This window comes from Cornus florida, unplaced genomic scaffold, assembly GCF_030987335.1.
Source record: "Cornus florida cultivar Cherokee Brave unplaced genomic scaffold, ASM3098733v1 CherokeeBrave_3.0.0_Hap2_Chr05, whole genome shotgun sequence".
Classification (NCBI taxonomy): domain Eukaryota; kingdom Viridiplantae; phylum Streptophyta; class Magnoliopsida; order Cornales; family Cornaceae; genus Cornus; species Cornus florida.
The window spans coordinates 77,096,811-77,240,989 of NW_026775575.1; the positions used below are offsets into that span (position 1 = coordinate 77,096,811).

Consider the following 144,179-nt stretch of genomic DNA (forward strand, 5'->3'; position numbering starts at 1 on the left):
ACTCTTCTTATTTAAAGGAATGAAGATAAACAATTGTTATTCCTTCCGTTTCATATTAAAAGTCTATCTGGAGAATTGTGACGATAGACTTTTAATATGGAACGAAAATGGTATTATTCAAGTCTTTTCATAAATTTTATCTAATTATAGTTCTCTAAATAGACTTTTAATATGGAACAGAGATAGTATTATTTAAGTCTTTTTGTAAATTTTATCTAATTAATTAGGTTATATAAATTAGAGTTATTAACGGAATTGTTTTGATATGATCACTAGTGGGGTTCACATCATTTACTCATATTAAAACAACCGTTCAATTCTAAATAATTTTCATATAATTACTACGATTTTTCTAAAAATGATGATGGCAAACTAACAAAAGGGCAGGGATTTATGGAAATCATAATGACGGCTCTATCCTGTAAAACCCATCCTAACCCTAGTTACCAAACAATTACCTTTTTTAATGCATACATACATACACACACAATATATATATATATATTTATGAGTGTGTGTGTGTGTATATATATATATATATAACCTGTATAGTGTCTTCTCTGTTTTTGTCTATATTATATGGTAAGGTCCGCCGAACAAATTTTCCACGTGCATTATACCATATGATTAACATTAACCTAACCATTTTGGTACACAAAGGCTATTTTGGTAATTTCATAATTACCTTCCCATTAAATCATCCCTAACTATCTTTCCAACCAAAACGATGCAACGAACCTTCATTTCATTTTGCCACGTCATTTCATAAACCCTTCCACCAATCGACACGTCCCCACCTTAATTGCTACACTCTCCTTGTATATAAAACCCTCGAGAAACCAAACCCTCGCTTTCATCTCCGCCTTTCCATTTTCTCTCTCTACATATACATATTATATACACTTTCTCTCTCTATAAAGGCACCGAAACTTTGGCCGACACGTAAAGAGCAGAGTTTTCGTACCTGAGAGTTGAATATGCCGCCGGCAGCAGGTGCTGTGTCACCTTCTGATCGTGTTCCGATGATGGCGCCGACGAATGTTCAACCGCCACCGGCGGTGATGCCGGAGGCCTTTCCGAAGGACGCCATTATCGCGTGGTTCCGAGGCGAGTTCGCGGCGGCGAACGCCATCATCGACGCGCTCTGCAGCCACCTGAGTCAGCTGGAGGGCGGTGGCGGATCCGAGTATGAATCGGTGTTCTCAGCCATACACAGGCGGCGGTTGAATTGGATCCCGATTCTTCAGATGCAGAAGTACTATTCCATTGCCGACGTAGCGCTCGAGCTCCGACAAGTCGCTGCAAAGAAGACGCAAGACAGGGAAGAAGGTGAAGATGCGAAAAACAAAGAAGAAGCTAAGATGTTTGCTAAGGCGGAAGAGAAGATTCGAGAAGTTTCTGAGGAGGAATCGATGGGAAGCAATGAGAATTGCGGTGATGGTGAGGTGGTGTATGAAGATTCAGCCAGAGACGATTCACCACCTGATAGTGAGATTACTGATAGAGGTAAGTATAATTTTCATCGGTTTTAGATTTCTGATATTTTTTTTTTATTTTTAATTTTGGCAAAAAAAATTTCTATTCTTCTCTTTATTCTTATTTTTCCTTCATTAATTTTTTTTTTGTCTGATTATGAAGTGTTAGAAACTAAGGTTTGAATATGCCGATGTGATTGTTGTTGAAAGTTGTGCAAGTAAGATCTACAGATTCAAAGCAGAGCAGCTCTGAACTTAAAACAGATCTCTCTTTTTGATATAGTTATATATATACGTATATATATAATTTTATATTTTCATTGAGTTCATATAGTTTATAATTTTATATGTATATGAGTTTTCCTTCTCTATCTGACGTTCAAAGTCGATCTGGAGAAAAAGAAAAAGCAAAATCGAGATTTTCGTTGATTTTTCAACTGAATCAGTATTCAAACACGACGTAAGACCATTGACATTCGTTCGAAATCTGCATTTTCAGTGAATCTGAATTCGATCGCATTATCAAACCTGTTCGAAGAAATTCACGACTCTGTTTTTCCATTTTTTTCTTTTCTTATTTTATATTTTATTTTTATAATAAATAACCAGAATATTACTGTAATTTTTAAAATGATATATTCCCAAGGTTTGTGGGTGGTTTTTAGTTTATCGAGGTCTAAAAAGGGATTTTTTGACTTAAATTTGTTGCATAGCAGGTTAGTTTGTTTCGGGAGTAGCGAATACCATTTTTAATATTAATTTAATGAGCTGAGATTGGGTGTCTCGAGGTGCGTGTGAGATCGGTCATTCAATTGAAGTGAGGCGGCGTGTGGTCCTAACCGTCTGATCTTAACGGACGTCATGCCTTCGTCTTGATGGTTTTGTTTTGGGAAACTGGGCCCGCGCGGTCGAGCTTTGACATTTTCTCATTTTTAATAGTAATACTAAAAAATTCCGGACTCGGTGTGCGACTCGTTTGACTAATTCGGGTGAGTCCGGTGTTGGACTCGGGATTTGTTGTTGCGTTAATGGCTCCGTGGTGTGCGATCCAATTAAAGTGGAAAGCTGGGAGCAAAATGGTGTTTGGACAGCTGGAAAAGCCAGACACTATTATGGCATCTTCCTGCACGTCGGACTCGTGCGCCAGTGGTGGTTTTTAGTACTATGCTTTGTCCTTTACTTCACTTGGTTCTATAGGGCTTTAAATCTGCAAAGTTTTTTTTTTTTTTTTTTTTCCTTCTTCTATCAATTAATGAACCTTTCCGTTTTATGCTAAGTTTAGTTTTGATAATAAGTGAAAACTTAAATGATGAAATGTTATGGCATAAAATGACGTAAGGTGGTGTTTCCTAGGCTGTTAAATTCGCACCAGAAATTCCCCGCCAAGAGAGGATTTAAGTAAAATAACATCATTTTGATAAGTGTGTGATATGACATTTTCGTTAAATTTGTACAGGGAATATCCTGCCAATAGATGATTTAAGTCTGTTCAAATGAGTACTTAACCTCGAGTTCCAATTTCTTTCACATCTTTTTTTAACTGGTTTCTTTTCTTTTCACTAGATCTTCTATTTTCTGGCCAAGTTTTTCCAATAAATTCCAGCCAAGATCTAGCTTTCATTGCTGCCAAGTTTCTTTCTGGTGTTAGAGATCCTTACCCATCCAAATCTCAGTGATACAAGAATTCCTATTAGTAAAAATCTTTTACATTAGGCTATTAGTAAAAATCTTTTACATTAGGCTTCGTTGTTTCGACGTAAAATATTCTTTTTGAAAAATATATATATATTTTTTAGGTAAACTATTCTTTTATTTTTACTCTGTCCATGTTTGGCAAAGGTCTACGTTGAGATTGAGGTCAAGTCCATCGGTACATGTAAAATAACTTACAAAAAATTGATGGATAAGTTATTTTTGTTAAATTTTAATATTTTTTTTCTTTGTAAATATTTTACTTCAATTAAACACCAAAAAATAAAAAAATATTTTACGTCCAAACAAATGGGAGCCTGTTGTGTTATTCGAATGAGGTATTATATCGCATTGGAATTGAATGTGTTTGGTACTAATAGAGACATTCAATTCTGGAACACTCCGAATTTAACGTGGGTAGAAAGGCTTGTTATGAGTAGGGATGATAACAAAATTAGTATTAAGTTGGTTCCTAAGGGTATGTACTTGCTTTTTGTGCACTATCCCAAATAAGAGTTGATACTTGATAATTATGCCTATTTGTTTTTAAGGAATGCCGTATAATTGGTAGTTAATGCAATATCAAGTCCTACAATGATTCCTTTAATGAAAAAAGAAAAAAAGGAAAGTCCTACAATGATTCAAATAAAAGATGATATTTATGCCTTCAAACTGGTATATATTATGCTCTGAATGGTCCTAAATCATCTCTGGCATTTATCAATGTTCCTTTAATTCGTGAATGTAATGAAGTTGTCTTTAGGACTGGAACCAAAGTTAATGACTTGACCTGTTTGAGTTATCAGGTTGAAATTACCATGCTACAGGGGATTCTTTTGTTGGGAAAATTTTGTAATATTTTGTGCAAGATGTCTCATTTCTGTGATGGCAGATCAAAATATGCTTGTTTCTTGGATCAAAAATACAAAAATTATGATGTTCCGAGCATAGTAAGTGACCAGTTATAATTGGAATTAGCTATGATTAGAACTTATGGCATTGACCCAAAATGAGCCCATCCCAAATCTCAAACTCAACTCACTTAACTATGTCTGAGCATAACTAAACTCCATGACGTGAAAACTTACCCACAAGCAGAGTTCGGATTTATGGAAATGGTAGATAGGATGAAGTGATTGGCATGTACTTTCCTGATTTTTGTACCATAAACAGTAATTTTATTTTATTTATTATTATTTTTAAGTTGTTTTCAAACATACCTTCATAGTATAGAAATTATAGAATGTTCTGTAGATGCCAAGTTCCTTCACCTGAAATAGCAAAGAGCTTTTGAAATCACCACTTCTTCTCTTTTATTTTTTCACTTCTGTTCCTTATTCCATTCCTTTTCTCCTCTTTGGAATGCAGGATCTCAGGAAGTGCATCCAATATTAGAAAACATTGAGATATGTTCTAACCATGAAGACTGCGAGGCACGCAGAGCGCAGATCAAAATGACCAAAGGGTTCGTAGCCAAGGAGCCAGTGAAAGGGCATATGGCGAGTTCTTTCTTTTACAATTTAAAGTAAAAAAATTCTAAGATAAATAAAGTCAGATGATAGATACCAGTACAATATGTTATGAGGAGTTAAAAAGAAAAAGACTGCTAATATGTTGCTGATAGTTGATTATGACTGGCAGGTGAATGTTGTGAGAGGTCTAAAGTTGTATGAGGACATATTCACTGAATCTGAGCTCTCCAAGTTGGCTGACTTTGTGAATGAACTCCGGGCTGCTGGTCAGCATGGAGAACTCTCAGGTGGATCCCCCGTGCTTCGTGATGCTTTTATAATTATACTTGTTTCCTTTGGAACGGGGTTTGAGATAGTAAAGGAAATCCTCTGTAGTTTTGGTTGAACAGGTTTGGCTATTCATTTTTCCTTTCTGATTAATTATAGTTGCATTCAGTGTCTTAAAAGGCATATGTCCCTACTGCCATAAGATTCATCTAATAATGAGGATTAAAGTACAAAACCTGAAAAGGCAGTCAAGCAGATTGAGGTGCAAACCTCATTCTTTGAGGGGATTTTAGCAGAAAATTTTATATACTGATCTGATTACAGTTTTTATTTATAAATTTTAAAGTAACTGGTTGAAATTTTTGTCAACTCAAATTAACTTTTCATAAATATTTTTGTTTTCTCATTCTTACTATAAAGCTCATAAAAACTTTTTTAAGGTGCTACTTTTTGTTTAAACATAGGGATTCGAGGCACTTGCACATGTGTATTTCTTAATTACCACTTCTCAATTTCTTGTTACAATTATAATCTACAATAATAATTATCTGTGTTTTCTAGCCTTTTTTATTTTTTATTTTTTTTCATTGTGTCATTCATTTTTTGGTAATGCGATTTGTCTTGCAAAAGGATAATGATTGCTGCAACTCTTTTGTGTAACTTTGTTCCTTGGATCTAAGTGACTCATCTGAACTGAGTACAGGCGAGACTTTTATTTTGTACAACCAGCAGATGAAGGGAAACAAGAGAGAGCTAATTCAACTTGGAGCTCCAATTTTTGGACAGATAAAAGATGAAGCAACAAGTAAAAGTAAGACAGAATTTATGTTGGAATATATTTCTTTTTCTTCATAGAACTGTGTAACATCCACTTTGTTGTTCTTCCATAGACATTTCTAATTAGGATTTATATACTTACAGATCATATTGAGCCAATTCCAGCTCTTCTCGAAGGTGTCATTGACCACCTGGTCCAGTGGCATCTAATCTCACAAAATAGGAGACCAAACAGCTGCATCATTAACTTCTTTGATGAGGTAATTTGTTCTTTCCTTACACCATCAATCTTTATTTTTGACAAGAGAAAAGGTTTAGAGAGGGCACGCTATTCATTTATGAGCCTTGATTTTGTTCAGAAGAGAGGTTTTTCTGAAGTCATTTTCCTTCTTATGCAGGGGGAATATTCACAGCCTTTTCTCAAACCACCTCATTTGGACCAACCTATCTCTACTCTTCTCCTCTCGGAATCAATGATGGCTTTTGGTCGTACTCTCGTGAGTGATAATGATGGGAACTATAAAGGGCCGCTCATGCTTTCACTTAAGGAAGGGTATGTACTCAGATTCTCTGAATTGTACTTGAATGTTTGAAACCTATAGCATTACAATTTAGATACCCCACTCCATGTAGGACTCAAAGAATAACGTTTACCATAAGAGCAATGCAGTTAGATGGCAAACATACAGCATGTTGCTGTTTTCAAATTTTCTTGGTCATTATGTTCAAACTTCTCCCACTATAAGGCTTATGGTAGGAATAGAAACACTGGAGTTTCTCATTCAGAGATATTATGTCAATGAATGCTGAATTGTTCTATCAGTGATCATGTCATTGTGGTAAACACCATGTATCTTCTGAACAAGATTTGTAAGCCTGAAAGTTTCACAGTTCACCCTGCATTGTAGGGCCCATTTTTTCAGTTCCATCTTCATTGATTCTTTCTGCCACGCAAGTTCTGCTAAATTTATGGGCTCAGTGTTCTGAAACAGATGAACATCCAATGCATAAGATTTCCATATAGCTAACTCAAACAGAGATGGGATAGCTGACGGCAAAGTCTCTGGAAATAAAATGCTTCTTACACTATCAGCTCTTTCTGTTCCTAATAGAACAAATTATAACATATAGTCTGATACATGAAGCTTTCTCATACTTTACAGGTCTCTTTTAGTCATGAGGGGAAACAGTGCTGATACGGCGAGGCATGTCATGTGCCCATCTCAAAACAAAAGGGTCAGCATCACATTCTTCAGGGTGCGGCAAGACCCAAACCTAAACAACTCAACAGCAATGACTCCCCTAAATGGAACCATGACCATATGGCAACCAGGCGTCCCAGGTCCATACACGATGCCAAATGGAGCTCTCAATGGCTGCTATGAAGCAATGGATGTGATCCCTAAATGGGGAGTCCTTCGAGCCCCAGTGGTCATGTTAGCCCCAATGAGGCCAATGGTTTTGAGCCCCCAAGGGATCCCTCATGGTGGCACAGGGGTTTTCTTACCCTGGGCGGTTGGACCAAAGAAACCAGCAAAACAGCTTCCACCACGTGCCCAAAAAGGACGGTTTCTCGCACTACCTTCTCCAGTTGAAACACGCATACCAGAGGCCACTTCTGATCCAGGCATCAGCGTTTAGTGTGGAATCGTGCAACTAATTCTGGGGCTGCACTGCACAAGAACACATATAAATCATTGGAAGTACCGTTCGTGTTCTCTCCACGCTCTAAAGGAGCTTCTCTTTTGTACAAACAAGGGCAAGGTGTGCTGATAGATGAGTTAGCTGAATTGCATTTTTCTTCTCTCTTTTCTTCTCCTCTTCCCGGTCCCTACTGTTTTAGCAGTAATTAGGTTCTAGTGTTCACTGTTATACATTCTCTTGAATGTCAATCAAGGCAATGCTCTAGAGATAGGTGAGCTTTAAGTTAAAAAGGAGTATGAAATAGCCTTAACAGAGGGTGGAATTTTGTATTAACTTAAGCTTTTTATATTAATCTTTTCTTCTTTCTAAGGATATAGTTGGCATTGCTTGTGTTGCATCTATCTAATATTCACTAGCTCTCATGTCACTCATCTAGAGAAATTTCAACTGTTTTATAATTCAGAACATGCGTCGATCATGATCCCCCCTCTTGTCTGGCTTCTGCTTTCACCTTTTCTGTAACTAGCATAATATCATTCGATTGTTCTAGGGTTCAAAACATTATCGAGATAGAAAGGCCATATATAGAGGCATCAGAGAGCAGCGGATATGGAAAAGTGATCACTAGGTGGTGAGAAATATGACCACTTTAAAGCCCTCCTAGCTTTCCTGTCTGCCTGCAAAATTCCTATATGATTGTACATTTACCAATGTATACAAGCTTCAGATGGTCCTGGATAATGAAGGGAAATGTTAAGTCACATAAAACGGGAGCGGGAGCGACAACTAATTCGAGAGCGGGAGCGTAAAAGCGGCAGAATTAAGTGATAAACAATGAGGATTTGAGCTAGAACGCGCGCGGAGCGGGAGCGTGTTCGGAGCGTGAGAGCGACACCTGTTGAAAAGGATTGTGTGACTTAGGAGAAATATGCACAATACATGTAAGGAAGAATAGGTCCTACAAGTTTACTACCGAATTTAAGTGAAATCCAACAAATGTATCATAGAGCAGCAACCAAGTTGGGAAAAACTCAGTACTAAAAGGGGAAAATAATTAAAATATTAGAGGTGATCTAGGTTACTTATTTTCTGCCTCTCCGGCTAGTCCAATTGGGTCAGTTGGTTTTGGAATTTTCTTGAAATCAATTTGATGTCATTCTGCTGTCAACTTTGTCTTTTTTTTCAACATCTTTCCTCCAGCCTTTATTGAGGAATGGGTGTGAAATGGCTGGTGTTTTTCATATGATAATTTTACTGAGGGCCTTCAATTATAAAATAATGCAAGCTATCATTGAGTTTACAATCCTTTTATTGGTAGCATGCCTTCTATATATCTTTTTCTTTTGTGGCAATGTGGTTTGAACTTTGACATTTCCATAACAGCTTGGGAGTTATCACTAGATAAATACACTAGTTCTTTTCTTTGATTCCCACATTCACTTGCCATAAATCTGCTATTCAAAAGGTAGAGAATGATCCAAATCCTCTCCAGTATAACCGTAATTCGCTTTCATTCCGTTAGCCAAGCATGTTATAATAATGTGGAGCTTAAAATCACAATATTATTGAAACGTACTTCACTAACCGGATGGAATTGTGGTTCTCATATGTTTCTCACTTTCATCTGAGTGTCCTTATATTATAATATACATGAAGACAAGACACTTTGGATATTCTTTTTCTAGATCATGATACTCTGGATATTCTTAATGCTGTGCTGTGGATAATCTGAGACATAAAACTTACAGAACAACTCTTTTTCTCATGAATCATTGTCGTGATGCTCCTCAAACAAATAACTATATATATATTATAAGAAATAAAAAATAGACTCGGCATAATCCTCAGTGACTTGCACGAGTCTTAGTATCACAATTTTTTGCCAATACTCTCTCTCTCTCTCTCTCAAATACCAGTGTGCATTCTTGGCAATATCAGGAACTTGAAAAAAGGAAGAAGAAACACAAAAGAAATTGGAATGCAGAGGAAACTCCAGAGATGCTGTGTAACGCACACAATAAAATATGTACATACAACAACTATAACTGATATACTAATCTTAATAATGGCCATTGTTGTTTCAACTTTCAATGTTGCTTCCATCCTTTTCCTAACTAGCAAGCTGAACTTAAGAATCCAAAACATCATATCAATAAAACTGCAATCACCAAAAATCAGGGCTAAACATATACAAACCAATATACCCAGTGACCAACACAATAAATAGTTGCAATCAGAAGAAATGACAAAACAAATTTTATTATGCACACAATTGCTTCAACTTTCAATACTAAGATACAGTGACATGATATATTTTCTTCACAAACCAATTATAGAGGAAAGTTATCCCCAGGCCTATCCAACTAAACGCTAACAATGAACAAATATAACAGAAGAAAAATATAGAACAAATTGCAATATATGTGAAGCACATGTATTATTAACATTCACTTCACGTTAAGCTTTCACTGCAGGCTCATCATCATCTTCAATATCCCAACTCAAATCCTCATCTTCTTCTTCCGCGGCACTCAACCGCTTCCTCAGGACATCTTTATTTGGGCTCCCACCAAGATTCTCTTTCTTTTCATCAATGCTCCCAAGATCCTCAATCTCATCCCAGCCAATGTCTTCTTCGTCGTCGTCGTCCTCCTCGGGCAACGATGGCTGGCTTGATACAACAGAAACATCACTATCTTTACAGCTTTCAGCATGATCACCCTTCCCATCCAAAGCCACCTTTTCATCGGCTTTTGATGCCGACTCATCCTTGCTCACTTCAGATGTTTCTTCGGCCTTGACTTTCTCAGTAGACCTATCATCACTGCTCGGTTCTACGGCATTGTTCTCATCCACATTAACCACATTGGGCTTATTATCTGCATTCTCATCAACAACCCTTGAACTACCAACTCCAGATTCATCAACAGAACTTTCCTCCTTCACAATCTGGGACAAATCTTTATCACCCAATTCCTTATTTTTCAATGTGCTACCTTCCAATGCCGCATTCGGCTCCTCGCCTTCGTCATCAACGTCCCAACTCAATTCTTCATCAGACTCAGCAGCAATTGCTCTCTTAACAAGATTAGCTCTCACATCCTCTTGTTGCTTGAGCTTGTAAACCCTATAAAAGTACCGACACCAGAAAGTCTCATGATCAACTGAATTCGGCACAACCCTTTTATATATAGCCCCCATAGCCCCATTTTCTTCAATCAAGTTCTCAACTTCCTCACTCTTCTCTTCCAACACAAACCCTAATTTCCACTTACTGTAATCATCCAAATCCTCAGGCTCTTCACAGTACGTATTCACATCATTCTGAATTGTGCGCAATTGCGCATCGAACCGACTATACCGTCTTGAATTGAAGCTCTGATTACCATTATTATACGACTCAGAGGTATCGGAATCGGCATCGGAGGGTGCGAGGAGGGTGTCCTTACCTTGTGAGATGATCTCGGCCGTCGATTTCCACACTTCGTCGATCGCGTGACCGACAGATCCCTTAGCTGCCGACGCGCCAACCTCGATTGACGAGGGGAGTTCCTTCACGGCGCGACTAGCGACTTCACGAAAAACGGCGGTTTCATTCTTCAGCCCAGACCCGAATTCCTTGAGATCGCGACGGTAGGTCTCGAGTACTGACTCGGATTTGGTAGATAAGGTCTTGACCAGACCTGCAAAGCTCCACCGGCCGCCGCCGCCGCCATCGGATGGTGGATTTGGATTAGGGTTTGAATTGGGATCACGGGATGGGAAGCTCTGATCTGAGTCGTCATCGACTTCTCCTCCTTTGTCGTCTCGAGATGGATTTTCGTGCTCCGAACTTTGAGGCATTTCGAGCACTGGAGGCTCAGGATCGTCTAATATGATGGATTTGAAGAAATCCATGAATGAAAACAGAGAATTAGGGTCTCTGTGATATCGATTGGGTGGTGACTGGTGGGTCAATCGAAGAGATCGATATTATTATCAGAAACGACGAACGGAGAAGGTTTTGGATGCGCACGATGCGTAGTGTGCACTTCTCATTGGACCAAGGCTCAGTTTAGCGATATGATCACATAAGGAGTTTTCTAGGACCGTTAACATGCGGCCCACTAACCTAATTGGGCTCGTAAGACCCATTCCAATGGGGGAGAATTGCCCAATTGTTACAAGAAAGACTTGTCCATATCAAATATGAATGAGAAATATATGAATTAAGTATTAACGCAATCTAATAGTTTAATTTTTGAATTGGGTTGCGAAATACTTGGCCTGTTATAATTGATATCAAAGCCAAATCTAATCTTTGATCTGATATTGCCAAGGGCCCGACCCAGAGGTATACTGTTGCACACCTAGGGATGGCAATTTGACCCGCTCCTGCGGTTACCCGCTCCACCCCGCACCGTTTTTGATGGTTTTGGAGGACCGTTTTACTTATTTGAGCGAAGATGGCTTGATGTAATAAAAACTCGCACGGGTTTGGTGCGAGGGCGGGGGGAGGTCGCCCCGCACTTCCCCGCCCCATTTAGATAGGCAAATTACTTAAATACTCATATTTCATTAGTATATATATTTCCCACTATATATTTAGTACCCTATATAATAATATTAAAGTAAAAAATGAATTTGATTAAAAAGAAATTTGCAATGGTGAATAATTGAAGATGAGGGGAAAAAAAAAAGAGCAAATTTATTTCAACAATAAATAAATTATGATCTTAAACGGAGCGGGGCGGGTACCCGCGAAGGTAAAAATATTAAACGGTTACAGGGATGGGGTGGAAAGTACTCCCGTTTTGTGGTTTTGGGCGGGGACGGGGGCAAGATTTTTAAACGATTGTGGGGGCGAGGGAGGGTACACCCGCCCAAACCCGCCCCCCGTTGTCATCTCTATGCCCACCCAAGTAGGCAGAGTGGTGCAAGTTTGGATGGGGAAAAATGTTAAAAGGATAATTTATTCCAAATTAGATCAAGATGATAAAGTAATTACGTATATACGAGTTGTGTGTTAGCACCATCTAATAACTTAAATTTTTTAATGCCAAACACCTACTTAAATTTTTGGGACATATCTTGAAGCACCCGCATTTACATTACAATTATCCATTGCCCCCAAAAATTTAAGTTGGTGTTTTGCACCATCTTAGAAATATCCTATAACAACATGCCATCAGCAAATAATTGCTTTTCACTGAAAATACTTAATATAGAAATTTTAAATTCAATATAAAAAATGCTTAATATTTGAAATTGTTTTTGTTCCACAATTATTTTGTTCCACATAATTGTGGAACTTTGAAACAGATATACTTGCAAACCGCAGCGACAGTTAATTCTTGTGAAATGAGGTGATGATCTTGCAATTCTTTACGTGAAAAGGTGGACATCACGTGAAAGTTGGGATCATTCCATTGATTAAAATAAAAAAAAAACTATTCCGTGACCATTCCTCGGACCAAGCAATAACTTCTTTCTCACATCTTTGGTCACGGGAGACATGTCTTAAGAAACACAATTCTTTCTCTCATACTCCGCGCATACTTTCGCTCTCTTTCTAATCTGTATAATTTAAATTTTGTCTTTTTTGTGCTCCTACTTTTTGTGACTTAGGGCATGTCTATTCATTAGAGGCACGAATCCGTATCCCCTCTTGGAAGGGGATCCCATGCCTTGGTATAATGCAATACACTACGTTGTAATGCAAGAGATACATGAAGAAGTTATTGTGTAATGTAGTTGTTTCATAAGTAATGTAAAACACGGATGAAGTGACATAGGAAGGGATCTAGGTTCGACACATCTATCAAATATACTCTGATTGCATAGACCAGAAAGCCTAACTAATACTAGCCTTTGTTTTTTTTTTTTTTGTATGTTCGGTAGAATCAGAACTATTCAGGAATATATGAAGTTTGAAGCAAAGGTAGAATTCCAGTTGTAATTGCAATGCATGGTATCAAGCTACTTTTGCTTTTGACTAAAGCAGGTTTGAACAGCATAAGAACTCCCTTTGGGGGGGGGGGGGGTAAAAGAGAGGAATGCTTCCATCGAAGTCACATTCTTACTACTTTCCATGTTACCCCATCTTGTAAGTATAGAATCATACATGCATACCATCCATGTGTTCAAATAGACTCTTCACAAATCACAATTTGTATTCATCAAAAAAAAAAAAATCAGCAGTTTTCTCTCTAGCTATCTCTGATTTTCACACAAACAATGGAGAAAAGGGAGAATATTGGCATCTGCCAGAAGCTCTTCAACTTCTTCACGAATAGCCTCATTGCTCCAGGCGTAAAGCGCATTACCACCAGCCATCCAGCGTCTCATGAATCCATCGAAGTGCTTGTTGAAGAAGGGTCGGGAAGGGAAGGGGTGCTTCACCCGGCCAAGGGAAAGCCAGAGGAGAATACAAGTTCTGAGGTCATGGTTGAGTTCAGGCACACCAATGGGTTGCTGCACAATGATGATAGCCCAATTGTGACTGGTGATCAGACTCAACTGCAGAACAATATCGAGCAAGGGAAGAAGGAAAAAGAAAATGATCTAGCTGCACAAAACGTTGTCAAGATTTACCACAGAAGGGAGATACCTCTATCCCAAGTCCAGGAGGAAACTGGTTCACGAGTTCAAGGTGAAGGCCTCCGAGAATTAGAGCGTTCGAGCATTGCCATTGAGAGCCGTGTGACAGGTCCAGAAAAGGTTACAAGCATCAAAGATAGTGTAAGGGAGAAAGAGAAGGGTAAAAACATTCCAACGGAAAAGTTGAATCAGCAAATTTACCTGAAAATGACAAGGCCTGAAGACAGAAAAATGTCGCCGCATATACCTAGAAGGCCCCTTCTGATGGGTGTGGAACCCAACATAAATGAAAAGTCCACTGAATTCATAGACATTAAAAAAAAGGAGTTTGAGAAAGGGTTACAACATTGAGCCTTCGCAATGGTGGTACTGTGTGCAGCAACTATGGCATCAATTGGTGGGTCAGTCCTAATTTCCTCAGTGTATAAGATCTATATTACTCTGTAATAATGTAAAGCATAACATTCAAGTTCTAATACTATAGGTTTCTACTGAATCTATGTTTCAGGTACCTTTTAGGAGATTGAAAAAAATAAAATAGATTTTCATTTCAGATGTGAAGTACGGAGATGATGTATGAGCTTCCACTTGAATTTCTGGTCTTGTCTTTGGTAAAACTGTCAAGATTCGAGTTGCATGACATTCTCATCTTGAAGCACAATTTTTTTGAATTTGGTAGCTTGAATCAATAATTTGATTTGGTAGTAAAATGTTACAAGTTTTGGATGTTTTTTTATTGTTTTTATTTTAAATTTTTTTATGGCACAAGAATCGAACTATCAATTGCATCCATCCATTTTTGGATGACATGACATCCCCAATTGAACTCCCCTCCCTCTTTCTAAAATTCTCTCTGATTGCTGGCATTTGACTCATCACCATTAAAGCTCTAACAAAGCATCCACCCTCAAAGTTCTCCGCCATTTGAAACTATGAATACCAATCCAAGTACTGGCAGTGCTCTCTCTCTCTCTCTCTCTCTCTCTCTCTCTCACACACACACACACACACATCAAAATGATGATAGTTCTTCTCTATATGTAACAAATATATTTTGACCATTTCTCCATGTGTGTTGGTGTGTGCGCTTCAATCCGTGGTTAGTAATCAATATCAGATTCTTAGCTAAGGGAAGTTATGAAAAATTCAGTCGCAATGCGATATAATCTAGATTAGGCTCCGCTTGCCTGGAGAGAAACATAAGGAGAAGAAAATTCTTAATCAACCAGGCCTGTAAGTCTCAATTTACTCAACAACCAGATAGAGAGAATCCATAAATTTTCCATGAAAAATCCAATACACCTCCAGTCCCATCTGCCAAAAGTGAGTCATAAATTGGGGGTTTGAGTATGATCCTGTTGCAATGGTGATATGATTATGGGCTATTGTGAGTAAGAAAAGGCAAAGATGATGGCCAAGTCTCAAGGCCGTGGAGATGATTGTTTGTCAATGAGGGATCCCATTTGACAGTGTTGTAGAGAGAGAGAGAGAGAGAGAGAGAGAGAGAGATTTTGTCGACCTTTTAAGTTCAGGGATAACAATGAATGGTTCATGGGTAGGGTATACCCATAAATTTTCCCAAAAGGAAAAGAACAAAAGAAGTTTGAAAGGAGTAATGATAAATAACTGCAAAACACGTGACGAGCATAAGAAAGGTAAACTTGATTATATACCATCAACGTGTATCAAATCAGTATACATGTAACACAGAAAGACATACAAGCCTCCCAATTTCAGATTCTCAAATTTGAACCCTTATCATCTCAACACCCAACAAAAAGTATTCTGTACTAAATTTTTTTTTTGGTAAATTTGGGGTATATCAGCATACCAGCAGGTCTGTTCAAAAAGTTAAAGCTCATCTTTTGGTGGTGTCTGAAAACACTGCTCATCCCAATAATAGGGGTACTTCAATTTGGCAGCAATATGAGGCATGAACCAATCCTCGTATACGAACCTGAAAATGCAGATGCCAGATTGCAAATGTTCGTTAAGTAACCAACGAATGATGGTTTTTCATGTGAACTATGATGCAACAATGATCACAAACACTGTGTGAAAAAGGAAAAATAAAAAATAAGGGAAAAAGAAGAGATTCTTGCTTAGTATGTATTTTCTGCAGAAAAGCTCAAGTAACTCGATCATTGTTCATTGTTGTCTCTACACCTGGGAATGTCTGAAAAAGCAAGCATTTGTAACTACCCTTTTGACATAAATAATACTCTCCCAAGAAGAGAAAGAGATGGAGGAAAGGAAGTTCAGCTTTACATCATGGACCAACTTCCATCTGTAACTTCATTTACTGAATCTGTGAGTGGATGGAGCTATTTGGATAACAAAAGTAAAGGTAAAAGGGCAAGACGACCCAGACTAGACTCACTCGAGATGCTTCTCTCCTCTGTCAATAGAAATACATATAGGTCCTTTCAAGAAAACTCTCGCAGGGTGGAACCACAAGAAGCAAGGATAAAAAGAAGAATCAAAGCATGTAGTTCCAGGCCACTGGATATTGCATCTTTTAGAGACCTAAAGAGCTCTTGCTAAAAGGTAATGATATATGAAGATTTCTATCTAATAGTTCTCAGGAATTATAATGACTTAATGTCCAACAGTCCATGCCGATTAAGTTTGAGCATCATATAAGCAGGCATAGACGTTATGATATTTGGGAACTCCAATGTTTCACACTCAGCATATGCTATCAGATGAGTCAAAATCTACTCAATCTCAATAAAAGTTTTTCATGCCTTAACATATAAGTATCTTATAGATATTATACACAATGCATCTTAAGTAATAAATTCATTGAGAATCTTTTATATGCAAAATAATAGAAAGAGATAATTACTTACACTTTGACTGGTGGACGAGATATAACAACCAGCACCTGTAAATCCTCTTGTTCATTTGTATTCCAGACCTGTGACAAGAATAGTAATAGCAAATCAATCAGTAATACATTTATCAGGATAAATCAACTATTAATAATTAATACAGGTGATTAAAAATCATTATTGCAATCAAACACTTAGGGAACATCCAATAAGTGCCCCACCAAAGGAAATGACACCTGGTTGATGTAAACATGTTAATTCGGGTAGCAATCTCAGGATGAAAAACAGCAGGTCACTAATTTGTGTGGCAATAACTCTAAAACCTATTAGGTGGTGTAGAATGATCACTTCAAATGTTCTCTCTCGCAGGCGCATGAGCTTGCACAATACAGACACACTCACAATTTAAATTCCGAATGTTGAATAGCACGGGCACGCACATATAAACACACTACAATTCTATGCAAAGCTATTTTGCCCTACTATTTTATCATTATTTATTATACAACTGACCTGTAGGCATCAAGGCAAGTGGCGGAGACCAACAAAGATACAAGGAGCTTTAGTCTTTTTCTCAGTATGTGCAGATACCTTTTCCTTTGTTGTTTTGACACGTATTTGGTAAGGGTGCATTTCTCTTGATTTCATGTTACTAAAATCTTTTTCCGTATTGTGATCCATTACTTATTTCTCTTATCATCTTGTTTGTCAGAAACTTTGTACTAAATGTATTCTCTCTTCTGCATTTATAGATTCTAAACCAGAGAACATGTTTTACACAAAGTGCTCCAATGGGCCCTTAATATATGAAACATTATAACCACATCGAAAACATCCAAACAGAACTCCAGAATCACTCCACCTAGACTTCAAACAGTATAGTAATTTTGACTGCAAACATAATACCAACACAAACATTCTGCCCACCAAGTTCTACTTTGATATAAAGCCCATTAAACAGTATCGATGCCTGTTAATAGAAGGTGCGGGAAATTCAGATTGGTAGTTTTGCATAAAGTAATCGTCAGAAGCCCATATCTCTAACCAGAGGTCAAGTCTCCATACACCAGTGAGCCACAAACTGTTGGAACAAGGGATTGTTATTTAGTTACTACAAGCAATACCCCCAAAAAAAAAATAATAATAATGATAACAAGCTTCCCGAATTATATAACCTTAATTAAAATCCACAATGTCAATTTCTCCAAAATGAACATTTCTTAAAAGACAGATTGTCCACATACAAATATATCTAATCTCCATTTTGCATCTAAACCGCCAACCAGAGAATGATTTACCTGGTGAACATCATTAACAGGAATATGAAATGTGCTATTTGGAAAGATAGGAAGTTCTTGTATCTTCCCAGGGTGTTTTGAATGCGAATCTGAGGCAATATAAAGAGTACCACTCCCTTTTAGGACAATAAAAACTTCTTCACAAGAATGCCTATGTATGGGTGTGCGCGATCCTGGAGCAAATGTTTGAAGCCATACCTCAACCTGTCACAAGAAATTGAAAAAACTGTAAGGAGATGAAACGAAAAAATTCAGTCTCCAGTTCTTTAAAAAACTGTTCCTCTTATTTATGTCATTCTCTATTTGTAACTGGTAGTTGACTCGTATGGTAGGTATTATGGAAAGATTGCAGCAAAAAGATTGTTATCACATATTAACACTCTTCTATAACCTCTTCAAGCACAATCTTCACTCAAGTGTCACTATTATACAGATTTTGATGGGCCCACGTAGCAATTTTGTGAAGAATCATAAAGTTTTTACAAATTAATCTCAAATGTGAAATCTGTTTCCAACATAAACCCCTCAAGGAAGTTTAGGGACATAGTGTGTTTTGCACCTCATTCATCCCGTGCAACAATGAACCTGCGACTGTAATGTGAGACAAACCAGGCCTTCCATAGTTGTCTTGCGGAAGCTCCCCGATATTCCTGACCAGTGGTAATCCTGCATTGCAATAAAGTTCATGTTCTTGACCATGAAAAAGTTTAAAGAAGTGAACACCAAGGGGTTGGCTCAAGTGGGTAAGTCACTCGACCCTAGTGCCTTATGAAGCATCAAGTCTAGGGTTTGGCGAGTATCAATTAGGGAATTTTTTTTTTTTAAAAGAAATGATAAATAATAGCAAAGACTACACTTGAGAACTGATGATCAGGGGAGAGACACTACTGACAGACCAAACAAGCATATTCGTCATTATCTCTGCCATTTAAGTATCTGTAACTCTAGTTAGGCATTAGTCATAACGTCAATACCATACTTGTCCTTTATTTCTTTGCTACTAGTAGTCTAGCCAGAAAATTAAATTTTAACATATTGAGCAAATTCTCAATAGCAATTCAATACATTTAAGTTCTGGTATTCACGATTTTTGAAGGTTCCATTACTTAGGATTTAGGAGTACTCCCAAGGCCTAACTAGTTCCTATATATAATGGGTAGAATAATGAAAGTAATGGCTAATATGTATAGGGTTTTTCTAATCAAATATATATATATATATATATATGTTTAGGGTTTTTTTATTTTTTTTTCTTTGATAATGGGCCAATTTTAACATGGATTGTGTAGCCGAAGTGGTTTTTATCCCTTTGATGGAGTGGATGAGATCAACACTATGCCCCTGCCCCATCCACTTCATTAAATGGATAAACAACCCTTCCGCTACACTCCTCGGCTTGAGAAATAGGTCTAAATAGCAATAGTAAAGTGGAGTACAGTACGACTAGAAATATTCATCAATTGATTTTGCTCCAGGTTCTCCTCAAGTAAATGGGAGGACAGTGGTAGGAGCATAAGCAATATTAAGATTCAATGACTAAGATCGCAGCCAGAGCTGGAGTATTCAAAAGGGTTCCCCAACATTTCCAAACTTTATCAACCCAACCAGTCCAGTCCTTGATTATCAATGTCTTGTATCGTATGAATTTTTAGGCTTTAAGATATGATAGAGTATGCTTGAGTGGGAATAATGCCAGTAATAATAAATTGAATTCCCCAAATGGACCATTTTAAAGTGCCTGTATTGATTGAGTTTCAGTACTTAAATGAGTTAATCGGTAACTTCTGCAAAATTGGGAGATAAGGAACCTAAAAAAATCCAAGGATCATGAAAATTACTCAAAACCCATTAACTATAAACCACTAATAAGCAACGAATCAACGTTACACACATATAATATATGTGTGTGTATTAGTGTGTGTTTGTGCAGAGATGAAGCGCGAAGCACATAATAGAAACGATGGTAAGAACTAACCAGTAATCGAACAGTGAGAAGCATTGGCCGTCGCAGATAATAGAAGCGTTAAAAAGAAGATGACCCAGAGGTCGCCCATCTTTCTCGCTCGCTCCGTCGCTGTGCTACTGCAACTCTCTCTCTCTCTCTCTCTAGTCTCTTCTGTCGTACGGTGGTTAGAATTTAGAAAAATGCTTTTGGGAGCATCCGATTCGTCTGGACTTCGGTTCTCGAAACGGGTCCGGATTATTTTGCTGACTAATTATTACGGGTCTTGCACAATGAGGAGCAGGGTTCTCTTTATTATGTTTTTCACCCTTTTTTGTTTTTTTTTTTTTTTTTTGGGTATATGCACCCCACTTTGAATATAAAATAATATTATTGTTCTCATTTTAATTCAAATAAAATAATATTATTGTTCTCAATTTAATTCAAATAAGGGGTATTTATGTCATTTAGTTTAAGAAAAAAAAAAACAAAAATGAGTACATTTATCTTTTTCCTTTTTTTCAACTCACATTAATTTTCAATAAACTCATTAGTCTTGCTTTCATACATGTGTTTTAGGTTTGTGTTCACATTTGTTTCTAAATGGCTAGAAGAAGAATAAGATTCAAACATAAAAGGCTAAGAAGGATGACTAGTGCAACAAGAGTTCATATTTCTTAGTTTAATATGAAACGTAACAGAATGTAATTATATTTTTTCAATTTAGACTTTGGTTGTTTCAATGTAAAATATTTTTTTTTAGATAATTTTTTTTTATTAAAATTTTTTGTAAAGGTCTAAATTGAGGTTAAGGTCGAGTCTATCGGACAGGGCATGTAACATAACTTGTAAAAAATTAATGAATAAGTTATTTTAATTAAGTTTAAAAAAAAAAATTTCTTTCGTAAATATTTTACGATAACCAAATATTAGAAAACACAGAAAATATTTTACGCTCAAACATACAGAGCCTTAATGAATATTTATTAAGTAATTTTACTCACTAAAGATATGATTATTTTTTGTTAGTAAAAGAAAAACTTTTGAATAATCTTCTTATCCTTTTACAAAGTAGACTCATTATTTAATAATCAAAATTAATAAATTGACAAAATAAATACAAAAACAAAGCTTGAATTAGATATCAAATTTTCACATAAAATAAGGTTCCTCACTGCGAGTACAAAGCATAACCAGACTTTGCAGTTTGCACTGGGCACACAGATAGACAAGCTTACCTGTTGAATACAAAAGTTGGAGAAAAATTCAAGCTTTGAGATTCATCATCATACTGCATTGTCTGTATGAACTATATATAAAGTGCTTATCCACATCAACATAACAGCACAATGTATCCCAAGCATACGCATAGCTACAATATATTTGACTGGCCAACCCACAAAAATTTTGGATAATAAATATTAATATACATCAACAAGAAAAAAAGTGTATGTATATGCCTAAGAAAGGCAAGGGGCAAAATACCCTGCCCATCTATTAAGTTCCTCATTCTGGCAGCAAGTTGCTTCATTTTGTGAGGGGTTAAAATTAATCAGATATGGCACGCAACATGAAGCATGAATTTGAGAATCAGTTAGGAACGAATGAGCCGACTGATCCAATCGAATGAAGGTGATTCCATTGAACTCTTAGTCCTTTTTTTGTAACCACCCAAGCTGTGAACCAGAAAAAGGAAAAAGAAAAGTTAAGATACAGATCACAGTATGGAATGGAGCATGAAAATCGGACACTACTGATGAAGTAAAGTACCTTCCATGCATACATCGCGAAGAATGCTACAGTATCTGCAGACCAAACGACTGCAAATGATTTCCAAAAGAATGGAATTGTCACATTTAGGAGTGGTACAAGGAGAAAGAGATAGTTCAGGGCTTCTTTCTCGTTCTTTGAGCAGTCTCGGGCCCTAAGGGAAGGAATAGCTGCAGAGTGGGTAATTAGAATATCTCATTCAAACAAAACAAATTTGAGATTCTTTTTCAATCCACACTCTACACTAACTAGATATAATCCTGTTAGTCAATATACAGGACTTGTAAACCATGTGAAATGTTCCACAAATTTCCATACAGAACAGGTACTGATATCAATAACATATAAAGTCATTTCTTACATAGAAAGTTATAGCTAATATATGATTCAAGGAGAAAAACAAAGACTCCTTCCAAGTGTTATGAGAAACATACTCATTTCATATGCAATCAACAAATGAAAAGATTAAATCAATTTGGGCGGTGTCCAAAAGTCATTTCTCCAAATTTGATGTTGTATTAAGTTTTGTACATGAGCCGAGATTACAAAGAAATAATAAGTTAAGATTCGATGGAGCATATTTGAGTACTTGAGAATATTCCAATAAACTGTTAACAACTATCTACTCCAAAAGCTTAAGCTTTTAGAGAGGGTGTAACTTAAATATATAAATCCTTCAACACGCACGGGTGGCCTTCTTTCGGTCCAACACGTGTTTTTCAAATTTTTAATTAGGGTGACGGTGAGGTTTAAACTCGAGACATTTGGCTCTGATTCCATGTTAACAACCATCTACTCCAAAAGCTTAAGCTGTTAGAGAGGGTCTAACTTAAATATATAAATCCTTCAACATAAACTATTCGATAATTGTGAAGAAATGAGAAAAAAAAAATACAAAGTACCGGAAAAGGAACCACAAATGTCTATTTCATAAGCAAATCTGGGATTCAATTTGGTGGAGCATAACTTACTGAACATCCAGATGGACCACATCCCCATTAATCTCCATATGTCTGGTTCATTTGATGGAAATATAAGATTGAAAGCGAGAGCCCCTCCCAACAACATTGAGGCATATCCTTGAACCTCAAAAACTGAATATAAAGCGGTTCCAGGTACAGCAGGGTTTTTGGTAGCAGTAGAAGCTCTTGGTGCAAAGGTTGCAGCAGTTTTCTGAACAACCTGTTGTGAAAATAAAACTTAATAGATTATAGGTTGAAATTTGTTATGATGAGAATTTTCCTCTTGTGGGTACTGGGCAGTTATAAAACAAAATTACTGTTAAAGGACAAGTTAAACAAGTTGAACTTTGCACATAAATTAAACGCAGTCCAGATGCAATTCATTTCAAGTACTAACTTGTCGCAAATAACATCACATTGGAAGGGATTTCTTTGATTTGGTTATGCTGAAAATTGGAAGACTGTAAAAGCAAATTTAATACATAATGTTTGATGAAATACAAAGGATTGGACATTTCAATCGTTTACTATAATTTAAAAAATTACATGCATTGTGCTATAAACTAGTCTTAACTTTCCATAATATGTTTAATGACATAGGAGACCATTATAATTAACAGGCCTTTTGTCATGGCAAAAACAGAAACTCCAAAGTCTCACTAATTTTACCTAGATTCGTATAAGTGGTTCAAATTTTTATATTAATTATGTTCTCATTTATTTTAGTTCCGTCATTATTTAGCTGTCACTCACACTTCTGAAGCCCATCTTGCATCAACTAATCCTCCTTACAATTATCAAAACTGGTCTTTAATTTAATTGTATAAAACTATCTTGAGAACTGTTTTACATTAACAGCCAAAAGGCTGCTAGTAAGACTACCAAGAGAGCAATGATGAATCCAATCCAACCCTGGATCCTATTATGCAATTTACTCCATTAAAAAAAATGGCAATTTTCGGTACAAATCGATCATACAACACCAACATTTTTGCCTTCTTTTACATATGGAACTTTGATTCTGTTATCAAGATTGACGTCATCTCAACGTCCTCATAAAAATGAAACTGGATCCTAGGGGTTTGTTTTATACATCAGACACACCACACAGCATCTAACATCATCAAATTTTGTTATTTACCAGGTATGTTTTAAAATTAGTAGAATTTAGGAGGAATCAATGCAATGACATACTAACATGAGTTTCTTTCTCCCTGTGACAAACTTTGTGGGCAGGTGCGAGACACTGAGCAAGGTACCACACTGGTATGCTACATAATTTTTAGGATTTCAAGAATGCCATACCAACCCTAATGGGGTATAAGAACGCATAATATGGTTACCATTCTGTCCGATCAGCACAAAAAGACGAGTGTCATAATCCCACGGCGCCTGGGAAGGTGAAGTTTAAGTTGAAGTGCTATATGTAGGAACAACACCATTCTATGACACAACGCATTTTAAAGCTGTGATGACCTTGAATCAATCGGAAATCGATAGGGTGTCTGGTCCGGGGGAGCTAAAAGTCGACAATATTGTGTTGGTAGGATGAGGGTTGTTACCCTCCTATAGCTTGATCAAACAATATTATATCACATTCACAATTAACCAAAAAAACTCTGAATTCTCTCAAATGCCCATTTGGTAGGATAGAGATTTGTTTTTCCATCATACTCAACCAAACAAAAAGAGCCAAAAAGTTTCCTTTTCCCAATAATTCATTTTTATTTCATCCACCCCACCTTTCAATTCCAAACTAAAACATCAATTAAGAAAATCCCAATTAGAACTCTAACAATAAATATTTCATGGGTAGGTTCAATTTTCTTCTCACACTACAACAAATAGCCACTTCAACACCTAAGACCACACCACAACTCAACCTACGCTTATTCCAACTATATTTGGGCTCATAAGATTACAAATTCAATTAAACCACACACTGCATAAATTTTCATTACAAATTAAAGAAACCCTGATTTCAAAACCAAATCAAAAGAGTGTGTAACACATAGAGACGTACCTTCTTGAGGTCTTTGTCGATTGCAGGACCAGTAGGTGTTACTGTTGTTGAAGCCTGGTTTAATCCTTCAGCTTCTTGTTCTATGTTGCTCATTCCATTGGGTTGTTCTAGTTCTTGCTTAAATTCCTCTACCGTCTGTGTATCTAATTCATTTGAACCCGCATGAATTTTGATACTTTTACTGCGAAACTGGGTATTGAACGAGCTGTTCCTGAGAAATGAAGAGGTTATGGGTACCTTCAAGATGTGCCGATTGCAGAGAGACGTTGAGATTAGGGTGTTCATGTTCTTTAACAACATTTAGAGAGAGAGAGAGGAGAGAGAGCGAGTGAGTACGAGGCAAACAAAAAACAGAGATAAGGTACGCAAGGCGAAACGCTTTTGGGTTTCACGTTTCAACGACTTGCGACAAACGACATCGTCTTCCATGCTGAAATGTAATTGCAGTTAATTAACACGCTTAGGGTCCGTTTGGGAAGTGCAATGTGATGTAGTGTACTGCTTTAACTTAGAACAGAACAAGTGTTTTGTAGTGTGATGTTCTGAAATGAGAAAAAAACATGTTTGGTGTTTCAAGTTTGCTCTACCGAATCATGGAACAAAAATATGGTAGAACATGTTTGGTAATGTATATTGTTCTAAGAAATATGAGAACAAAACATGTTTGGAAGACTGAAAGTGTAACCAAAATCAGTAGAAAAATAAAATAATTAAATATGTTGGATTAAAAATGTTTTTAAACAGTTGTCCCCTACATTATTTCAATATGGAACTGAAATAAAGTTTCAATATATTATACATTTCATGAATTTTAATATATTACATACATGAGTATCAAAAATATTACAGCATTCGTCAACAGTCACAATAAAAGTTCATAAAATAAAATTAAACTTTCAATATTACATCATTTCTCAACAGCCACAATAATAAATAACAACAACATGAGCAAAAATAACAAGAATATAGTTATAGTAAGACAACAATAAGATCCATAGATAATGTAGTTTTGCCGATTTTGTTGAGCTTGCATAACAGTAACTACATCCTCCAACTCTTCCTACACATGACCACCCAGTTGCAGACGTTGGTGCATGTCATCCAACCATGTAAATGCGCGATCATGTGACTAAATTAGAAAAAAGAGTTGTACATTATTAGAATGCACCTGTAACACTAAGATGTAGTTAAAATATTCTTATTAATGCAAAGAAAATTGTATACCTCCCAAGCTGGACATCTATAGAATGAACGTCCATAATTCTTAGAAGTTCCAGCCGTATAAAGATTCATTCGACCCCTTCCACATGCACAAGGTGGCCCGTCACCCTGTATCTTATACATAACTGCATATGCAAACTATAAGACTGATCCAAAGAAGTTAATAAAAAATATAAAGTTAATCAAAATAGTTATTACAGTTATCCAAATCCTAAGAAAGAAATAAAATAAAATAGTTGTTATAGTTATTCAAATACTAACAAATGGAACAAGTATAAAGTAATTATTACAGTTATCCAAACATGGTAAACATGTAAATCCTATTTCAAGGGTGATGACTTGCATACCATATAGTATTAGCAATATAATCGCGTACAATATCCATTGGTCGCGAGCGAGACTGTGACACATTAGGCTGAACATCAACTTCATCATCTCCAAAAATTTCATCTATCATTACCTCCACAGTCACATCATTAAATATTGGATCTACATGCGCCTCCTTACTTATAAAGTTATGAAGTGTGCAGCAAGTTAAAACAATAGCAACTTGAGCTTCAAACTTATATGGGGGCATTTGTTTCAAGATGGGGAATCTCATCTTAAGCATCCCAAAACAGCGTTCAATTATATTTTGTAATGACGAGTGCCTGTGATTATAAATTTCCTCTCTACCTTGGGGTTGCCGATGAGCTCTACGGTACTCTTGGAAGTGGTACCGTTGACCCCTGTAGGAAGCCAAGAAACCCAGTTGATTGGCATACCCAAAGTCCACCAAATAATATTTCCCTGCCATTTTACAAACTATAAGGCACATTTGGAAACTATGATATTTTAAATAAGTATTGCAAAATTATTAGATGAATGACATTTACCTTTTGGAGGCATTGGGAAATGCAAATCCTCATTATTAATTGTCTCGTTCAGCATCTTAGAATCATTAGCAAACCCCTCCCATCCTGCTACGACGTACGTGAACATCATATCAAAATCACAAACAGCCATTACATTTTGTGTGGTATCCCCCTTCCTACCACGAAATGGTATCTGCTGGTCCACAGGTACGTTCGCATGGACATGAGTTCCATCAATTACCCCAACGCAACCTTTAAAAAAAGGGTGATACTTTTTTAACTTCCTTATATGGTTAGGAACTTGGGTAAAATCTGGGGTGACAATAATCTGTTTCCCTAAATCACAAATTTTTTGTAAAACTGCATGGAAGTATTTTGAAATTGTATAGGTAGAGTGTTGAAATCTTTCTACGACTATACGATTCTTTTCATTATAAGCTAAAGTAAGCAAGAATATGCCAACTTGTTCATAAACACTTACACCTGTTGAGCCTTTCAACCCTAATGATATAAGCTCCCCACACAACTTCAAAAAAATAGGGGTGGACATCTTGAAAATTTCAAAACATCTACATTCATGTCCATGCAAGATCTCCATTATATATGCTTCCCCGATTAAAAGAGAATCTCTACAAGGTCGTTTCTCGTAATGTTTCTTATAATAGTCCAACATACATGCCATTATGATGACACACTCATTCTCCTCATCACCATCATCATACAAGTCAATTATTGTCCTAATATCTATCTGTATAATACAACATTTAACAAACATTAGTAATTACAATAATCTCAAGCAAGATACCAAATAAAAAATCAAAGCAAGACAACAACTAAAATCAAAACAAGCGAAATAGTTATATTGTCATTACAATGAAACCAAATAACATATCAACGAGTGTACTTAATATTACAATCACCCAAAGTCATAGCAAAAGATAATAAGAAATAAAAACAACGCACAAAAAGTCATAATACGTACTAGTACAGTCATCCAAAGTCATAATAAAACCAACATGCCAAGTCAAATTCCATTGATCCAACCAACCCTCTTTTCATCAAGAAGGTCATTAAGAAAGAAATCCATCCAAAGTTCATCATTACGTAACATCTGGGTGACCTTAGCATATTGTTTCATATCAACGCCCTCCAACTTATTCAAAATGTAACAACATAATTTTAAATCACCCTTTGTCTTATCCAGAGAATTGACTTCACCTGCCCAGCTTCATGAACTGTTTTCATATTAGATGATGAAGAAGCGACTATGGCCCTTTCAATTCGATCTGTTTTCTCTCTACAAGCCTCACTCATTTTCTCCATGACACCATCCATTGTGGAGGCAAAACTCTCTCTCCTTGGTTTCTTACCACGAGGGTCAGGAGAAGGAGTGAACTCATGACCGCCTAACTCAGCAAAATCATCATTAAGGTCAAATGAGGCATGTGTGCCTTCATGGTGTGCGGGGGCTTGGTTGAGAATGAGTGGACTGTAGAAAGTATGGACATGTGCACCTGTAGCGTGTGTGCCTCCAAATATGGTGGTGAGCTTATCAAAATGATTGCATGGCTTCTTTCGATACTTACCATATTGGGAATTCACCTACAAATTATTAAATTACTATTAATATTAAGTTAAGTATAATTTTTTGTAAAATCAACATACATTTATTTAAAAAACTAACCTTGATCAATTTAGTCCATCTTTCATTTTCAACTATAACCATGCCGTCTCAGCATTGTATCCTACGCCTGTTTCTCCTAACAAACTCATAAAGGCTCTGTAGTCTACCCTCATGTGGTTGAATTTGCTCTTAAGTTGTTTCGGTTCATAGTTCTTGTCTGTAGGACCGTCATGCCTTTCCGTATATTCTTCCAACTATTTGGAGTAAAAGTTATGTAATTCCGATTATCAGCTTGAACTTCTTCCTCCATACAGATGATGAAAGCTTCAAGATGAGAGTCATCCCATACTAGTTTTCCATCATCGGTATTGTCTGTAAGGTCCTCTATTTCGGAGTCCACCACATTGTCAGCATTGATATCCATCTAATTACATAGTTTTAATAAAAATGTGTTAAAAGGGTCATTAGCAACTTTAATATCCTCTTAAGAAAGTACAAATACATTTACTAAGTTGTCATAATAATATGACTCATCATGAGTTCTACAACTTCAGTATCAGTAGAAGTTTAATTTAACCATAATTGAATAAATATTGATTAGCACTCAATTTCATGGTCTTATTGGTGTACTCTATATTATAATACTATGAGGATGTTTTTTGCATTAACACTTATAAATTTTCAATTGAGGCCAACGAATACCCGTCTACTATAATTTTCAATTGAGGGCAATGAATACACTTATAAAAAATTCCACTATGTTCAATAACTGCTTCCATATTGAGTTTCTTACAACTGTAATCTCCTCTAAAGTCATTAAAACCTATTTCACTAGTGTTCCAAATTAAGAGTCACTTGAAAACCCTTATGCTTATGCGGCTTAATTTCAACACGAAAACCAGCAAATCAACAATGGCATCTTGCAGACAAAGTTTCTGTGTACAATAAGGGGGAAATGGTGGAGGAAAAAAAACAAAAAGGCATGAACTTTCAAACTATATATTCCGTGAGGATTTTACAATGTACACAACATTAGAGGATGGGTTAATTTATTTGGTACAACAATTAGTGTAATATATATTTGGAGTCCTTCAGTGAGAATGCTGAGAAACTAGACAGCAATAAAAATTATAGCTACCCCAATTAAGTACACTGTTAGGTCAAGGGAAGCACACAAACATGAAAATTCGACCAAAGCCAATAAACATATATCCATATACAAAAGAGAGTATCAACCAAAATCAAGCATCATTTTAAGTGTCTGTAATCCATGTATCCATATATATACATATGTGTGCCAGTGTGTGTGTATATACACACAAATATAAATATACGCTTACACACCTGTTTGACGAAATGCCAAGTGAGAGCTACTCTTCTAACTTCTAAAGATTTTTGAAGAAATCTAAAATAGCGAGATACTCACTTGGTATCGACGATGTGAATCCGAGAGTGCAGAGAGCAGCGGCGAGGTATGGGTTCGCCGGAAAGAGTAGAGCAGAGGTGAGACAGATAGTTTGGTCTTCAGATCTGCATATACAGTTCAGCGATTTGAAGCCCGATCTTCAAACAACTAGACTTTAATTTTATACACAGCACAACGAAATGTGATGAAGAAAAAGCAGAGGAACTCACCGGTGATAGTGCAGAGAGCAGAGGCGAGGTATGGGTTCACCGGAAAGAGCAGAGGTGAGACAGAGGGTTCCTCTCTTCAGATCTGCATACATAGCTCAGCGATTTGAAGCCTGATCTTCAAACAACTAGACTTTAATTTTATACACTGCACATAAAATTAATTCTCTGAACATCACACACTTCCAGGAAGGCAGTCCTTGCCACTACCTCCAAGCCGAAGGCTAATGGAACCATGAAGTCTATTGTTCCTTTCCAGCCAAATGTACCACAGACCTGCAGCAAAAAGACTTTGCAACTGTTTTGACTTGTTATATAAATTATCCATCCAATTGAAAAGGTCCCAAGCTGTTAACACATCTTGAAATTTAATGAGATCCCAACCAAGAATTCTACCCAACCATTTCCAGAAACCTTGAGAGAAAGGGCAGGTAATAAACACATGATCTGTAGTGTCCAAACTCTTCTGACAAAGAGTGCATCTAGAAACCAAACAGACTATTCTTCTCTGCAAATTACACATGATAGGAAGTCTATCCAATAACATTAACACAGCTATTGTAGACCATCTTGGCCGAGCCTTCCCCCAACACAATTTAAACCATGGTACCACAATATCAGTATGTCTAACACAATTTCAAGCATTCTTGAAATTGAAATTCCCACCATCCCAGAGCAATTTATCCTCTCCACCTTTAATTTCCACAGTCTGCAGAAATACCTGTACTGCTACCAAGTTATCACTTTGCAAATTGTGCAAACTCCAAGCTTCATTGAATATCAGTGAACTGATCGGAGCATCCCTTTGGAGATGCATACTTCTGACCACTCTATGGCCAAATAATGAGCTAAACATCTGCCCTTTACACCACGGATCCCTGAAGAGTTTTATGTGCTGGCCATCACCAATCTCAAAATGGACTTTCTGTTGCATCACTTCCCTAACAACAATCATTGATTTCCAGATAGAGGAGCTAGTCTGCGAGGCAGTAGCATTCCAAAAAGATGTATATTGAGCATGCCTGAACTTAAACCAAGAGATCCACAACGTATCTTTGTTGTTCAAGTAATCCCAAGCTAATACACAGCGAGCCGACACTTGAATATCAGACAACTTTCTAATTCCCAAACCACCTTCTGTTTTTGGTTTAGTAACACAATCCCAATTAAGAAGATGCTTCTTCTTCACATTATCTTTGTTTCCCCAAAGGAAATCCCTGCATTGTTTCTGAATTTGGTTGATAACCACCACTGGAATATCATAAATACTGCACCAATATTGAAAAATAGGAGTAATCACAGCTCGAATAAGCTCCAATTTACCTGACAGAGAGAGAAGTTTTGTGTTCCAGCAAAAAATCTTACTTGTAACCTTATCCAACAGATCCTTACATTATGATCTTTTTAAAACAGTTAGACACAAAGGATGCCCCAAGTATTTGATCGGAAAAACATCTTCAGCGCACTTCAAAACCTGCAACAGCAAATGCTTGCTTCTCACAACCTTAGAAAACAAAACTCTGCTATTTCCCTGATTGATTTGCAGACCAGTAACAGCTTCAAATCTTTTAAAAATACCCTCAAGAACAATAGCATTTTGAACTGAAGCCTCACGAGCTAGAATCAGATCATCTGCAAAAAATATATGGCTAATAGGCTTTTGAAACTTTAACATAGATTTCAACACCACCAGAGATTTGTTATGAACAGCATCAGCAACCAAAGTTGAGAATAATTCAGTAATCAAGGTAAAAAGTAAGGGTGAAAGAGGACAGCCTTGTCTCAACCCTCTCTCTGGGTGAAAAAATCCAGCTGGAGAACCATTAATCAAAATAGAGTATCTAGATGACTTAAAAATAGCTTCAATCCAACTGATCCAAGTATCCCCAAACCCATATTTCTTTAAAGCTGTCAACAAACCATCCCAAGAGACAGAATTATAAGCTTTCCTTATGTCTATCTTCAAAGCCATTGCTGCATTCTTGGGCTTGTTGAAATCTCTCACTAATTCATGGGCTAGTATTACTGCCTCTTGGATTTTCCTGCCCTGCACAAAAGCACTCTGCTCTTTTCCCACCAAACTTGGTAATGCCATAGCTAGCCTGTTTGCCATTAATTTCGTAACAATCTTATACACCAAGTTACAAAGGGCTATAGGCCTGAAATCCCCTAACTTTACAGCGTCTCCCACCTTTGGAATCAAAGTAATGAAAGAGCAATTAACCCCCAAAGGCATAATTTTAGACACAAAAAAGTGTTGAACAGCTGCAAACACATCTTTATCAATCATAGTCCAAAAAGTTTGATAGAACCTAGCAGGGAAACCATCAGGTCCTGGTGCCTTGTTTGGATTGAAACTCATCACCACCTCCTTTACTTCTTCATACGTAATAGGCCCTTCTAGCATAGCCTGATCAGTGCAATTCAGAGTATGTCGAGAAGTTATATCACACACCACATCAGAAGACTTATTTGAGAACAATTTTGTGTAATACTCCACAAACCAATCACTAATAACCTTTTGGTCAGTTGAGACCACCCCTTCCTCATTCCCAATTTTGAGTATAACATTGAAATTTCTATATTGTTTCAGCTTCTGGTGAAAATAGGAAGTACACCTATCATTATCCCTCAACCAAGTAAGTCTTGATTTCTGAGTTAGAAGGATTCTTGGTCTGCAAGAGTAGCATCATAATCTTCTTTGGCCTATTGTTCTTCATCAGATGGATTTTGCAGTAGCTTGTCCTGAACTGATTCTAGCTTCAAAGTAGACTTAAGGACTTTATCACCAACATCCCCAAAAATATTATTATTCCACCCTTTAATAGCTTTTTTCACATTCCTAAGTTTATTTAAGAGTCTATGCATTGGAGAGCCATCCACCTCAATATTCCAAGCTTGTTGAATCACTGGAAGCACTGCCTTCTTAACACACCACAATTTTAACATCTTAAAAGGTTTTGGTCCTGAGGCAAAAATGCTTGATACCAAAATTAACACACTATAATGGTCAGAGGATTTTGCCATTGTATAGGAGAATTTAGTGCCAGGAAATTTGTCCATCCAACCATCATTCAGGAAGACTCTATCCAGTTTCTATTTTCTTCAAAAATAAAATTATTATTTTATTATTTAAAATCATGATTTTGATTTTAAAGATGTGAAATAAAAACACAAAATAAAACAATTACCAAAAAACCTTGTGTAAAATTTTAGTGACAAATTTTAAAAATAAGGGAATGGAAAAAGAATAAGAAGCGACAAAAAAAATAATAAATTTTTTTTAAAAAATAAATTCAGTTACCCTATGTGTTTTCTTTATTTGTTGTTTTTCGATATGATCGGATCATATCAGAGTTCGTAGAGATCAACTACTCACCTATGAGTATCAGGTATTGTCTGTTAAACAAAAATACACACAAGCTCCCTTTCGAAAAGGAGGGTTTGTATTTGGTAGATGGAAAAAAATATTGTTAGGAGGAAAAAAACGTGAAAACTAATAAAATAAGAAGAAGATAAAAATTAATAAGAGAATATGAAAAAGTTTTATCTGTTGTTACAATTATTGATTAGATATATATTCAATAATTAATAAATAATATGATGATTGAGGAGATGAGAAGAAAAAAGGCAGATGAAGGATAGAAATTAGTAGTTTTAACGGAAGTGGAATGAAAAATTTAGAATGGCTTATTTTTTTTGAACTCAGGTATAATAATATAAGATAATAAAAATTTTAGGAAGTCTAATAATAAAAAAGAATTACGGAGTATAATTTTTAGAGCCGCTTGCAATTATTTATAAATTTTATTTTATTTTTGAAGAGAAATCGAATAAGAGGAAAGGGTAAGAAGCAAGAAAGAAAAAAAAAAAAAAATAGAAGGAATATTTTTGTAAATTATTACACATAAATTTTAAAAAATAAAGTTAATGGGCCAGAGTGGCCCATGTTTGAGCCGGTCCCTCCACTAACAACGGTTAAATTGGTACTTTATCAGCAAGCTTTTAATAGTTTTATTAGTGGGGCTTGGCGCTCCACTACTATGTAAGATGAGCTATCATTTTTTTATTTTTAAATAAATAAAATTACAAACGAGTCCTTAAATACAACATAATGTTTTATTCTTACAATTTTTGATACCATAATTGTCCTTCTCTATTAAGGTTAGAATTTTTTGTGCTAAAATGAAAATTCTTTCAACTTCTTTTTCACGTTTCCTCTGCCTCCTTTATATATCTGCCCAAATCTAATGGTGAATTTTATATTTTTGGTTAGAAAAATGATATAATTGACAACTATAAAAAAAACTCCGACTAAAATTTAACTCGAACACAATTTTTTCCATAATGTGACCATCTTAAAATCTTTCCAACTTGAGCACGATTCTTTTCATAACCACATTATCTTAAAATTTCATCTTATACATAATTTTTTCCATTTTTTTTAAGAAAAACAAACTCTTTCCATATATATATATATATATATTTTCATTTTCAAAAAATGGGTTTTCATATATCTGGAATCTATTGGAATGCTTCTTTGAGATTTCTATAAAAATTAATTTCTACAAAATATAAAACATAAATTTCATTTGAAGTTTTTAATATTAACAAAAATAATGATTGAAGAACCTAAATTCTTAGTTTATTGATTTGTTTGAGCTTTCTTTCATAGTTATTGTTTTGTCAAATCTTCTAATGTTACTTTCTTTTAGAGTTTTTTGTTTTTGTTTTTACTGTTTTAGTAAGTAAATAGTTATTTTTGTTAATTTATTTTTGGAGAGTTTTTGTTTTAGAATGCATCTTATTTATATTTTAGTTTTAAATTACCTACTTTTACTCTGCCACATTGAAGTATCATTTTTGTATTTATTGGGCTAAATAACACAACTCTTTTGATTATACTTTCTTCTTCGGAATGTATGAAAATATTATTTCTTTTTGCATAATCAATCTATCAAATATTTTTTTACCACTAGATTTTATCCATTGGGATGCTATGTCAAGGATAAAGAGGAGAAATAAATTGTTGTTAAATAGAAGTGAAAAAATTTAGGATTCAATATCATGACTTGAGAAAGTATCAATCATCACTTAGGATAGTCCTCACTTAGGATAATAAATTGTATGTGATGAGAATTGAAGGTATTTGAGTTGGAAACAAATCTATGGATAGTGTCACAACAAACACATAAATTTGAAAATGAAAGTTCAAGCTTAGCTTTAACGTCAAATTCTAAATTTTAGAAAAAAAGTTGATAAATTAAAATTATAAAAAAGGTAACAATAAGTTGTCAAATCCAAACTTAACTTTGATAAATTGAAATTATAAAAAAGGTAAAAATAAGTTGTCAAATTTTAATCAATTGGAAGAATCAATGAGGGTAATTACAATATTAAAAACATACCGAGTAAGAACGAAAAATGACGTAATGTAAAGACTATTTTGTAATTTCATTTTTGAAAAGAAAGAGGTAGATAGCCTTATTAGGCTATTAGTGGAGGGACGGACAATATTAATTCCCTTATTAATATTATATTGTTTATAATTTTTGAACTTTCAATGGCTTTGTGCATATGAAGTCCTGTAATTTACAGTTACAATTCTTCTATACGTAAATGTGTGTGTGTGTGTATATATATATATATATATATGCTGTTATCGTTTTGGCAAAAGACCATATTACTTATAAAGCCGAACTTTTTCTTTTTGGTCACTCAACAAATCAACAAGAATCCTAAATTATCGAAATAAACCCTACTATTATTACCTCCATTCTTTCCAAATCAGGATATGCACAGTTGTTTGACTATGTAGTTCGGACTGGTAGCTAAACAGATAATCATTGTTTTTCACCGTGAATTTAGAAAACCTCCATCGACAGATTTCTGAAGAAACAGGGGAAAAGAAAGGACTCATCGGTTTTTCTTTTGCTTTTCATATTTTTTGATCGAACCTATAGTCATTGGAGGGAAATTTGGATAATTTTTAATATGGGTTTTCGTCATGTTCTTGGAAATTGAAAACCCATCAACGGATCTCGGGATTCGAGACAGAAGTGTTGGAATTGAAGTGAATTTTGACGAGAAAGGCTGATATGGGAGATTTTCTTGGCGGGTTCGTGTTGCCTCTACTGCTTTTAACAGGTATGCAGAGAAATTATAAATCTGTTGAGATTTTCACCATCCTTATCTGAATTAGTGTAAATTAACTACTTATCAAAAAAAAAAAAAAAATAAAGGTGTAAATTAACTGCTGTTGTATGGAAATTTGATCTTTATCACATGTTTTAGCATTGCATTTGCAAAATGAGTGTGTCCTGTAATTGTATTTTTCCTTGGGATAAAGAAGAAATTGCTGCCTGCCCTTTTGATTCTGGAGCAATTTTTATGAGATTTAAAATAACAAACTATAAGTTGGATTAAGACTAATTTTGAAGTTGGGGAGAATGTTATTTACTGTTTGCGTATTCGAGCTCTTAACTTGAATATTGTAGAGTTCTTCCCTGAAGTACATTGAACATAGAATTGGTGTTCTCTGGGTGGTTAGTGTCTCAACATAGTCTGGTGTTCTCTGGTGGTTAGTGTCTGTGTTAGCAGTTAATTAGAGAGTATCTACTGGGACATACTCCTTTATGGCTTGTCTGAAAGAAATTTTGGCTAAAAGGTAGAACTTAGAAGTACTATCTGAAGGCCTAACTTCAGGCTGTAAAAACCTGGTTTAATAATTAGATTGACTTGGATTGAGAAGCTAACATGTTGGCCTTTTAGCTTTCTCCCCTAATACTTGTATTGTCAATTATTTTCCTGGAGGAAACCAAAGAGACAATAGTAATCCACCGAAGCGACAACAGTAATCCATGTAAGAAGCCATTCTAGAGGGATGATAGTGTTTGTAAAAGGTACATCTGTCTCTTTAATTGAGGTGGCTTTGGAAAGATGAGCACCTGACTAGCTTTGTTTGAAAAAAATAAGTTGTTAATTAATTTAAAAAAATGTACCACCAAGCCCTTGGCCTAGGTGGTATGACCTCCCCCTCGAAAGGGGAGGTCGAGGGTTCAAGTGCCAACTGGAAAAATGGGTGTATGTTTGCTTACTTACCAACCAAAAAGGAAAAAAGAAGAAAAAATGAGTTAGTTTTCCTACACTGTTGTTCAATTTGATGGGACTCTGTGACAAACTTGTTTAGGGATCTGATTGTTCATTTCATGTGTCATTTTTTTGGGTTATTATTAAACAAATTCCAAACTTTGTAGATTTAAAGAATCAAAGAAAAAATAACATTCTGTTAAATTCAATTTAGTTTCATGACTTATTTGATAAAGCTCATTTATGAATTTAATCCAAGCCCATCATCTGTGTATTTAAATTCAACACCACTGCTAATTTTTTATTGAAGAGATGCAAAATGGAGTAGTGTAGAATATATTCTGCTTGGGACAGATATAGAAATTTATGTGAGGGGGCAATAGTAGGGCTTTTTTGTAATTTAAGGAGAGGGGGAGCAACATTAAAATTTGATAGGTACGTAATTAAAAAAACATAAAAATATTTATGTATATAAAAAAAAAATTCAGTGGGGCAATTGCCCCCACTGACTGTTGAATAGATCCATCCCTGATCAAAATTCAATAAGGGCATTTTGTCTAAAATTGGCACTTTTTAGCTGTAATCCATGCATGTGGAACTATTTAGTTTTACTCGTATATATTTTTTTCTTAGTGGTTTGACTGATTCCAAAATTGGTTAACGGGTTTTTAGCAGGAAAACTTTTTCTGCAGAGTTTTGATATTCATTTACGTAGGAGTTAAAACTCAAAAAAAAAAAAAGATCTCGAGAATTCAGAAGATAGAAAACTGTTCTCAAACTCAAAGAAGTACAAAAGGTTGTTCTCTAAAAACAGTCATTTCTTCGACTGAGTTTTTAGAAAGTATCAACCAAACAAATTTTTGTACTGTTGTCTGATTTTCAATTATTTGAAAACAGAAAATTGGTCTTTAGAAAACTGAACCAAACAGGTCCATTATGTCATTCACTTTTACCTAAGGATGGCCAGTCAATATTTTTGTCTTAAATTCATAGGGACAAAAAATTACATTTTCAGTTCCCTTTTTTTTCAAGTACTAACATCAATGATTGTTAAAAAAAGTATGTAAATATGAAAGCTCATTTATACGCAGGGATCTGTCTCAATATTGTTATCCTTCTTGTTATTATACATTTCTCACATACAGCTGCAAAACAACTACCTTGTCAAAACCTCATTATGTTAGCTCTCTGGTATGAGCTATATCTATAAATTTATTTGTTACATCGAGTGGCCTATTTGCTTATTTCTTTTACAAATTCTATACAAAGGAAATGTGTTATGCACATATTTATAAATATATATTTATTTGTATAAGTATGTGAATGATCGTGCTTTGTAACGAAAAAGAAAAAAATGGTGTTGTGATTACTTGCTTCCCTTGTGATTCTTATGCATTTTTTATGAGATTTAAAGTGATGCATTGGATATATAAGACTGTTTTGGAAGTTGAGGAGAATGTTAGTTACCGTGTGCATATCTGAGCAATGAACTAGAATGTTGAGAGTTCTTCCCCAGAGTACTTTAACATAGTCTGGGTGTTCTCTAGGTGGATTTTAGTGTTTCTTTAAGCAGTTAATAGAGTATTCACCGGGAATATTCCTTTATGGCTTGTGTCAAGATCTTTTGGCTGAAAGGTAGAAGTACATTTGAAGACCTAGCTTCAAGCTGTAAAAACCTGGTTTAATAAATAGTTTAACTTGGATAATTAAATACTATGTAGGCCTTCTAGTTTTTTCCCCTCATACTAGTGTTGTCAATTCTGTTCCTTGAGGAAACCGAAGAGATAATAGTAATACATGTGAGAAGCCCTTCTAGTAACTTATGGCGTTCTAATGTTGGGGATGGTTAGTGTTTGTCAAAAGGTACATCAGTCTCTTTAATTAAGGCAGCTTTGGGAAGATGACAAAGAGGCAATTATGTTAATTAATTTAAAAAATGAATTAGTTTCCTGGGAGCATTGTACACGTTAATGGACTCTGACAAACTCTTTTAGGAATATGATTTACCAGTTGATGTGTTAATTTTAATTCCAAAACTTTGTAGATTTAAGGAACCAATTAATAACATTCTTTTAAATTCAATTAAATGTCATGCCTTATTTGATGAAGGTCATTTATGAATGAAGTCCAAAACCCATTGTCTGTCAGCTTTTATTCAACCCCGCTGCTAATTTCTGATTGAGTAGATGCAAAATTGACTATGGTATAGAATATATTTTGTCTAGGACAATGTGGATGTAACTTGTCTGGAGAACTATCCCTTCTATGACCACAACTCAATAAGGGCATTTTGTCTAAATAATGGTACTTCTGAGCAGTAATCCATGGATGTGAACTATTGAGACTAGGATAATTTTTTTTGGATAGTTTTGATTTTCATTTGTCCAGTATTATAGCAGTACCTTTTGGAACTTTTGATTGTCAGAAATCAATGTCAGCCACTTTTTCTGTGCATGTCAACATTGTTGTCTCAAATTCTTAGGGACACAAAACTACATAGACACTTCTCTCTCTCTCTCTCTCTCCAAGTAGTAATGTCAGTGATTGTTAAATGTAAATAGGAAGCTCATTTGTGCGCAGAGATTTGTCTCAAAACTGTTACTTTCTTGATATTATACAGCTCTCACATATAGCCGCAGAACAGCTACCTTGTCAAAACTTCATTATGTTTAGTTTCAGTATGAGCTATGTCTATAAATTTCTTTTTTACATCTAGCGCTCTCTTCACCAATGTCCTTTAGAGTTTAGACATTTGATACAAAATCAATGCAATATAGATATATATTTAAATATTTAGTTACATTTTTATCATTCTTTTTAACTGGAATAATAATTGTTTTTACCTCTTCCACCCTTCCTTCTTGCAGCTGCTTTACTGAACTGGAGTTTGATATCTCTTGTTGATTTGGTAGCTTTTCTTCTCATTAGATTCACAGCACCAAAAAGAGGTAAGCTTCTTATGCACACCCACCTTTTCTGGTTCGGTCTTTATCATTATTACATTTCCCCTACTTTTAAATATACTTGCATAAGTTCAGAAGAATATCTGCATCTTTTACTCTTATTGAACTTAGGGTTTCTAGAATAAGAAAACACAGCTATTGGAAATTTTGTGAGTAAGAGTGCTTCCCTTCTCCTCTCACGTATGTGTATATATATACAATTGCTATTACAATGAAATGACCATATTTCCCTTTAGTAAAATACCTAATATTCTAACACTCCCCCTTAAGCTGGTGAGTATATATTATATAGTCCCAGCTTGGAACAAATAAACCTCAACCTATTATGACTCAAAGCCTTAGTAAACATATCAGCGAGTTGATCTTCAGATTTCACAAATGGGGTTGAGATATTCCCACTCAATATCTTATCTCGAATAAAATGACAGTCAACTTCAATGTGCTTGGTTCTCTCAAGAAACACTGGATTGGATGCAATATGAAGATTTGCTTGGTTATCACAAAATAACGGAAGAGGAGTTTTGACTGTTAAGCCAAGTTCCTCAAGGAAATGTTGTAACCATGTTAACTCACTAGAAGTATGGGCCATTGCCCTATACTCAGCTTCAGCACTATATCGTGCTATGACTGTCTGCTTCTTACTTTTCCATGTAACTAGATTACCTCCTACGAAAGTACAATAACCTGTAGTGGATCTCCTAACTGAGGGAGAACCAGCCCAATCAACACCTGTAAAACCTTCCACTCTAAGGTGTCCATTTGATCTATACAACAACCCAAGACGCGGAGCTTGCTTGAGATATCGAATAATCCAAAGAACAACACTCCAATGTGATACCCTGGGAGCTGCCATGAATTGACTCACATCACTGACAACATATGAGATATCTGGCCAAGTAATAGTAGGATAGATTAACTTCCCAACCAGTCGACGGTATCTACCAAGATCATCAAATAGATCTCCATCATCAAATACAAGTTTATGATTCTGATTCATAGGAGCATCAACCAGACGACCACCTAATAAACCTGTTTCCTCCAACAAGTCTAGAACATATTTCCTCTGAGACACACTAATACCTTGCTTAGATCGAGGAACTTCAATTCCTAAGAAATATCTTAGTGTGCCTAAGTCTTTAGTATGGAACCATTGTTGCAAAAATTGTTTTAGTTTGGCAATACCCTCTGCGTCATTCCTAGTGATAACAATGTTATCCACGTATACAACAAGAAATATAAAACCTGCCTTAGTACGCTGATGAAATACTGAGTGACTTGTCTGGCATCGGTGAAGCCCAAACTTTAATGCCGCCTCAGAGAATTTGCCAAACCACGCTCTTGGTGATTGTTCCAAACCATACAAAGCCATCTTTAAACGACAAACACTATGACGATACTCCCCCTGAGCAACTAACCTAGGTGGTTGCTCCATATAGACCACTTCAACTAAGTCACCATGTAGCACAACATTTTTAACATCTAACTGAAATAGAGGCCAATTAAGATTAGCAACTAGCGAAATAAAAACACGAACAGATGAAATCTTAGCAACCGGAGCAAACGTCTCATCATAATCAACTCCATATGTTTGTGTATAACCTCTGGCAACCAGACACGCTTTTAAGCGCTCAACAAGACCATCCGAAAGATAATTCACTGTAAACATCCACCGACAACCAACAGGTTTAACATTAGGGGGCAAAGGAACAAGATCCCACGTTTCATTGTGCTGTAAGGTATCAATTTCCTCCTTCATAGCTTTCCTCCAGCCCGAATTAGACAGAGTAGCCTGCACAGTCTTAGGAACAAATATAGAAGACAATCGAGATGAAAAGCACGAGAAAGATGGCGATAAAGAATTATAGGAGACATAATTGGAAACGGGATGTTGAGTAACACAAGATCGAGTACCTTTAGGAAGTGCAATAGGCAAAGAGTCAGACATAGCAGGTATGGGATCCAAAGATTTTGAAGAAGATGGTTGAGGCATGGCGGCAGGTGTCTTCAATCTCTGTTTGTAAACCTTTAATGGAGTAGTAGACGAAGGAGGAATCGGAAGAGGAATATCAGGTACAAACAGCTCACAAGTGATATCAAGAGGATAAGTAGGATCGGAAAAATATGGAGTAGACTCGCAAAAGGTGACATCAGCACTAATAAAGTATCGTTGATAAGTAGGACTATAGCAACGATAACCTTTTCGGAAGCGAGAGTAACCAAGAAAGACACACTTTGTGGCACGTGGATTAAGTTTATCGAAACCAGGACCAAGATTTTGGGCGTAACAGACACATCCGAAAACTCTAGGAGGCACAGAAAATGAAGGAGAATTAGGAAATAAAACAGAATGGGGAGATTTACCATGCAACACGGAGGACGGCATACGATTAATGAGATGGCATGCAGTAAGAACATCATCACTCCAAAAAACGTTTAGGAACACGCATCTGAAACAGAAGAGCACGAGTCACTTCCAATACATAGCGATTTTTATGCTCTACGACACCATTTTGTTGAGGAGTGTAAGCTCATGATGTCTGATGGATTATACCTTTATTACTAAGATATGCATCAAAGGGACCTGATAGATATTCTTTAGCATTATCAGAGCTTAAAATCCGAATAGAGCTACCAAATTGAGTTTTGATTTCTTTTCGAAATGTTTGAAAAATTGAAAATAACGCAGAGCGATCTTTCATTAAGAACAACCAAGTCAAGCGAGAATAATCATCCACAAATGTCACAAAATAATGAAATTTATTGATTGAAAAATGCTTTATTGAACCCCATACATCTGAATGAACTGAATGAACTAAATGAAAGGACTAGAGACACGATTATCAACCCTAGACTTGAACGGCACACGATGGTGTTTACTAAGTTGACAAGCTTCACATGACGACGACTGCAAATAACCAAGACTAGGAACTTGATGCTGCAAAACTGAAAGTGATGGGTGTCCAAGACGACAATGCCACTGGAATGGAGACAGAGAAGACTGCTGTAACAGAAGACTCAAAATTGAAATAATATAGGCTACCAGCTTCATGCCCCATACCAATCTTCTTCTTCGTCTTGAGATCCTGAAAAATACAGCAATTAGGATAAAATGTAACTGAACACTGGAGTGATTTAGTAAGCTTGCTATTAGAGATCAAGCTAAAGGGAAATTGAGGGACATATAAAACACATGAAAGAGACAAGGAAAAACTTAGTGGAGTGGTCCCCAAACCTGAAACCATAGTAGATGAACCATTAGCAAGTCAGATAAAAGATGAGAACATCCAGTCATATGATCAGATGCTCCTGAATCAATGACCCAAGGATTATGACTGGAGGACAATAGACACGTAGGTGCAGTAGGTGCAATACCTGACTGGGCAAAATTAACCTTGGACGATGGAACAGAAGCCCTCTGTTGAGACAAAAGCTGAGCATACTCATCACGTGGAACACTAATCATATCTGGCGCGGTAACTGGGTGAGAACCAGAAGATGGAGCAGATGAAGCAGGAACATCCTCCTTAGAAGACCCTTGATTTGCATAGCTGGATGGTGGTCTACCATGGAGATCCCAACAATAATTCACAGTATGATTAGTCACGCCATAATGAGTACGCTGTTGTGATTCTCTACCACGTCCTCCCTGTGAATCACGGCCACCACGGGCAGAGTGCCCCCCACGACCACCAAGAGAAACATTGGGCCCACTCTGTGAGACTGTTAAAGCAGACCGTTCACCACGCTGATCACTACTCATCTTTGATATACCACTAGACAGTGTGGCTTGCTATAGCCGGGAAAAAACTTCAGCAAGAGAAGGAAGTGTTGGACTGCCCAAAATTTGGACATGAACAGGCTCATATGTGGATGACAAACCAGTAAGAAATTGAACAACATTTTGGTCCTGGCATTGTTGCTGCATTTTTTGAACATCAGCTGTGATAGGCTGGTACATATTCAACTCCTCACAAACACCCATGACTTTCGAATAATAAGCTTCTAAACTCTGGTTTCCCTGTTCAAGACTGAAGTACTCCTTACACAACTCATATACATGAGTAACATTACCTGCCCCAGTATATAATTGCTGCAACTGCTCCCATATTTCCTTGGCAGTATCTAAGTAAAGCAATCTGGAACTGATTTGGGGTTCAATACTAGATAACATCAACGAGATGATCTGAGCATTCTCTTTTTCCCATGCACTGAAGGAAGAATCAGATTCTTTCGGTTTATCTCCAACCAAATGGTTGCCAAGACCCTTGCCCTTAAGAAAGATGGCAACAGATTTGGCCCATAAAATATAGTTCTTACCATTAAGCTTAATGGAAGTCATGGGAGAATTGAAGGAAGCAGTAGAGAAGAAAATAAATCTACATTGGATGCCATACCGTATTAAGCCAAGGGAATGAGAGCTGAATAGCTTGGACTTGAACTGGTGCCAGGAAAGAAAAAGAAAACTTTCAAAGAGGGGCTGCTGCAACAGATCAAAACGTGTCTGAAAAAAAAAACACAGTTCTTCCACTTGGGTTGGCCCAATTACATCGCAACTTGAACGATGGTGACGACGGGCTGTGATGATGATGATGTTGGCAATAACGACGACTACCAGTGATGATTGTGACAACAATTCGATTCACGACACAAAGACTTTCAATCTTAGCCGCTAGCGGGATCAATCACATCTCTGCTTTGATACCATATTGAATTTAGGGTTTCCAGAATAAGAAAACACAGCTATTGGGAATTTTGTGAGCAAGAGTACTTCCCTTCTCCTCTCACGTATGTGTATATGTATACAGTTGCTATTACAATGAAATGACCATATTGACCTTTAGTAAAATACCTAATATTCTAACAACTCTCATCCTCTTGATTAATGCTGAATTTTGAAGAGAAGTTCTATCTGAGTTCTCCATGTCATACTTTCCCCAGGTATTTGGTGTGTTATCATGTATTTGGTGGATCCATGTTCATTATTGATTGTATGCCTATTCTTGTAGAAAGAAAAAGAAAAATATGCAGTTTATGGCTGGACATGGGGGATCTCTTTCTCTACAAATATTTCCCTATTAGACTATATTCAGTTGTTATCTTACTGGTTAATTTTTCCCAGTAATAGGATCTCTCTTTAATAAGGCATAGGAATTATACAGCACAAAATTATTCGTATGGTAATTGAGAATGAATAGTTGCCATATCACTGGGCGATATCATGACAAGGAGGTGATCTAATAATATATTGAATTTTTATTGGACGTGGATGTGGTGGTCATATCGTGGTACATGTACTTCGACTGGAGGCATGAACTCATTCCTTACATCGTCTGATCTTGTATTATGCTCCCATAGACTTTTGTTTTTGCTGATTCCAATGTTGTTGTTTTCTTTATTTATTCATTTATGGAAAGTAAAGGTTTTTATCTTAAGTTGATATGGTTTTAGATATTCCTTTCTAACTTTTTTGATATTAGTAATAAAGTGTTCCATTCTATCCTTCTACTTACTGGATAATTATCCACTTAAGCTATAAATGTTGTTAAATGTTATTCACTAATAATGCATCAACAATATACTCCTACTTAGTTCTCGGAGATTAGTGACTTCAGAAATTGCAAACTAATGCCTTATAGTAGAGAAGTAATTGTTTGAAAACTGAAGTCTATCATATATATTCATGAGCTTCTTCTTATTCTTGGATGAAGTTTAGCAAGTTTGCTTGAATTTCTTTTGCTACGCACTGTCAAGTTTTTTGTTTGAACTTTGAGAGCTCAGATTTATATAACTTATTATATTTGGTAGGCCAGAAAGAAAATTATAACAAAAATTGAAATATAGCACAAAGCACAAGAGGAAATATCCTCCTCATAGAAAAACAGCACATAGAAACAACTCAAAAAATACTAGTTCCCAAAGCAGGTTTTACGTATTCCCCAACTTAAATCCATTCTAGGCCTGTTAAAGGTTCTTTATCCTTTCATAGCACTCATCTCCAAATCTAGTTTTTCACTGCAGCATCCTATGGGCCTGTTTGGCAACCGCTTCTGCTTCGTGTGTTTTGCTTTGGACAGTTAGCGAAGCAAAAGAACGAAGCGTATTTGGTAACATTTGCTGCGATTTGAATAATACCGAAGTGCTTTCGAAAAAGAGGTCAAAACCTGAAGCACCAAATTGGTGTTTCTGGTTGCTTCTGCACTGCAGTGATGAACAGTACCAAAAAATAAATAATAATAAAAAAATACCTCTAAAAAAAACACACTAAAAAACTTTTTTAACTAGCCATTTTATTTTCAAATTTGCAACACTTTTTTACCAAACATGTTTTTGCTTCTAAAAATCTTGCCACAAATATACTTTATCAAACATGCTTCCGAATAGTATTGAACACAATCCAAAGCAGAAATATTGCTTCTGCTTCGGGTCAAAGCAAAAGTACAAAGCAACTGTGGTTCTCAAGCAGGCCTTATAGATTTGGCAAAAGTTCTGTAATGGCTATGTTTGTAATGATTTCCCTAATTTTTGAATAACTCCAATTAGCATTTTTTTTTTTTTTTTTTCTTCTTCTCTCTTAATTGTGTTATATATATTTGTTTCTGTAGGATTTCGGTTCCGAGGGAGATTTCATTTACTGTGGTCCATTGTTATATTTTCACTGCTTGTTGTTCTCTCGCAAGTGATATTTCTTATCATATGGGCAACCGAGGGTGGTAAATGGAGTGTAGCAGATGCTTGGTGGGCAAAGCTAATTGGATTCATGAAGTAAGAGTTGATTTTCAGTTTTATCTCATTCTTTTATTTATATATCATTTATGTTTACATTGTACTTTGTCTCTTGTAGATATCAATGTGGTATTCTTTTTGTAGGGTTGACTCCTGGAGATCTCCATTGGTAGTTTATTTATTGATCGTACAACTATTAGCAGCTTTTGTTGCTGTAGCTGTAATTTATGGTAACCAATTGGGTTTGGTTCCGTGGCGAGATTCATGTTGGGGACGCTTCTCATCAGTTGTTGCACACATAGGTTTGCGACTGGTTGATTGCGGCTTTAATTCTTATGAAATTGTTTATTTATCCTTATTTGCAGATTCATTATATAATTTTACAATAATTGACATCTTTTTGACAATCAATTAAACAATTGTGATGCACAATGTCTTAAATAAGAATTAAATAAACTTGAAGCAACCTGATTTGGTTTGCATCAAATCCTATGGAAGGGGGAGGCGGTGAGATTTCATGGACATTCCCGGGAGGGATAATATGCTTATGAAGTGCTTTAGTGTGAGACGTAGAGTGATAAATTGCTGTAGTCTCTGAAACAGAGCTATATGGTTGACTAGGATGATTTGAGAAGGAGAAATCAGGTAGTGGTCAATCGGTGCTACATGTGTCTTAGGGACGAGGAGACAGTGGACCATCTTCTTTTGCATTGCTCCATGGCCAAGGATTGTTGGGATTTGATGCTTGGCTTGTTTGGGGTCCAGTGGGTCATGCCTCATTCCGCCAGAGAGCTGGTTGAGGCTTGGAGAGGGTGTTTTGTGGGGGGCCAAGTTCGTGATGCTTGGAGGGCTACTCCTCTCTGTGTGTGGTGGTGTATTTGGTTTGAGAGGAATATGAGATATTTTGAGGGGAAGGAGAGGCCTATCTCTTTTCTTAAGTTCTCTATTGTTTCCACTCTTTTTTTGTTGGGTCTCAGGTAGAGATTATAGATCTTTAGATGATATTGTTGTTTTTTTGGCCTCTTTGAAAGTGTAATGGCTGTTTTGGCCTGTTTTTGTTCCCTTGGGATGCACTCCCCTTTTGAGCACTTTTTATAAAATTCTTACTTATCAAAAAAAAAAAAAAAAATGGTTGACTAGGATGAGGAGTTATTGATGTAGGGGGATTCCAAGGTTAAAGGGGTGTTAGTTGGGGAGAAACGGCTGTTGTTGCCTGTATCCGTCAATTAGGTATAGAGGATTTCTGGTCAACTTGGACTATATGGGGCTTTATGAAGTGGATTCCCCTTTTACGTGACATGAATTTGTTTTCCTTGAGCCATGTCAGGGGCCATTGTATGAACAATGCATTATTGGCTGGTAAGTAAATATCATAGTGATTGATAATGAGCTGCTTTGATTAAAGTATGAAGTAGCTTGAATTAGGCATGTATGTGTGCTACCTACTTCTAATATGGCCATCGTAGGATCACTTGAAGTAAGTAGATTATGACGATTATAAATGGTAGGGCATGTCTGGATCACTGGAAGGGAATAAAATACAACGATATTAATTGTTTTGTTTTCCCGACCAAGAGGAAAGTTGTGTTGTTTCCCAGTCAAGTGGTTTCGCCAGGATAAATAAATACCAGACTTATAGTTTTGTGGAATTGAGTGTGTGTATGCATGCAATTAAAATAAAAAATAAAAAATGTACAGCTATGAGCAAGGGGAGGCATAGCAAATTGGATAACTTTTATTTTTTTGATTAGTAAAATTGTATTAGAAAGCAATTGGATAACCTTCATGGCACATTCATGGAATGAAGGGAGTTTATTACTAAACCTGGTGTAGATCTTATAAATAGCATTATCAGTACAAAGATCATACCTAAACCTACATTTCTCAGGCACACGAAGGTTTTACCACTGCATCAGTACCAAGTAATGGCCCTTGCACTTAAATCAAAGTCAAAGGGATATATTGTTATAAGAAGTTTAAAGTATCCTTAACCAAGTTGTTTTGCTCACTGTCAGAAAGTTAAAAGTGAATCTTCAATGCCAAAAAAAAGGAAAGAAATATATAATAAATAATAATAATATTATTTCTGTCCCAAAATAAGTGTCCACCATGATATATTTAGTTGTCCCAAAATAATTGTCCCAATTCAAAAGTCAATGTACTATATTTTACAACATTCCCAACCCTTCTTGCTTTGAAATTATAAAAACAATTAAATAAAACATCATCACATCACTGTGGACCCACCATGGGTAGATTTGGTAATTCATTCACTACCAATGCAATACAAAATTATTAAAAGCCACATCTTAAAAAGTTAGATTCCCAAAGAGGGACACTTAAAATGGGATGGAGGGAGAAGATCCTTTGAAGGAGAGGAATCTTCCATTATTGTTCTAAAATCTTCTATTATTAGCTCTCTTTTTTTGGGGTTCGGGTAGACTTTGTTACTCTATTGAGGAGACTGTTGAGTTTTTGGCTTCCCTGGGCCTTAGGGTACCCAGGTTTTTTTGGTCTTGTAGGGACATGTTCCCCTTTTGAACGCTTTTAATGAAATGCTTATTTATCAAAAAAAAAAAAAAAAAGGGATGGAGGGAGTAATAAACAAAGAAAGAGTGAAAAGAAAAAGAAAACCGTTGGGTCGAAGGCTTGGCACAGTTAAAAATAGATCTTCTAAGACACCATGACATAAAGGGAGTCAAACATGCTGATTATAAAATAAAAAAGATTTCATGCAAAATGTAAAAAAATGTTGCTTTGACCAATTTGAGCCAAGGCATTTGGAACCTTTAAGTTCAAATTGAGGGAATCATGTGACAGTTCATGCGTTGTTTTATGTGTGGATTGATAATTTCAGTTATAGAACTTAACACAAATATTTAAGCTGTGGTCATAAGTTTTTAGGCCTAGATTTTGATTTAATGGGAATTCTTTTAACATCTGTAATGTTGTGGCCCGAATTTTGTTTCAGCTTGGGCACGTTTTGACCCAATGAATGAATTTTTGACCTGTTTTCCTCTTGAGGGTCGTGGACCCTGCTTAGTACTCTGTTGTAGCCCGGTATATAAGGCCATTTAGGGTTTGGAGTGGGATAACCAGAGAAGACTGAAAATTGCTAGAAAGAGAGTGGGAGCTGGGGTTTGTGGGCTGGTACTTGTAAACTCCCGATTTTCACTGGATCTTCATCATGGACGTAGGCTTTGCCGAACCACGTAAATTTTTGTGTGGCGTGTTTACTTTTCTTTCATGATTTTTGTTTTGTTTTTGGTTCGCTGTGTTTGTCATAACAATATCAAATACTGAAGCATCTAATTGTAGTAATTGTAAGGCTTCTTTTCTAGTTAGTAAGGTTTAAGAGATGTTAAAGTTGTTATTCCTTTTTCTTGAAGGGTTTCCATGGTCTTTAACTATAATTAAGAGCCAAGTACGGATCTGTGTCATTCTTCCTTTTTGGATAAGTTTTTGCCCTAAAAATTCTTAAAGCGTGGTGAGCTCTTGAAGTATGGTACGGTTAATCCCTACTAATCTATTTAAAGGAACAAAATTTAATGGAATGGTTATAATTCTAACTGTGCCTTGTGATATAAAATTTTAGGGAGTAAAGAAACAACAGCCCATAGATTGTATCTAGCGGACATGAGGGTGGTTGGATGGATGAGGGATAAGAGACAAATGGATAAGATTGGAAATATATCATTTTGAGGAGATGAAGAGACCAATAAAAACCTATAAATATGTATTATAGACCTACATATATTATACGAGAAAGGAGTTATGTGGTTCAAGTAGAGAATTTTGCAGTGTTTTTACAATCTTTAGTCCAAGCAGTTTGCCATCTGATATGTGTTACTCTATTTCTCCTGGAACAATGAGTTTGGGAACCCCAAAATATCTTCTTATTTCTTTCATTACTTTTTCTTAAGGCAGTAAAAATAATTAACTAAAACTTACCAGGATATAAAGTTCCAGGGTGAAACAAGATAGCGACCATAACACCTCTAGAACAAATACGTGTTTTTATGTAGTTGATCATATCAATCCTGTTGCCAAAAATGAATAGAAGCTTGTGCGTTTTAAAAAATTGAACATGTCATGTCTTAACTTTAAACTTTTATTGAATGAAAAGAAAACCAATTTAGCAATTTAAGCTACTATATGGCATTTTAGTCCGACTAAGTGTCTACATGTACCACGTTGATCCATGTTCTTGGTAACATCAGCCTGTTGCAAGCATGCAGGGTAGATCGACAAGGATGTCAGTTAAGGTTGTGAAAAATGCATCATAGCTGTAATTTAGTCTAGATATGGCATTAGATGGTGGGGATAACCTCATGGGGAAGTGAATAGGGCAAGACAATGGCTCAAGAAAGCAACGTGTGAGGTTCGACTCTTCTTGGACTCAATTGATGCATGTTGGTAATTACATGCATTTCTTGGGATCAGTCTCGATTCTAAATGGGTCGGTGGCATTTCGTCTGTAGCTGACATGTAATTGAAGGGAAAAGCAAGACGATGGAGATTTTAGGCTAGATAGCGTAGATAATCTTTCATGAGGGACAATATTTAGGGAACCTTTTTTCGTTATATTTTCATTAGCAAGAATCATTTGTATACACTCGTATTAATGTAATAAAAATGATGGGTGAGACTTTCTTCTGTAAAAAATGAATATAAAAACAAAATTAGCAGAAGATAGGAAAGACAGTGAATGACACCGTATAAACTTCATTTCTAACTTAGCTATAGCATGTCTGGAATATCCTTCCATTCCCCTTTACCCATTAGCTTTGGCAGACCATTGTGGGATTGAAGCTCCTAGGTTTAAGAGCATGCTAAATCTAACTGCTATTACCCCAGTTTGTCCTGTACTTTGTCTTGCCAGAATTTGTACCTAGTTGTAGGCAAGGTATTTTACAAATATTTGTATTGAAAGAACTCTTTTCCATTCAGGAAGAAGAGTAATAAAGAATGCTCTTTCTTGTCCTTGTTTAATATATTGGTGTGGAGGGCACAATTATTAAGAAGGGGTTTCATTTGGAGTTTGAAAAGAAAGAAGAGAACAAACTGGTAGTTAAATGGTCAAGTTCAAACTATGCTGATTGACAAATCATAGGTAATGATGGGCTTTGGGAAAATCTCAGCAATAAATATTGTAAGAACTCAACCATATGCTGGCAGTTACTCTTCTTGTATATTATTTCAGGCTTGGCATTATGATTCTGAGAATCGATTCATCTCTTATGTGGAGGGTGTTTAGGATGGCATGATGTAAATTTCTAGAGATCTTTTAGTTTGGACCAATTTAATGGTTTAAGATCCATTTAGGTATGTCTTGTATAAGGGATGCGTTCCCCTCTTGTACACCTTTTTATTCAACTATTACTTATCAAAAAACAAAAAAAAAAAAAGATCCATTTAGGTATGTCCAAGGATGTCACAGCTGGATACTGCTTTTGACTCAAATGAAGTGAGGTTGCCTGGAGCACTATCTTCTGTAGAAAGTTTAGGACTCCCTAAGTAGAGGGTGTCCATTGTTTCCTTGTAATGGTTCAGATGCCACATATTTGCTGTCAAATTGGATTGCTTATGCCAAAGTTCTTGTATGGTTCTCTGTTAAAGTGTGCTGATTTTGTAGAGAGATGCTGCATTTAGGATGCCACTTTCCCTATTTTCAATGATGTGGGAAAATAGTGCTATGTAAGACCATAGTAGCTGTTTTGTCAACTTCACATGAAAACACGGAAAAGAGTTGCTGAGAGGAGGCATGACATAATGAGAAGCACTTGGGCTTTCCGAATGATAGCATGAAGAGATCTTTAAAATCATAGACTGGCCTTTATTATATTTTCTCGATTGTGGTTCTCTCCCTCCTCCCCTTCCCTTTTTGGTGTATCAGTAGCCGACTCCTAAAATACTTTGTTGATTTGAGTTGTGAGTCCCTTGAGGAGGCTATAGATAGATATAAATGGGGTAGACTAATAATGAATCCAGAGAAGTCCGCAATTAATGTGTATATTTTCTTGTTTAGCTTTCATCTCTCTAGTTCAATGCCTTTCTCTCTTTGTTCAAAATCCTCTTTTCAATCCTTTACATTTATCATCTGCATAATAGAAGAATCAGTTGTTGCAAATACAGAATGATTCCAAATCCAGATACTCAAGGATACTATTTTTTTTAGGAAAGTAAAATTTGGAGTTCTCAAATGACTACAAGTGTAACACACACGCATGATATAACCTAGTTTTGTACCGTTGTCAATTATATGATTGCATCTGCAAGGAATTGGCAACCCATTGTGCAAAAGCTTCGGTCTAGTGCATCAATAGAAATATTAGGGTGTTAGAGAAGTTAGTTAGTAACAAAGTCCTTGGATATTGTATGATATTGAGGACTTGAGGATTATAACATTGGCATCACTGAAAATCTTAGTCACTAATGCTCAACTGAGTTGGCACATTGTAACTCCTTATATGCCTGTGCCTACTATGAGTCCTGAACACATTACTAGTTACTCAATTAAAAACTTTCATTTTTGAATATCATATCATAAGTTAACAGGGATAAATATTTGTCTTGTGGAAGGTTATCAAATCAGGGTTGCTTCCTGTTTGCTGTTGCCCGCTGTTCAACTTGTTGAGGGAATTAGCAACCCCTCTTGGGTTTCTCTACCATTTTTTATTTGTAGCTGTGTTGGCCTGGTAGATTGGTCTTTGACAAGCAATTTTCTTGGTCTTTTCAGGTATTTTTTTTTTTTTTTTAATTTTATTTTTTATCTTTGCTGCAATTAGTTTTCATCCCTTTTCAGTTTTTAAATTTCTGTTAATTTGCTGCTAGAGCCCCTTCATAAAGATTTTGTTTGTATATATGATTTTGAAGGTGGTGGAGGCCTCTTTGGCTCTATGCAGGCTTCAACATATCCCTTCTTTATGTGTATCAGCTCCCTATTGGGTTACCGGAGATGCCTCGAAGTATTGCTCAATTCATTGGTCTTTACAAAATATCTGCAAAATCTGTGTGGCCAGAAATTTGTTCTGGTCTTTCTCTTATTGTGTTCTACTTCATGGTATGTATATGTTTATTCAACTTCTATACCTTTGTTCTAGATAAGGTCAGAGTTATTTGGAGAAATGCAAACAATTGTTCCATTTCTTTAGTAATGAAGTTTTGCGCATCCACTGTGTCTGAGCTTACATTATTTGATAACAATCTTCTTTTTGGTTTTAGTTGCCCACTCAATCTATGAAGTTGCAATACCAAACAGAAAGGTCTTTATCTATTTTGTCCATTCATGAATGCCATTGTTACTTAGTAGTTGTAATAAAATGTCTCAAGAGTTTCCTTTCATAAACTAGGGTTTGGATGGGAATGGGGCAATGTTGTAACTTTCAGGAGCCATGAGAATTGTTGCGAGAAACACCGTGTACCAAGAATGAATCAAGAAACACAGCAGAAAAGTAATCACGCCAAAACACAAAGATTTACGTGGTTTGGCGCATGCCTACTCCACGGTGAAGATCCGACAAAAGATTTCATTATGTGAAAAATAAGATATTACAAGTTTTAGCTCCCAAACCCTAGATCTCTCTCTCACTCTCTTTCGTGCGATTTTTCAGTGTTCTCTTGTTATCCCACTCTAAACCCTAAATGCCCTTATATACTGGGCTAGAGAGTACTAAACAGGGTCCAAGGCCTACAACAAACTTTTTTCGGGGTTGAAACTTGGTGGGCTTGGACCCACACCAAGCCCATTTTCCAGGTTTTGCAACCCGCACCAAAACAAAATTCGGGCCACAACATCACAAATCTCCACCTTGGCTCGAATTCTGCTAAACTCATTAGTACCAGCTACTCTTCTCACCACCTTCACATGTTCCTAAGGGCCTCGGCAACTGCAAACACCAATTAAGTCCGAATAATGTTTGAACTTGATGGTAGGAATGACCTTAGTCATCATATCCATTGGATTCTCTGCTGTCCCAATCTTCTTCACTGCAATAGCACCTTGTGCAATCACATTTATGATGAAGTGCAACCTGAAATCAATGTGCTTGGTCCTCTCACGGAATTTCTGTTTTTTAGTCAAATTAATGGCACTCTAGCTGTTGCAAAACACATTCAAATCATATTACTGCAAGCCCAAATTACCAACCAAGCATATCAGTCATCTAGCTTTCTTCACTGCCTCTCTGGTTGCCATGTACCTTGCCTCAGTCATAGACGATGCTGCAAAGTTTCCTTCTAACTTATCACACTCCCAAAAAGAGTGGGGACATACCCTGTCAAGGACTTCCTCCTATCAAGATATCTAGTATAATCCAAATCAACATACCCAACAACACTCCCGCACGTGTTGCTGCCTCTGTCATAGACAACCAATTTCTGCAGTGCCTTGCAAGTACCGCAAAATCCATTTCACAACCTGCCAATGTACTGTCCCAGGTCTATCCATGTATCTGCTCACTCCTCTAACCGCATGTGAAATGTCTGGCCTAGTGCACATCATAGCATACATGATGTTACCAACTGCACTAGCATAAGGAACAAAAGAAGGAGAAATAACTATTTACAAATTGGCAAAGAATAGAGAGAGGTTGACAAGAGACATGGATCAAGTTAGTGTATTAAGGCTATAGATCTAACAATACTAATCAAAGATAAAGATATATTAGAAAGATGAAAAAATTACTTTCAACAATTACTAAATGAGGAATATGCTAGAGAAGAAGTTGTAAGTAACGAACCTTACATAGGCATGATAAATGAAATTCATAATACGGAAGTAGGGAGCACACTGAAGAAAATGGGAAATAATAAGGCTGTAGTACCAGATAACATACCTATACAGGCTTGGAAAATTTTAGGAAATATAGCATTGAATGGTCAACAAAGTTGTTTAGCAATTTTATTTTATTTATTTATTTTTTTGATAAGTAAAGTTATTTAGCAAAATTTTAAGAGAAGAAAGGATGCCAATTGAGCGGAGGAAAAGTACTAGTACCAATCTATAAGAATAAAGGTGATATACAAAATTGTGGAAATTATAGAGGAATTAAATTAATGAGTCACACAATGAAATTATGGGAAGGAATAATAGGCAAAGACTAAGGAAAGAAACATGAATATTCGATCCAATTCGGATTTATGCCGGGTAGATCCACTATAGAAACCATATACTTGATAAGACAAATAATAGGAGAGTATAGGAACAAACAAAAAGACTTGCACGTGGTTTTCATAGACTTAGAGAAGGCATATGATAGAATGCCAAAGGACATAATTTGGTGGGTTCTACAAAGAAAACAAGTACCTATAAAACTTATAAATCTTATTCAAGACGTGCGATATTGTGGCCAAAATTTGGTAACACGACCCGCTTATGACTCGACGACCCGTTGGATGAGCTTTGTTTGACCTGTTTTTTTGCTCTTGGGTTGTGGACCTTAATTTGTCTCTTGTAGCCCAATATATAAGGGCGCTTAGGGTTTGAAGTGGTGTAAGAGAGAAACTTTGAAATTCGTACAGAAACAAAGTGAGGGGTTGAAAACTTGTAATCTCCGATTTTACACATAGTGAAAACTTTCGCCAGATCCCAATCGTGGATGTAGGCTGTTGCCGAACCACGTATAAATCTTTATGTTCTTTTTGTGGCGTGTTTAATTTTCTGTCGTGATTCTTGGTTCAACTTGGATTTGTTGCGCTTGTCATAACAACATATATAGTGAGACATTAACTAGAGTTAATACCACATGCGGGGGAAACTAGTGACTTTTTTTTTTCCTAGTTGGTAGTTGGTACCCCCTTCCAAGGAATTGCTTGCACCCAAGAGGAATCCAACTTTAGACTTAATGCATCTTGAGGCACTAGGGCCAAGTGACTTGCTATAACGGGTGGACGCTTGCCCATTTACCCAAAAGCTTAAGTTGTTGGGTAGTGCTGCATACCCACCCATTTATACCCACTGGCCACCTTGCTTACACAGGTTGGCTCACCCGGATGCCTTCCAGGTGGGGCGCTTAGCGTGACACCGGATCAAGGACTGGATCTGACTTTGATACCAACTGTAACGGGTGGGCGCTTTCCCATTTACCTAAAAGTTTAAGCTGTTGGGTAGTGCTACATACCTATTCATTTATACCAAATCACTTTCCCATCCGGATCCGATGTGGGACAAATGACCCTTGTTGCACTTGTCCACTTGAACCAACCCCTTGGGGTTGAAACTAATGACTTCCCTATAAAGGTGGGACTACACCAAGGTTTGGTGTTGAGTCCATACCTATTTGCGATAATATTAGATAAAATAAGGAAAGATATTCAAGAAAACACTCCAAGGTGTATGTTATTTGCTGATGACATAGTACTAATAGATACCTTCTAAGGAAACCTTAGCAACAAAATTATAAACATGGAGAAAAACATTAGAGTCTAGGAACCTAAGAATTGGTAAAACTAAAACGGAATATATGGTATGTTAATTTGATAAATTAGAAAACGAGGACAATATAAATATCATACTTCAAGACCAAATAATCACTCAAAAGAACTATTTCCGTTACCTAGGAATAATACTACAAAAAGATGGGGAGATAGATGGTGATGTAGTAAGTCAGATTGGAGCCGGGTGGCCAAAATGGAGGCAAGCTAGTGGTATCCTTTTTGACAAACGAATATTTAAAAACTGAAAGGAAAATTTTATAGAACAATTATTAAGCCGGCAATGTTGTATGGGGCAGAGTATTGGGCGTTGAGAAAGGCACAAATACAACGCATCCATGTAGCGGAAATGAGGATGTTATGTTGGATAATAGGAATCACAAGAAGAGATAAGATAAATAACGAGCGTGTGAGGGGAACACTTGGTATAATGCCTATTGATCAAATTATGGAAAGTAGACTTAGGTAGTATTGTCATATTCAACGCGGACTCAATGATGCACCTATAAAACGATGAAGACTTGTTTGTGCAAAAGGTAAGCAACAAAGAGGCCAACCAAAACTCATGTGGGATGAAGTAATTACAATGACTTGAAAACTTTAAATTTAAGAGAGGATATGGTATATACAGGAAAGAGTGAAAAAAAAAAAAATAATTCTAGTGGCCAACCCATCTCTATGGGATAAAGGCAAGGATGATGATGATGATGATTGTATCACTTTAAAATGAGTGAAAAAAGTTAATTAGCTTTACAAGACCTTTTCACCCCCTCTCTAGGTCTAGATCAGTGGACCTTGCGTGATTCTCCATAATAACCTTAGGTTTCGGTGCTACGAACTTTCAGTTGTTATTAAATGGTGTAGGTCAACTTTTACCCGATTAACCTTGAAATTGATCAAGATAAGTGGTCTTATATGGAATGCATATGGAGACCGGCTCTTTGATACAGATAAGATTGGCATAATGCATTGAATTTGAAACCTGGCCATTTTACAGGGCCCGAACTACTTGGGCTGTTGGGCAGAAGGCTACAGGAAAGTAGTTGTTGATTGCACTCTCTTATAGCGTTTGATTTTCTTCAAAGAAGCCCTTCTACTTTGATCCAACATGTGCTAAAGTGCCTAGATAAATGGATCTTGGGACTGCTGCCCTGTCCACATACTTTAAAGCCAGTGCCTGGCTATCCATACCAACAACCTTTCCTATGGGATTGTTACCTCTAAGTCTCTCCTGTTTAATTAATTTGTTGTGGGATGATGCTATTGTGGTTTCTTAGCTGTGGCTTTATGGTGTGCATTTGGTTTTAGACCCCTATGAACTGAGAAAACTAGATTTTTATGAGGTCACTTTATTTTTTTTATTTTTATTTTTTTTCTGGTCCTTTGCTTTATATGATACTGCATAACAAATTTGCAGGAACCGAATTTCAAAAATTTGAATTCATATTTTTAATTTGCTTCAGCTAGGGTTACTAGGCTTTGAGATCCTCTCTCTCTCTCTCTCTCTATATGCATATATATATATCCCTGCCCCTTTATCTGGTAGTTATTTTGGCAACCAACTTCACCTTAAGTATTTTTCTTTGAGTTTACATGGATGATATTGTGAATTTATGGATTTGGGTATTCCCTATTTTCTTTTGATGCAAACTATAGATAATTTGTGACTAAACCCATTATCACATGTTCAAGTGCTAACTGATGATACTCTGTTCGTGTCCATTCTGTATTTTAAGTTTCCTTGTTTTTAAGGATGACTTCTTCTTCTTCAAATTTATTTATTTATTTTTTAGTGACCAAAAAAGAAATGTTATTTCTTTTCTATAATGGTTGTTTGCTTAGGTTTTACTAATGATTATGTACAGGTATCATGCGTCAAATGCGATTTAGAGGAAATGGATTTTATTATGTCCACAAGAGATGGCAGCTTGACCGAGCATCTTCTTCCCTTAAAACATTCTTTTTTTATTCGAGAATCGAGGTAATTAACACCTACATTTAGTGATTTGGTTTATATTATGCCATTTCTTTGAATTGTTTTTCCTTGAGAAACTGAACAATCTTTCAATTCCATCACTTCCAAATTTTAAATCCATATGAAATTTATTTTTGTATCTTTTGGTTGAGATGAAGATGAACTCTGGTCTCTTGTTTCCACTTCTATCTTAGGAATCATATTATTCTATTTTCCCAGTTTTTATTGTCTGTTGAGATGAAGACGAAGAATGGTTTCTGGTTTCCATTTTCTTGAACTTCTGGAATCAGGCCATTAAGAAGCTTGTGTTAAATTGATTGAAATTTATGCTTCTCTTTGATGTTATTTTGATGCAAGTTGGTTTACTAATAAAAAGGGAAAATAAAAAAAGCCCTTCCAAATCTCTTATTGATTATAATCTTGTGAACAAGATGCTATATGGGTAATGAAGAGGATTTTAAAAATTAAATGGGAAAAGGAAGTAACGAAAATCTTCCCACCTGTTTGGAATTGTACTCCGTATACTTAATATTCCTTTTCCTCGTTTTGAAGTCTCCTTTTATTTATTTTTATTTTTTTATGCTGAGCATATATGTTTCATGTAGTAAGCATTTGTGCCAAACTCTCCACCACCAAATGTGGTTTATTGAATGGAAGGAAAAAGTGAAATTACCTGATAACATACAAAGTCTAATTCCAAGTAGAACAAGGAGTAACAATTTTAAAATTATAAATAATAGAAAAACTAAAACATCAAAAAAAGTACGGTTGTTTAAGTTTAATCCAGTCTAGAGCCTGTTGAAAGTCCAAACTAGTTAAAACATGTCATCAACAGAAATCATATTTAGGGTACTTTTCAAAAAAAAAAAAAAAAAAACACGATACAGTTTGGATGTATAATTAGCTTTGTCCTTCACTAAGTAGCACATTCACGTACAAGGGGCACATAGACAACAATATATTATTTATGCGCACAAATATGCGCGCACATACATATTATAGAAGACATCTATGTATAAAATTTATTGTTGCATATTGTTGAGAGAGAGAGAGAGAGAGAGAGAATATATGAATACTTATATATTATTGAGTGAATAATACAATAATATAATGGTGTTTATATAGGAGAAGCTGCGGGAGTAGGTGAGTGGAGAACAAATAAACCCTATACATGGTAATTATATATATGGTAATGAGGGGTAGGTGAAGGCGGCTATAGAATACGAAACCCCTGTGGAATCTAACTGTACACGTGTGATAACTCATACAATACTGTACAACACTCCCCCTCAAGCTGGAGTGTAAATGTCAATAACTCCCAGCTTGCTACATATGGAATCAATAGAGTTCTTGAGAAGTGCCTTAGTGAAGATGTCTACTAGCTGTCTGCCAGAAGGAACAAAAGGTGTAACAATCTCATTCGAGTCAACTTTAGATCGAATGAAATGACAATCTACTTCAATGTGTTTAGTCCTCTCCTGGTAGACTGGATTGCTAGCAATATGAATAGCTGCCTGATTGTCACAATGGAGAGGAATTGGTTACTAGACTGAAATGCCAAGTTCCTGTAAAAGAGTTTTCAACCAAGTAGGTTCACAGGCAGACGATACTCTGCTTCAGCACTAGAACGAGCCAAAACTGACTGTTTCTTACTTCTCCAAGTTACTAGATTTCCTCCTATGAAGGTGCAGTAACCCGTGGTGGACCGTCGATCAGAAGGAGAACCGGCCCAATCTACATCTGTGTATCCCTCAATCCGAAGATGTCTAGAAGATCGATAAAACAGACTACATCCGGAGTACCCTTGAGATACTTCAAGATGCGTACAACTGCTTCCATATGAGGTACCCGAGGACTGGTCATGAATTGGCTCACAACATTGAATGCATAGGAGATGTCTGTGTGATATTGTGGCCCGAATTTGGTGCCGGGTTGCAATGACCTGACGACTCGTTGGATGAGCTTTGGTTGGGGGAAATTTTTGACCTGTTTTTTGCTCACGGGTCGTGGACCCTAATTATTCTCTTGTAGCCCGATATATAAAGGTGCTTAGGGTTTGGAGTGGAGGAAGAGAGAGGCTCTGAAATTCGTATAGAAACAGAATGAGGGGCTGAAAACTTGTAATCTCCGATTTTACACATAGTGTTGTAAAGCATAAAACAGAAGTGAAGAGAGAAATGAAACACGAAGAACACAATGATATTACGTGGTTCAGCCACTAGGGCCTACATCCACGACACAAAGAGCCCAAAGGGTTACATCACTTTATAATATATTCTCTCTTAATCTTTGTATACAATGATCACCTCTATTTATAGGTGAAAGAATAAAGATGATAAATATGGAAAATACATTAATGGAATATTCCTAAAATCAATACCATAAATCACTCCAATCAATATTCTATCATAGGTTAAAATCTCTCCTATGATATTCTCATATCAAATATTATGTCAAGGAGTAATTTAAGGGTTCCTATAATAATATTTTCCAAATATAACATCTTTTAACACTCCCCTTCAAGCTGAAGGGTGTATGGAAATAACGCTCAGCTTGCATATCAAATCATGAAACAGATTATTTTCCAACGATTTGGAAAAAGACAATAAAACTGCTAGAGACATGGTGAATGCGAAGAACGCTACCGAACACATCGGTAGCCCAAATAAGTCCACATAGCACCGAGCACATGGCAAAGGTTACGAACAATGCTACCGAACACACCGACAGCCCAAATAAGTCACAAATAGAACTGAGAAACCCTTAGCAACATTTTAGATACTAAGGGAATGCCCCAAAATAGGGGTCCGAACCTAGGAAGAGAAATTAGGTTCTGATACCATGTTGTAAAGCATAAAACAGAAGTGAAAAGAGAATTAAAACACGAAGAACACAAGGATATTACGTGGTTCAGCCACAAGGGCCTCCATCCACGACATAAAGAGCCACAAGGGCCTACATCCATGGCACAAAGAGCCCAAATGGCTACATCACTTTCTAATATATTTTCTCTTAATCTTTGTATACAATGATCACCTCTATTTATAGGTGATAAATATGGAAAATACATTAATGGAAGATTCCTAAAGTCAATGCCATAAATCACTCCAATCAATATTCTTTCATAGGCTACAATCTCTCCTATTATATTCTCATATCAAATATTCTGTCAAGAAGTAATTTAAGGGTTCCTATAATAATATTTTCCAAATATAACATCTTCTAACACATAGTGAAAACTTTCGCTGGATCTTAAATGTGGACGTAGGCTGTTGTTGAACCAGGTATAAATCTTTGTGTTCTTTGTGTGGCGTGTTTACTTTTCTGTCGTGATTTTTGATTCAACTTGGATTTGTTGCGTTTGTTATAACAGTCTAAATGAGTGATTGTGAGGTAAATAAGTTTACCTACAAGTCTCCGATACATCTTTGGATCATCGAGTGGTTCACCATCATCCACCTTAAGTTTTACATTAGTCTCAATGGGTGTAGCCACAGGTTTCAAACCAAGATATCTAGCATCTTGTAAGAGATCCAAAGTATACTTCCTGTAAGAAAGACTAATGTCTTGCTTCGACCGAGCCACCTCAATTCCTAAAAAATACCGAAGTTTGCCCAAATCCTTAGTAAGGAAGCTAGAACTCAATTGATGGATTAGAACCCGTATCCCATCACTGTCACTATCGGTGATAACGGTATTATTTACATACACCACAAGAATCACAATACCACATTTCGTTTTTTAAAAAAGAGAGAGGGATCAACATGGCTTCTGGTCATACCATGAGCTACCACTGCTTTACTGAACTTAGCAAATCATGCACGAGGGGACTCTTTGAGGCCATAGATAGACTTCTTGAGATGACACACACACTCCTCCCTTTTTTTTTGATACGTAAAACTGTATTAGAAAGCGTTCAAAAGGGGAACACGTCCCAAGAGCTATACAAATATCGAAACCAAAAAGGGAGTCCTATGGACCCAAAGAACCCAAAAAAATCCACAATATCATCTAAAGATAGACATTTTCTCCCCATCACCCAACTAAAAAGAGAACAAATAATAATAGAGGATTCCTCCTCATCAAAAGATCTTTTATTCCGCTCTTTCCAGAGATTCCACCAAACACAAAAGGGGGTAGCCCTCCAAGAGTCACAAGCATGAACCTCCATCCTGTAGCCCCTCCACATGTCAATCAAATCCCTTAAAATTAGGGGTATAACCCATTGGACGCCAAACAGACCAAAAATAAGACTACAACAGTCATGAACCACGGGACAATGCAAAAGAAGGTGATCCACAGACTCTTCATCGTTCTTACATAGACAACACCAGTTGATTATGATTTGTCTTCTCTTTCTCAAATTGTCTAGAGTCAAAATCTTGCCTCAACCTGCAATCTAAACAAAAAAGGCCACGCTAAGAGGAGCTTTCAAATGCCAAACCGTTTTCCACGGGAAATTGGAACCGTGAAACCTGGAGAGACAAAGAAAAAAGGAACGGATCTGAAAAGTCCCCTGCGGAGAAGGCACCTAACTCAAGGAATCCGAACCAGTACCATCCACCTCCTGTCTATACAAAAGGTCCAGCAAGCTAGTCATAACTCCCAATCTTGAAAGGGGAATTGCTCATCCCAAGATAGCTTACTGCTATCAAGTTGATAACAGTCAGCTACCAAAGCATGTCTATCAACAACAATCTTGAACAACCTTAGAAACAAACAAGAGAATAGGCGATCCTCGCACCAAGTATCCTCCCAAAACCGGACGTCCCTTCCCTCCCGACTGAATCTAATATGTTTAGAGAACTCATTCCATCCCTTCTGAATGGATTTCCACACCCCCATGCCGACAACAGATCTGACTAGCCCAGATGACCATCCCCCACTCTCCTCCCCAAAGCGACATGAAATAACCTTTCTCCATAACTTATGCCTTTCGTTACCGAATCTCCATAACCACTTGCTTAGGAGTGCCCTGTTGAAGGTGGCCAAACTCCTAATCCCAAGACTGCCTAATTGAAAAGGCATGCAAACCTGTTCCCATTGAACAAGATGAAATTTAAACTCTTCCCCCCGGCCACCCCAGAGGAAGTTCTATTGAAGCATCTCAAGTCTTCCAACAATAGAGGAGGGGATCTGGAAAAGCAGAAGAAAATAGGTTGGAAGATTGGACAATGTACTTTTCACCAAAGTAACCTTTCCCTCCCTTCGAAAGATATTTGCTTTTTCCACCCAACAAACCTTTTCTCGAAACGCTTTATCACCGGGTCCCAGCTTCCCACCCTCCTTGACGAATCACCCAACGGCAATCCTAAGTAAGAAATAGGGAAGGAGCTCGTCCCGCACCCTAAAACAGCTACAAGAGAAGCCATCTCCTGAACCTCCCTTATAGGAACAAGCACTCTCTTACCCACGTTTACTTTCAAACCTGAAACTACCTTAAAGCAAAGCAGGACACATCTCAAATATCTCAGTTGGGACACATCTGCCTCACAGAAAACCAGAGTGACATCCGCGAAAAGTAGGTGAGAGATCTCCATCTGTTGAACAGAATCTGAACCCATCCTGGAACCTTGATAAATCCCAAATCCACTGCCTTTCTCATCAACCTACTAAGAACCTCCATAACAATAATGAACAGGAAGGGGGAGAGTGGATCCCTTTGCCTCAAACCATGAGAACTGCCAAAAGGATGGAGACCCATTCACCAACACATAAAATCTGACAGAGGAAACGCACGCGTCAATCTATCTCTTTCATCTCTCTCTGAAACCCATCCTCTCTAACATATTAGACGAAAAATTCCAGCTAACATGATCATAGGCTTTCTCAATATCGAGCTTAAACAAAACTCTAGGAACACCGCTACTGAGCCTATAATACACGCATTCACTGGCAATAAGAACGGAATCCAGGATCTGTTTGCCCCTAATGAACGCATTTTGAGATTCAGAAATGACTCCGTCTAAAACCTCCCTCAATCTTAATGCAAGGACTTTAGCGTTAAGCTTATAGATACACCCAATTAGATTGATTGGTCTAAAATCCTTAACGTCAGAAGCACCACCCTTCTTAGGAATTAGGGCAATAAAAGATGCATTCAACGACTTTTCGAACCTCCCATTAGAATGGAACTCATTAAAAGTGCCTATAACCTCCTGTTTCACCACCTCCCAGCTTTCCAATAAAAACCTCATTGTGAAACCATACGGACCCGAAGCTTTATCACCATTACAACTCTTCAAAACCTCCTCCTCTATAAAATGACTCTCTAACCCATCCCTATCCATAGTTGATATAGAGTCAAAATGAAGTCCATTGAGCCGTGGCCTCCAACGTAGAGGCTCAGAGTAGAGCCTCTAGTAGAAAGAAACAATTCCCCTATGCAGCTCCTCTTACGTACTCCACACTGTTTTGTCCACACAAATCCGCCCAATATGATTACCCCTCCTATGGGCATTAGCAGTTCTATGAATTTTTTTTGTATTACGGTCTCCCTCTTTGAGCCATAAAGCCTAAGATTTCTGTCGCCACGAAATTTCCTCCATAATAGCAATCTCTACAATCTCTGCCTGACAAGCTGCTCCCTATCACATTGAGACTCAACAATACCACCCACCTTTTCCAATCTATCAATCTCAGCAATATCAGCAAGAGCCTTATTCTTCCTCCACTCTAGATTACCGAACACGTCCTTGTTCCATCTTTTGAGTTTATTCTTCAGGAGTCGAAGCTTTCCAGTTAAAATAAAACTCGACATTCCCACCACCGCGTCCTCCTCCCACCAAGACTGCACTTTCCCCAGGAAATCAATCGTTCTAAGCCACACATTCTCAAATCTGAATGGAGTACAAGGAGGTCTCAAACCTCCACAATCCAAAACCAGAGGAATGTGGTCCGACGTCACCTTAGCCAAAACAGCCTGAACTGCGTTCAGAAACTTCTCCTCCCATTCCCCAGAAATCAAGAATCTATCCAGGCGAGAGAGAGTGGGTACCTCCCTGCCACTGACCATGTAAAAGCAGTTCCCTCCAATGGAAGGTCAATAAGCTGATGTCCATCAATAAACTCCGAAAATTGCATCATAGCCGGAGTCCATCGACCACCTATAGATCTCTCCGACGGGGACCTAACCACATTGAAATCCTTGGCCACACACCATGGAGGAGACCACAACCCGTTCACCACACTAAGCTACTCTCACAATCATCCACCGGCCCATAAACACCAGAAAAAGCCCAAGAAAAACCATCCTCCTCCATCACAAAAGCACAAGATAGAGAGAATCGTCCTCTCCAAATATCCACCCTTGCCATCCATCTCGTATCCCACATGAGAAGAATGCCTTCAGAGGCCCTTGAAGGATCCAAAACCTACCACTCAACGAACCTACTCCCCCAAAGGCTCTTAACCACTCTATCGGTTATCGAATCAATCTTTGTTTCTTGAAGGCACACCAAATGAACCCCCCATTTTCTCACTGCTAACTTACACCACCTTCCTCTTGCCCGCGTCATTGAGACCGCGGACATTCCAAGATAAAATTCTTAGCTTCATGAGGAAACAAGAACACCTTGCCTCCCTTACCCCTCCTTCCCCCCTTAGCGCTGCCCCTTTCCTTTTCCCCCCTATAGTTCACGTCTGAACAAAGATTTCTCAACTCTCTCTCCCCTCTCCAAGAGGGGGGAATTTTTTTTCCTTCTACTCCTTTCTAGAGATCTTTTTCATCTCCCCTCCATTGTAGCATGAAGAATCGATAAGGCTTGGTCCCGATTGCCATTCCAAGAGACACCCAACAGTTGGCTAGTGACCCCGATATTTGCCATTGCAAGAGACACCCAACAGTTGGCTAGCGACCCCGATATTTGCTATGACCCATTCCTTGCCAATATTAACACAATCCTACCTTGCAATATCATTGTCCATACCCTCCGGTCTCACAACTGCCAGTGGATCAACTATCCCCAGATTTGGGTGACCTTCCTCCGCCCACAAGATCATGTCAAGAGCCTTGCCCTGCTCTCATCTTTATCACCTCCCTCGGACTCCTCCACCTCATCAATATAGGACATCGTCAACTAAACTGTCCACCCCTCCTTCCTGTACATCAAGGTAAGAATCCGGATCATTAATGAGCACTTCATCAGACAAAAACCTCCGCTTCTCCAATTCTTGGGCCAACAAAGTAGCTGATTCATCACTAAAGGTAATGCGGATGTCCTTGCCAACGCAAATTGTCATCTTTTCAGGCAAAGGAACTGTCTGAGGTGTCTCCAGAACATCACTTTTGGGTTTACAAAGACTTATTCCTTCCTCCCAGCCCAATTGAGGCTTGGCCAACCCACCCAAATCATCCCCAAACGTACTATACTGAATGGAAGAGGAGAAATCAGAGCAAAACACATCATACCCTAAGCAGTTCCGATCAATACCCCCATCAACAAGCAAACTGACCATCCCATCCCTTTCTGACAGCCCAAAAGCCCCATACCCAGTAAAATCTGTATTAATCACCTCATCCTCGGAGTCCACCTCCACCGCTGGTGATAACATCCGAGACATCATCGACGTCCCATCCAAATCCTCCCCCACCTCGCTCCTCAACACCCCACAAGGAGTAGAAGAAGAAGAAAAAGCAGAAAGAGAGCTTCGAGAAAAGGAAGCAGGGTACATCCCAGGATCAGAATGATTATTCTTGCGGGCGACCCATTTTTGCTTGTCTTTTCTAGTCCATCTTTTACCGAACTGATGCAATTTAATCGAAGATTAACAATCTTCCTAGGTGGATGAACAACTCCCATCCTCGACGTCACACAGAGAGCCCGACTGAAACGATCTAAATTTGTTACTAGAGAACAAGTTCTGACAGCACTCACCGTGCCAAAACTTCTTTGATATCGAACCAGCACCCTTCTTCTTGTTCACACTCGCCTTTGCCCAATGCTCCTTCTCCGATCGCGACCAATACCTCAAATCCGACTTCTGCTGTGCCGAATCATGGATAAGGCCTTGATAAACCGTACTGGGCACCTTAGCAGTAGTTGGGTTGGGCTGCATTCCATTGATAGAAACAGTTAAACACATGTTTGGCCCCAACTCACCACCCTATCTCTTATGTGTTTGTATTTGGACTTAGCTTGTGTAGGCCCAGAATGAGAGGTTGGCCCACATAACTTGGGCCTATCACAACTAACCCAACTTTCTAAAGCTCTGTCAAACCATGATCCATTCTGCACAGGCCCACACTGTCTAGGCCCAATCTCACCTGACCTATCAGATGTAGAACTTAAATATCCCCTACTCTCACGTGCCCCTTCACGTGTAGAAGCAGCTATCATACACTTGCAACGGGAGGCAGCTGACCGCCAACCACGTGTCCCACTAACATCTCTCCCAATCCCACTCGCCTTTGGCGCGTTCAACTTCACGCGTCCTTGTCCTTGAGCCCGACAGTCCTATAAATCCGTCTTCTGAAGCTCCGGTACACTCCCAGACCGAGTCTCAGGCGGCCAGGCCTGCGAGACGGTTGCTTCCTTTTTTCCGACACCATAGGTGTTCTCAGACCTTTACTTCCGGACTTGGAAAACGGCACAAGGGAAGGAATAGGGATGGCAATTTGACCCGCCCCCGCAGTTATCCGCCCCACCCCGCCCCGTTTTTGGCAGTTTTGGGGGACCGTTTTGCTTATTTGGGCGGGGATGGTTTGATGTAATAAAAACCCGCGTATATTTGGTGCGGGTGCGGGGGGAGGTCGCCCCGCCCCGTTTAGATAGCAGATTACTTAAGTATTCTTATTTCATTAATATATATATATTTCCCACTATATATTAAGTACCCTGTATAACAATATTAAAGTAACAAATGAATTTTATTAAAAGGAAAGTTGCAATGGCAAAGAATTGAAGATGAGAGGAAAAAAAAACGAGCAAATATATTTCAACAATAAATAAATTATGATCTTAAATGGGGCGGAGCGGGTACCCGCGGGGGTAAAAATGTTAAACGGTTACGGGGATGGGGTGGAAAGTTCCCCCGTTTTTGCGGTTTTGGGTGAGGACGGGGGCAGAATTTTTAAACGGTTGCGGGGGCGGGGGAGGGTACACCCGCCCAAACCCGCCCCCGTTGCCATCCCTGGGAAGGAGCGATTTCTTCTGCTAATGAAATTCTGAAGGCCCACCACCTGTTCTCCACGATGACGGATTTCGGGATCTTGCCGCCCTCAACCACATTAATAACAATCCTCACTGTGTCGCTCATTTCATAAGCCTCAACATCCCAAAATCCTCCACATAAATCCCCAGTTGCAACAAACAACTTCTGACACCATAAATGCAGTAGAAGACTGTACACGATGACTTGCCGGTGATTGGTATTCTTTCTCAACCCAGAGCACCCAACCCTGTAACGTCATAGGTCGATGAACAGCTGTGCGTCGCCCCATGATTTCTTTCCCCTATCTAGCACCTTCTGTGCCTCCTTAATTGATGGGAATCGGAACAACAGAAGACCATCAGCCAAAGAAGAAACCCTAACCCCACATGAGATCCTCCATGTCTTTGTAGCCCACTCTTCAATCTCCTCCCAAGAACCTACATCAGTGTCCAATCTCCCAATAAGGCAAGACTTGAGCATTAATTCGCGAGTGGAAGTGCTGTGATTGTCCACCCTAAAAATATGCCCTCTGAATGAAGATACACATTCCACATCTCCTTGTAGATCCAGACGAGGGAGGCTGGCTTGCGACCTCCAAAAACAACAGCTTCTGGCCATCGAGGACTCTCATGAAAGCAGCCAAATGAGAACAAGGAAACAAGAAACGAAAAAACCATTGGAATGCAAAACTCAAGAGAGGAAAGAGGAGCGCAAAGAAAAATAACAGAGGATTTCACTGGAGTTATAAACTCCAGTGACTGGTTGGAGTAGTGGACTCAGGCCGCATCTTTGTTACGACAAACTTTCCTCTCTGCTGCATCATAGTTGGGCTTTTATGTCTACTTTTAAGATTTGTTGTATTGAAATTGTATTGATAATTGTCTCACTCCCCCTTAGACCCTTTTAGACTCAAACTCAGGTGGTTGAGCCATATAGACTGTTTCAATAACATCACCGTGCATAAAGGCATTTTTGACATCAAGTTGATGAAGTGGCCAATCTAGATTAGTTGCAACAGAGATTATCACACGAACAAAATTCAGTTTGGCCACAGGAGAGAACATCTCAGTATAATCAAGGCCATAAGTCTGGATGTAGCCTTTAGCAACAAGTCGAGCTTTAAGACGGTCAACGGTACCTTCAGGCTTCCGTTTAATAGTATAAACCCAACGTCAACCAACAACCTGTGTATCAGCAGGCTTAGGAACAAGGTCCCAAGTATGATTCAATTTTAAAGCGTTTATTTCTTCTTCCATAGTTTTCCTCCACCTTGGATGAGAAAGTGCCTCCCTGCAGGACTTAAAAACAACAATAGAAGATAATGACAAAGAAAAAGCTTGAAAGGAGGAGGACAATTTATTATATGATTCAAAATTGGAGATAGGGTGATTGGTACAACACCGTTTACCTTTCCGAACAACAATAGGTTGATCTAAATCAGAGTCCGGAGAGATGGAAGAATCTCCAAGCGTTAAAGCGACTGGTGGAAGTGGCAAGGCTGGGTTTACTATTTTAGTAGTTGGAACATTATTAACTACTCTTTTCCGGCGATGAGCATAGACATGAAAAGTTGGTGGGATGTCAGAATCAAAAATTGGAATTGGAAGAATAGACTTTTGAAGAACAGACTCTTGAAGAACAGGGTCCTTTAAACGACTGTCTTCCTGGGTATAATAAGGAACATCCTCAAAGAAAGTTACATTTGCACACACAAATTGTTTACGAAGAGTTGGACTGTAACATTTATATTCCTTTTGAGTGTGAGAATAACCTAAGAAAATACATTTGTGAGCACGAGGATCAAGTTTGTCTCGCCCTGGGCTTAGCTTACGAACAAAACTGACACACCCAAACACCTTTGGAGAAATGGAAAAGGGGTGTTGTTCAGAAAATATCATGTGGTTTAAAAGATAAGCAGCAACCAGAATTGCATGATGCAGGCAAAATTTCAAATTTTTGCAAGTGGAATTTGTGTTTTTCTGAAACTTTCCATATTTTGAAAGTTTCCTTATTTTGAGTAGTTTTCTGATTTTTTTCAACTTTCCTTTTTGAGTAGTTTTATGATTTAAAGTAGTTTTCCTATTTTGATTTTATATTATATTTGGTAGTTAGCTAATATAAGGTTAGGATTGGGGAGGAAGAAACTCTATATAAAGCCTTGTAATTGCTAGGGTTTTCAGTTTTTAGTGGAAGATATTATTATTTTTACAATAAATAGAAATTGCTTTGCAATTTCTCCTTTTCTCTTGCATTGTTCTTTTATTTTGTTTTAAAATTGTTGTGAAGACGATTTAATCGTATCCTCTTGGTAAGGCGGCATCAGTTTGGTATTAGAGCATTGGTTTCGGCTTCTTGGCTCAATCATGCCTCCATGACAACTATCGAGAGAAGGAAATCGTAGAGTGCAGATTCTGGCTGAACCCTTACCCAATCAACACAAAGACTAGATAAAGTTTTTGCGCAGACAAGTTGAGTTGTTGACTGAACTATTGGGTCAACATGTTGTCAATGTGTTGGTTTCAGTGGATGATGATGTGTCAAACACCGAGACTATTACAAAAAAATTCGTATCGTTGTTGGCCGACATATGTTAATTTCCAAATTTCTGATTTTATGAGGACAATCTTGAAGAGGATATTTCAATCCTTTTTTGCAATAGCGCAACATCTAGACCAGCACCTATTCCACTTGATGAAAGGCGTTAGGTTGGTGGCTTTAGGGTGAAAATTCCTGAATTTACAGGATATCTTAGTGGGGAAGAAGAACAACCATAAGAAGAAGAGGAAGCTATTATAGAATCATTCGTTGACTGGAGTAAGCCTCTAATTTTTTATGAAGAACCGCACATAGAATCATAAGAGTCAAGAATATCTATGGATTGGGATGAAATAGTGGTCTTTGATAAGGAAGTTACAAAAGAAGAATTTCAAATTGAAGGATATGCGGTTGATGATGAAGCTTCTGGATCCATGGGGATGAAAAATAATGAATTTCACTTTTATGACATAATTTGGGATGAATTCTTGGAGCGTACCACAACTGCTAGGCAATTGTTGGAAGAAAGTTTAAAGTTGATTACACTTGTATTTTAAGATACATGTTCTACCGAGTTTTGCCAACCTACCCAATTTCAAAAGACCTCTTGAAAAATCAATATTTATTATGCGAGTGTATTCTTTGTTAGTGCAAGAAGATGGGTAAAGTGCAAAAAAACCCCTTGAACTATGTTTGAATTTGCAAATAACCCCCTTGAACGATATTTTGTGCATAAAATCCCCTAAACTATCTCATTTTGTTGCAACATACCCCAAAGACTATACTATATTTCATTAAATGACCATAATGCCCATTCTTATTGAATTACATTTAATATATTTTTCTTATTTAAATAAATTATGAAAAAATTCATACTAACTTGGTGAGATATTTTCCATTAAATTTGCATAAATTTACCTTTAATTTTTTTAATTAATTATTTAAATAAAAAAATTTAGTAGAAATATTTTTAAAAAATTACTTAATTTTTTAATTTTTAATGAATATATTACATGAAAAGAAGGTATTTTTTTCAAAAGTATTTTATTAATTTTTCATCAATATATTGTATGAAAAAGATGATATTTTTTTTACGATAAAAATGTTTTAATTGTTTATGATATGTTTTATTATAAATAATAAAATTTTAATAATAAGTTAATCAATTTAGAAAATGGTAGTTACAAATCTATTTATTATTATTATTATTATTTTTTTATGATAAATTGATACTAAAAATAAAATTAAGTTAAATAGTATAATTAATATTTACATAAGAGAAGATAAAAAAAATAATTTTATAAGAAGTGAAAATTTTAATGAGAAAGGGTAAAATAGTCTTTTGTGATGGATTTTTCCTTAATTGCAACAAATCAATAGTTTAGGGGGGCGGTTTTTAGTTCCCGGGGGGGGGGGGGGGGGGGGGGGGGTTATTTGCAAAAGGGCAATAGTTTAGGAAGGTTTTTGGCACTTAACCCTAAGAAGATTAACTTATTTGTGTTTTTCAGAAATTTGAGTAGACAGAATTTCAAATTTATGCAAGTGGAATTTGTGTTTTTCAGAAATTTTCCATATTTTGAAAGTTTCCTTATTTTGAGTAGTTTCCTGATTTTCAGCAGCTTTCCTATTTTTGATTTTATTTTATATTTGGTAGTTAGCTAATATAAGGCTAGGATTGGGGAGGAAGAAACTCTATATAAAGCGTTGTTAATTGCTAGTGTTTTCAATTTTTAGTGGAAGATATCATTATTTTTACAGCAAATAAAAATTGCTTTGCAATTTCTCCTTTTTCTCTTGCTTCGTTCTAATATTTCGTTTTAAAATTGCTGTGAAGATGATTTAATCATATCCTCTTGGTAAGGCGGCATTATTGCAGCTGCCCAAAAATGTTTTGGAACATGCATTTGAATTATTAAGGCATGAGCGATAGCTAGGAGTGGGCCATTTTTTCGTTCAGCAATTCCATTTTGTTGAGGGGTATCAACCATAGTTATTAAAAGCCCAAGGCGCACCGAGGCGCTAGAGGTCCCTTGGAGCCTAGGCGCGAGGCGCGAGCCTGAGTGATGTGAGGCGCACAAGTAAAATTTTAAAACAATACTTGTTAACAAAAATAATACAATTAAACAATGAACATCCAATAATAAAAACACTAAATTAGTCTAAATATATCACAATTAAACCAATGAAGCAACTAGAAAAATAGAACAATTAAACTAATAAAGCTATTTATTCATAAGAAAGATTCAAAAAAAGCAAAACATAAACGAATTAACCATATATTATAAATTTATACTTGATTTCTTAAGCAAAAGCTATTATTTGACTCCAAAACAGATCCATCAAAAGATACTTGGTAGCCTACCAAATCTATAAAGTATCATGGTCAATACTTAGTAGCCTACCAAATTTATAAACCAAGCAACAAAATATCAGTTTTAGTTTTGAGTTTTAGCAAGGACTCCTAAAACCAAAGTTACCAAACAATCTTAAGGGACCTAAATATCATCCTCTTCACCAAACAACATAGTCTCATCATCGTCCCCATTAAAAGATTTGTAACCCTCGGCATCTTCTTCCTCTTCTGCGTCCTCAGAGTTTGCCTCGTCATCATCTATGATTCGTAGTGAAGACGAGCATGAAGGTGTTGTCCTCTTTGTTGCCTTTGGAGCTGATCTTGATCTTAAATTATGGCTGGACTCTCCAGCCCCGGTAGCTCTAGCAACTGCACCCCATGTCAAAGAGTCATCTTCAAACACCAACTCATTTTCGACATCTACATCTTCATCCATTATTCCAACCAACCACTCATTGCTATCATCTATATCATTTAAAAGGATGGGATCGATCCTATCACGCATATCATATCATCGTTTTAGTGCTCTATTATACTTGATAAAAACCAAATCATTCAATCGACATTGAGTTAGCCGGTTCCTCTTCTTGCTATGAAGCTGCATTAATTCAAATAATTAATAAGTATAAGTGTATAACTATTTATAATATAATTTTTTATCATTGAATTAATAATACTACAAACTTACATGTTCAAATACACTCCAATTTCGTTCACACCCAGATGCACTACATGTGAGGCTAAGTACTTTAATAGCAAATTTTTGCAAATTAGGAGTTGTAGAACCATATGCGGACCACCAATCGGCTGTTATTTACATATTATTAGTAAAAAATTAACAAAATTAAAATTCAAATATACTAAAATATGATTAATTGAGTTGTTTACCTGGTGCCCTTGACTTTCTTTGTCTAATAGCAATTGATGAGCCAAATAGACCATCAGCTTTCATATATCTACTCAACTCCAAAGAAATTTTATGTTGCACTTCAGTGGTTGGAACCAATCTTTCTATGCATTGATAAAAACCACCCATCACCTCTTCATCTTGCTCAATATTTGGATTGCTATAAAAATATTCTGGGTTTAAGAAATGCCCAGCTGCATGCAAAGGGCGATGGAGTTGGATATTCCACCTTCTATCAATGATCTCAAAGATGTCCTTATACTTCTCCTCATTCCCACCAAAAGCTTTAGCTATCGCTTCTTTAGCCCTTTCCATAGCCTCATAAATATATCCCATTGAAGGCCTTCTCTCACCATCAACGAACTTAAGTACACGAACAAGAGGGCTTGCTACTTTGAGAGAGTACACAATGCTTGTCCAAAATGAAGGCATCAACACAATATGTGCTACATTTTTCCCTTGTATCTCTTTTGCCCATTTACTGGAGGTCCATTCTTGTGAAGTGAACATCTTCCTCAAGCAATCCTTTTGACGAGGGATGCTTGATAATGTGATAAATGAAGTGGCAAATCGAGTCGTTGCAGGTCTAAGCAACTCTTTATGTCCAGTATAACGCCTCATCATGTTTAACAAACCCGAATGGTTATAAATATAACCATTTAACATTATAGCTCTCTTTATGGTCATCATTATATTTGGAATCTTAGCAATGTCCTCCAACATCAGGTCCACACAATGTGTAGCACAAGGTGACCAATACAAATGTCGGTGCCTTCCCTCCAACATTCTCCCTATTGTAAAGAAAGAAAATTTGGATTAATAGAAGGCTAGAAGCAATAAACCTAAAATTTTTACATCAAGTACATATTGACATCTATACCTGCCACAACATTAGAAGATGCACTATTAGTGACTACTTGAACCACATTTGTTGCTCCAATTTGTTGCACGAACTTGTTAAGCAAGTCGAACATTTTTTTACCGGTCTTTGAATAAGAGGAAGCATCGACAGATTGAATGAACATTGTCCCTTTAGGACAATTCACCAGAAAATTAATCAAACACCTCTGTCTTTTATCCTCCCATCCATCTGCCATAATTGTGCATCCGTATTTTGCCCATTCCTTCTTATGATCCCGCATTAAATTGTCTGTATGCTCCAGTTCTTTCTTGAGGAGGGGAACTCTCACCTCATGATAAGACGGAGGTTTCATTCCTGGACCATGTTGGCCAATAGCTTCAACAACTGGTGCAAAACTATCATAATTAAGGGCATTGAATGATATCCCGGCATCATACATCCATCTTGCAAGCACTGTTAATTGTTGTTAGCTTACCCTTGTCATTTTTTCTATTTTGCACAGCCACTTCCGGAGGAGGGGTGAAGTACAAATCAATAGGACCTTTCTGCTTCTGCTTTTTTGATTGAATATTATTGCTTCCAGTTCCACTTGCCACTCTTTTACCCTTAACATCAACAATTGCAACATCATCCTCATCTTGATCATCCATGTCATCAAAATCCGGCAACAAATTTGTGTATTCCTTTTCTTCTTTCTTCTTGCTCATGTATTCTCTAATCTCCTCTTTCACATGTTCAGGGCATTTTTTACATGCTTATACATTTCTATGTCCTCCTACAATGTGTTGCTTAGCCCTGTAAATACCCCCTTTCATAACTTTTTCACAAAAATTACATGTTGTTGCATTCCTATCTTGTGGGTTTTGCAGGTGACAATAATTCCAAGCTGGATCCTTTGACATTTTTTCGTATCTATTTAGTATTTACAATGAGAAATAGAATGGAGTCAATGGAGTGATGGACCAAGTTAAATTCAGCAAACAACATTCACACTTTCAGCAAACACCATTCAAAAAGATGCATTCAAAATTTAAATAATCCATGTAGCAAAATTCAGCAGAACACAACAGCAACAAAAAAAAAAAAAAAAGAGAGATAGACAGCCTTCAAAGAAGAAGGGAGAAAAAAATGAGAGAGAGATTATTGAAAGAAAAAGTCAGAGATTGAAAAAAAAAAAAGAAAAAAAGAAAGAAAATACGGTGGAGTAGATGAAGGAAAAAAAAATGAAGGCTAGAGAGAACAAAAACAGAGTCTGAAATTTTACAGCAATTAAGATGCAACAGACAACAAAAAAATAATAATTTTAAAAAGTCTTATTCTGTTCGGTATTTCTTTATTAAAGAGTGAGGTGGTGTACTGATTCTCCTATGGGTAATATAGCACCGCAAACTATGTTTGCTGAAGACTGATGATGATGAAGAGCGTACAGATTTACAGCTATAAGTTGAAAATGATGGAAAAAAATACAACGAGAAAAAAAATACAGGCCAGAGAGAACAAAAAATATATATATATATATATATATAGCAAGACAAGGGAGAGGAGTAGATGAAGAAAAAGAAAGAAGAAAAAAAAAACAGAGACCCACAAGAACAAAAACAGAGACGGAGAAAAAGATAGAAGAAAAAAAAAAAAAGACCCAGAAAAAGAAAGAGCTAAAAAAACACAAAACCAGATATATAGAGAGGAGGAAGAAAAAAAGAGACCCAGAAGAACAGAAACAGAGACGGAGAAAAAGAAAGAAGAAAAAAAAAAAATACAGAGACAGAGAAAAAGATAGAAGAAAAAAAATAAGAGACCTGAAAAAAAAAATATACCAGTCTACTAGAGACCCAGAAAAAGAAAGAAGAAAATCAGAGAAATAGAGAAGAAGAAAAAAAGAGAAAAAAAAAAAAAAGGGCGAGATATAGAGATTAGAGCAAATGAAGAGAGAGAGAGAAGAGGAGAACTGGAGAAGGAAAAAAAAAAAAAAAAAACAAAACTAACCTGTTAATTTGATAGACCCAGAAAAAGAAAGAAGAAAATCAGACAAATAGAGAAGAAGAAGAAAAAAAGAGAATAAAAAAAAAAAAAAAAAAAGGGCGAGATATAGAGATTAGAGCAAATGAAGAGAGAGAGAGAGAGAGAGAAGAGGAGAACTGGAGAAGGAAAAAAAAAAAAAACAAAACTGACTTGTTAATTTGATTGGGTGATTCCTGGCCAGACGGACTGGTAGCCCTCTCCTCTTCTCTTCTCTTCTCTTCTCTTTCTTTCTCTCTTCTCTTTCTCTTTCCCACTCCCACTCCCACACGTCTTTATTTCTGCTGTAGCCTTTGCTCTTTGACTGATTTGTTTTGTTGACTGTTGGGAGACATTGGGTTGCCAAGTCACAAGAAGACAACTTTTCTTTTGTACTTTAAGTTTCCATTTTGTACTCATTCGGTTTCCAAAAGCTGTAACTATATATATATATATATATATAATAATATAAACTAAACAAGCAAACACAAAGTATACGTAATACATCAAACAAATATATGAAGGAGCATAGAATATATGAAGCGCCTCTTAAACTATCCAAGGCGCAGCCCAGGCGCGCGCCTAGTGAAGGTCGCTGCGCCTGGGCTAGCATAAGGTGCGCCTGTAGGCGCCTTGCGCCTAGGTGCGCGCCCAGGCGCGCTTTTAATAACACTGGTATCAACAGAAGATGTTTGATGGATAATACCCCTCGACTCAAGAAACTTTTGAAAAATATTAAGTTTATATTCAAGGGTTATTGTCAGTTCTAAGAACAAGTAATTTTGCATCAAACTAATTTTGAATTTCAACATAAAAGGATTGAAGAACAGAGAATACTTGAGATCTATCTTTAAGAATATAAACCCAAGTTAAACGTGAATAATCATTAATAAATGACACAAAATAACGATCACCAAATAAACCAGTAGTACGAGCTGGTCCCAAACATCCGAATGTAATAACTCAAAAAGTTTTAAACTTTTATTGTCAAAATGAGACTTAAAAGTAGCTCGACGATGTTTACTAAGTTCGCAAGTAGTACATTAAACTTAGAAAAATTAACTAAAGAAGGGACCAAGGCTCGAAGACTATTTGAAGAGGGATGTCTAATGCGGCAATGCCACTAGTAATCTGAAGAGGAGGTGGAATGTATAGCCATCGGAGCAATAATTGGTTGGAAGTAGTAAAGACCATCCTTCTCAAACCCCCCGCTAATCGTCTTCTTCGTCTTAAGATCTTGAAAGACACAATAGTAAGGAGAAAAAGTAACTGAGCAATTTAAATCTGATATGATTTTACGAGCTAACAATAAATTGAATGAAAATTAAGGGATATATAAAACTGATGAAAAAGTGAGACCCGAAATGCGGAATGTACCAATTCCATGAATAGGTGATTTGACACCATTCGCTATAGTAACAACCGATGGTGAGAAAACATGAGAAATCTCAGAAAGGAGATAAGTTACCTGTCATGTGAACGGATGCCCTGAATCAATGATCTAAGGTGCAGAAGACGAAGCATGGAGACACATATTACCTAAAGTAACGATAGTAGCGGTGGAGGAGGGCTGATTTGCACGCTCACGCTTTACCTGAGAATCATACTCGGCTTTGGGGAGAACAATTTGTTTATTCGCACGAGTGGGAGTAGTCTCTTCCAAAACCGAAGCTTGATTAGCCCAAGTTGGCATGGCTGTCAACAAAGTGATTGTTTCGGCCACAATGAGTACACTTCTTGCCGCGACCCCCTTTGCCGCCACGAGTACTATGGCCTGGGTTGGAAGGACCTCAGCCCCCTTGTCCTCCACGGAAAGTATCATGTTGCTCAGTAGGAACAACAAGCGCAAAGTTGTTGTCCTTCTCAATTATAGGGGCATGAATAGATGCACTTTAAACTCGAGCAAAAGTCTCACTCGTTGTGGGTATCTCCTTACCAGACAAAATCTGCGAAGTGATCTGAGCGAGTTCGGGTTTAAGTCTAGATAAAAATTTTGCCACCCGAAACTCCTCCCTGTGCCCTTTTTGTTGTTCTATGTCTGTAGTTAATGGTTGGTAGACATTCAATTCTTCTCACACACCCTTCAGTTCTGAGTAATAATCTTCAACAAGACGATCTCCCTGCTAGAGATTAATAAATATCATGGTACAACTAATAAATACGAGAAATATTTTTCTCTGAAGAATACATGTCCCTGAGATTTTCCCCTAGGAATGACACGTTGAAGATCTCAGGCTCCAAGCTGTTCCATAACCAAGTCATAATCTGAGCATCTTCTTTCTCCCAAGCCTCAATAATCTTTTTATCACTGGTGGGTTTGGTTGGTTTAAGATGGGACAGTTTTCCTCGAGCCCATAAGAACACCTCTATGGCTCGAGACCATTGAAGGTAGTTCGAGCCTTTCAGTTTGGTGCTGGTGATTGACCCAAGAAGATGAGATTCCTTAGTATCCATAACAAGAGTTGCCGAACAAATGAGATATAGTAGTGATAGGGAGCCGAGATGAACCCGAGAGAAATTACTGAGGAGGGATCCGAGAGAGATTACTAAGACGAGAACTGAGATCACCGAGGAGAGAATGCCGAGAAGAGATTGCTGAGAGAAAGCCAAGATGGAATCAAGATTGGAGTCTGAATAAGACTGGAAAAAAAAAAAATAAAGAGGGATCGATTTCCGCTCTGATACCATGTTGAAAGAGAGAGAGAATATATGCAAATGTATATATTATTGAGTGAGTAATACAATAATACAATGGTGTTTATATAGGAGAAGCTACTGGAGTAGTTGAGACGAGAACAAGTAAACCTTATACATGGTAAGTCCATATATGGTAATGAGGGGTAGGAGAAGGCGGCTACAGAATACAAAAAATCCTAATATACAATGTAATCTAATTGTACACGTGTGACAACTCATACAATATTGTACAACACATATAATACTAGTAAGTCACACATAGGCAAAGCTACGACTTGTTTGAGTGGCCCGAGTGGGTGCAGTCAACAATTTATAACTAATAATTATTTTTACATAATTTGCAAAGATCACCATTGCAATACGTTGTCGTAACAGCACGGTTGCTTAAGGTTAATCTAGTCTAGAGCCTGTGCAAAGTCCATACGACTTATCAGGTCTGAATTATCTTTATTGTTCTATAAGAAATTCTTTTGTGGATCAAATACAAAATTACAGGGAAGAAAATGTTTTCTTTTTATTTTTCCTTCTTTTTTCCCTGTTTTGAATGCTTCTTAATGCTTAGAGATTTCTTAATACGTTGCACTGTCTTGCTTGCAGATTTACTGATCTATTTTGGTATTTGCAGGTCTGGTGTAAGGAATACCAATGTTTTACTTAGAGGTGCAGTTTTTCGGACATTTAGTATAAACTTTTTCACGTATGGTTTCCCGGTACATATTCTTAAACTACATATTGCATTTTTTTTATTGTGCTTCATGATGATTGTGGGATCTTGTGATATACATCGTTGCGCCCTCGTTTGAAATTTTAAACCTTTTGGGCAGGTAGTTGTCTACATGGTATAAGGGTGTTAAAGCTTTGGTTCTTGTAGATTTTGGGTTCAAGCTTCAGTTTCTACTTTGGTTTCCCTCATTTTGTAACAGCGAGCCCTACCCGACACAATACATCCCGGGAAGTTTAGTCCGGGGGAGCCAAAAGCGGACAATATTGTGTCATGTAGGGTGAGGGTTGTTACAAATGGTATCAGAGCCGAAACCTAGCTAGAAGTATGGCAAACGAGAATGTTGGGCCCCATGGGGGGTGATTGTGACGACCTCTGTGGTCGGGCGGGTGCAAGACACTGGGCGAGCTATCACACTGGCAGACTACGGGTGTCATGATCCAACATCGCCTTGGGAAGGTGAAGTGAAGTGCGATATGTAGGTTCAATACCCTTCTATGACACGTGTTTTAAAGCCGTGATAGCCGTAAACCCATCAGAACTCCGCAGTTAAGTGTGCTTATGCAGGAGTAGTAACAAGATGGGTGACCTCATGAGAAGTCTGGTCCGGGAGAGCCAAAAGCGGACAATATTGTGTTGGGTAGGGTGAGGGCTGTTACACATTCTATGGTCGGCAACACTCAGTCTGTCTGTTTGTCTCTCCACGCATGAGAGGTTGGTAGCATGTCAGGGTGGGTGTGAGGGCTTGTTGTACATTGTTGGGAATAGAGATCTGATTCCTTGAAGAACTGGAAATAGAATCAATAGAGTTGTAGATCCAATCAAGATCCACCAATAATCTCATAAGATCCAAGAGCAAATAACAAATGTAGGTAAGTTTTAACCTAAACAAAGTGAGAAATGAGAAAGAAGTTTTATGGATTCTAAGTAGATCTTGAAGATTATAAGTTTTGGTAGTAGATCTACGATTATAGTCTACTTTGGGAGATTTTGGAAGCTGAAATTGTGGAAAGGAAGTGGGAAAAGGAAGAAAAATAAGGTCTAAAACATTCATAGTACATAACTGCCTGTTGCGTAGTGGTATTAGTTTGCTACAGACTGTTTTGTAACATTCATGAATTTAATTATGATCGATGTAACAGCTTGTAATGGTACTTTCAGGTGGAAATACTGTTATGTAATGGTGGTTATGTTATTTAAGACCTTATTTTAGAATGAGACTATATCAAGTACAGTTGGTGGTGTGAAGTGCCTGAAGTAGTGGACATAGCATGTGACACCAGGATGCAATTCAGGAGTATTAGAGTAGAAATATAAAAGAAATAAAAAGGGGAGAATTGTGTAAAGGCTTGAATGAGATATATTACTCATTCACAACTCTAGTATTTATAGATAAAAAGAGCACATGCTCATATTATAAGAAATGAAATTAAATCAAGTATAAATCAAATTAAAACATATTCAATTGCATATTCTATAGCATAATCAAATCTCTGCTAATATGGTAAGTCATTCCATAAATCGTGGCTATCATATCTACTAACACTCCCACTCAAGTTGGTGCGTGGATATCTGAGATGCCCAACTTGGACAATGCATCTTCAAACACGGTCTTGGTAGCACCCTTTTTCAGAATCTACAAGTTCCAGAGTGCAAAAATCTGACTAGCAATGATTTTCTCTCAAATGAAGTGCTAATCAATAAATAAAAAATGTCTCCTCAGACGATAAACAACCAATCATGTCTCCTCAGACCGTAAACAACCAACGATGTCTCCTCATACCATTTCCCTTCACATGTTTAAAACATGTAGATGGAAGAATCAACAATGTCTCCTCGAACAATTCCCTTTCATACATATGTTTAAACAATGTAGATGAAAGAATCAACAATGTCTCCTCAGACCATAAAAAAGAAACAACTATGTCTCCTCAGACCGTTTCTGAATGGGTGGTGCCAAACTCACAACGCCCTCATTGAGGTCAGACCACCCTGCCAACCCGACACCTCTTGGATGGGTGATGTCACCTTAGACCATTCCCGAATGAGTGGTGCCGAACTCGCAATGTTCTCATTGCAGTCGGACCACCTTGGCTTTGATACCAAATAGAAAGATAAAAAAAAAAATAAAAAAGGAGAGAATTGTGTAAAGGCTTGAATGAGATATATCACTCATTCACAACTCTAGTATTTATTGATAAAAAGAGCACATGATCATATTACAAGAAAGGAAATTAAATCAAATCTAAATTAAATCAAAACATATTCAATTGCATATTTGATAGCATAATCAAATCTCTGCTAATATGGTAAGTCATTCCATAAATCGTGGCTATCATAGCTGCTAACAATTAAGTTGGATGCTTAGCATGAAATTGCCTTTTCTAGTGCCCATAGTATACCTTGAGATATTATATTTCATGCTTCTGATCTATATAAGCAAGTTTGTCTGGCATCTGCTATCATAGAGAGGTACTTCTGATTGGTTCTCCCTGCTTAGGTAATCACAAAGAAAAAGCAGCTCTTTAAGAAGTTACGTTCTCCACTGTTTTACTGGGTTTAGTCTAATAAAAGTTTTAGTTGCAGCAAGGTTGTTAGATTCGGGATTCTACATAGGATTGATGAGGGGTCCATAGGATCGGAATCGTAGGATCGGATAGAATCGTAAGATTCTATAAAACTATTAGAAAAGTAACTCAAACTAACTTTCTAAATTATTTTCGATATAAGTAGAGAATAAGGCTAAAAATTCAAATTAGACACTCTAGCAAAATTAATTAACATTAAAAGATACTAAGATACATGACAAACACTTAAAATCAGTTTCTTGATTTCAACAAAAAATCAGCATAACAATCAAGCAAAATCTCGGGGATAAAATTAAAGTAAAGCCTAGTAGAGAGAGAAAAGTACAATTTAGTTGCCTAATTGTGAGCAATTTAATTGAAAAGTTATCTTTTTTGGTTAAAAAAAAGGAACAAAACAGAGATAGAGAGAACAACAGAAAAAAAAAAAAAAAAAAAAAAAAAATGATGTCTTTCTTTATTTTTTTTTTCAGAATTGGCAAAGAATAGGTGGAAAAATAAAATTCTTTAAAGAAAGAAGAAAAGAGAAATTAAGAAGAATAAAACAAAATAGAGGAAATTTTTGAAATTTTGAATCATACCTTTAAAATTCAGAGTTGATAGTCTCTACATTTGACGTTCGTTTCTTTGTTTTTGTTTTTTAAATTTTAACTTTTGAATGTAAATAGGCTAAAGAGTTAGACTTTATATTTAAATTGATTAAATTTACTAGTCCAAAATTAATTGTAGGCCCAAATAAATCCGGAAGAAGAAAAAAATAACATGATTTAATATAATTGGTAGGATTGTAAGATCTTATGCGATTCTACTTCCGATTTTACAGATCCTACTGAGATTCTACTACTCAGAGATTTTGGATGGGATCGGGATCGGTTTGTCATTTTGGGATCATAGAATCGTAAGATTCTAAGATCCATAATCGGGATTTTAACATCTACGAGTTGCAGTGGTCTAATAAACTCTCAATTAAACTTCCAGTGTCGTTACAGGTTCCCTTTTGCCACACCATGACCAACACTTGACCGCATCCAATACCATAACCTTCACTGCTCTTTGCAGTTTCTATGGCAATATGGCATCTATAATCATTGTCACCACAGTAGCCGCTGTTATTGCGAGTTTTGCCTATATTTTCTTTCAGGGAATTTTCTTAAAATGATTGACGTAGCTGTAGAATATCCATAATTTTCACTTGGACGAATTGAAAATATAATTTTCATTTATCATTCTTTATTGAACTTTATAAATTGTTTTGGTTAATTGATTACCTTTGTACTGCAAACTACAAGTTATATTAATTATTCATTTTGAAATTACTCATCCATTTTAACATAATAAATGATCCCTTTTTATAATACAATTCCAATTTCCAATCTTTTTAAAACAATTGTGTAACCGACAGGGGAGTGTTACAAAATTTGACAAAAAACTAGAAATAAAGAAACCTTAGAGAAATACAAAAATGACAAGAAGTTAAAAAGGTAATAACAGAAGAAAAGTATAGACCGTAGGATGATATTTACTCTAAATTAGGTACAAAGAAGGGGTGAAGGATATTGTAAATATGTCAACTTAAGGACATGAACTAGAGATTTCAATAATGTAACGTGCATCAAGGGTTAAAGATGATGGATTAGAGAAAGGTGAATAAGTTAGAAGCTGCTGAATGAATATTGTATAGGAAGTTTATGTTTAGATGATTATAGTAACCTTTAGGTAGATCAGAGGAAATAACACTTTTGTAGGATCAGGATGTGCAAGGTTAAAAATAAAAAAGAAGCAGCATTGAACTATATGGTACATGACAGGTATTAAAACCAGATAACATTGCTGTTGAGGTTTGGAAGTGTTTTGGTGATGATTCCATGCCTTGGGTAACAACATGATTGAATAAAACAATAATAACTAAGGAAATATCTTTTGAATGACGGACAATTATTTCAATACCTATATACAAGAACATGGGATTCAAAATTGTACAAAATCATTAGGGTATCAAATTAATGAGTCAATTATGAAACTTTGGGAGAAAGATGCCAAAGAATGCCCAAGGTGTGAAACTACTGTATCGGATAATCAATTTGGGTTTTTTCAGCAAAAAAGAAAGATCTCTATGTGGTTTTTCATAGTTTTGGAGAAATCCTATAATATTGTCTAGCCATTCTTTAACAATTAAGAAACAACATATTAAGAAGATGAGTGATATAGGACGTATAGTGTTGCGCTACCAACTTGATGCAAGACAGAAGGAAAGCAGGAGATGAGAGGACAGAAGAAGAGACGAGGCTAGAAGGAGGTGGGAAGACAGACGAAAGATAGGCTAGAGAGACTAAGGGATTTAGAATAGCAAGGGCAATCAGGGAGAAGAAAACAATCAGAGAGTTCTCAAACTCAAGATAATATTTCAATAAACAAAACTTGTTCTTCGTCAGTGAGCATTTCAGAAATGTGAATATTGACATGGATGTGTGTAAAGAAGACGAACACTGATAAAATCAGAAATAAACACATCTGATAGATGGTTTAAGTAACACTTATTGGAGTTAAAATATAACAAAATCTATTAAGTTGGTTTGGATATCCGGCAATGATCAATAATTGCACCAATTAGGAAGAGTAATATATTCCTTATTAAGGGTAATGTTATGGGAAGCAAGACCAGAATTAAGATGGGTTGAGAATTGAGATAGTTCACCCCCTGCTCCCGCACCTGCCACACACACTTCACCACACCACCCAAAACAAAAGTTGGGAAAAGGCTTTGTTGAGTGGACCCATTACTTTAGGTTTATTTTTTTATTCTTATACATTTTGATTTCTTTGATTTTATTTAATTCTTAACTGGCTCATATTTAAGACTTTTGGTGATGAACTTGACAGGTGTCCTTGCTTGCTCTTTCATTTTGGAGTTTCCATTTTGCAAGTATCTGCGCATTTGGATTACTTGCATATGTCGGTTACATTATATATGCTTTTCCATCCTTGTTCCATTTGCACCGGTTAAATGGACTGCTTCTTGTCTTCATTCTGTTGTGGGCAGCCAGCACATATATCTTCAATGTGGGTTTTTCATTTCTGAACTGGAAACTTGGGAAGGTAGTTCTCATTTTTAACATTGTCTTCCACTTATGTTTTAAGAAAACTCAGATGTCGCTCAGTCTTCTCTTGAATATATATGCAGGACATGGAAATTTGGCAGATGATTGGGTTGTGGCATTATCCTATTCCGGGATTTTTTTTGCTTGCTCAATTTTGTCTTGGGATTCTTGTTGCTCTTGGTAATCTTGTAAACAACACTGTCTTTCTCTACCTGTCTGATGAGGAAGGGCAATCTTCAAATGACAACTGTACTGTTGAAGGTAATTAGATTTTTATGATAACATTGTTAAAGTGATATCCAATTACACCGAGTAAAGAATGAAAAATGAATGCAAGGAAAGATCTACAAGAGAACGAACCTGGATTTACTTGGACCAGTGACTGGACTTAATTCAAATGTTTGGTTTCCTTCTGTTTGGGTTTTCGGTTTCTTAGTGCTAGATTATTCTTTCTTGGTGTAGATTTACTTGGATCAATGACTGTACTTCCTTACTGTTAGAATGTATTTGGCGTATTTTATATTTCTTGTGAGGGGATATTAGTCATTTTTTTGTAATATCAATTATCATATATATAAAAGAGAGAGTAGATCGGAAAAGCTAATCTCAGAAATTTCCCAAACTCTATCTTGGCTCTTTCCTTCTCTTTGAAATGTAATTTCAACACTTGCTAAATGCTTATTTTAAATGTTTGGTGTCCTTGTGTTTGGTTATTCAGTTATTCCTTTGCTTAGTACTCAAGTCATAGACCTATAATCTGGGTTGGGTCACAATGATCTTGTTTTCATTTGCTTTCTCTAGGGCTGTACCGTCTTATCAATAAAGTGAAAGCAAAATACAATTCATATTAATTACAAGGATTTTTTCACTGGTGCTTAATCTTACATGATAATGTTCTATTGTCGTGTTGTTCTTTATTTCAAAAGCATGCAATTCATTTGTTCAAATCTTACTTCCTTTTGGCCATTGACTACCATGAAAGGATCTTCTAGGGAATTCTCTCTTGTGTTATTCCTGTTCTGGGTATATATGTTATTATTTTTAGTTTTATCTTAATACACTACTTCCATCCATATGATTGTCTTCCTTTAATTGCAGTGAAAGAAGAGACCAAGGTATTGATTGTGGCTACAATAGCTTGGGGACTGCGCAAATGCTCTCGGGCAATCATGCTGGTTCTGATTTTCCTCATTGCCATGAAACCTGGTTTCGTTCATGCTGTATATAGTATGTCAATCAAAGCTATCTATTTATTCATTTATAAGTTGCATTCTTAACCACAATATTGCCCTTAGATGACTAATATATGCTATAAAGACATTGAACAACAAGCTTTTGATGACACATGATTCTACACCAATTGACTAACCAGTGCTAAATTCTGATCCGTGCTTCAGTGATATTCTTTTTGATGTATCTCTTGAGCCACAACATCAGCAAAAAGATACGCCAATTGCTGATTCTTCTATGTGAGGCTCATTTTGCAATACTGTACATTCTTCAGCTTAATTCAGTCTCTAGAACTTTGGAGCAAAAAGGCTCTTTGAGCATGGAAATTCTGTCTCAGTTAGGTATGCTTCATATTTATTTGTTTCACATTGAATTATTATCCTTTAAGAGAACATGGTTACGGTTTTGGGTTTTTTTTAATGGGAAAATGTTAATTTTATATTCTTGTATACAATCTTTTTTCAGTTTGATCTAAACTTTTTTATGTGAAAAATTTATTGATAATTTTTATATGTATTCATGCAGGTCTCCTTGACTGTGACAGTTCCTGGGATTTCTTGGAAATAGCTCTGCTTGCTTGCTTTTGTGCAGTTCATAACCATGGTTTCGAAATGCTCTTTTCATTTTCAGCAATTGTGCAGCACACCCCTTGCCCTCCCGTTGGATTCAGCATTTTGAAAGCTGGTCTGAACAAATCAGTTCTATTATCAGTTTATGCTTCATCAAGCACCAGAAACAGCCATGACGATGCTTCTTATGGTATAACTTTGTTCAAGGTTCAGTACATTTTGAATTGACTGCTCATCTTTTGTCTCTGACAATGGTAAAAAAATGTTAGAAATTTGTATCAGTTCCCTGATTTTTGTGGCGAATATACTTATTTCTTGCTCAGATTTTTGTTTAAGCATATAGATACTGTGAAATGTTCTGGGAGACATGGCTCTCATGCAAAGTTCAAGGACACCATTCATCAATTCCCTAGGATGATTATACTAGTTTGAAGTTAATTATTTGGATTTAAGACAAAGTAATCTGTTGCGTTCCCTAGGATGTATCAGAAGAGCATGGTGAATTGCCCCGACAAAAAAAAAAAAATCATTGCAGTTTAGGAGGTCTAACAGAAAATGGTGTTGAACTCTTTGCATGTGAGCTACATACCTCGACATCTGGCTTTGGGAGAACTAATTCCTCTACAATTTTACTATTTGTGTTCATGTTATTGTTGTTTGCACTAATCTTCTGTTTGGTTTTTTGTTTTTTCAGAGAGAAAGATAGCTTTATACCTCAGTGCAATAGGACAGAAATTTTTATCCATGTATCGGTCGTTTGGAACCTACATTGCTTTTTTGACTATTCTTGTTACGGTGTACCTAGTGAGACCAAATTACGTTTCATTTGGTTATCTTTTCCTTCTCCTTGTCTGGATCATTGGAAGACAACTTGTTGAGAAGACAAAGCGACGCCTATGGTTTCCATTACAAGCATATGCTATAATGGTGTTTATCTTCATCTATAGCTTGAGCATATTTCCCAGCTTTGAGATATGGCTGTCCCGAAAGATAGATCTTTATCCTGATTTGGGCTATAGAACTGATGCCTCATTGTTGGAAAATGCCTGGGAATCTCTTGCAATTATGATTGTAATGCAACTTTATAGCTATGAGAGGAGACAGAGCAGGCATATTAAATCAGACCATCCCATTCCATTTCGATCTGGCATACCTGGGTTTATCAGGCGGTTTCTGATTTGGCACAGTCAGAAGATTTTGTTAATTGCGTTATTCTATGCATCTTTATCTCCAATAAGTGTGTTTGGATTTTTGTATCTTCTTGGGCTTGTCATCTGTACAACTTTACCTAAAGCTTCTCGGATTCCTTCCAAGTCATTCTTGGTTTACACAGGATTTCTAGTGATAGCCGAGTACCTGTTTCAGATGTGGGGTAAACAAGCTGAGATGTTTCCTGGCCAGAAACATTATGATTTGTCCCTTATTTTGGGTTTCCATGTATTTAAGCCCAGCTTTTGGGGTCTAGAAGGCGGCCTGAGAGGGAAAGTTCTAGTGATTGCTGCATGTACCCTTCAATACAATGTCTTCCATTGGTTGGACAATATGCCAAGTACTCTTGTAAACGTAGGAAGTTGGGAGGAACCTTGCCCATTGTTCATCACAGCAGAAGATTTGTTACCAGTCGTTTCCACTTCTAATGGGGAAATTAACCCTTCATCTGATCCCAGTGCACTTTCTGCAAAACGAATGGTGACAAGCAATTCATGTCCATCTTTTTATTCTAGTCTGTTTCAATCATCTCATAGTGACTACTCTAAACGAGGGGGATCTGAGGGTACTAGCAATAGAAAATATTCGTTTGATTATATCTGGGGAAGCTCTAAGGAGAGCCATAAGTGGAACAAGAAACGAGTTCTTGCTTTGAGAAAAGAGAGATTTCAAACACAGAAGACTACCTTGAAAATATACTTGAAGTTCTGGGTGGAGAATATGTTCAACCTCTTTGGCCTTGAGATAAACATGATCACTTTGCTTCTTGCCAGTTTTGCTTTGTTGAACGCCTTCTCTATGCTATATATTGCATCTCTTGCTGCTTGTATTCTCTTGGATCGGCGTATTATACGTAACGTATGGCCAATATTTGTCTTCTTGTTTGGTTCTATTCTTGTCCTTGAATACTTTGCAATTTGGAAGAACGTGATGCCTTTGAATCAACATGTACCAAGTGAGAGCATTGTGCATTGCCATGATTGCTGGAAAAGCTCAAACACATACTTCCATTACTGCAGAAGCTGTTGGCTGGGTACTTTCTCTTAGAACTGTTAGAATTGTGGCTTAATTGACAATATATATTTTACATTGTATTACTTGAAACTTGGTTGACTTAATTTTTTTTACAATGCTGTTTTAGCTAGGGGTCATTGCCTATGCAATTGTAAAAGCTCAGACTGATTAGTGTGATAACGTGAGTTTGAGTAAGAGAGCAACTAATGTGCTCAAAAGGCTCAAAATGACACAAAAGTTAGGTCCATCTCCAGTCTTCCCTCCCAGCACACGCCTGTCATTTTATGCTGCTTTAGCTCTCAAAACGTCAATATATTGGTCAGAAACTGTAGTCATGTGCTGACTTGGCTGAATGCTCTTTTTAGTTAAATAGATACTAGAATTGATTTTTGTTATGACAAACGCAACAAACCCAAGTTGAATCAAGAATCATGACAGAAAAGTAAACACGCTACACAAAGAACACAAATATTTATACATGGTTCGGCAATAGTCTACATCCACGGTTGGGATCTGGCGAAAGTTTTCACTATGTGTAAAATCAGACATTATAAGTTTTCAGCCCCTCACTCTGTTTTTGTACGAATTTCAGAGTCTCTCTCTTCCTCCACTCCAAATCCTAAGCTCCCTTATATATCGGGCTACAAGAGAATAATTAGGGTCCACGACCCATGAGCAAAAAATGGATCAAAAATTTTCCCCAACGGGTCGTCGTGTCATAAGTGGGTCGCAACGTGACCCGGCACCAAATTTGGGCCACAATATCACAATTTATTTATTTATTTTTATAGTATTTTTATGATGAGTCATTACTCTACAAGTTTCCTCTTTGTGGTTGGGACTTCGCATGCTATAATTATAGGTATAGGATGTATAAGATTTTCTTATCTCCCATTTATTTCTGTCTTTTCTAGTAGCAGTAATAGTAGTTAGCTCTTACATTCCCTTTTAGCAGTTTGAAAAGCTTGTGGAGGGCTTTTTACAATGATTTCTTAAAGTTTACCTGGTGCTCACTTGACTTGGAGGCATCTGTGCAAGTCCAAATACTATGAAAACGTTCTGCCCCCCCTCCCATCCCCCCTTTTCAGAGCCTATTTTTTATCTGCTAACTCAAAGTTTATTCTACTTTGTCTTTATAGGATTTACCGTTGATGATCCTCGAATGCTTATCAGCTATTTTGTGGTCTTCATGCTCGCATGTTTCAAACTCCGTGCTGATCGTTTGTCCAGTTTCTCTGGGTCATTTACGTATCGCCAAATGATATCTCAACGCAAGAATGCGTTTGTTTGGAGAGATCTCTCTTTCGAAACAAAAAGCATGTGGACTTTTCTTGACTACCTAAGGCTTTACTGTTATTGTCATCTATTGGATCTTGTACTTGCTTTGGTTTTGATTACCGGAACCCTTGAGTATGACATTTTGCACCTTGGGTATCTTGGTTTTGCTCTGGTTTTCTTCCGTATCAGACTTGAAATTCTAAAGAAGAAGAACAAAATCTTCAAGTTCTTGCGCATTTACAACTTTGCTCTTATTGTTCTTTCTCTTGCCTATCAATCTCCCTTTGTGGGCGGCAATTTCAATGGGGGGAAGTGTGATACTTTTGACTACATATATGAGGTGATTGGATTTTATAAGTATGACTATGGATTTCGGATTACTTCGAGATCAGCTCTTGTTGAGATCATCATCTTTATGCTAGTATCATTGCAGTCATATATGTTTTCTTCCCCGGAGTTTGATTATGTATTTCGATATCTCGAGGCAGAGCAAATTGGTGCCATTGTACGTGAACAAGAGAAAAAAGCTGCCTGGAAGACCGCACAGCTGCAGCATATTCGCGAATCTGAGGAGAAGAAACATCAGCGTAACTTGCAAGTAGAGAAGATGAAATCTGAGATGCTCAATCTACAAATCCAGCTTCATAATATGAACTCAACTGTTACTTGCGATGACACTTCCCCTGTTAGTGAAGGCTTAAGGAGGAGGAGGAGTGCTTCTCTTAATTTGAACATGGGAGCTCAGAACCTTGATAAAGAGGAAGATGTTGTCTTGAAAAAACATCTACATATCAATGCAGACTCAGAATTCCCTTTGGAATTGCATGAATCTCCTACTCATGTAAAAATGGAAAGTTCATCACCAGTGAAATCAAGAAAGCATTTGATGGAATCACCTCTTTGTGAGATTATTGAACTTGAAGAGGATGCTGCTGATGATGGTGCAATTATTGATTCAGACAAAGAAAAGAAAGTTAAGGGTGAATCAAAGGAAAACCCATTAATCTCTGCTGTGCAGCTCATAGGTGATGGTGTTTCCCAAGTACAGTCTTTTGGAAATCAGGCGGTTACAAATCTTGTGAGCTTTCTGAACATCGCGCATGAAGACTCAGATTCAAATGAGCACTCATCTACAGAAGATGGGATATGTAGCAACATAGAGACCCAGAATATGAGGCACATATCCTTGGATCGTTCATCTTCTTTGCAGTCTGACAAGAGTAGAACCATGTCTGATGCTGCAAGTTTGCAGATCGGGAGGATCTTCCTTCACATTTGGTCCCAGATGTGCTCCAATAATGATGTTGTGTGTTATTGTTGCTTTGTTCTCGTCTTTCTCTGGAATTTCAGTTTGCTTTCCATGGTCTATCTTGCAGCTCTCTTCTTGTATGCTCTATGTGCAAATGCTGGGCCAAGTGGCATCTTCTGGGTTATTATGTTGATCTACACAGAAGTTTATATTTTGCTTCAGTATCTTTATCAAATCATCATCCATCACTGTGGATTGGGCATCCAGTCAGACCTACTTTACCAGATAGGGTTTCCCACACATAAAATCACTTCGTCATTTGTTATCAATTCATTGCCTCTTTTTTTAGTCTATTTGTTTACCCTGTTACAGAGTTCCATAACTGCAAAAGATAGTGAATGGATTTACTCGACAGAATCTGATTTTTGTAAGGAGAGAGATCTCTATCCAAAAGCGGTCTTTTTGAGTTTGAGCTGGAGTAAGAGGGCACAAAAGCTGCTCGAACAAATAAAAAATGTGGTGAAAATGATAACTATAGGTTTTTGTATGTACTGGAAATCACTGACATGTGGAGCAGAGTCTCCTCCTTACTTTGTCCAGCTGTCTATGGATATGGGTGTGTGGCCAGAAGACGGGATTCAACCAGAGAGGATTGAGTCTGGAATAAATCAGTTGCTTAGGATTGTGCATGATGAGAGATGCAAGGAAGAAAACCCTAAAGCTTGCCATTCTGCTAGTAGGGTTCATGTACAAAGCATTGAAAGAAGTGCAGAAAACCCAAATGTGGCCTTGGCTGTTTTTGAGGTGGTTTATGCTTCCCCATTAACAGAATGTACGGCTGCAGAGTGGCACAAGTCACTAACTCCAGCAGCTGATGTAGCAAAGGAGATTCTTCAAGCACAACGTGCAGGTATTGTTGACGAAATTGGATTCCCATACCCAGTACTCTCTGTAATTGGAGGAGGGAAAAGAGAACTCGATCTGTATGCCTACGTATTTGGTGCAGATTTGGCTGTTTTCTTTCTGGTTGCCATCTTTTATCAATCTGTCATAAAAAACAAAAGTGAATTTCTTGAGGTGTATCAGCTTGAAGATCAATTTCCAATAGAGTTCGTATCTATTCTAATGGTAAGTTTATAATCCTTCTGTTTCTGTTAGTATTCTGTATTATATATATACACAAAAAATTGAAATAATATTTTGTATGTATTGCAAAATGGAATTTATGAACTTTAAAGATTCAGCTGATGATCATATCTCTTTGGACTTTTCAGAATAACAAGTATAAGCCAGATGACTGTCCTAATTTCTTAACATTTGCATCTTGACTATCCTCGTTTTGAATCTCACCAATTTTGAGTCTAAACTGGATTATGTCATTATCTTGTGGAATGCTGTATGAAGACTAATGTCTTCATATGATTTCATATGGGCAAAGAGGAATATATATTTTTGGATAGAATAATTTTATGTAGATCCATTTTGAGTCCCTGAATTGGGACGTTGAGGACAAGTTATGATAGTGGTCAATTCTTTGCAACATAGTATGAGGTATTTTTGCTTGGAGGACATGGTGTCTTTTCTAATTTTTAACCATTTTTAATGCCTTCTTCATGCAGATTATCTTCTTATTGATAGTGCTTGATCGCATTATCTACCTCTGTTCATTTGCCACAGGAAAAGTGATCTTCTACCTTTTCAACCTCGTCCTTTTTACATACTCTGTTACCGAGTATGCTTGGCATATGGAGCTTTCCCGCCAAGAAGGCGGAGGATTAGCACTTCGTGCTATTTATCTAACAAAAGCAGTTTCTCTGGCACTGCAAGCCATACAAATCCGATATGGGGTTCCTCATAAAAGCACTTTGTATCGACAGTTTTTAACCAGCGAAGTTTCGCATGTTAATTATTTTGGTTACCGAATCTATCGTGCTCTACCTTTCCTTTATGAATTGCGGTGTGTACTTGATTGGTCTTGCACAACCACATCATTGACAATGTATGACTGGCTGAAGGTTAGTTGCTGCAGTTTTTCATTCTTCGCTAAATTAAAATTTTTAAAATTATCTAACAAATCATCATTGCTTCGATTGCCTCCCTTTATTGTCATCATCATTGATTAGAATTATTATTATTATTATTATTATAGTTGTTGTTGTTACTTTTATTAGTAAGGTGCAAGATAGGGCCCCAAAATTAAGAATAGAAGAAGAATCATTTTAGAATGTAAGTGGATTGATGGTCCAGATCAGGTCAACCCTCCGCCAAGAGGTACATTTGGCCAGTTAGTGTGAACCCTCAGATCACCTCATATTTCTAATTATACCTATACTATTTGCTTCTGTTGTACTGCTCTGTCCCACTCTATTCCCATGATATGTTAACGGCAGAGCATTATGTAGGATTCTAAAAGGCTCTGTATCAAGACATTTTACAATATATTTAAAATAGAAAAAGATTTGGATGCTACTCCATAAGTGCTTCCATTGAAGCTTATATGCTTGTATAAGAAACAAACACATAATTTATTAAGGAAATAGTAATCTGTTTTCGTTCAGAAATGCTTTCGCAGTTGGAGAAGTGCCAAACTTACGTCACTATATACACCAGACTGACTCATAATGATGGCAATAGATATTTTTTACTTACGTCACTAATTATGATCAAGCGAGCAAAGAAATTCCAATATGATATTTTGCTTTCCTAGATTTTAGCAAACTTCCTCAATAGAGCTTTACTTCTCTGTCAAAGACTCCAAACTTTAGTTTTTTTTTCCTAGTACACACATTCCAAAGTTTTAGCTGTGCAACTCTTGATCACAATTCTGTAAGTTACTAAACATTGTTTTAAATACATTAACACCTTGGATATCTTCACAATTCTTCTGTGGAACGATACAGGATTAAGGACATGTAATGTATCATAATAATATAACCTTCTGTGCAATAACTTGAAAGTTGTAATTGAAGTTCAAGACTAAAAGAAACTATTTTATACATCAATATCTAGAGCATTGCGAAAACATTTTTTTATGAAATACTTATACGATGTATTCTGACATGTGCTGCACAGGTTGTATTTAGGTTATATCAGAATTACATGCCTGAAATTTGTAGGCATACAGTGAAACATGTTGAATAAAAAAGTGAAAAAAAAATAATAATAATGCTGAAGGTATGTTGCGCTGGTGGACATAATTGTAAGCCACATTTTTGTATAAACATGCAATGTAGAAGCGTAAATTGTTTGAAACATATATTTCCATCATAGAACAGAACATTCTGTATTATATAGCGTCTTGGGGCATGTGAATTAGATTATCGCATAAGTCGGAAGGATTAGGAGAATTTATGCAAAGAAAATGAGATAATAGCTAATAATTAGTTATAATCAATTTCTTAAAAAAATGTCTCAGATATGTAAGTGTGTGATGTTAAAAGTTAATATGTAGATATTTTTACGAGAAATTACATTTCATTGCCTTGAATTATGATAGAAAACTGCCATATTCTCAATTACATAACTTGCTAATGTTGTGAACTTAAGATATAAAATTTAGTGCAACTGTAAAAGAGTTGTCCCCTCCATTATAATTTTACTGGTGTTAATGTAGCTTTTAGGCCCAAATTCCACTCTCAGAATTCCAAAGCTATGTATTTCATCTTTAGCAACTAATTCTTCATTTCACTTCAATTATCCTAAAAAAAATTATATGTAGTCACTCTCTCATTAATTTAAAGGATATGCAACTTTCTGATTTATTCCTCTAGTAAACGTCAGAATGGTTAGCTTTGCACTTATTGTTCATATATATGTCATCGTGTACCCTATGGTACAGCCAATATGTTATACATATCAATGATTGCATTGATTGCATGTTCATTATTATTATTGTACATATATAATTGTACAATATTGATAATAGTTCTTATAACCACTGGAACTTTAGGTCAGTTCTACATAGTTCTTAATGTTGGTTGTGGACCATCATCACCAGATTATTGATATTTCATACGGTTCCATTACTGCTGCCCATTCACCTACTGACGGTCCAAATCCATCCGTTATAGTAAAGCTTTGTTGGTTGTTTACTCTATTGACTAAATATAGTGACGTTTTAATGTGAAAAAGAAAATTAGGGGGGAAAAAAGCTTTTGTCATAGTTTTTAAATTCACTGCTGAAATTCATAAAAATCATTATTATGTATGTCAATTCATTGAGTCAATGCATGTGTATTAATTTGATCACATGCAACGTCAAAATTGTAGACAAAATGAATTTATATCAAGAAAATTGAGAAATTTTAACCTCAAGAAGTACTCCTGAGAATCCTCTATTGGACTTCAAGGCTCTGCCTAGTTTGTAGATTTAGCGGGAGAGGAGAAGACAATATAAAGGAAGTAATTTATTCCTTGTCTGGTTACCAGGTAAAATGAGGAAAACTGAATATAAGAAAGGTAAGGGAAAATTTTTAGTTTTACGTTTCGTTTTGCTTTTCTTTTTGTTAATTGGTAATCACAAACCATTTTTGAGAAATATTTAGTTTCTGATCTTATTTAGGCAAGAGAAAAAATACAAAGGAAGTCATCTTTCCTTTACTTTTTCCTTTCCTTTCTCTTACTCTTTCCTTAATAAATCCGCAAATCAAATAGAGCCTTAGTGAGATCCATTTCATCAAGTACAAGGATTCATGGATGTGATTCAAATGGCATGACACCTTCTACTTCCTTACAAAATATTTCCACTCATAAAGTAAAACATCAATGGTTTCCAATTCATTTTCTGAAGTCATGAATATTTTTTATATATTTGCCAAGTTTGTCAACAGTAGAAGTTAACTGTCCAATTATCTATTTATCTTACCACTTCCACCTTGAATCAAAGTTTGTAATTTTCAAATTTGGTTTGAACTTGGGTAAATTAATATGGTATTTGTTGCTGCTGCTGTTTCTTTCTTTTTTTCTTTTTTTTTTCTTTCTTAGTTCCCTACTTGTACAATGGTTCCCCCATTGATGTTGATGTGCAACTAATTTATATGATAAGCATAGATCAATAGCATAATCACTGTGGCCAAGTTATTGTGTCTGCTTCTTCCACTCTGTCCTTGAACACAGAGCTTCATTCTGATATATTTTGACTTCCTTATGAAGGTTTGCCAAGTTTGATTCCTTCGCACAAGAAGCCATTAGCATGCAATAAATTCTTAACTTGGAGACACACACCATCATGCTCTCTTTACACCCTAACACCCTCAAATCTCTCAACTAGAGTACACATTTTATTCATTACCGACAACAACAACAACCAAACCTTTTTTTCCCAACTACTTGTGGTCAGCTACATGCCAAAATAAAAATTTGTGGTTTATAACGTACACTAAAGTTGCACGAGCTCATTTTTACTTTCAATTTGTTTTAGGACTGGATAACTAAAGAAGTGTTGGTTGAAAAAGCCACTGAGATGAATAGATTGTTTTTAGATCAAGCTATAGTAAAACGAATTTATGAATCAAGTGTTAACAACCACCTACTCTAAAAGCTTAAGCTTTTAGGTCAGAAAGTAAGCGCCCAAACTATTGCAGTTGGCACGGGCTGGGTGCTTCGCGATCTGACCCAAAAGCTTACTTTTGGGTTAGAGGCCAAGCACCCTACCCATTATAGTTGGTTCAAAGCCGTACTGAGTCCTTGATCCGGAGAATGTCATGGATTTTTGTCCCACATCGGATCTGGACAGGGATGGTCTTGGGCATATAAGGTTGGGTGTTAACGCAACCTAATAACTTAAGGTTTTAGAGTAGATGGTTGTTAACATGGTATTAGAGTCAAATGTCTGAAGTTCAAACCCCATCGTCAGTTCGTCACCATGATAATTAAAATTGAAAAACACGTATTGGACCAAAAGAATGTCATATGTGAGGGGGGCGTATTAGAGGATATAAATATTAAAACTACACCCTCTCTAATAGCTTAAACATTTGGGTTAAAGGGCAAGTGTCCGACCCATAACAGTTGGTATTAGAGCGGGCCTAATCCTTGATCCGGTGTCATGTCAAGCGCCACACAGAGGTATCTGGGTTCTTACCGGGTCTATCGTCGTTGTGGTGGACAAGTAGGCAGGGTGGACCAGGACGTTGCGGGTTTGGGTGGGGGAGAATCTCATTGGTTCTTGTCCCATATTGTAACCGGATGGGGAGGGTGTTGGGCATATAAGGTTGGGTGTTAACACCACCTTAAAGGTTAACCTTTTAGAGTAGATGGTTGTTAACATGGTATTAGAGGCAAATGTCTCCATTTTAAACCTCACTGTCACCCTGACAATTAACATTGAAAAACACGTGTTTGACCAAAAGATTGTCATATGTGAGGGGGTGTATTAGAGGATATTAATATTAAAATTACACCCTCTCTAACAACTTAAAACTTTTAGAGTAGATGGTTGTTTACAAGACCATCAACTTACAGGGGGAATTGGCTTCATAATTGTTTGGGGGAAGTCACCCGCCAAGGGAAGTGTGGAATTAGTGAAGTCAAAGAGGTGGCTTGGTTGTACATTACTACTCTTGGTTGATATTGGGTCGGTATTGTATAATCTAGTATTTGCACTGGCCAAGGATGCACCAGTAGTCTTTTATGTGAAATTGTTTGAGATTTAACTTGTTTCAGATCCTCACCAGTAGCGTATTTGTTCTCCTATGTGAATCTTGTTCAGCATAAAAGGAAGGGTTTATTATACTTTCACCCATTGAAATGGAATTTTTACTCAAATGCGTTTTGGGATAATTAAACAAATCTTTGGATTTTGTTATGTTTTCTGTTTTACAGCCTGGAATTTAAGGAATTAAATACTTCTGATCTTCAAAATCTAGATACTTCTGATTGTTGCTACATTAATTAAAATGAGAAATCATTCTACACTGATCAACTTATTATTTGAGATTGTATGCTGGTAGAACACTAAATGAATCAATACTATCATTCTCTAGTTTATTTGGATATTGCAACCATGCATAATGTTTTAACTTGAAATTAAACGGTTAATTTTTTTTACTTTTTATACAAATTTGAATAATGTCTATGGGAACATCAATTTTACACATACCCTTTTTTGGATTTTTTGTTGTTTGGGAGTGTTGTTACATCATGATTTGCTAAGATACTGTAGTGAAAGTGTTGCCCATTGGTTCCCTGTCATCTCTGCCCCACTAAATAATGTGAGTGGTCAAGTTTCTTTTATCCGTGAACCACCATACCAGTAAGCTTCAAAATGTGACTTTTAACTACAATCGTGAACTTTCATTAATATTGATCTCTATATTTCATGACAAATGTGTTGGAGTAACTCTAAATTGTGATATTCAGGCCTCTCCAAGCACAGTGCTCTCTAATGAAATACTTCATGAAAGTAAAAAATGAAAAAGGAAACATAATATCCTGTAAAATCATCAGTATCATTTGGTGTGGTAAACGTTGTGGTCATTCTGCTATAGCATGGAGTAATATGCTAAAAGATGGCTGTATAGTTTGTTATGGAACTGTTTTAATATTTTAGTCAACTCTTTATTTGGTTAATTGTCGTGACATGTAAGTTGTGGGATAATTTGGATGTTTACTTCTGAAACTAATATTTGGCTGTCTATCTAGTTGGAGGATATAAATGCAAGCTTGTACCTCGTCAAATGTGATGCAATCTTGAATAGAGCCAGTCATTTGCAAGGAGAGAAGCAAACCAAAATGATCAAATTTTGCAGTGGAATATGTTTGTTCTTCATATTACTCTGTGTCATCTGGGCTCCAATGCTGGTAAGAAATCTGGGAAACAGTATCTACTGATTGCATCATTTTGTAATATTTGTAGTCCTTTCAAGCAGAGTTGTAGAGTGTAGCTTCCAAAAACATCGGGTATGTTGTATGCAGTGGCCTGTTTGTCTTTTGATTTGATCATAGATGTAGGAAACGCAGAGACCTTTTGGGTGAATCTTAATAAAAGGCTTTTAAATTGAAAATTCTCACTGGCATTGCCTTCTGAGTTGAATGCTTGATAGTTTCATGTCATGTAAGTTTGTGGAAGTGTAGCAAGTGAAACTCTCTCTCTATGATTCTCAATTCAAAAAAAATCATTTATGTGCTGCATTTGTAGGTGTACTAGTTGGTGACCATCAATGGACATTAATAAATCTAAAGCCTCTGTAAAAGAGCAAAGCAACAGTTGGCTTGGTTGCTTAAATTGTAGTTTTCTGATGGATAATTGCAAGGGTTGTATAAGGATTATTGCATAGGACAACTCCCCCAGTCAGGAATTTTTTTGTAAGAACAATAGCCAAGTTAAAAGTCAGCGCTTAGAAATGTAACTTAAAGAAAACTTATTCTGTCGCTTGTAAGTTTGCAACCTTTGAGATGAATTTTCTGGAAAGGAGAATATGCTGGCTTGAAAAGCTCTCCCAAAAGGCTTCCAAGCTCTCCAAGTATAGCAAGAAGGCCATCTTCAATTCCCCTCGGGATCCAGACCAAGAGTGTGCATTCTTGTCGACAAGTATGCTAATAGCGAACAAATAGGTGATTCAGATCTTTTGTTTATGGTAATTTATCAAGGCTTCAAAGAGCAAGGATGATTTTTACATGCCCCAACCTGTTGAACCCCCCGTCCCCTGCCTGCGGGATATGCATTTTCCAACTACATGCATATAGTTGGTACTTGATTATGTTTATTTATTTATTTATTTATATTTTTTTTCAAAATAGCAATCCTTTATCAAAGTAGATAGATTCGGTGGGTTGGCTTGTTGAGAAAAACCATTAATTGTAATGTAGAAGTTCAGAGACTCGCCCTTGATCATTTTTAAATTTCATTAGTTTAATGCCATTTATCAGAGGTGAAGTGTGTATTTCAAATTAAAAACATGTGCAATGCATTTTAATTTTTTGGTCTTGTTAAAGACTGGTGGAAAACTATTTGAGGGTTTTCCAAGTTCAGAACTTAAAAGTATTTAAGGGAGATTTAACGAACAGGGACTTTTTTGGTTCCTTGGATATGGGGATGTGGGGATGGCTTGCTGAATTTTGATTTCTTATAATCATAAGTCTTGGATTTCGTGGATGTGATAGAGGGTGATAGAAATATGAAGTTTTTCATGCCAAGTCAATTAGTGCTGGGAAAGCTCCAGCAAAACAGTGTTTAAGGTGGGCACTGTGTTAGATTGTACCAAGAAGTAGCTTTTAGGACAATTATTATTACAGAGATTAGAGCTTTGTTCAATCAAAGAGTACTCAAGGAATGACTAGAACAATTGTTCTGGAAGAGAAGTGGTGAAAGCTCTGGTGAAGTTGAGTTGGAATAAAGTCCCCAGTAAAATGTGTTGAAGTGGCTGGTAACTTGGTAGTTTTATCTTCTCCGATTCTAAGATAGGGGTTCAATGGATCTGTTAGTACTCCGCTCCAATTAGTCTAATGATGAATTATGTATAAATTCATCACGCTATTTGCTCAGAAGTCAAAGCTGGCAATTGGGTGGTATTATCTTGAAATCAAAACTCATCTGTTGGAACCCCAAGGGGTTGGCCTACTTGGAAAAGACTTGGGGCTTGATGCCATGAAGCATCAGGTCTTGGGATTGATTCCTCCAAGGTGCAAACAATTCCTTTGGGGCCACGACCGCGGACATAGTCCGAGCTTTACTGATCCATGTGGGGGGTCGCCTTGCACGGGTCTTGTAGATTAGTTGGGGCAAACCCACGGATACCCCAGTTTCCGAAAAAAAAATCATCTGTTGGGCCGTTAGGTTTTGATGGGCTGCTTAGAAGTAGTAAGCATATGAAGTCAAGGATGTAAACAAAATTTGGAGGATGATTTTGCAGTTATGCATAGATTAGGCTTATTATGATTTCTGGAAAACGGGGGGTTGGCTTTCATCTTATAAGCTGTTTCCTTGGCGTTGTGATTGCACTAGGTTTCTTAGGTGTTGGGATTCTCTCTTCCATTTCCTTTTAATTTGGTAAGAGGCTTTGTGTAGGTTAATTTGTTAAAGGATGTTGCAACTTGCAATTGGTCTTCCGGAGGAGGAAGCTCTGTAGGAATCATTACCTGCTTAAAGCATTCAGATGATAATATTATATCTTTTGTTAGTAAAAAATTATTAACTTAATCTTAATTTTTTTTTCCTGCTTTGACGATGCTTTTAATCTCAAGATTAATTTAGACAACAGTCGATGGGTGTGATTAGGAATATAATGTGATTGGTAGTTAACCTAGGTTGTGCAATTAGGAGGTTTTTTTTTTCTTCTTTTAATTATCTTATTTTCCTTTCACTTGGAGCACTTTTCAAGGCTATGGAAAAAGTCTTGTGGTTTAGTGCTTTAAAGAGTAGATGGATATCTCTATTCAAAGGAAAAATGATGTTGAACACTGGAAGTATTTTATATACTCCTCTTCCTCTGCATCTTTCTTCCCTCTTGAGGTAGTAGTGCTAGTTGAAACAATGGAAAGACCCGATGTGATTTTGTATGTCAAGAGGAGAAGTCTAATATCAGTTGATAGATTGGTTATCCCATGTGTACTACAGAGGTTAGAGATTTTGGGTGCATGGTTGTAGCCTTTAGGTTGCAGCGAACAAAGTTTTTCTTGAGAAAATGATGCAAACGTTGTTTCTATAACCCACAGGAATTTCCTGAGCTTGGATTACAAAGCTTCTGTGAAACACTTAGAAGCAATTGACGAGAACTGATAGACACCATGGGGCCTTGGCTTGTTTGGACTTCGGAATGCTCAGTGGAAACAGTGTTGGACTGAACTTGTAGTCCTGTAGGCTTGGGTCATGCCTGCTATATTTTCAGTCAGTGGCTTATACAGAAACATTTATACCTGGATGTGTTTAGCCAAATTTTATTCCGATTTACATAGTCTGATAATTTTTTATGTTCTGCACTATCGTAATGCATGGTAGACTTCAATGAGAACATTTAGGAGTACCTTCGCTTGAGATGACAACTCCTTTTTGTGCCAATGTGTATGCAACTTAGGTTTATAGGTGTGAGTTGGGGAAATCACACTAAACTAATAGTAGAATTTATATGAAGGTAATACATGTGATAACAAATATTATTTCTGCAAACCTTAGCATAATAATCAACTTTTGAGAACTCATTTCTGCTCGTCACTTTCCAGAAAAATAATTCATTGGGTGCTGATGAAGCTTTTATTTTCTTACAGATCTATAGCAGTGGTAACCCAACGAACATCGCAAACCCTATTAAAGATGCCAGTGTTCAGTTTGACATTAAAACAGCGGGTGGAAGGTTGACCTTGTACCATACAACTTTGTGTGAGATAATCCCATGGGATAGTCTCAAAGCAGTTGTTGGTATTGATCCCCGAGGTTATCTGGATACATATGACAAGAATGATATCCAATTAATATGCTGCCAACCTGATTCTAGTACATTGTGGCTTTTACCCGATGTGGTTCTGAGCAGATTTATTCATTCCCTTAACGGGAGTATGGATATCATTTTTACTTGGGAACTTTCCAGGGACAGACCTAAAGGAAAGGAACTAGTGCAATTTAAATGTGTTGATCATTGGGATCTTCCAAAGCCATCAGAAGTGGAGAAAGTTCTTAACGGTTCTAGCAACAGCTTTAGGATTGCCAATATTTTTCCGAGATATTTTCGAGTTACTGGTTCCGGTGAAGTGAGACAATTTGAATTGGAGGTATCTGAGTATCTACCTACCTTTCTGTGATATATGAATTGTCTGTCTCCCCCCTCTTTGACTTCTAACTAAACTTTGTTCTATTCTGTTGTATTAATATATGGTTTAGTGATGCTGTTATAATGTCCTAGTCACAAATTATAGATGTACAACACTGTTGATAATTGTACCTATTAGGGTAATTTACCATTATAACCATTGTTATTATGTTGTTATTGCCATTCCCCCCCCCCCCCCCCCCCCCCTCTCAAAAAATAAATTTTTTTGTTTTCACCCAATAGGAGTCGAACCTTAGACCTGATGCTTCCTGAGATATCATGACCAAGTGACTTGCTATAACGGGTGGACGCTTACCCATTTACCTAAAAACTTGGGTACTGCTACATACTCATCCATTTATACCCATGTCACTTCCCATCCGGATCCGATGTGGGACAAAGTCTCCCCTTGTAACATTCTCCCCCACCCGAACTCGCAACACCCTCGTTGCGGTCGGGCCACCCTGCCTACCCGGGCAGCACACCTGGACGCCTTCCGGATCGGGCGTTTGGCGTGACACCGGATTACGGACTGGGTCTAACTCTGATACCAACTATAACGGGTGGGCACTTGCCCATTTACCCAAAAACTTAAGCTATTGGGTAGTGCTGCATATCCACTCATTTATACCCATGTCACTTCCCATTCGGATCCGATGTGGGACAAGTCTCTCCTTGTAACACTTGCCCACTTGAGTGAATCCCTTGGGGCTGTTTATTGCCAATATTTATATTTTTTAATGGTTAAAATTCTATTTTAGAGGAAATACCAATACAAGTTTTAGTGGAATCATTCTTAATAATTGAAAAGAAGATGGTTACTGTCATAAAGGTATATAATTGCCAGTTCCCTCCATTATTATTTTAGTTGTTAGATCAGTTAGTTATTAAAACCCCATACTATTATAATTTACAGGCAAATGATGTTAGCGCCGATCTTGTTATAAATCATGGGAATCCTGCGTGGTGGTCCTTCCACGATATCAATTCGTTGGAGGTAAGTGAATGTGGAGGTTTGGCAGGACCCATTGCCATCATCGTATCTGAGGAAACACCACGTAAGTTTCAGGAGATATTCATGAAATATTAAAATGTTGAACAAATAGGTGATGTAATTATTCTAACAAGTTACTCATAATCCTTGAGATTTGTTTCAGAGGGATTTCTTGGGGAAACTCTTAGCAAATTCAGCATTTGGGGACTCTATATTACCTTTGTGCTTGCAGTCGGTCGGTTTATCAGACTTCAATGCTCCGACCTAAGAATGAGAATCCCTTATGAGAACCTTCCTTCTTGTGACAGGTAACTGTAACTTTCTTTTTGATCCTTAATCATTTATTTTCCTGAAGGGAAATGACATTCACACTCCACTATTGTATACTTGCACTCATTTGCTTTTCTTTAATCGAGAAAATGACATAATTCACTCCACATTATACCAAAAGGTACTCTTCCTCTCCACTTTTAAGGGCTAGTTTTGTCATTTCTTTTATTGATAAAAAAATGTGTGGTGCAAGTGTGCAACATTTTAGTTCCAATAACATATCATGTTCCTAATAATGATGCATTATGATGAGAAAATGAGTTATGGAGAATCTGTATTAGGAGTTTGGGACTAAATTAAAGATGTTCTGTTCGCCAGAATTTATCTTAAACACACAGAAAAAATGGTTTAATATATTTTTATTAAAAGGTTTTGGTCAAATTTTATGTTCAAGCTTGAATATGATAAACAGAAAATATTTGAAGGTTGTTACAATTAATGTATACTTTCAGACACCCAGGAAAAAGAAAAATGTATACTTTCAGACTAGAATCTGAACATGCATGTACTATTTGATACTACAAAAACGGAAGAGATTTTGGAATTTCCAATGTTTAAAATAAATAAAAAAAATCTGCATAGTTAAGACAACACCCCACGGCCTAATTCATAAAATGGAAACCGACAAAGAAGTTGCGTCATTTTTTGAGTAAATTTAGCAATATAGCATCCTCATCTTCTGCTGCAAACAGAAGATTCCCAGAATTTCCAGATATATTCAAAACCTTACACTCATTATCTTCTCAACTTGTTGGTTTTTGAAGGTTGATTGCCATTTGTGAGGATATATATGCTGCTAGAGCAGAGGGTGAGCTCGGAGTCGAGGAGGTCCTCTACTGGACGCTTGTGAAAATTTACAGGTCACCTCACATGTTGCTTGAGTACACCAAACCTGATTAGTTACATGTTTCAACAACTTCACAGGGATAAATACTGACATAAGGTTTGATTTAGCATCCAGTTACATTGAATAGAATACTGACCAATTGAGTAAATTGCTAACCAATTGAATAGAATACTAACCAATAGTGAGGAATCTTTGGAGGGTCCTGAAAAGCTCCACAGTCTACCAAACTCTCTGCTGATAGTTTTTGTTCCATTGTTGGAGAGTTCCATGTTCTCCCATTTTGTGATTCTCACACATGTATGTAAGTTTCAGTCTGCAAAAGTGTAACTTCCGGCTTCATTTAAAGATAAATACAGTATGTTTTTTTTCCTTCTCGATAACTTTTCTCTCATTTTTTTTCTTTGTATTTAATTATTTTACTTTCGTATTCTTTTGTTAAAGAGAATGACATGCAATTATAGTGTAAAACAACCTTTTTACAAATATATTGATTCTATGCAATTACATTTCTTTTTGTCCTTATGATTGAAATTTCAATCGCTAAATGGGATGATGAGTGGAACCAAGCTGAGAGGGTGATAATCTTTTTGTTACCTTTGCTATGCAGCAATGAACCGTGAGATGGGTTGAAATGTAAATTATGCAAAACTGAAATGGTGATTCTAGTTCTATTGTTCAACTATAGACATGAAGGGTGCAGGAATGAAACGATCATTTTCGTCCATGTTTGGTTAAATTATTTACCAAGGGCCTATTTGGTATGCATTTTGTTTTTGTCGGGTACTATAACAATGAATAGTGAAAAAAAACGTATTTGGTAAAATGTTTTGTTTTGCACAATACCAACACATTTCGTGAATGGTGGTCAAAAATCGAAACACCAATTTGGTGTTTGTTCATGCTTTAGCATACTTGTGATGAAACGATCAATTTCATCCATATTTGGTTAAATTATTTACCAAGGGCCTGTTTGGTATGCATTTTGTTTTTGTTGGGTACTGTAGCAGTGAATAGTGTAAAAAGAATGGTGGTTAAAAAGCAAAACACCAATTTGGTGTTTGTTCATGCTTCAGCATACTTGCGATGAAAAACTCTCAAATGACACTTTTAAAGTAACTATTATATTTTTCAAACTTGCTATATTTTTTTTATCAAAAATGTTTTCATGTTTTTACTTCCAAAGGTCTTGCAACAAGTAGACGTTACTAAAAGTGCTTTTCGATTACTCTTCAAAACACTCAACAACAAAACAGGGCTCAAATCAATTTCAATGCTCCATTTGAGTCTTGATTTGTTCCTGGGAACTTGAGAAAGATGTCATCAAATGTACATTTGAGACTATTTTTAATTCTATTGATGGAAAGAAATGAACATTCAAGACAGCCTTTTTGTAAGATAAATGCTCTAATTTACTGGGCAGTATAGTCCAATTTTCACAATTTTCTTCATCAGATAGTGATTTTTCTTATGCTGTGTTTGGAAGTACCGAATGGGCACTTGACATTGCAAAATGTTTGGGAGCATCAACCAACCGGTGATTGGCGCCCACTCGGTGCTCCCAAACGCAGATCTGATTCTTTCAAGGCCGATTCCTATGTCCAAGTATGTACATACACATTGTAACTCCTATACTTCAAACAGATTGAATTAACTTCAATCAAACTGAACCAAAACCCAAGATGGGCTTGATTTGTTCTGGGAACTTGAAAAATGTATGTTCAAAGATCTGTTTCGAGTCTATATTTAATTCTATGATGGAAAGAAATGTTCATATTCCTTGTCATGGAAAGAAACTAAAAATTCCAGTCAGCATTTTTTTATGAGTAATAATTACTAATAAAATAGGCAGAACAGCCCAATTTTCATCATCAAAGTGATTTTCTTCAAATTCTTTCGACCAAAGATTTTACCTCCCAGACTAATCTAAGGCCAATTCCCATTTCCAAGCATTTATATGTACACACAAAAACACATACATAAGCGAGCAAACACGCAAACACAGATGGAGAGAGAGAGTGTGTGTGTGTGTGTGTGCACAAAATACATATTAATTGGAAGATTTGAAGTCCACAAAAACTATAATACTCCAACTAAACTAATCTCTCAAATATGGTCCAAAAGAGAGAGAGTCAGTACACTAACCGGTTTTAACTCTCTTACTAGCTGAGCCCTTTCTCTTAGCTGTCTGAGGAACAGTATCATCCATTATTTTTGGAGTCCAAAACGAGAAGTCCGAAACAGATAAATCTTTGTATTCTGGATTGCTTTCTATAAAAGATGCTACCTCAGAAGGGCCTCTCACTTTCTTTCCCGTAGGAGTAGTATAATTAGCATCAAATTTAGAGTGATCTTTTCTAAGCACCAATCCCCTCTGAAACCCTGCTGGAGTCTTCGGGATGTTTGGCTTGTCGACGACCCACATTCGAGTGGCATCATACTCGATATCAGCAGGATCGTCACAAGAAGCATTGGGTTTCTTGTGGCAGAAAAATGGATCCTCCACAGACCTACTTCTGATGTCCTCAAACTCTTCTTGTGTAGGTATCACCCGCCATTTAAAACATTCCCCGCACTGTACAGCATAAATTCCAATCGAGGATTGCCCTGCCTCGGCCTCGGACTTCTGTCATGAGAAATTAAAATACATAAAAAAAAAAAAACTCTCGAGATTATAACCAAATCTCTTAGGCCTTTGACTAGAGTTACAGGACAAAGGATTTCCAATATATTCAAACATTTTTGGTTCTCAAGGCTCTGTTTGGATGTCGGAAAAAGCCAAATTAAAGAAAATGAAATTTCTAAAAAGTACTATGAAAGGGTCACCATTTTTAAGCAATTCTCCTTTCCTTCTCCCAACTCCCGTCCGTTTCTGAGATCCAAACGAGAGCCAAACATTTTGACAAGTATAATGCAAAGGTACCAACTATCAACATAATGATGTTTCAAAGGCAACAAATTCAACCATGAGAACTGAAAAAATTTGTACTACATATTGAGCCATTTGACTAGCCATGGAAATACTAGGTAAAATTAGCACTGCAAAGATGCTGATTGCAAATTTGTCAACTACCCATAGAGAGAGTATTGGCAAAAAAATAAAAGTAAAATTGGACTTTGAAAAGTTTACAACTAGAAGTACATGATATACAACAACAATCAGCAAGCTCTTTTAAATGTAGGCATAGGCAACATGGAAGGAATTATGTTATCAACAAAATTATAGTATATACAATTTTCAAAAAAATGGACACTTTTTCCCGCTCATTAAATCACACATATCACTACCCGAGTATGAAAACACAAACTATTCAATCCAAAGCACATGATTTGTAAATTTAAAAGACAATAGTTACCATCCCACAGTTACATAGTTGAAACACCATACCTAGTCATATCAACACACAAAACACAAATTTATTAAATTGCATGATTGAAGGTTTTGTTAAATTATTTCCCATTCTCGAGACAACCAAATAGAGGGTTGGTAAATTAAACAAACTTAACTATCAACCCAATATGATCCGGCACTTACGAAACATTCTTTATTGTAGATTTTTTTGCTGCCATTGTGTGTGAGAAATAGAGAGATTAATCATCTCAAAATCAAAATTCCTGTAAAAATAATGTCAATGAGATTTGTATCTTTCTATAATACTTTAGTCATTTTTAGAAACTTTGTATCTTTCTACAATACCCTAGCGGATAGGAGATTTGATGATTTTTTCTATTTAGTGATCTCTTGTATATAAAGCCATTGTTATCATGTTCTTCAAGTTCAGCAACAATCTTCTTCTTAGAGAAACAGTGTTTTCTCTGTTTTCTCTTTAGCAACTAGATATAATCAGATTTCGGTAATTTTGTAACAAATGTTCTCAACTGCGTCTCCGGTATTGTATGTTTCTATAATACTCTAAATAATTTTTAGGAGAATTCATACTCTTTAGCAACATGAGGGTATCTTTCAATAATAATTTAGCCATTTTTAGAACAGATTTAATTACTTTTTTCTGTCTAGGGATCTCTGCACATTGTTAAGTTTTGACAGTGGGGACAATTTTTTCTGTTTTCTCTTTAGCAATCAGATTTTGACAGTTTTGTAAAACCGTATATATAATCACCCTACAAATTTATCTCTCTCTTTCTAATATGAATTCAAAATTCCATAAATCAAACCCTAACTCAAAATTATATAAATCAAACCCTAATAACATACCTTCGAAGTTTTGTGACCATCCTTCATTTCCAAGCTGCAGTAGAATCTCCCCCTCTCACGATTTCTTCAGTTCTTCATTTATTTAAGAGAGGTGACGGAGGTTTTGATTATTTCGATGCCATGTTCTGGAAAGTGCAAGAAACTAATAAAATATTTACACGAATCCCAAATTTTATAAAGACAGAGTATGGTCTATCTCCTCTAATTTAGACGTCCGTGTCACTCCGTACAAATGAATATTGAGTTATATTAAAAGGTCTATATTGCCCTTTAAATATATCTAAAATTAAATCTGAATATGTATTAGAAATACCTGTACAGAGACATAGAAGAGTTTGTAGTTTGTGTTGGACCGGCAAGATTCAGAATGTTATTAGTGTTCATTGGGTGGTTTTTCTGAGCAGTGAGATATGAGAATATCATCTTTCATTCTCTCTGCAACAATGGGATCACTTAGACCACACAATATTATACTGGCTAAGTTACAAAACAGTGTGGGATCACTTAGACCACACAAACTACAAACTCTCTCTGCAACAATGGGATCACTTAGAATATCATCTTTCATTCTCTCTGCAACAATGGGATCACTTAGACCACACAATATTATACTGGCTAAGTTACAAAACAGTGTGTTTTTCCAAAATTTCGTTTTAACCCCAAAAGCCTATCAAATTCCATTTTTGCCCCAAAGGTATAATTAATTACACATCAAGTACAACCTATAATTAATGCATATAAATAATGTTTGTGTTGGACGGGCAAAATTCAGAATATTATTGGTGTTCATTTGGTGGTTTTTCTGAGTAGTGAGATATAAGAATATCATCTTTCATTCTCTCTGCAACACTGGGATCACTTGGACCACACAATATTATACTGGCTAAGTTACAAAACAGTGTGTTTTTCCAAAATTTCGTTTTAACCCCAAAAGTCTATCAAATTCCATTTTTGCCCCAAAGGTATAATTAATTACACATCAAGTACAAACTATAATTAATGCATATAAATAATTATAATAAATAAATATATATATATATATATATATATCAATACACTTAAAATATTAATTTAAAATATATAATGACTTGCAAATAATTAAATAAATGCACGTAAATAAAATAAAATAAATTCATCCAAAAATAATTAATTAAAACTCATTTAAAATTTTTCTTAAAAGTATGGGGTATTAAATTATATCAACTCTTATTTATTTTTTCTTAGTTATTCAATTCCCCCTCTTAATCCCTTTAAAATGTCATGTCAAATCTTATTTTTTATTTTTTGGGTAATTTACAATTACCTCCCCTGTAGATATATCAAATTAAGCCCGCATCCCCCCTAATTTGCATAATTTCGGTTACCTCCCTTAATTGTGGTCGGCATATATATCCAGTTACCAGAGGTATAAAATTACTTTTCTATCCCTCGTTATTAAAATGCATTTTTAATCAAAAATATCTTTAATGTAATTTTACTCTTATGCCCTTAACACATTTCTCTATGTCAGATCGAATCAATGAAAGGTTAAAAGTTAAAACACTTCAACATTTGCCTCATGTTTCACAGCAACATACATAAAAATAATAATAATAATAATAATAATAATAATAATAAAATAAATAAATAAATAAAAATTGAGAAAGTAGAAACATGGAGACTGAGAACGATTAGGTTTTTATTTATCACTTGTTCATCAATTCATATACAAAGATAGTGATCCTCCAATAATAATACATAAAAAATCATGTGGATTTTCATGTATGTGTGTTATATAATAATAATAACATAAATGTGATATTCCCAGTCTCTTTTATGATAACATTTCCTTTTTTATTTTATTTTTCTTAATTCAATAATAAAAATATACTTAACACTTGATTTTTCTATTTATAAATTAAAAACACTGATTTTATGTTATTTTATTTTAAAAGTAAAGTTCATCTATAAAAGAAAAAGATTTACACATATCACTTCCTTATTAAATAATACTTTTTATTTTGACTAAGTAAGACAAATAATATAATTTTGAATAATTAGACAAACATGCACATGCAATGCACGTGTTGAAAGTAATTGTAAAAACTTATTTAAAGTTACTTTGGTTACAAAATGTCTTTAGAGACGGAATTTATAAATTATTCTTACAAAAGATCAGAGCAAAACTAGACTTCTAGCCAAAAAGTTCATTATAACCAAAATCAAGAGTATTTTCATTAATTTTGTGATAGTATCAATCAATTTCAATATAAATTTTTATATTTATTTTATTTTTAATATTTATCCCATATTCGGTCCTTAATTTGATTTTTTTTATAAGTCATTAATTCATTTCACGTTGACAATTTTACTAGGCTTTAGTTAAAATCGTTTTTTATATTTGTTTGCATTATTAATATTTTCAATTGAACATCCATACCCTTCATTCTTGCAAAATGTTATGCAAACTATTATTTATTTTTTCTTAATTGATACTCAATTCCCCACTCCAAAACCCTTTAAAATGTCATGTCAACTCTTTTTTTTTTTGGTAATATATATTACGTTTGCAAATATGTCAAATTACCTGCAAATATGTCAAATATTTTGGTAAGGGAGGTAACCTGCAAATATGTCAAATTACGTTTGCATCCCCTTAGTTTGCATAATTTCAGTTATCTCCCTTAATTGTTGTCGGCATATATATCCGGTTACCGGAGTTTTGAAATTACTCTTCTATCCCTAATTATAAAAATACATATTTAATAAAAAATAACTTCAATGTAATTTTACTTTTATATCCTTAGCACATTTCTCTATGTCAAATTGAGTCAATGGAAGGTTAAAAGTTAAAATACTTTAATATTTGTCTCACGTTTCAAAGCAACACACAGAGAGAAAGAGAGAGTAGAAACATAGAGACAGAGAATGATTAGGGTTCTCTTCATCACTTGTTCATCAGTTCGTGTACAAAGGTGAGGGTGCTCCAATAATAATACATAAAAATCATATGAATTTTCATGTATGTGGTATATAATAATAATATAAATGTGATATTCTCACTCTCTTTTCTAATAACTACATTCCCTTTTTTATTTTATTTTTTTAATTCAATAATAAAAATATACTTAATACTTAATTTTTCTATTTATAAATTAAAAAAAAAAAAAAACAGATGTTGTTTCATTTTAAAAGTAAAGTTCATCAATACAAGAAAAAGAATTACACATATAACCTCTTTGTTAAATAATATATATATTTTTATTTTGTCTAAGCAAAACAAATAATAAAATATTTGAATAACTAGCCAAACATGCATGTGCAATGCACGTGCTGAAAATGATTGTAAGAACCTATTTGAAGTTACTTTGGTTACAAATTGTCTTTGGAGACGAAATTCATAAATTATTTTTACAAAAGATTAGAGCGAAACTAGACTTAGGGCTAAAAGATACACTATTACCATAATCCATAATATTTTCATGAAATTTGTGATAGTATCAATCAAATTCACTATGAAATTATATATTTATTTTGTCATTAATATTTATTCCAATTTTGATTTTTTTTTATTTATAAATTGTTAATTCGTTTCACGTTGGCATTTTTATTAGGCTTTTGTTAAAATCGTTTACTATTTTTTATTTTATGACTGTTTCTAATTGAATCTCAACATTCTTCAATCCTTTAAAATATTATGTCAACTCTTATTTATTTTTTCATAATTGATATTCAAATACCCTTTCTTAATCCCTTTAAAATGTCATGCCAACTTATATTTTTTATTTTTTTTTTGTGTAATTTACAATTATCTACTTTGCAGATATGTTGAATTACGACTACATCCCCCGGTAGTTTGCATAATTTCGGTTACCTCCCTTAATGATTGTTAACATATATATACAGTTACCGGAGGTATGAAATTACTCTCCTATCCCTCATTATTATAATGCATATTTAATAAATATATATTTATATATATATATATATCTTCAATGTAATTTTACTCTTATGCCTAAGGCTGTAAATGAGCCGAGCCGTTCGCGAATGGCTTAGGCTTAGCTCGTTAATTACTCGGCTCGCATTTGTTTATTTAATAAACAAATCAAGCTCAAGCCGAATTTTGAAACTCGGATTATAAGCAAATTGGGTTGAACATCAATAGACTCAGTTCATTTGTTCATGAACCGTTCACGAACCAGGCTCATTGATGCGTTCACGAACATAACCAATTATAATATATATATATATATATATATATATATAGGTAATTTACATAAACCTCCTCCCCTATGGTTTGCCATAATTACACGGACTTTCCCTGTGATTTGGGAATTTACTTAGACCTTCCCTAACAATGAAAATATTTTTCATAGACCTCCCTTATGTGTGACGAATCGTCAAATACATTAATGGACCTGTCAAAATTACTAAAATACCCTCATGTTGTTATCTTAAATTACTAAAATACCCATAAGCTTTTATAAGAGTGACGTCATATATGTATATATTCTTTTCCGATTAGAAATCCTTCTTCTCATTTCAAGATCTTCACCTGTCTGATGACCATATTTTTGGCCAGAAAATTCAAAGACGTCGTCTACTCACGGCCGTTCTCTTGAAACCTCACAGGACGACTTCGCTTTCGCCTGCGGGTACGCATCGAGTTGGGTTGCAGTTAGGGTTAGGGTAAAGTTTGGGGCTCGGCCATGTCTAAAGGAAGAAGAGGTTAGGGTTTCAGAAACAACCTGGTTACAGTGAAGGTAATCTTGTTGGTGTCGAAGAATGGTGACGTTGACTCTAATAGAAGGGAGGTATGTGTAAGATATTTTCATTCTTAGGGGAAGTCCGAGTAAATTCCCAAACCAGAGGGGAGGTTCATGTAATTATGGCAAACCATATAGGAGGTTTGTGTAAATTACCCTACACACACACACACACACACACACACACACACACACACACACAAAAGTATTCAACTTTTATAACTTATGCCTATGTGATTCAAAGTCTTTTTTCGTATCAATCAATAAATTTAAATACAAAAGTATTCAACTTTTTTTAAATCTGCCACCAGTGCCCATGCGCATTTGTGATCCACACAGCCCTTTTCTCATCAGCTAATAACCATCCTAGACTTTCCATTCTAAAACTTGGAGTATTTAACGTTTTTAAACATGTTGCCAGCCTGCGTACCCATGTGATCCACACCTTTTTTTCTCATCAGCCAACAGTCATCATAGTCTAGAACTTAGGTTGTTTGACTATCCACGTGACATACACTGATACACAACAAAATTGAAACCCACTCTTCACTCTTCAATTCTCATTTATAGATCTCATATTCATGATTTATCTTACTTTCTCAGTTTCTCTACTCACACAACTGGTTCAGTTGCTCGTTTTGCCCCACAACAACACCGATCATCTTCTTTGTAAGTCAATTTTTTTACTTTCTCACTTCTTTTATTTTTTTTCTCAAATATCTTTACAAAAATTGGGTGTTTTTGCTTGTGAATAGTTAGGATTTTGTTTGTTTTGAAAACACATCTTATACTTATTGAGTAGTTGATTTTTTTTTTTGTTTTTGTTTATCTCTTCATCTATTGACCTTTATGGCTCTTTCGGTTGTCCATGTGCTGCTCCTAAGCCTGTTGGTGGTTATCTTTTTGTCACAGATGTAAAATGACTATCCACTTCTTTTGGTTCACTGGTAAGAGTTGTATGAGTCTATTAAAAAATAATAATAATAATAATAATAAATCTTTAACTTCTAAAAAAACCATGTCTTATGAAATTTGATATTTACTTATTCTTGCAGATTATAAGATTATTAGTAGGGGTATGACTTGAGCTTATAGTTGGCAGGGGTATGCCTAGCATGTTCATAATGTAGGGGGATGCCCATCTTAATACTTGTAATGTTACCTAATGCCTTGTAAGTTCACGATGTAGCGGGGGATGCCCCTCTTAATACTTGTAATGTTACTTTTTTAATATGTAAGAAAATGATAGGGGTATGATCAGGGTTATAATTGTGTTGAATTATTTCTTGGTATGGTTTGTTCTACGTAATATTTAGTTTTGCTTAATATTTTTATTTAAGATATTTACATAAATTAGATTTGATGTTATTCATTATTTTGCAAATGGAAATAGGAAAATTTTATTTGTAATATATTTACATTTTATAATAAACTTATATTCCCTACCAAAATAAAATAAAACAGAATGAAATAAAAAAGGTTGCGCGTATTAATTTTTAAAGGACATTTTAAAAATAACCAATCTCAAGCTGAGCTCAAACGAGCTATCAAGTCAAGCTCGAACTTCATTAATAATGGATGAGCCGAGCTTGTGCACTACCAAATGAGCTCAAGTCGAGCTCGAGCCGAGTTCTAGCACTATAGTTTTCATGATCGAGCCGAGCTCGAACAAGACCTTACCCGACTTGGTTCACTTGCAGCCCTACTTATGCCCTTAATACATTTCTTTATGTCAGGTCGAGTGAATGGAAGGTTAAAAGTTAAAACACTTCAACATTTGTCTCACATTTCAAAGCAACACACAAAAAGAATGAAAGAGTAGAAACATGGAGACAGAGAACGATTTGTTCATCAGTTCGTGTACAAATGTGAGGGTCCTCCAATAATAATACATAAAGATCATGTGTATTTTCATGTATGTGTTCTATAATAATAATAATAAAAATGTGATATTTCCACTCTCTTTTTTGATAATTACGTTCCCTTTTTTATTTTCTTTTTCTTAATTCAACAATAAAAATATATTTAATACTTGATTTTTTTTATTTATAAATTAAAAAACAATAATGTTATATCATATTAAAAGTAAAGTTCATCTATATAAGAAAAATAACTGCTTTTTTCATCTCTTTATTAAATAATATTTTTTATTTTGACTAAGCAAGACAAATAATGTAAGGTTAATTTCATTGACACCTCCTGAGGTTTGGTCAAATTTCGCAAAGACATCTTTCAAAAATTACTATCACTCAAACCCTAAATGACTTTTTCGTCACATTTACCGTTAAAAAAGTGCAAAATGACAATTTTATCCTCATTTTTTAAATATATTTTAGTTCAAAATATCAACAAACTTAAAAGACAAATTTGCCCATTATATATATGTGTATAAAGAGAGAAAGGACACCAATTAATGGTGAACCAAAAGCTTCAACTGTAGACCTTACATATTATATGAAAGATATAATATATATATATATATATATAGACCATACAAAATGAATAAAGCTTAAAATCACATATATTATATATAGAAGACTGATGATTTCGAGAGCCTGGATTTGAAAACTTTGCATCACTTAGTGGAGATTTTATTCACTAATGATTTGCATACAAATCTCTCACTCTCTAACTCCAAATATGACCAGAAACCTTTAGAAACAAATAGTGTATGTTAATAAAGAATTGATGTAAGATTGATGGTGTATAAGCCAAATGTATTATAATAATATATTATTATTGATCGGTAATTGTGTATATTTACTTTATATCCTGTCTTTTTCAATTTATTTCTTAATACAGAAATATTTGCTATAAAAATTCAATTTTGCGATGCGAAGCAAAAAAAAACATTAATTTTATTTGTTTCAATTCATTATCTTTGTTAAATCTTCAAAAAAATATATATATATATGAATGAGGAAATGAGTTTAATGGGTGGTAAAATTGTCATTTTATATAGAAAACAATCTTTTTGTAAGTCAACATAAAGTCAGAAGGCGGACAACAATGTCATTTTACAAGCAAAAAGTGTTATGGCGTCACTGAAAAGTAACTTTTGGGGTGTGAGTAAAAAACGGACCAAACGTTTGAAATGCTAGTGATAGTAATTTTCAAAAAGTATTTCAATGTGATATTTGACCAAACTTGAGAGGGTGTCAGTGAAATTAACCCAATAATATAATGCTTGAATAACTAGGCAAACATGCACGTGCAATGCATGTAATACCCCTAGTTTTCAAAAGGATCAAATGGGAATTTAATTTTGATTATCTAAGTGACTTATGTACTTATTTGACTAGTTGTGTTTATTGTTTTTGTTTAAATTAATTGATTGATTAATTGTGTGTTTAAATTAATATTGTTTAAGTGTGTTTTATTTTATTATTTATTTGACTTGAAATTGTATGTGTGTTCTGTGTGGTTTTTAGTCATAATTATTTATTTATTTTCCTTAATTATGTTTAAGGGTAATTAATTAATTAGTTAGTTAATTTTATTCCAGATATATGTATAATGAACGTAACTGTTGTGGTCACTTGTTTACTACCATGTTGGGTGATAATTAGGTTTAGGGTGTTATGATTAAGTAATTAGGTAGCCGACTTGTAGTTGGGCTGGACTTAGGGTTAGGATTATTGGATTTGGGATTAGGGTTTCAGAGGAGTCTATATATATATAACGATATATGTTGCAAGGGTTTTTGGGAGAAAACCCTATTCACGTAGGGGTAATTTAAGAGGAAAAACAGAGATACATAGAGAGGGTTGTATACACTTCAATGTGTATATTCTTGTGTAGTCTGCAAGGGTTAAAATAAAACATTATTCACGTAGTATTAATCTATGAAGCTAAGGAGGAAGAACAGAGGAATGGAACAATGGTCAAAGGTGGGAGCAGTATAAGAGAATTCTGAAACTTAGAGACGATGCTGCTGTAAGGTTTCAAAACAAAATCTAAAGGCAAGTTTCATTCTCTCATTCCTGTAAACTTGTGTTTTGCGCATTCTATATAGTCTCCAGGGTTAATTCAACTTTAAAACTGATGGTTGATGCATGTGTAACAGACTGTAACTTGTTGTGTTTAAAGAACTGGAATCGGTTTCCTGCATACTGTGTTTGTTTATGAATTGAGATTTTTTGTAAATTAATTCATAGTGGAAGGTGAAGAGTTTCTAGGACTCTAGGAACTTAGACGGAACCCTAGGAATGCAATTAAACTTTAAAATGAATATTTATACATAATGAACCAAGCTGAAATTTGTTTTTACGTTTTGTGTTTCTGAAATTTTTCTTTGTTTCAACTGTTACGACTAAGATTTAAGCTTCTGTAAATCAAATCCTAAGAGGATGTGAGGAGGTTCTAGGACTGTGTGGATGTAAATTGAACTCTAGGAAGTTTAAAAATCTAAAAACAAAGGGGACAGAAGGTTGAACTTCGCCGGAAGCACAGAAGATCACCGGACGAAGCAGAGACAAAGCAGAGGGGGCTCTCAGAGGGAGAGCCGGCTCCCTAAGTGTGGGAGCCGGCTCCCATGAAGAGAGAGCCGGCTCTCCATGGGGGGAGCCGACTCTGGAAGTGTTAGAGCCGGCTCCCATGGTAGGGGAGCTGGCTCCCTTGAACAAATACCCCTTCGGGGGTATTTTTGGTATTTATTTTGACCTTGGGGCCTTAAACAAAGTTTCTGGAAAATAAAGGGGGTTCTAAATAATTAAAAATTTACCTATTAGAACCTTTAAATAGTGGGTTTATGTTAGGGTTTGATTCTAAGGGGCATCATGAACATAAATAATAGTAATGTGTATGTTGTCCGGAAGAAAGGAATGGAGATTGACAGGCGAGTTGTTTTAGCAAGATTCAATAAACTGTTATAACGGATATTTCTGGGACTTTATATCAACAATGTCTAAGATATATTTAAGTTCTAAGAGGGTTGGTTAGGTTGTGGTTGTGGACATCGTGTAATTTAAATACATGGCTGTGTGCTGACAGGAGTGACAGAGATTTTATTTGCTGGTTTGTTTTAACCAATTTACATGAGTAGGTATAAAGTACCATTGGTGTTTTACACAATGTGCAGTGAGACTTCTCAGTGTCATATGATATCAGGCACAGGTTTTAGGATGCAGGATTAAAAAGGGACGTCATGTGTTATAAACGTTAACTTTCATGCCGTCAGGATTGAGGAGGTTTTCATTACTAGTCTCGGTTGTAATAATTTGAATGAACTAGTATGAGAGGATGGTTTGGGTTTTCTAGTATAATGTTGCTCAATTTATAATTCTGATAATCATTATATCATGCTATGAATAGTAATTGCTGAACTGTTATAAATTATTGTTCTGTCAATTATATGGAGATGAATGGATTAAATTGTTTATTGTTTTAACAATTTCAAAAGGAATTTTCATTATAAATATAGTCATATACTGGATGCATAATATGATCTTGTCTATAATTGATTTCTATTATGTTTGGTTTTGGATGGATTGGATGTTTGAGTGATTCTGTATTGTACATGAATCATATGCATTATATGTACCGGTATGGAACGGTGACATATCGGGGATGGATTAGATCAAAATGCTAAATCCTAACCCTTCATACATACAGAATGGATTAACTAAAACAGTTAAATCCTACATGGATGCATGTCCTGTCAACTAAAACAGTTGAACGACATAACGGATGTTTGTTTTATCTTTCTGCATTATGAAGGAATTTATATATATATTTATGGTACCGTGATATGAGCTTGAGTCTCCTGATCACGGTTAGGGTGCGTATATCGCAAAGGTTGAGTAGCTGGATATAGCTAATGTTCCCTAGTAGGTCTAGGTACTTGGCTGCTGAAAAAGGTGTTTTATAGGTCACCTTCTACCCAGGCTGAACTATGTTATAGGTTAGTGAGCATCCTATAGTGTGTGTGTATATATATATGGACTATTGTAGATATTGCCGAGCTATCAAGGATGTATCTGCGTATCGGGTTTATGTAAGGATTGTAGTAGATTGGAACTTGCATGTGGGCCTGACCCACTTCTATTTTTCAGGTATTCGCCAGTACCAGGTTTAGAGTTTGATCGTGTTGATGCAGATACAGACACTCACTCTTCCGGTTACATAGGATTTTCTTTCTATTTTGGTTTTGGATTCTAATTCTGTAAATTTATTTAAAGTTTTGGAATTAGGGGTCCACTAGGTGGATTCTCGAGTTGTACGGATTTAAATTATATTAATTTATTTAAGGTTCAAGGATTTTCATATTAGTATTCTTTCTATTTATTATTATTTAAGTCTTACTTCAGTTTTATTCATGCTTGTTTACATATTGATTGTCTGATATCCCTCAGATCTGTGCTCGGACTTGATCACCCGTGGCTCTAGAATCGAGGGGTATCACAATGCACGTATTGAAAATGATTGTAAAAACTTATTTGAAGTTACTTTGGTTACAAAATATTTTTGGAGATAAAATTTATAAATTATTCGTACAAAAGATCCGAACGAAACTAGACTTGTGGCTAAAAGGTTCGTTGTAACCATAATCTAGAGTGTTTTCATAAATTTGGTAATGATATCAATCAATTTCACTGTTAAATTTTATATGGAGAAAAATCATATAACCCCCTCTACTATCATTTTCGTCCAAAAAAACCCTTACTAAAATTAAACACCTCCCTGAACTAAAGAAATGCTATTAAGTTACCACATACCCGTGACCGACCAGTTTATTAAATTGTGAAATGACAAAATTAACCTTATGATTTAATTTTAAATTTAAAACTAATATTTATTATTGTGAAATTACAAAAATACCCATATGCTTCGTCCTCTTCACTTTCTCTTTAGAACTTTCACCCCCCTCTCTCTCTCTAAAATTAGATCTCTGTGCCGCACCATTGCCGCCGTGTCAAACCAAATAGAGCCAGGTACTCTCGGATGATGGTGATAAAGTTCTACACGATCAGGCCTACAATTCCGACTATAGGAACTATCTACCGGCGGCTGAAGGTGGAGAATTGTGAGGTAGTAAGAATTTCTATTAGTTGGTTTAACCAATCCTGCTATCTTGGGTCATTACGCAGTTCCCTGACAAACAAATTGATGTTCTTCAATGGTGGGGTTTCGATTTGGAGGATCTACTGCGTGCTTCGGCAAATTAACAGAGAAATTTGAGAGAAAAATAGGCAAGCCTCATGATCTAACTTCAACATCGTCAAACTCCATAGACGCCGATGAAAGCTCAACTACCAATTTCTAATTTGACGATTTATATAGTTAGTTTATGTTTAAATGATAATTTAGGGATGTTGTCTGAATAAATGCAAGTTTTTTTTTTTTTTTTTCAAGATTTTTTTTTTTTTTTTACTTAGCAAAGAGGTTCGCAATTAATGGAGATAAGAAAAGGGAATTTGAACCTATGAGGCGGCACTTAAAAGAATTGAAATTGGGTTTACTGTGGATTTCCACCGCGGCGCTCTCTTTACCCTTTTCACGGCCCCCTCTAAAAACCCAACCCTTACACTTTCCTTTAAAACCCACCACTGCACACTTCTCGCCTCTGAAGCTATGGATTCCATCTTTCAAGGTGTCATTTTGGAGTAATGGTGTCAATTCGGATTAGCACTTTGTACGATTCTATGTAAAGATTTTTGCCAGTGTTTTCATTCCCTTTCATCTAGCAGTAATGATTTGAGAGAAACCCTAGAAATGAAAAAAATAAATAAATAAAGGTGTTGAGTACCCTCTGTGTCTGATATAATCTCAAAGAGAGAAACCCTATGAAAATAAATGACAACAATAAAAAAATTGTGTTTTTTTGGGGAAAAATTATGAGTTATGGTGCTTTGTTTTGGAAAGCGACTAGATATTAGCCTATTTCTTGATGAACACACAAATTATTGTTATGTATCCATGTTATAGTCTTATATATATTCAAATTTTAATTTGTTTTATGGTTGAGTGAAATCAAAATTCAGTACAGAGTTTATAAATCGATATGGATTGTTTGGAGTTACAATATATGGCGATAATCTCTAAACTAGCCAAACATGCACGTGTAATACACGTGTTGAAAATGATTGTGATAACTTATTTGAAGTAACTTTGGTTACAAAATGTCTTTAAAAACGAAATTCATAAATTATTCTTACAAAAGATCAAAGCGAAACTAGACTTGTGGCTAAAAGGTTCATTGTAACAATAATCCAAAGTATTTTTATAAATTTTGTGATAATATCAATCAATTTCATTATGAAATTTTATATTCATTTTGTTTTTAATATTTACCCCACATTCGGTCCTTAATTTGATTTTTTGATAAGTTATTAATTCTTTTCACACTCCCACACCATTCATTCCTTTAAAATGCTATGTCAACTCTTCTTTATTTTTCTTAGTTGATATTCAATTCTCCCCTCTTAATCCCTTTAAAATGTCATGCCAACTTCTTCTTTTTTCATTCATATATATATATATATATATATATAATTTACAGTAACCTTCCTTACACATATGTCAAATTATGTCCGGGTCCCCCCTAGTTTGCATAATTTCGGTTATCTCCCTTAATTGTGGTCGACGTATATATCCGGTTACCGGAGGTATTAAATTATTCTTTTATCCATCATTTTTAAAATGCATAATTAATAAAAAAAAATATTTTTAGTATAATTTTACTCTTATGTCGCATATTTCGTTATATCAGAAAGAGTCAATGGAAGGTTAAAAGTTAAAACACTTCAACATTTGCCTCACGTTTCAAAACAACACACTGAGAGAAGGAGATAGTAGAAACATGGAGATAGAGAACGATTAGGGTTCTATTCATCACTTATTCATTAATTCTTGTACAAAGATGAGGGTCTTCATCGTCCGTTCTTCATCCGTTCATCGTCTATTGTCTATCATTATGTTCGTCAGCTCGCATTCATCACTTCGGTTTCAGGAAAGATTGATCACTATTTGAATCGAAGGTAATATTTGTTGTTTTTTATCGAAATAGGTGCGTATCAACCCTTTATATGTTTTTCTTTCTGTAATTTGTCTTTAGATATTAAAGTTAGGGTTTAGGTATAAAAAATTATGGTTGAAAATTAGGATTTAATTTTCTGAAATATGTGTAATTTTTGTGGGTTTCTTTGAAATAGTTGTGTATCAATCTTGTATCCGTCTTTCTTAAGTTATTATTTATGTATTGAAGTTAAGATTTATGTATAGAAAATTTGTGTTTTTTCTTTTCTGAAACATGTGTAAATTTTGTGATTTTTTTTTTCAAAATAGGTATGTATGAATCTTATCGCTATCTTTGCGCTCCGATAAATCTCTGTCTTCTTGAAAAGTAAACAAGGCAATTGAAGAACCTATGCCCAGGTGCCTTTCACAGGTACAGGATCGACGCAGGCGAATATCATTTCCTACTTTGAACTGAATCTTGAATGAACTCAAGTAAAGGAGAAATGTTTCAGTTTTATCTGCCAGTTTTAACTCGAAAATCTAGGATTTTCGATCCATATCGCTAGATGCTTAACACATGCAAGTTGAACAATATTTTTCTTTAGATCTATTATTTCAATTTGTTGTTTTGAAATTGTTATTTTAATTTAAAGGCAAAGTATAAACTTAATAAGATTTATTCCAAATTTATGATTTAAATATGGTAATTAGTGTAATACCCCTAATTTTCAAAAGGATAGTCTCGGTATTTTGTTTAATTGTTTTCTTTTCATTAATTGTTTTATTTAATGTTTTAATTGGTTTAAGTGTAATTAATTGTTTTCTTTTCATTAATTGTTTTATTTAATGTTTTAATTGGTTTATTGTGTTCTGTAATTCTTTGTTAATTGTTTTTTTAGTTTTTGGTTTCTTTTCATTAATTGTTTTATTTAATGTTTTAATTGGTTTATTGTGTTCTGTAATTCCTTGTTAATTGTTTTATTTATTTTTTGGTTAATTGGTAATTAAAATAAATTAAAGTTACTTGTTTTTCTAAATTCACGTTACTGTAGGATTGGTGGTAGGTAACAGACATGCTTATTCATTTAAATGGTGTTATGGGCCGAATAGGTTTCACATTAGGGCTTCAGTGAGCTTTAGGTTTTGTGTAACCTTATAAATAGATGTAATAATGTTGTACTAGGGTTTTAAAAAAAAAAAAAAACAAAACAAAACCCAAAACACGTCTGTGGAAATAGAGACGAGGAACAGAGGAAGTTTGCTGTAGGAATCGCCGGAGATCGTAGAAGACAACGTGGAGATTTTTAACAAAAATCTCAAAAGGCAAGTTCTATCCTCACTTTCTCCCTTAGGTTTCGTGTTCTTTGCATTCTTAAACAATTTTAGGATTAATCAGATCAATTAAAACATTCTTTGTTTGTGCTTAAATCGGAACTGGTCTGTAAGTTTTCATGCTTTGTAAAACTGTTTAGAACCTGTTGTTTGCTTGCATGAATCTCAGTTTAAAGCAATGTGTGTAATGTTAACTGGACTTAAGCACGAACTGGGATGTACTGGGGGTGGGTTACAGTCTCCGAAAATCATGGCGTGAGGTAGCAGAGGCATAAAAACGATGATAGAGGGCGAAGAGACGAGACAGAGAGGGAGAGAGCCGGCTCCCTTTTTAGGTGGAGGCGGCTCCAAAAAGTGGAGCCGGCTCCAAGGTCTAAAGGAGGCGGCTCCACTTTTTGGAGACGTCTCCTTTGGTGAATTTTGTTTTCTTTTCGTTCTCTGTAGGTTTTTCATGCAGCAGAGTGGTTTCTGGGATTTTTGAATGAGTTTAGGTCTGAGTGTGGAAGGTTTAAATGAGGCTCATGGCTGTGTTAAGGTTCCAAGAGGTGTATTAATAAACTAAATACCTAGGTAGCTTGGACAGTGGATGGTTTAAACAAATTAACGCACTGCTTAGAGCTAGAAGATTTAAATTGCTTAATCAGTTATGTTAGTAATTTTTTTTCTGGAATGAACAATATAACTGGAACATGTTTCACCATGTATCATGATCAGTTGCTGAATTACATCTGTTTTGGAAGAGTTAGTGTTCAATAATATTAAGATTCAGACAACTTAGCACTACTGGATTCTGGGAAATACCACGGATTAAGCATGTATATATACATATTGTAATTCTGTCTTGATACTTGCATTAATACTATTAGTATCAACTGTTGAAGGAATGGACTTTATTAATGGTTACTTTAAATGTCTGTAATATCAACTGCTGAGTATTGAATGATAATTTGAAATAATCTTATCATTATATCTGATTGAATGAAACAATCTAAACTGAGTAAATTTGTGTTTATACAGTAACTATAATTCTTGATACTTACATTATGTCTGTTAGTATCAGTGTTGGATATAAAACTGAATCTGTTTATGTATATATCTGATTCTTTTTATTGATGCTTACACTATGCCTGTTGGTATCAGTAATGGAAATATGGATTTAGCTGATGTTTACTTTAATTGTTGAGGTTATCAACTGCTGGATGATTGGATAGTATACACCGGTATGGGACAGTGGTATGCTAGGGATGGTTTGGTTTCAAAATACCAAAACCTACCTACTCTGGATTAAGAATTGGATTAACTAAAGGTTAAGTCCTATTAATTGTAGTGTCATGGCAACGACTAGTTGAACGGCACTGCTAGGATTCGGGATGGACTTAAAATATATTGTTATGGTACCTCGATATGAGCTTGAGTCTCAGGATCGACGGTTAGAAAGCGTATATGCATTGGGATGCATAGCTGGATACGATGGTTAGAGGTGTACCCTGTTTATGTATAGGTACATATGCCTACTTCGTGTGCGTTTTAGCATGTTACCTTTATTCAGGTTGAGACCGGCCTGTAGTCCAGTGAGAGTCCTTTAGTGTGACTATATATACATTTACGGACTATTAGCTATTGTTAAATTGTTTAGGATGTACATGCGTATCGGGCCTCTGTTTGGATTGTAGTAGTATAGAATTTGCGCGTGGGCCTGACCCACTTCTATTTTTCAGGTACACGACAGTTCCAGGCTTAGATGTGTTCGTGCTGAGCAAAGGTCTCTATTCACTCTTCCGACTATGTAGGATTCTCTCCGTAGTTTTATTTCTAGATGTTTATTACAGTTGTTTTATCTTCCGTTTGGATGTTTAATAGGGGTCCACTAGAGATGGATTCCCGAGTTGTAAACTGATGGAGTTTTGGAGTTTGGGTTTGATGGATTTTAATAATTATAATATTTTACGGATTTTACTTTTAGTTTCTTCCAGCTTAAACTTTATTTATTAAATTTATTTTGTCATCTGTGTTCGTATTACATATTAATTGTTTGATATTCCCTCGGGTTTGGGCCTGGGCCTGATCAACCCGTGTCTCGGATCCGAGGGGTATCACAGTTGGTATCAGAGCACTCCAGGTTCAAGTGTCTCTAGGATGTTTTGTATTAAGTCTTTTGTGTAGCGTTTCCTCTTGATTAGAGCTTAAGTTTAGGATTCGTCGTATTCCTTTACAGTTCGTTTAAAGGTTACTGATGTCAAGTTTATTCTGTAATTGCAGAATGTTTGGCACTAGGAGGAGGATGAGGGCCGCGATGAAAGCAAAGAAGGGCCCAAGGCCGAGAAAGGTTACTCCGGTAATTCCCCTACAAAGGCCGATCAAGAAGGCGAAATTGGAGACCAAGGAGTTGATTCCAGTAGGCGTTGCTTCGGAGTACAAGTCAAGGAAAGTTTCTTGCGTGCGGGATTGGCCACCATACTGTGGACCTAACACAACTTCAGTGGTGCTCGAAGCTGAGCCAAGCGGAGAGGAAGACCTCGAAGAAGATCAGGATGGAGGAGATACTGAAGCATCCGAGATGGAGGGCACTGGAGTTCAAGGATGACTGCTCTTTTAAGAGTACTTTTAATTACTAGTAGTGGAGGAGGTATTAGTAAGAATGTAGTATGGATTTAATCACGTACATTAGGATTATGTTAAAGAACACCTTACGGTTATTTGTTTGACAGTTTTGGTTTGAAAAGTTCTTAATAAAGTAAACTTGTGGTTTTGACTATCTCAATTGTGTTTATTGGAAGTTGTGTTGTGATGTATACATGAATGGTTTTATTAAACTGTATTAGAATGTGTACGTTGCGATAAGGAAAGAAAGTCAGTCACAGTAGGGTGATTGGTTTTTGGGCAAACAAATAAAGTTTTGCTTATAGGTTTATTGTCTTGCAATAGGATGATTACCAAGGAGTTATAAAAGAACTTGTGTAAACTCAATATGGTAGGTTTGGTATAGAAGGAAGATTCTCAAAATAAAGCGACGTTCTAACTCTGAGTAGATTTCGGAGTATTTTGTTTACTTTATGTGCTCTGCATTACGGAGTATTCAGAACAGTTGGGATTTAGGTTGGTGACACATGTATGCAATAAACCTCAGGGTATTTCTACACCTTTTTGGCAATACCGCCATTTTACATAGGAGGATGGGCCTGTGACACTAGATATTGGTAAACTCAGATTTCTAACAAATCTTTTGGTCCTGGACATGCACACGTATGACGTGATACTTGAGATGGATTGGTTATCACTGCCATGCTCAAATTATTTGTGTTGGAAAGGTCTATTGTGTTCACCATACATAGTCAGGATATTTTACATCATTGCTATGCCACGCTCTAGCGGAGACAATAGCACCTATTTGTTTCAGGTAGAGTAGGAGACGGAGGAGGGGATTACTGTATCTTTGGATAACATACCAATTGTACTGGATTTCCCGGATGTATTTCAGGAGATTCCAGGGTTGCCACCTAGTCGAGAGATTGATTTTGTGATAGACTTAGCTCCAGGCACTGCGCCTATTGCTAGGGCACCCTATAGGATGGCACCGGTGAAGATGAGAGAGCTGAGGGATCAGATTCAGCAATTACTCAGCCAGGGTTTTATTCGTAGGAGTACATCACATTGGGGAGCACCGGTTCTGTTTGTGAAGAAGAAGAATGGTTTGCTTCGTCTGTGTATAGATTACAGGGAGTTGAACAAGGTTACGATTCGTAACAAGTATCCTTTGCCCAGGATTGATGACTTGTTTGATCAGTTAAGGGGAGCCACGTACTTCTCCAAGATTGATCTGCATTCTGGGTATCATTAGCTGAGGGTTAGGAAGCAGGATGTTCCTAAGACAGCATTTCTCACGAGATATGGTTCTTATGAGTTTCGTGTTATGCCATTTGGAATGACTAATGCACCTGCAGTATTCATGGACTTAATGAATAGAGTCTTCCGGGCTTATTTGGATCAGATTGTTATTGTCTTTATTGATGACATCTTGATCTATTCTCGGTCGGAAGACGATCATGCTAGACATCTTCGCATAGTCTTGCAGACGCTTCATGAGCACCAGTTATATGCCAAGTTCGAGAAGTGTGAATTTTGGCAGCGGGAGGTGAAATTTCTGGGTCACGTGGTGTCAGAAAAGGGGATAGCAGTGGATCCGGCCAAGGTTTCAGCTGTGGTAGAGTGGGGACAGTCTACTTCACTTACTGAAATTCAGAGTTTTCTCGGTTTGGCAAGATATTATCGTTGGTTCGTCTAGGGGTTCTCCAAGATAGCAGGACCACTCACTTATCTGACCAAGAAGGGTGTACAGTTCGTGTGGGATGAACACTGTCAGCGAGCTTTTGATGAGCTGAAAAGGAAGCTGACTTCTGCACCGGTTCTGGCTACTCCGCAGAGCGGGATAGAGTATCTTGTTTACACGGATGCTTTATTGCAGGGTCTTGGATGTGTATTGATGCAGGAGGAGCGACTGATTTCTTATGGATCTCGAAAACTTAAGCCTCATGAGCTTAATTATCCAACACATGATTTGGAGTTGGCAGCAGTGGTTTTTGCCTTGCGTATTTGGAGGCATTATCTGTTGGGTGAGTCCTTCAGATTATTTAGTGATCACAAGAGTCTGCAGTACTTGTTCACTCAGCGGGAGCTGAATATGAGACAGCGCAGGTGGTTGGAGTTTGTAAAAGACTATCATTTTTCTATACAGTACCATCTAGGGAAAGCGAATGTAGTGGCGGATGCACTCAGTCGCCGACCTATTGGTAGTCTTTCTGCTCTATTCACTACTGAGTGGAATGCTTTGAAGAGTGTAGATGAGATGTCAGACGCTTTTATGGCTTGCATGGTGGTTACACCTTCCATCATTCGCAAGGTTTTACAAGCACAGCTCACCGATCAGCAGTGTGTCGACAAGTTCGCAAAGATAGCTTCCGGAGAGGTTCCATTCTACTATATTGGGGCTGATGGAGGTTTAAGGTACAAGGGACGGTTGGTGGTACCTTCTGCTGATAATTTGAGGAAGGATGTGATGACTGAGACTCATCACTCTGAGTTCTCTGTTCATCCAGGAGGCGATAAGATGTATCAAGATATGAAGTAGCAGTTTTGGTGGGCAGGTATGAAGAGGGACATTGCTCTTTTTGTTTCTCAGTGTAGTACTTATCAGATGGTTAAAATTGATCATCAGAGGCCGCCAAGAGCTCTACAGCCACTACCAATTCCGGAGTGGAAATGGGAGAGCATATCTATGGAATTTGTGGAAGGGTTGCCAAATTCTTTCAAGGGGCATAATTCCATATGGGTCATTGTGGATAAGTTGACCAAGTCAGCTCATTTCTTGCCTATTTGCACTGACTACACTTTGGAGCAGTTGGCGAGGCTTTATATTTCAGAGATTGTGAAGCTACATAGCATTCCATTGTCTATTATATCGAACAGGGATTCAAGCTTTGTATCTGGATTTTGGAAGAGTTTTCAGCAAGCTTTAGGTACAGAGTTACACCTTAGTACTGCTTATCATCCTCAGACTGACGGACAGACTGAGAGGGTGAATCAGATTATGGAAGATATGCTTCGGTCGTGTGTTCTGAATTTCAAGGGCCATTGGGAGGGATATTTTCCACTTGTGGAGTTTGCTTATAACAATAGTTTCCAGAAGACTATTGGGATGGCACCTTTTGAGGCATTATACGATCGACCGTGTCGATCACCGGTTTGTTGGATGGAGGTTAGAGAGAATTGATTCTTGGGTCCTGAGTTTATCACGGATACTTCTGAAAAGATAGCTCTTATTCGAGATCGCATGCGTACTACCCAAAGTAGGCAGAAAAGCTATGCTGATCGTCGTACTCGGGCATTGGAGTTTCAGGTTGGGGATCAGGTGCTACTCAAAGTGTCGCCCATGAAGGGTGAAATGGGAAGAAAGGGAAGTTGTCACCGCGGTTTGTCTGTCCATTCATGATTACGAATCGAGTTGGAGCTGTCGCTTATCGGTTGGCACTTCCGGATAATTTGGATCGCGTCCATAATGTGTTCCATGTTTCCATGTTGCGGAAATTTCTGCGAGATGAGGATCGGAATCAGCATATCGATGTTGGGGAGATTGAGTTACAGCCGGATGCAACTTATTTAGAGCCACCGTGTCGTATTGTCGACCGACGCGATCAGATTCTTCGTAATAAGGTTATTCCTTTGGTTCGTGTTCAGTGGAGTCATCACAATGAGGCTGAGTCTACTTGGGAACGGGAGGATGTTATTCGCTCGCAGTTTCCTGAAATTTTGGAAGAAGGTAAGAGCGAATTCAGAGGACGGAATTCCTTTTGTTAGGGGGGAAGAATGTAATACCCCTAATTTTCAAAAGGATAGTCTCGGTATTTTGTTTAATTATTTTCTTTTCATTAATTGTTTTATTTAATGTTTTAATTGGTTTAAGTGTAATTAATTGTTTTCTTTTCATTAATTGTTTTATTTAATGTTTTAATTGGTTTATTGTATTCTGTAATTCTTTGTTAATTGTTTTTTTAGTTTTTGGTTTATTTTCATTAATTGTTTTATTTAATGTTTTAATTGGTTTATTGTGTTCTGTAATTCCTTGTTAATTGTTTTATTTAGTTTTTGGTTAATTGGTAATTAAAATAAATTAAAGTTACTTGTTTTTCTAAATTCACGTTACTGTAGGATTGGTGGTAGGTAACAGACATGCTTATTCATTTAAATGGTGTTATGGGCCAAATAGGTTTCACATTAGGGCTTCAGTGAGCTTTAGGTTTTGTGTAACCTTATAAATAGATGTAATAATGTTGTACTAGGGTTTTAAAAAAAAAAAAAAAAAAAAAACAAAACCCAAAACACGTCTGTGGAAATAGAGATGAGGAACAGAGGAAGTTTGCTGTAGGAATCGCCGGAGATCGTAGAAGACAACGTGGAGATTTTTAATAAAAATCTCAAAAGGCAAGTTCTATCCTCACTCTCTCCCTTAGGTTTCGTGTTCTTTGCATTCTTAAACAATTTTAGGATTAATCAGATCAATTAAAACATTCTTCGTTTGTGCTTAAACCGGAACTGGTCTGTAAGTTTTCATGCTTTGTAAAACTGTTAAGAACCTGTTGTTTGCTTGCATGAATCTCAGTTTAAAGCAATGTGTGTAATGTTAACTGGACTTAAGCACGAACTGGGATGTACTAGGGGTGGGTTACAGTCTCCGGAAATCATGGAGTGAGGTAGCAGAGGCATAAAAACGATGATAGAGGGCGAAGAGACGAGACAGAGAGGGAGAGAGCCGGCTCTCCTTTGGAGAGAGCCGGCTCCCTTTTTAGGTGGAGGCGGCTCCAAGGTCTAAAGGAGCCGGCTCCACTTTTTGGAGACGTCACCTTTGGTGAATTTTGTTTTCTTTTCGTTCTCTGTAGGTTTTTCATGCAGCAGAGTGGTTTCTGGGATTTTTGAATGAGTTTAGGTCTGAGTGTGGAAGGTTTAAATGAGGCTAATGGCTGTGCTAAGGTTCCAAGAGGTGTATTAATAAACTAAATACCTAGGTAGCTTGGACAGTGGATGGTTTAAACAAATTAACGCACTGCTTAGAGCTAGAAGATTTAAATTGCTTAATCAGTTATGTTAGTAATTTTTTTTCTGGAATGAACAATATAACTGGAACATGTTTCACCATGTATCATGATCAGTTGCTGAATTACATCTGTTTTGGAAGAGTTAGTGTTCAATAATATTAAGATTCAGACAACTTAGCACTACTAGATTTTGGGAAATACCACGGATTAAGCATGTATATATACATATTGTAATTCTGTCTTGATACTTGCATTAATACTATTAGTATCAACTGTTGGAGGAATGGACTTTGTTAATGGTTACTTTAAATGTCTGTAATATCAATTGCTGAGTATTGAATGATAATTTGAAATAATCTTATCATTATATCGGATTGAATGAAACAATCTAAACTGAGTAAGTTTGTGTTTATACAGTAACTATAATTCTTGATACTTACATTATGTCTGTTAGTATCAGTGTTGGATATAAAACTGAATCTGTTTATGTATATATCTGATTCTTTTTATTGATGCTTACACTATGCCTGTTAGTATCAGTAATGGAAATATGGATTTAGCTGATATTTACTTTAATTGTTGAGGTTATCAACTGCTGGATGATTGGATAGTATATACCGGTATGGGACGGTGGTATGCTAGGGATGGTTTGGTTTCAAAATACCAAAACCTACCTACTCTGGATTAAGAATTGGATTAACTAAATGTTAAGTCCTATTAATTGTAGTGTCATGGCAACGACTAGTTGAACGGCACTACTAGGATTCGGGATGGACTTTAAATATATTGTTATGGTACCTCGATATGAGCTTGAGTCTCAAGATCGACGGTTAGGAAGCGTATATGCATTGGGATGCATAGCTGGATACGATGGTTAGAGGTGTACCCTGTTTAGGTATAGGTACATATGCCCACTTCGTGTGCGTTTTAGTATGTTACCTTTATTCAGGTTGAGACCGGCCTGTAGTCCAGTGAGAGTCCTTTAGTGTGACTATATATACATTTACGGACTATTAGCTATTGTTAAATTGTTTAGGATGTACATGCGTATCGGGCCTCTGTTTGGATTGTAGTAGTATAGAACTTGCGCTTGGGCCTGACCCACTTCTATTTTTCAGGTACACGACAGTTCCAGGCTTAGACGTATTCGTGCTGAGCAGAGGTCTCTATTCACTCTTCCGACGATATAGGATTCTCTCCATAGTTTTATTTCTGGATGTTTATTACAGTTGTTTTATCTTCCGTTTGGATGTTTAATAGGGGTCCACTAGAGATGGATTCCCAAGTTGTAAACTGATGGAGTTTTGGAGTTTGGGTTTGATGGATTTTAATAATTATAATATTTTGCAGATTTTACTTTTAATTTCTTCCAGCTTAAACTTTATTTATTAAATTCATTTTGTCATCTGTGTTCGTATTACATATTAATTGTTTGATATTCCTTCGGGTTTGGGCCTGGGCCTGGGCCTGATCAACCCGTGTCTTGGATCCGAGGGGTATCATAATTAGTTATTTCTATAAATAAATAAAAAATTGCACGTATAATGCACGTGTTAAAAAACGATTGTAAGAACTTATTTAAAATTATTTTAGTTACAAAATATTTTCTCTAATATTATGAGCACTATCCCATATAAGTACTTGGTAAATTTAAAACTTCACCACTTAATTTTATATATTTTAAAAAATGCTAACTAATTCAAACTAATAGGTTTGACTATTAACTTTTTAAAACTAATTACAAAACTATACCAAAACACTATTTACATTTTTTTGTGGTCCAAAATACCCTTCAGTTTTGTCTTTTTCACTCTAGCCTGCACACCGATCTTATCATTTTAGGGCATGATTTTCTCTTTCATCTCTTGATACTCTCTTTGCCGATTTAAGGGCGATGTGTTGATTTCACCATAACCGATTGATTCAAGCCCTAGATTTGTTGGTTTTGGTAAAACACAACACATATCAAAGATATTGTGATACTTTTCTTCGTCCAACAGCCCATGTTTGAAGATGAAATGCGTTTGAGTTCTCGGAATATTGTGCTATTGAGTTTTCTTTTGGCAATTTGGATGCGATTTTAGGGCATACACGATTGATCGAAGGTATTTTCCTAATTTTTCTTTGATTTTTTTTTTTTTTTTGGAAAAACGACTATAAAAGTATTCTGATGGAGGCTAATATTAATAAATTTGAGCTTCTTTTTTAAACTTAAATGAGTTTTTGGTGGAAACCCTTGTTTTTTTTTTTTTTTTTGGAAGAACGAGAACATAAATTTCATATGTATGTATTTTTAAAATAGAGATTTCATTTGATATCTCTTTCATGTGGAATTAGATCATAAAAGTCATCCATTACTATGTTGGGCTTGCATAATTTTGGACAGTTAAGACTTGTGTTTGTTAAATTTTCTTCTTCAATCTGTTGCCATTAAGTCTTTGGCATCATTCCACAACAAAGATGTATTGAGACAAAAAAATTCTTCAATTTGTTGTTATTAAGGCTTTGAATTTTTTTGTTTTTTTTGATCTAATTTCTCATCTATTTGTTGTATTGTGTGTATGCATTGACTGCTTTTTATTTTCTCTACTTTTATCTCTTTAGTCTAGAAAATAATTTGGGAACACATTTTGGTGTTTGGGTTCAGAGGATTGCATGTTACACTTTCAAAGTAAAGTTGTATTGTTGATTATTGGTATGAAAGTGTAAATTTCTCACATTATCAACATAAAGGCATAAGAAAAAACGAACAGTACAAATTTATGGTCAATTTTAACGGGTCAGGTAACATATTTGGGGTGGTCAAATTCTAAGCCCAGACTGGACCAAAGATTCTTACCCATGACAAGTGGTCTATCCATCTTGGATTACAAGATAACAAACGATGAAGACAATAGAACAAGGACCTAATTGTTGTATTGTTTATATTTGGTTTGTCCTTTTCATTACCATTGATTAAGAGGGACTAACTTTGAGTATTGACCTTTATATTTATTGGAATGTAAGTCTGTATCTAGTTATTTAGTACCTATTTTTGTTATATGAAAAAATTATTGCATTGTTCTATAGTTCTCATTGTAGTGAATGTGAAATAGGCCAAGTATAATTTTTGGTCATTAGGGCATGTCATCTAAACAGGCTTTTTGGTAGAATCTATGAACGTTTGCCTCTTGGGATTAACTTGTCTTTGTTAATTTTAGTACAAATTGAAAATTAATATTAATCCAAGCATATATTCATTATTGATTTATAAACATCATCTCTCCAAAATCTGCACATCGCAACCTAGAGACGAAACAATGTCGGATCAACAGACGAAGGAATTAGTTTGCATATGTCACTATGGTAGTGAATTGATAGTATGTGATGAAAATATTTCCTATCGCGGTGGGATAGCGGCGGCCTTGATAGTGAATGCAAATTAATACTAAATAAAATGAATTCTTACAGAATATATCCACATAACTTTCAATAGACTTGAATGACAAAGTCATACAATATAACTATAGGCAAGCTAAATTAATGCAGTTATGCGAGGAAAGTGGTTTAAGGGCAATGTTTAGTCTGAACGACTATATAACTGATCTTTATGTAGTAAATGCATTAATTTGCGAAGAGACAGTCTTACCATCTCAGCCATTCAGTTCCAAGTACATTAATTGTACATAATTTATATTGTTATGAGAAATCTTACATTTGTGTTGTACTACACTTCTTATAACATGACTTGAAATTGCTTTACAGGGAGTTTATCCATCAAGGTGCGCCTTTGCATAATGAGTCATGTAATAGTGCATAGTCAATTGACCACCATCATACTTGAATCCTATCTTTAATAGCTTGGTCAAAATACGCCAGGGGCAATTATTTGATAGTACAGATGATGTTAAGCCTTCAATGGCTCATTTTGCTCTGACAAACTACTTTAGGGTAAAGTATCTACAAAGCAGTTGAAGTTACTATAGAATAATATGTACCATTGAAGGGTGTCCTTGGAAATTAATAGTTGGGTATGATGGAAATTGCAATATAGTAAGGGTGAAATGTTTTATAAATGCGCATACACACACTACAGAAGACATATCCAATATGAGGTCGAACATACAACCAAAACAGTTGGGTAAATTGATGGCGGAAAAAATTTCAGAACCATCGAATTATACTCCCAAGATGCATCGGGAATGATATTAAAAGCATATTCAATACAAAACTGAATTACATGCAAATGTGGCGGGTAAAGGAGTGTGCAAAACAGATAATTGATGGAAGGCCTGAGGATGGTTACAAGATGATCCCTTTTTATTGTCAACGCATTAAAGATTCTATGCCGGGATTAATAGTGGAGTTGATCACGATAGATGACATGAAATTTAAAGCACTGTTTATAGCATATGTATGTTTGACATGTGGGTTCCAACATTGTAGGCCATTTCTTTCAATAGATGCTTGTCACCTTAGTGGAAATTTTAAGGGCACCTTGTTGGGTGCCATTGGGTATGATGCGGACGATGGACTATATCCTTTTGCTTATGTAATAGTATATGGGGAGAATAACGAAGACTGGACGTGGTTCCTTCGAAAAGTGAAGGAAATACTTCAGGAACGGGTCGTAATAATCATGACCTATAGACACCAAAGTTTAATAAATGGTGTTAAAGAAGTTTTTGGATCCCATTGTCATACCTGGTGTTTGCGACATTTATAAGATAATTATATGGAATTCATTAGAGGTGGTGTAAAGGATACAACCAAGTCTCTATTAGATAAAATTGCCTATGTAAGGACACAACAGGAGTATAAGAATGCATTGGGAAAATTGAATGCATTTCAACCCGAGCTTAATAATTGGGTATTAAATCATTCTCCAGAACATTGGTTAAGTGCACTCTTCCAATTAAAACGTTGGGACAAATATTACTCCAACCAAGCTGAGTCATTCAGTGCATAGGTGAAGAATGAGAGACCTTTTTCTATTAACAGGTTTGTTGAAGAGCACTTTAAACAACTCACTGAATCCTTATATCGAAATAAAATAGAGATTAGAAGTGGAATGTTTCGATTGGTCTGAATATAGAATGTACAATAAAACAGAAGATGGTGAAAGGGATTGGATTTAGTTGTTTAAGAGCTAATTCTGCTCAATGCATAATTTATGATGGGAAGAATCGAATGTTCGAGGTTGTTCTTGATAAGGGAGGTTATTATTGCAGTTGCAAAGAGTGGTCGATGATGACGGGTATTCCATATGCATATGCATGTCGTGCCATACAAAAGTGCTCACTAAATGTGGACGAGTTTGTGGAACCATTCTTCAAGATTGAGACACTACATGCAATAATGGAGAATTTGATGTCTCCAATCACAACACACAACCTTCCACATCCTTCTGAAATAGGGAAGGGTTTGCAAAATTCAAATGAAGGTGTTGAAGAACTTTATTCTTTGTCTATTCAACCTCTTCTTCAATGATGTCTTGATGGACGACCGCGTATAAAGCACATTGAGTCACAATTTGTGATACCCCCTAATTTTGGAACACGGATTGATCAAGTCCGCGCACAAAATCAAGGGATATCAAAACAATTTAAGTATTTAACAAGCACAGAATACAAAGATGAATAATAAAGAATAAATAAACCGCTGAAGAAAACTAATAAATAAATATTACTTAATGATTCTCCAACAATTACAATTCAGAAATCCCATAACTCAAGGACCCCTTAAAACATTATCCAATAATCCAATACTATTTAAAAGTACACAAGATGAATAGACGAATGACAGTCTCCCAGCTGCGGATCCTCAACCTCGAGACTGGAACCTCTAATAACCTGAAAAATAAATCGTGGGTTAAACCCTACGAGCAAGTTCACTCTACCAGGCCTCTGAAAACCAATAAGCAGATCATCTCTGATCAAAACCAAACCTAATAAAGTTTTAACTTTAATAAAGCACGATATACATGTCTATATATAATTATATATACTATACTAATCACATCCATTAATAGGTTTATTAAATTTCCATACCTATTAAATAATTATTAAAATAATATTCATACCTAGACCAATCTACCATTCCATTTTATAAAAACTCCTTTGACCTTAATCCCATCCTAGTCAGTTGTTTAATCATTTAAACAACAAATTATAATAAAAGAAATACTCTATTTAATCCCAACCCGATAATGATTTTAATTGTTTAAATCACATATCCAAAATCCAAGTTTTGACAAATCATCCACGGCTTCCCCAATATTATTTTATTAATGTAAAATAATACACTAACCAGTAAGTACTAAACTATTCTCATTTAATAATATCTAACCCTAATCCAATCCATACATACATCAACCATAGATGATATTTTAATCATCTAACACATAATAACGTAATTATGCTTTGGCAAATCAACCATGCCATTGTAAATATTTTTATTTATATATTGGCAATTCAACCATGCCTCCATAAGTATATTTATTTATACATTGGCAATTCAACCATGCCTCCGTGTATGTATATTTATACATTGGCAATTCAACCATGCCTCCACAGGTATATTTATTCATACATTTAATTAGCAATTCATCCATGCTTTCCATATATGTATTCTATTCATACAAATATTTAGGTAATATATTTAATCATTTGACAATTCATCCATGCCCACACTTTAACCATGAATTAACTTTAAAATTAACAATACGCTAAATCATACATAGCCATCACATGCATATTATACGCATATCATTAATTTAACAACCAGCCTATTAAGATATGTCAAATAAGAATGATAATATTAATCATCTTAAATGATTTATATATATATATATACCTACACATATGTTATTTAATGTATATATGTGTTTAACACCTTCTTTAATAATCCTTGATTATTTAAAATCAATATACATACATACATACATACATATATATATATATATATATATATATATATATATATATATATTCATCCTTCCATACAACTCATAGACAAATTAAACTATATATACCCATATATAAATAATTATATATATATATATATATATACACACACTTCCTTCCATAACAAATTATTAATTTATTATATTTACACAAATTAGTGCAACTAAATATGTCAGAAATAGTTTCCTTTAAATACTCCATATTGGTTTAAATAGTTTTCCGACACTTTCTCACTAAAACATAAATATCTCCTAGTAGGATGGGAATCTGATAATGAAATTGGTACCATTGGAAAGAAGACGAAAAATCCTTGAATTTGAGCTTAAGAATGACCCAATTTCGATTTAAAATGACTAAGTTATGACCGTTTTAATTTCTAGTGTCGAATTAGGCCAACATAGTTTCCCACGCGCGCCCACGTGCTTACTATGCACTTGCACTCGTTGGATTCAAGCCTCCTTGTGTGCTGGTATTGGCTAAGCTCTTTCAGCTACCGTGAGCTCACCACACTGAATCCATCACTTCCTTTATGCCGCATCTAATGGTCATAAATGAGTGCGCAAATGAACACGCTCACACTAGATTATTTTCTATTAACTATAATAGATCTAAGGTCCAGATCAGCGAGGGCACCATCTTCTCATGGTCTGCAATACACCAAATAATCCCATAGTTGACCAGACCACTTCTATGGTCCAGATACACCTGCGCACCAAAGTTTTATGCGCCGCGATGCACCATATCAATTCACATAAGTTTAATTAATCAAATGGCCCTAATTGGCGTATACACCCTATTATCCTACACCGCGCCGCACTGGATCAATTCTTTATTGTGCCGCCGCTCCGCATGCGCCAGTTACCTAGTATATATATATATATATATATATATATATATATATATATATATATATATAATTATTTTCCTAACAAATAATAGGAAATTAAATCCTAATAAATTCCTAAAAATATCAGAAAAATTCCAGAAAATTACAGAACAATTCTAGAAAATAAAGAAACCATAATTAACTCTCTTGGGTCACAAATCCACCTATAGATTGATTTTAAAATATACATAACACCTATATATATCAATTAAAATCCAATAATCTAAAAATCAAATATAATAGTTTATACTTTTTAATTATTCCGATCTAACCATAATTTTTAAACAAATAAATTTAATTAAAGCCTTGATACTCAAGGTGAAATCCTTATGAGTTCTAAGAGGAAAGTTAGAGAAAACTCGCCTGAAGGTTTCGAAACGAAACCGACGCTTTAAGCTTTAATTATCTCTTCCAATTCCGACGTCCTCCTTTTCAGATCCGACCTCCTCCTTGTCAGCCCTTCTTCTTCCTCTCTCTCTGTCTGTTTTATTTTTCTAACGTGTAAAACCTTTAACCCTAAAGCTTTATGTGTATTTTTATACACCTTAAATTCCAAATCCTATTCCAACTAGTATTATGAATTAAAATAATAACCTTTAAATAATTTATATCTATAAACATATATTATATATAAATATATATTCCTTCCATAATTAACTCATTAGTTAATTAAATCATATATACTTATAAATATCAATAAATATATATCTATATATATATCTTTCCATAACAATTATTAATTAATTATATTTATATATAATTATATATATATATATATATATAATTGATACAAAAGTGATCATTTAAATAATTAAATAACCACGGACCTTCATTAATTAACCCAATAAGGTTTCATACAAGCCCAAGACCACATCTTTTGGTCCAACTTTCCTTAAGCCCAATCCAATTAATTTAAATAAATAAGATAATTAATTAAATACAGAAATTAAAATAACTAATTACATGAAGCACATAAACAAACAAGAATTTACAACTAAGTCATATAATACCAATAAAATCAACACACCAATAATTCAATCAATAATCAACCACACAAACAATCAATCATCATACATAATCACAAAATATAACTTAATTAAAATAAGATAATTAATCTAGCACTCAATAAAATAAAATAAATTATTGAAAAATAAAATAAAATAATTAATCCTAATTAATAAATCTTTTAAAATTATCGGGGTATTACACAATTTCAGGAAAAGAACGTTACTCATTGTTCACGTTGTATGCAAACCGGACACAACCGTCGAAAGTGTAAAAACCCACTTCCTGGATACTAAACAATTTGAAATGGCGATGTACCTGAAACTATTATTTGCTTGATTTTATTAGGACAAATCTATCTTAAATTTCAGTTTTATAATGTTATGAAATGGTTTGATTATCAAACCGTTCTTTTTAAGTCACTTGTTTTTTATGTTATGATGAAATTGTTTTTCATATATGTTGCACACTAGTGGAAGGGTTGCCCAAAGACATTTTACTTTCATGTGGTTACTGTAAGTAATTAATGGTTTAATCTAGCAATGAGGCTTGTGAAATTGGCTGTACCTTAATTCTTTAACGAATGTATAAGTGAATGCATGATTTTTTTTTATTTAAAAAAGGGTTGAAAATGGAAGTGCATAATTTGTTTGAGAATATGCAATACTTTTGGACCATGTGAGTGCAGCCTTAAAAGTTTAGATTATTCATGCTTATGCTTTGGAGATGACTGATGAGGTTTCGAGAACATTATCTGTTCAATGTGGTTGTTGGGTAGAGAATGGTGCTGAAAGATAAGGGAGATGAAACAAAAAATTGAAAAAAAATAATAATAATTAAATTTTCTGCGGTTAAACACTAGTTTTCTTTTTTATTATTTTTTTGTCATAA

General features: G+C 35.9%; 7 protein-coding genes across 11 annotated transcripts; 2 read left to right on the forward strand and 5 right to left on the reverse strand.

Moving 5' to 3' along the window:
• Window positions 1-843: 843 nt before the first annotated feature.
• On the forward strand, window positions 844-7,699 carry LOC132306944 (RNA demethylase ALKBH10B-like). The gene is made up of 7 exons (XM_059804551.1): window positions 844-1,506; window positions 4,536-4,666; window positions 4,809-4,926; window positions 5,610-5,717; window positions 5,828-5,943; window positions 6,082-6,236; window positions 6,847-7,699. The coding sequence occupies exons 1-7, from the start codon at window positions 978-980 to the stop codon at window positions 7,322-7,324; spliced, it is 1,635 nt and encodes a 544-aa protein (XP_059660534.1). The 5' UTR covers window positions 844-977; the 3' UTR covers window positions 7,325-7,699.
• Window positions 7,700-9,570: 1,871 nt separating this feature from the next.
• LOC132306945 (uncharacterized) lies at window positions 9,571-11,354 on the reverse strand. Its single transcript, XM_059804553.1, has one exon. It carries the CDS (start codon window positions 11,222-11,224, stop codon window positions 9,785-9,787), a length of 1,440 nt encoding a protein of 479 aa, XP_059660536.1. The 5' UTR covers window positions 11,225-11,354; the 3' UTR covers window positions 9,571-9,784.
• Window positions 11,355-15,549: 4,195 nt separating this feature from the next.
• On the reverse strand, window positions 15,550-20,170 carry LOC132306947 (auxin-binding protein T85). The gene is made up of 5 exons (XM_059804555.1): window positions 20,014-20,170; window positions 18,598-18,704; window positions 18,039-18,242; window positions 16,759-16,826; window positions 15,550-15,863 (listed from the first exon to the last, which is right to left on the reverse strand). Exons 1-5 carry the CDS (start codon window positions 20,090-20,092, stop codon window positions 15,758-15,760), a joined length of 564 nt encoding a protein of 187 aa, XP_059660538.1. The 5' UTR covers window positions 20,093-20,170; the 3' UTR covers window positions 15,550-15,757.
• Window positions 20,171-21,234: 1,064 nt separating this feature from the next.
• Window positions 21,235-25,088, reverse strand: LOC132306946 (protein RESISTANCE TO PHYTOPHTHORA 1, chloroplastic). Its single transcript, XM_059804554.1, has 4 exons — window positions 24,736-25,088; window positions 22,722-22,932; window positions 21,751-21,920; window positions 21,235-21,656 (listed from the first exon to the last, which is right to left on the reverse strand). Exons 1-4 carry the CDS (start codon window positions 25,033-25,035, stop codon window positions 21,630-21,632), a joined length of 708 nt encoding a protein of 235 aa, XP_059660537.1. The 5' UTR covers window positions 25,036-25,088; the 3' UTR covers window positions 21,235-21,629.
• Window positions 25,089-25,795: 707 nt separating this feature from the next.
• On the reverse strand, window positions 25,796-28,536 carry LOC132309508 (uncharacterized). The gene is made up of 8 exons (XM_059807812.1): window positions 28,495-28,536; window positions 28,029-28,412; window positions 27,486-27,558; window positions 26,832-27,062; window positions 26,304-26,745; window positions 26,155-26,167; window positions 25,960-26,094; window positions 25,796-25,864 (listed from the first exon to the last, which is right to left on the reverse strand). The coding sequence occupies exons 1-8, from the start codon at window positions 28,534-28,536 to the stop codon at window positions 25,796-25,798; spliced, it is 1,389 nt and encodes a 462-aa protein (XP_059663795.1).
• A 7,200-nt stretch (window positions 28,537-35,736) lies between these two features.
• LOC132306948 (piezo-type mechanosensitive ion channel homolog) lies at window positions 35,737-107,993 on the forward strand. Of its 3 annotated transcripts, XM_059804556.1 has the most exons (21): window positions 35,748-36,213; window positions 40,023-40,103; window positions 46,721-46,880; window positions 46,986-47,143; window positions 53,424-53,580; window positions 53,718-53,904; window positions 59,141-59,256; window positions 81,380-81,464; window positions 86,941-87,156; window positions 87,242-87,419; window positions 88,257-88,385; window positions 88,556-88,729; window positions 88,914-89,147; window positions 89,652-91,199; window positions 92,320-94,835; window positions 95,327-95,722; window positions 101,349-101,507; window positions 104,910-105,410; window positions 106,365-106,506; window positions 106,606-106,750; window positions 107,537-107,993. In XM_059804556.1, exons 1-21 carry the CDS (start codon window positions 36,165-36,167, stop codon window positions 107,670-107,672), a joined length of 7,467 nt encoding a protein of 2,488 aa, XP_059660539.1. In that variant the 5' UTR covers window positions 35,748-36,164; the 3' UTR covers window positions 107,673-107,993. The 3 variants fall into 3 exon arrangements, with proteins under 3 accessions (XP_059660541.1, XP_059660539.1, XP_059660540.1); XM_059804558.1 differs by lacking the exons at window positions 101,349-101,507; window positions 104,910-105,410; window positions 106,365-106,506; window positions 106,606-106,750; window positions 107,537-107,993 and having other exon boundaries at window positions 35,737-36,213; window positions 95,385-95,522; XM_059804557.1 differs by lacking the exons at window positions 35,748-36,213; window positions 40,023-40,103; window positions 46,721-46,880; ... (1 more) ...; window positions 53,424-53,580; window positions 53,718-53,904 and having other exon boundaries at window positions 59,191-59,256; window positions 81,380-81,414.
• Window positions 107,994-109,645: 1,652 nt separating this feature from the next.
• On the reverse strand, window positions 109,646-112,326 carry LOC132306949 (methyl-CpG-binding domain-containing protein 4-like). 3 transcript variants are annotated; one of them, XM_059804561.1, is made up of 3 exons: window positions 112,146-112,326; window positions 111,833-111,957; window positions 109,646-110,239 (listed from the first exon to the last, which is right to left on the reverse strand). In XM_059804561.1, the coding sequence occupies exons 2-3, from the start codon at window positions 111,857-111,859 to the stop codon at window positions 109,757-109,759; spliced, it is 510 nt and encodes a 169-aa protein (XP_059660544.1). In that variant the 5' UTR covers window positions 111,860-111,957; window positions 112,146-112,326; the 3' UTR covers window positions 109,646-109,756. The 3 variants fall into 3 exon arrangements, with proteins under 3 accessions (XP_059660544.1, XP_059660543.1, XP_059660542.1); XM_059804560.1 differs by having other exon boundaries at window positions 109,646-110,242; window positions 111,833-111,974; XM_059804559.1 differs by having other exon boundaries at window positions 109,646-110,242; window positions 112,146-112,325.
• Between the last annotated feature and the right edge of the window lie 31,853 nt (window positions 112,327-144,179).

Excerpts from the sequence above, each read along its gene's own strand:
- LOC132306944 (XM_059804551.1), top strand. The coding sequence starts at position 978 with ATGCCGCCGGCAGCAGGTGCTGTGTCACCTTCTGATCGTGTTCCGATG. Across the intron at positions 4,667-4,808 it reads AGCCAGTGAAAGGGCATATG|GTGAATGTTGTGAGAGGTCT; the intron begins GCGAGTTCTTTC and ends TATGACTGGCAG. Across the intron at positions 5,718-5,827 it reads AGATGAAGCAACAAGTAAAA|ATCATATTGAGCCAATTCCA; the intron begins GTAAGACAGAAT and ends ATATACTTACAG.
- LOC132306945 (XM_059804553.1), bottom strand. The coding sequence starts at position 11,224 with ATGGATTTCTTCAAATCCATCATATTAGACGATCCTGAGCCTCCAGTG.
- LOC132306947 (XM_059804555.1), bottom strand. The coding sequence starts at position 20,092 with ATGGGCGACCTCTGGGTCATCTTCTTTTTAACGCTTCTATTATCTGCG. Across the intron at positions 18,705-20,013 it reads TTCTCACTGTTCGATTACTG|GATTACCACTGGTCAGGAAT; the intron begins GTTAGTTCTTAC and ends ATTGCAATGCAG. Across the intron at positions 16,827-18,038 it reads CTGTTAATGATGTTCACCAG|GTCTGGAATACAAATGAACA; the intron begins GTAAATCATTCT and ends TTCTTGTCACAG.
- LOC132306946 (XM_059804554.1), bottom strand. The coding sequence starts at position 25,035 with ATGTTGTTAAAGAACATGAACACCCTAATCTCAACGTCTCTCTGCAAT. Across the intron at positions 21,921-22,721 it reads GTGGTCCATCTGGATGTTCA|CTATTCCTTCCCTTAGGGCC; the intron begins GTAAGTTATGCT and ends CCCACTCTGCAG. Across the intron at positions 21,657-21,750 it reads TCGCGATGTATGCATGGAAG|CTTGGGTGGTTACAAAAAAA; the intron begins GTACTTTACTTC and ends TCTGGTTCACAG.
- LOC132309508 (XM_059807812.1), bottom strand. The coding sequence starts at position 28,536 with ATGGTTATAGTTGAAAATGAAAGATGGACTAAATTGATCAAG. Across the intron at positions 28,413-28,494 it reads GATGGACTAAATTGATCAAG|GTGAATTCCCAATATGGTAA; the intron begins GTTAGTTTTTTA and ends AATAATTTGTAG. Across the intron at positions 27,063-27,485 it reads GTGTGTCATCATAATGGCAT|GTTGCGTTGGGGTAATTGAT; the intron begins GTATGTTGGACT and ends CTTTTTTTAAAG.
- LOC132306948 (XM_059804556.1), top strand. The coding sequence starts at position 36,165 with ATGGGAGATTTTCTTGGCGGGTTCGTGTTGCCTCTACTGCTTTTAACA. Across the intron at positions 40,104-46,720 it reads ATTCACAGCACCAAAAAGAG|GATTTCGGTTCCGAGGGAGA; the intron begins GTAAGCTTCTTA and ends TTGTTTCTGTAG. Across the intron at positions 81,465-86,940 it reads TTTTCACGTATGGTTTCCCG|GTGTCCTTGCTTGCTCTTTC; the intron begins GTACATATTCTT and ends TGAACTTGACAG.
- LOC132306949 (XM_059804560.1), bottom strand. The coding sequence starts at position 111,859 with ATGAAGGATGGTCACAAAACTTCGAAG. Across the intron at positions 110,243-111,832 it reads ATGGTCACAAAACTTCGAAG|AAGTCCGAGGCCGAGGCAGG; the intron begins GTATGTTATTAG and ends TTCTCATGACAG.